The 118960-nt window shown below is 45.7% G+C and overlaps 10 protein-coding genes across 25 annotated transcripts; 6 read left to right on the forward strand and 4 right to left on the reverse strand.

Annotated features, from left to right (window-relative positions):
- Positions 1 to 8009: 8009 nt before the first annotated feature.
- CHST4 (carbohydrate sulfotransferase 4) lies at positions 8010 to 10058 on the forward strand. The gene is made up of 2 exons (XM_035118776.2): positions 8010 to 8132; positions 8858 to 10058. Exon 2 carries the CDS (start codon positions 8871 to 8873, stop codon positions 10056 to 10058), a length of 1188 nt encoding a protein of 395 aa, XP_034974667.1. The 5' UTR covers positions 8010 to 8132; positions 8858 to 8870.
- A 1703-nt stretch (positions 10059 to 11761) lies between these two features.
- Positions 11762 to 18059, reverse strand: TERF2IP (TERF2 interacting protein). Of its 2 annotated transcripts, none has more exons than XM_035117639.3 (3): positions 17194 to 18059; positions 15467 to 15537; positions 11762 to 14205 (listed from the first exon to the last, which is right to left on the reverse strand). In XM_035117639.3, the coding sequence occupies exons 1-3, from the start codon at positions 17789 to 17791 to the stop codon at positions 13744 to 13746; spliced, it is 1131 nt and encodes a 376-aa protein (XP_034973530.1). In that variant the 5' UTR covers positions 17792 to 18059; the 3' UTR covers positions 11762 to 13743. The 2 variants fall into 2 exon arrangements, with proteins under 2 accessions (XP_034973530.1, XP_034973529.1); XM_035117638.3 differs by having other exon boundaries at positions 15467 to 15540; positions 17194 to 18016.
- A 72-nt stretch (positions 18060 to 18131) lies between these two features.
- KARS1 (lysyl-tRNA synthetase 1) lies at positions 18132 to 27546 on the forward strand. 2 transcript variants are annotated; one of them, XM_060275998.2, is made up of 14 exons: positions 18132 to 18370; positions 18459 to 18591; positions 19081 to 19246; positions 19625 to 19718; positions 20048 to 20234; positions 20350 to 20475; positions 21908 to 22027; positions 22734 to 22896; positions 23002 to 23175; positions 23571 to 23656; positions 24153 to 24238; positions 24974 to 25100; positions 26832 to 26975; positions 27357 to 27546. In XM_060275998.2, the coding sequence occupies exons 1-14, from the start codon at positions 18267 to 18269 to the stop codon at positions 27441 to 27443; spliced, it is 1797 nt and encodes a 598-aa protein (XP_060131981.1). In that variant the 5' UTR covers positions 18132 to 18266; the 3' UTR covers positions 27444 to 27546. The 2 variants fall into 2 exon arrangements, with proteins under 2 accessions (XP_060131981.1, XP_034973528.1); XM_035117637.3 differs by having other exon boundaries at positions 18132 to 18232.
- A 912-nt stretch (positions 27547 to 28458) lies between these two features.
- On the forward strand, positions 28459 to 40687 carry ADAT1 (adenosine deaminase tRNA specific 1). Of its 2 annotated transcripts, XM_035117635.3 has the most exons (9): positions 28474 to 29012; positions 29969 to 30037; positions 30214 to 30268; positions 31157 to 31287; positions 31741 to 32236; positions 32386 to 32531; positions 33336 to 33435; positions 36303 to 36389; positions 37858 to 40687. In XM_035117635.3, exons 1-9 carry the CDS (start codon positions 28859 to 28861, stop codon positions 37988 to 37990), a joined length of 1371 nt encoding a protein of 456 aa, XP_034973526.1. In that variant the 5' UTR covers positions 28474 to 28858; the 3' UTR covers positions 37991 to 40687. The 2 variants fall into 2 exon arrangements, with proteins under 2 accessions (XP_088527134.1, XP_034973526.1); XM_088671008.1 differs by lacking the exon at positions 31157 to 31287 and having other exon boundaries at positions 28459 to 29012; positions 29969 to 30268.
- Positions 39671 to 47178, reverse strand: GABARAPL2 (GABA type A receptor associated protein like 2). The gene is made up of 4 exons (XM_035117636.3): positions 47007 to 47178; positions 46743 to 46798; positions 44062 to 44234; positions 39671 to 40192 (listed from the first exon to the last, which is right to left on the reverse strand). The coding sequence occupies exons 1-4, from the start codon at positions 47038 to 47040 to the stop codon at positions 40102 to 40104; spliced, it is 354 nt and encodes a 117-aa protein (XP_034973527.1). The 5' UTR covers positions 47041 to 47178; the 3' UTR covers positions 39671 to 40101.
- Positions 47179 to 47324: 146 nt separating this feature from the next.
- TMEM231 (transmembrane protein 231) lies at positions 47325 to 54536 on the forward strand. Its single transcript, XM_088671012.1, has 7 exons — positions 47325 to 47529; positions 47617 to 47780; positions 50414 to 50542; positions 51245 to 51388; positions 51834 to 51915; positions 52027 to 52132; positions 53764 to 54536. The coding sequence occupies exons 1-7, from the start codon at positions 47391 to 47393 to the stop codon at positions 53942 to 53944; spliced, it is 945 nt and encodes a 314-aa protein (XP_088527138.1). The 5' UTR covers positions 47325 to 47390; the 3' UTR covers positions 53945 to 54536.
- On the forward strand, positions 52111 to 62736 carry CHST6 (carbohydrate sulfotransferase 6). Of its 4 annotated transcripts, XM_088671010.1 has the most exons (3): positions 52111 to 52236; positions 59737 to 60976; positions 61597 to 62736. In XM_088671010.1, exons 1-2 carry the CDS (start codon positions 52186 to 52188, stop codon positions 60934 to 60936), a joined length of 1251 nt encoding a protein of 416 aa, XP_088527136.1. In that variant the 5' UTR covers positions 52111 to 52185; the 3' UTR covers positions 60937 to 60976; positions 61597 to 62736. The 4 variants fall into 4 exon arrangements, with proteins under 4 accessions (XP_088527136.1, XP_088527135.1, XP_034975433.1 ...); XM_088671009.1 differs by having other exon boundaries at positions 59737 to 62736; XM_035119542.3 differs by lacking the exon at positions 52111 to 52236 and adding an exon at positions 57116 to 57895 and having other exon boundaries at positions 59737 to 62736.
- Positions 62737 to 70496: 7760 nt separating this feature from the next.
- On the forward strand, positions 70497 to 83570 carry LOC118086000 (uncharacterized). 2 transcript variants are annotated; one of them, XM_035117200.3, is made up of 6 exons: positions 70497 to 70831; positions 72337 to 72388; positions 77780 to 77967; positions 79119 to 79277; positions 80375 to 80485; positions 82630 to 83570. In XM_035117200.3, exons 1-6 carry the CDS (start codon positions 70685 to 70687, stop codon positions 82750 to 82752), a joined length of 780 nt encoding a protein of 259 aa, XP_034973091.1. In that variant the 5' UTR covers positions 70497 to 70684; the 3' UTR covers positions 82753 to 83570. The 2 variants fall into 2 exon arrangements, with proteins under 2 accessions (XP_034973091.1, XP_088527185.1); XM_088671059.1 differs by lacking the exon at positions 79119 to 79277 and having other exon boundaries at positions 70511 to 70831.
- A 50-nt stretch (positions 83571 to 83620) lies between these two features.
- Positions 83621 to 103012, reverse strand: LOC118085998 (uncharacterized). 6 transcript variants are annotated; one of them, XM_088671048.1, is made up of 8 exons: positions 102848 to 103012; positions 101291 to 101342; positions 98990 to 99177; positions 98463 to 98621; positions 96609 to 96719; positions 95823 to 95897; positions 95198 to 95313; positions 83621 to 83748 (listed from the first exon to the last, which is right to left on the reverse strand). In XM_088671048.1, the coding sequence occupies exons 1-8, from the start codon at positions 102992 to 102994 to the stop codon at positions 83733 to 83735; spliced, it is 864 nt and encodes a 287-aa protein (XP_088527174.1). In that variant the 5' UTR covers positions 102995 to 103012; the 3' UTR covers positions 83621 to 83732. The 6 variants fall into 6 exon arrangements, with proteins under 6 accessions (XP_088527174.1, XP_034973090.1, XP_088527176.1 ...); XM_088671050.1 differs by lacking the exon at positions 83621 to 83748 and adding an exon at positions 89589 to 89722; XM_035117199.3 differs by lacking the exon at positions 95823 to 95897.
- A 4240-nt stretch (positions 103013 to 107252) lies between these two features.
- LOC118086002 (uncharacterized) lies at positions 107253 to 118002 on the reverse strand. Of its 4 annotated transcripts, none has more exons than XM_035117202.3 (6): positions 117767 to 117998; positions 115947 to 115998; positions 114067 to 114254; positions 113519 to 113677; positions 109215 to 109325; positions 107253 to 107506 (listed from the first exon to the last, which is right to left on the reverse strand). In XM_035117202.3, exons 1-6 carry the CDS (start codon positions 117911 to 117913, stop codon positions 107396 to 107398), a joined length of 768 nt encoding a protein of 255 aa, XP_034973093.1. In that variant the 5' UTR covers positions 117914 to 117998; the 3' UTR covers positions 107253 to 107395. The 4 variants fall into 4 exon arrangements, with proteins under 4 accessions (XP_034973093.1, XP_034973094.1, XP_060131986.1 ...); XM_035117203.3 differs by having other exon boundaries at positions 117699 to 117956; XM_060276003.2 differs by lacking the exon at positions 113519 to 113677 and having other exon boundaries at positions 117767 to 118002.
- Positions 118003 to 118960: the final 958 nt, after the last annotated feature.

The following is a 118960-nucleotide window of genomic DNA, read 5'->3' on the forward strand; positions in this document are numbered from 1 at the left end:
CAGACCTATAATCTGCAATATGGTTTAATAATAATTTCCTCTTCCCAGAAAACTCTGAGAACTGTGGCTCTGTGAAGGGAATAGGTGTCATCTAACCAGAGACGGAGGAAGGGGGGGCGGGGGCGGTGCGCCCCGGGTGTCACCACTGAGGGGGCTGAAAAAATGCCAGGCAGCACTCACCGTGAAGCCTGCAGCACGCCCGAGCCACACATCTCTCCTGAGGCTCTGCGCTGCCCCAAACGGTCTGCCTGCCTCCTCCCCCTCAGCTGTAGTGCAGCTGAGGGGGAGGAGGCAGACTCCTCAGAGGCCCCACGGAGCATCCTGCGCCAGCTGGCCCTGCCCCTGGGCACAGGGCACATGTGGCGCCCCAGGCGCCCAATTGGCTTGCTTCGCCGCTGTACCTAACAAGTCTCAATACCCTTAACAAACTAGATTCTTTCCTGGAAGCCATGACTGTTTAAATTGGCTTGATAATACTTTAAATGTATAGGTGCAGATGAAGCCTATGAGAAGTATAGTGTACAACAAGATATACCAGCACTGAGCAGCTAGAATAAACAAGGGTAGTGCCAGAAAGGCAAATAAAAAGTCATTCACCAGGTGTCAGTGTTTACTGAGGGAGAGCAGTCCCATTTCAGGGGTCCACACATCCTGAAAGGTCCTTTCCTGGCCATTTGTACTTCATTCCAAAATGAGGAGGTGCTTTGGGACAGTGCAGCTGTTGGTAGCCCGTTACTGCAGTAGTATTAGCCCTGCAACTTAGCATGGGCAGATTTGACTCTGGAGACGGGGGTATTATTATATTTAATCAATTATTATGGGAAAGTTCATCTAAAGCAGAATGCGAACTGGTCAAGTGTAATTATTTTCTCAGTGAACTGGGACTGCAATGGCAAAAAAAGGAGGTTGGGTGGAATCTCTTGTGTTGACTGAGCACCCATTTCCAGCAGTGAACAGCCAAATTGAGCAGGACTTAATCTCCACTCACCAGCTGATTCAGGAAATGGTTTGCACTGCAACCTCCTGCTAAAACAGAGCCCCTCCTGCCCTGTTTTAGCAGACGTTTCCATGCAAACTTGCATAGGAACCCCTGCTAAAACTATGGCAACCCCCTCTTTTTTAGCAGGGTATTCTGAGACACACCCATTCCTGAATCAGGAAAGGTTGTGCATCAGAATCTCGTACTGAAACAGATGGATTTTTAAACCATCATTTTAGCAGGGGATCTATAGTTATGCCTGCTAGGGTGAGAAAAGAAACCATCCCCTTTGGAAGCGCTTTGACATCCTGATTTTGGGACTTCAAAGTACCTTGCACATGACTTTGTTGTGCCATCATGTGATTGACAAGTTGGTGCTCCCACTCCACCAAATTTGGCCTGTGAGGCTGATCTGGAAAAGGATCACAAAGGTTCCCTTCCTCCCGCTAATAAAAAGGTTAAGGGATCATTGCATTTTCCCCTCTCAGCATTTGTTTCACAGTGACATACCGGCAGGAAGCTGCCTTGTACACAGTGTCTAGCTCAGTTGTCTACACTGACTGAGTGTGGCTCTCCAGGGTTTCAAAGCAAGGACATTCCTGGCCATGCCTAGAGATGCTACTGGGGAAGGTGTGTTGTGTTTGAATGTGGCACAGCTTCTGCATGTCAAGCAGCTGCTCAGCCACAGAGCTGCAGTTTTTCCTCCTAAGAGAAACTTCTTGTTCAAAAGGAGACCATCTTCTTATAAAAGATAATATTTTACAGACAGCTGTAAACACTGAGTCAGTTTATAACTCTTTATGTGCCTTCTTTATATGTTGACGTATTTTATTCAGAGGCTCTGGTGGCACTCCTTGGCAAATAACATATAACTCAGCTCCATCAAACATTAGCAGGATTTTCTCTTAAGCCCTGGCACAGGACCTTCCCACCGGCTTGGCACAGAGGCTGCTCTTTCCCTGCTTCTTCCAGCACTGCAAAGCAGCCCAGTCCAATCGCACTGCGTTCCACTCCATTCCAAACTTCCTGGCTCTCTAGAGTCACTTCTGAGCTGTTCTTCTGCCTCTCCTGTCCCTCTGATGGCAAGATAAATTTCCTGGGTAAACAGCCAAGGGCCCTTGCATATCCTGTCTGATGCTGGGTGAGATAAGGGCTGATTTGGGCCAAAGGGAAGAGCCCAGCCCTGGTAGGCAACCTCCTTGGGATGCAGCAGTGGTGTACCACGCTGCCAGTGCCTGGGGCAAGGCAAGAAGGACTCCCCCTAACCTCATTGCGGGCATCACACTGGAAATGAACGATAAGTTGCAAGAACTCAGGCCAAAAGAAGATGGATTTCAAATAAATCTTCACAAGGTTTTATTGATGTGTTACGGAGTTTAAATGGGAATCAATCCCAATGTTGAAGGCAAATAAAGGTAAATTCCAGTAAAAATCAGGACAAGGCCCTGTTTCGACTATTCTTCGTCAGCAAAGATTCACAGGTCAAAGTGTACCAAATAAGTTTGCCTACACTTTGGTACATATGCCAAGCGCAGCCCTTCCCCAGCCACTGCCTCTTGGCCATGCAGCGTGAGGATGAGCACCGGAGGGTTCCAGGCGAGCGGGTGGCTCTGCTCTCTGCATTCCCACTGCAGGGTACATGCCTCGTCCAAAGGTACACGCTGGGGGGGGGGAGACCCCAGGGAAGGACTGGTACAGACTAGAAAAAGTCTGAGTTCCATCTGGTGGGAGTTCTGCCCAGGGGTTGGTGACCCTTTGCCAGCTGCAAGGAGATGCAGGCCTGGGCATGGCTCACCTCCTCACAGGTCTGGAAGGTGGCAGCCGCACAGCCTTGGCAAGGAAGCCTGTTGTAGGGGAGCTGGGCTGCTCCCCCTCAGAATTCTGCACCCAGGGCCATTGCCACCATACCCCCCCCCACGATGCCACTGGGATGCAGCGAGATTCTGGTTTCACTTGAGGGCATCAAGAAGGGGAGCACTGTGGGAGCTTTTCCATCATCCAGGAAGTTGCCCATCTGTCAGGAATGCTTTGATGGTGTTTCCTGCTTGGCAGGGGGTTGGACTGGATGGCCCTTGTGGTCTCTTCCAACTCTATGATTCTATGATTCTATGCCCAGAGAAGCTTACCCTTACGGTCAGCTCTCCCCCAAGCAGCAGCCATTGAAGATGTCATTCGTTCTCCTCCCACCCATCTGCTTGTCTTTGGGTCCTTAGCTTTGCGCTAATCTCTTTTTCTGTCATATGATCCAAGAAGTTAATCTCCCTGAACTTTGTGTTCACAAAGCCAGTAACGTCAGATAATCCATTTTACAAATATCACAGTTAGAGGAGGAATTTTGTCAAGCATCAGGACTGGAAGAAAACCATTGGATCATTTGGTCCAATGCCCCACCGTGAGCTCACCCCACCGTGAGCTCGTCCACACTTCTCCTTGGTCCACCCCTTACACCTAGGGAAACCTGTTCTTTACCACTGAATCAGAGCAAATGGCAACTGGGTTTTCTGCAGGTTGATGTTTGCTCTGGTTCATCTCCGAAACAGTGGGTTTTCGCAGAGTGGTGCAGGGCAAATGGAAAAGTACTCAGACCTGTGCCTAGAAAGCATGGGCCGAGTGGAAAACCTATTGGACACACATTTTAGGCACAGGACAAAGAAACTGTGGGCAGATCCGCTTAGGCAATGAGGATGCCTGTCCTATATCAGTAGCCACCAGCCGGATCCTAAACAATAAGAACAAAAGCCCAAGTGCGGGGAGGAAGCCTCAGCCTCTGTGCTTGGCAGTAGAAGGAGCCCGGCCCTTCCTTCCCATCCATCACTGCCCATTCAGCCATCCCTGGGCTCTCAGCCTCCTGGAGCAGGCCTGGCTGCTTTCCAGTCTCCCAGCAGAAGGTTACTGTTGGAGGGAGACTGATGTATTAGCAGAAAGGGTTTGGTTTACAGGGTGCGCCAGATCCCCGCAGAGTCAGTCTTAAACTTCCTATAGAAGAAGCTCCTGTCTGATGCCAAGTTCAGTGGCTGCTCACTTTTCCTGCCCCTTCCCTTGCCCACCCCTCTCCCTCTAAGGCCAAGCCTTCTCCTGCCCTATGCAGACTCTGCTAGATCAAAAGACGAGGTATGCCCGCATAAAAGGGATCACAAGAGTCAAAGAGGGGAGGGGGATGAGGAAAGCTTCTTAGCATTTACGTTTCCTAGCATTTTGGACTATAGTACCAAGTTACCCAACCAGTGAGCAAAGGGAGAGTGTTTGCCTATGCAGTGTGTCCACACCCACCCACCTTTTCTGCATTTCTCTGCCCATGCACAGACCCACAGGCAAATGCTCAGCAGCAAGGTTACCTCTCCAGGGAACAAGAGGCATGGCCTTTCCCTGGATCTCAGTGTAGCAGCCCTTGCAGCTTGCTGGGCTCCCACCCTTGCTCATCTGCTGGGAGGGACCCGGGCAGAGGACAGCAGTAGGGCAGCACCCTCTGGAGCTGCTCTTTTGGAAGTCTGTGACCCAGGGAGAAGGAGCACCAAGGATTGCCAGAGGGGAGGGGGTGTGGACATTGGCCATGAAGGTGGTCTTGCAGCTCTGTCACATCTATTTTTGGCCAGGTGGCTCTGGGTCTCTGGTGGTGGCAGTCAAGAGGGGAGCCTGCCATGCCTTGGATACCGCAGTGAAACTTTGGGCTGGCATAGGTGGGCAGCAGCACCTCAGGTCATTGTGTCACACTGCCCTGGGATTGGGATACCAACCCTCTTTCCTGCAGGCATCTTTTGTTTCCTCAGCACAGAAGAGGTGTGCTGGCCCAATAGCTCCTTCCCACCCTCGCCCTCTCAGCACACACCTCCACAGGTTGGAGCTGGTGCCTCTCCTGGGAGTTCCCTCCTTTCCTCCTGGCAGCAGCCTTCACACCACAGAGCACCCAGCAGTGCAGGACCGGGCAGATCTGCTACCAGGGAACAACCAGCTCTTCCTGTTGCTTGTGGCTCCTCACGGAAGCTGGGCTTGCGACCCCAGGAGGCTCCTGGATCAACGGGAGGTGAGTGAGATGGGAGGCTCTGTGGGGGGAAAGTGTGTGCCTGCCAGTGGGGGAGCATGTGTCTGTTTCTGCCATGCTGCTTGGATGCCCAGGATCAAAGAGAGAGACACTGACCTGCATTAGCAAGTAATCCCTATCGGATGAACTCTGCCAGGGATCTGGCAGAAGGAACGGCAGAGGTAAGGGCCTAGGGGTGCCTGCTTAGCAAGTGAAATAAAACCCCACCCTTCTTCCCACAAGATGGAAGGTGTTGCCCCAACGACCCCCTGGAAGATGAGAAGCAAAGAGGCCAGCTGCTTCCTTCATTGCAGAGAAGCTATACACTGGCCACCAGCAGCTGGTGAATGCACAGAAGGAGAAGTCCAAGGGAGGGTAAAGGGGTGGGTAGCCCAGTGGAAGATGCAGCAGAGAGGGAACTGTTCCCAGCCACACAAAAATATTGTGGGTGCATCCATATGTTGTTGTTTAGTCGTTTAGTCGTGTCCGACTCTTCGTGACCCCATGGACCATAGCACGCCAGGCACTCCTGTCTTGCACTGCCTCCTGCAGTTTGGTCAAACTCATGTTCGTAGCTTCGAGAACACTGTCCAACCATCTCGTCCTCTGTCGTCCTCTTCTCCTAGTGCCCTCCATCTTTCCCAACATCAAGGTCTTTTCCAAGGATTCTTCTCTTCTCATGAGGTGGCCAAAGTATTGGAGCCTCAGCTTCACGATCTGTCCTTCCAGTGAGCACTCAGGGCTGATTTCCTTAAGAATGGATAGGTTTGATCTTCTAGCAGTCCATGGGACTCTCAAGAGTCTCCTCCAGCACCATAATTCAAAAGCATCAATTCTTCTGCGATCAGCCTTCTTGATGGTCCAGCTCTCACTTCCATACATCACTACTGGGAAAACCATAGCTTTAACTATACGGACCTTTGTCGGCAAGGTGATGTCTCTGCTTTTTAAGATGCTGTCTAGGTTTGTCATTGCTTTTCTCCCAAGAAGCAGGCGTCTTTTAATTTCGTGACTGCTGTCACCATCTGCAGTGATCAAGGAGCCCAAGAAAGTAAAATCTCTCACTGCCTCCATTTCTTCCCCTTCTATTTGCCAGGAGGTGATGGGACCAGTGGCCATGATCTTGGTTTTTTTGATGTTGAGCTTCAGACCATATTTTGTGCTCTCCTCTTTCACCCTCATTAAAAGGTTCTTTAATTCCTCCTCACTTTCTGCCATCAAGGTTGTGTCATCTGCATATCTGAGGTTGTTGATATTTCTTCCGGCAATCTTAATTCCGGCTTGGGATTCATCTAGTCCAGCCTTTCGCATGATGAATTCTGCATATAAGTTAAATAAGCAGGGAGACAATATACAACCTTGTCGTACTCCTTTCCCAATTTTGAACCAATCAGTTGTTCCATATCCAGTTCTAACTGTAGCTTCTTGTCCCACATAGAGATTTCTCAGGAGACAGATGAGGTGATCAGGCACTCCCATTTCTTTAAGAACTTGCCATAGTTTGCTGTGGTTGACACAGTCAAAGGCTTTTGCATAGTCAATGAAGCAGAAGTAGACGTTTTTCTGGAACTCTCTAGCTTTCTCCATAATCCAGCGCATGTTTGCTATTTGGTCTCTGGTTCCTCTGCCCCTTCGAAATCCAGCTTGCACTTCTGGGAGTTCTCGGTCCACATACTGCCTAAGCCTGCCTTGTAGAATTTTAAGCATAACCTTGCTAGCGTGTGAAATGAGCGCAATTGTGCGGTAGTTGGAGCATTCTTTGGCACTCCCCTTCTTTGGAATTGGGATGTAGACTGATCTTCTCCAATCCTCTGGCCATTGCTGAGTTTTCCAAACTTGCTGGCATATTGGGTGTAGCACCTTAACAGCATCATCTTTTAAAATTTTAAATAGTTCAACTGGAATATCATCACTTCCACTGGCCTTGTTATTAGCAATGCTTTCTAAGGCCCATTTGACTTCACTCTCCAAGATGTCTGGCTCAAGGTCAGCAACCACACTACCTGAGGTGTACGAGACCTCCATATCTTTCTGGTATAATTCCTCTGTGTATTCTTGCCACCTCTTCTTGATGTCTTCTGCCTCTGTTAGGTCCTTACCACTTTTGTCCTTTATTATGGTAATCTTTGTACGAAATGTTCCTTTCATATCTCCAATTTTCTTGAACAGATCTCTGGTTTTCCCCATTCTATTGTTTTCCTTTATTTCTTTGCATTGCTCATTTAAGAAGACCCTCTTGTCTCTCCTTGCTATTTTTTGGAAATCTGCATTCAGTTTCCTGTATCTTTCCCTATCTCCCTTGCATTTTGCTTGCCTCCTCTCCTCCGCTATTTGTAAGGCCTCGTTGGACAGCCATTTTGCTTTCTTGCATTTCCTTTTCCTTGGGATGGTTTTCGTTGCTGCCTCCTGTATAATGTTACGAGCCTCCATCCATAGTTCTTCCGGCATTCTGTCCACCAAATCTAAATCCTTAAACCTGTTCCTCACTTCCACTGTGTATTCATAAGGGATTTGATTTAGATATAGACCTTCCTAAAACTCCCACGTGTCAGATCCAGACTGTTGAGAGCCGGTTGGGCAGAATGTGCTCTTGCAGCTTGTCCTGACACAGCTGCCCCTCTTGGAATTAACCCAGCAGTGTGTGAGACTGACGTGTGTGGAGAGGGGAGGGAGCACCTTGCATGGTTTGCCTGTTCAAGAGCCTGTGCTTCTGGTCCCGGGTTGAGGCTGCCGACAACCTGGGGTTTTGCTTTCTTGACATTGGATGTTTTCATCTGTGCAGAAGAGGCATTGCTAGCCAGCTCGCTTGCCTTCCCAGCGAAATGAACATGGTGCCCATGAATAATTTATGAGCAATTCAAAGAGGGTTAAGAGTAATAATTTGGAGTACTCCCTGCTAAGGGTTGTTGTGATATAAATGTGGGGAAAGGTCTTTCCCAAAGTCTCAGCTTGTGTTCCCCCTCCCATATATGCTGTGAAGAGAAACCACGTGTCAACAAAATCGTCGCCCTGCACCACTCTGCGTAGAATTCTGTGTTGTTGCATTTTTACGGCTTCCGTGTTGCTTTTATGATAGTGCAATTTGCCATACTTCATCCAGCCTAAGACTGCCGCTGATGAGCAATTTCCAGACAGGTAAGAGGCAGGAGAAATACCATGAGCTAGTTATGACAGAGTAGGGTAGTAAAGGACTACAGTGGGATCAGGATCTATGGGTTGCTTCATAATTCCTGCAATTTCAGCAATAATCTCTGCCCTGAGCACACAGATCCAGGGGCAATGCCACCATGTGTAGCAGAATGTCCTCATTTTGCTGCCACTCCTCCACCATTGTGGAGAAAAGTTTTTGTTGATGTGCCATAACGGGATAATCAGGATGCTTGGGATGCAGTACCATCAATATGCTGTTTTGAGCACGTCTTTAAGAAGTGGGGCTCTCAGGGGCTGCCTAGACCCATGTCTCCTGCCATTTTGTCTTCTGCCCAGACCCAATTCCCAGGTTGCCATCAGGTCAGTTGTTTCTCTACAATTCCTATTTAACCATTCTTTATATGACTGACAACACACCCTTTCAAAGTGACAGCCGAATATGCGCATGTATATTTAGAAAACATCATGGACCTAAGAATATTTATCTGTTCTGGCCAACTTATTTGCAAAAGCCAGAATTTGTCCAAGTTGTAACCAATGGATTTGATCAGCCCTTCCTTAGCCTGTCTACAAGTGCTTTTTCCAGTTAGCACTCAAACAGCTCTCCAATTCTGAATACAAGATGGGTGTTGAAAGGTCTTGGCCCTAGGAGCATAGTGGTTCAATTCTCTGAAATGTGCTCTCTTTCTCTCTCTCTATCCACCCTCAAGGCTTTGGGCTGCGATGCTGAAGCTGACCAGGTTAGTGGTTCTTGTGATCTTGGCGATACAGGTCATTGCCCTCACCTTCTGGTCTCAGTTTCATGGCAGGGAATGTCCCCTGGCGCAGGAGCCATCCCAGGTGCACATTCTCATCCTCTCCTCCTGGAGGTCAGGGTCTTCTTTCGTTGGGCAGATCTTCAGCCAACACCCTGATGCCTTCTACATGATGGAGCCAGCCTGGCACGTCTGGGCAACCATGTACCAAAACAGCGCCAAGGTCCTGCACATGGCGGTGCGGGACCTCATCCGGTCGGTCTTCAAGTGCGACATGTCAGTCTTCGATGCCTACCTTCCACAGAAGAGAAATGTGTCGGATCTCTTCCAGTGGGAGACCAGCCGGGCCTTGTGTTCCCCACCAGTGTGCGACTCCTTCCAGCGCAGTGACTTCATCTCCAAGCATGCCTGCAAGATACTCTGTAGGAAATCCCCCTTCAGCAAAGTGGAAGAGGCCTGCAGGTCTTACAGCCACGTTGTTCTGAAGGTGGTCCGGATCTTTGACCTCAAGGTGCTCTATCCTCTCCTCAATGACCCCTCCCTGAACCTCAAAATCATCCACCTGGTCCGTGACCCCAGAGCCGTTTTCCACTCTCGCAAGAACATAGAAAGTAGCTTGGCCCGGGACACGGGGATTCTGGTGAGACACAAGAGGAATGCAATGGATACGAAGCCCTACACTGCCATGCGGGAGATTTGCAAAAGTCATGTTGAGGTTTACACTGAAGGCAGGCAGGCCCTTCCCAGCACTCTCCAGGATCGCTACCTCTTGGTGCGGTATGAAGATATTGCCCGCAATCCCTTGACCAAGGCTGCTCAGCTCTACAGTTTTGCAGGGCTGCCCTTCTCTCCCAACCTTCAGTCCTGGGTGCACAACATCACCCATGGGCAGGGCCTTGGCAAGCAGGCCTTTGATGTTGACGCCAGGGACGCAGTGAATGTGTCACAGGCTTGGAGGAAGGCCCTTCCTTATCTCGAAATAGCAAAGTTGCAAGAGGTCTGTAAGGATGCCTTGAAGCTACTGGGCTATCCGCTAGTTAGGTCTGAGGAAGAGCATAAGAGTATGGCTTTAGACCTCTTTTATGCCCAAACACCTCTTGTCAATCAGGAAAGCAAAAGGAGCCTGGAAACATCACCTGCAATTTCAGGCATCTGAAAGATACACACACCAGTAGTAGTAATAGTAATACCGTGTTTCCCCTTTTTTAAGACACCGTCTTATAACTTTTTTTCCTCAAAAAAACACACGGTGGCTTATTTTCAGGGGGTGTCTTTTTTTTTTAAAAAAGTGCTGGTACAACTGGGTCCCACTGGCTCAGGACACTCAGCGCTCTCTTCCGCGCACATTTAAACACCACACTCTAGCCAACTGAGCTCTCCAGGTTTTACTGTCAACCAGGCTGGCAGCAGCTCTCCAGGATTTCAAACTTGGGGGTACCTGGGGGTTAAACCTGGGATTCTTCTGCATACAGAGCACAGGAGCTGGGTCCTGCTGGCTGGTGCTCCGTGCGGCACTGCTGCACGCTTTATCGGCACTGCAGCAGCCACCGCTGCTTCCGGGCACTGACCCGACCCGGCAGGCTTCCTCCTCCTGTCACGGCCGGCATGCTGGGTCCTGCTAGCTGGTGCGGAAGTATGGCTTATTTTCGGGGTATGTCTAATAGCTCTCAAATGGTTAAAAACCCTGCCATGGCTTACTTTCTGACTACGTATTAAAAAAGGGGAAACACGGTAGTAGTAATGGAATAGGACATCCCTATTTTCTTGGGAGAAATGTTGGAGGGGATGCATGATGTCGCTCCATAAACACCAGCAACAAATGTAAGTATGTATTGGACTATTGCCAGACAGAGTAAGCTGTTTAATAGCCTGTGGCAAAAACTCCCTCTGGGATTACAGTAATATGGGTTAGGTTGGTGGGGGATCCTGAAAGACAACAGCTCTAAGGGAACTGAGCCCTGGATCCCCTGAAAAGAATCAGGACTGTAGCAAAACTGAGGCAAGCGGAGGTGGATAAAACTCTCCTCGGCATCTTTCTTTTTGGGGGTGTTGGTTGTAGCAGAGGAACCACTGTAGGTGATCGTTTTTTACATGGAGACTTCCTAACAAGGAAGTTGGCTTTAGCGCGCGTGAGAGGAGAACAAGTCCATTTTCTGGGTTGTTTTTCCTCCCCACTGAGATTTGCAGTTAACTGAGCTGCTTGAGAGAAGAGAAGACGCCCGCCTGCCCGCCAACCCCCCCCCCCGAATCTCCCTGGGTGGGGGAAAGGAGAAGGCAGGCGAGGGGAGGGGGGTGGGAAATAGAACAGCGTGCTCCCGCGCAAGTCGCTCCCACCTCCGCCTGAGCCCATACCGGAGAAGCGATCCCGGTCTAAGGCGATGCACGCACAGCCAGGCTGTCATGTGGCCTCCCTGAGGAGAGGAGGTGTCCTGGAGGTTCTGACCTCTCTCCACCCTCAGCCTCCACCCCCCACCACGCCCTGCTTCTTCTTTGCCACCAGGGCAACTGGTAGAGGCAGCAGAAGGAGCGTTGCGGCGTTGTTTGCCCGAAGCCACATTATTTCGGGGGCCAGGAGCGAGCGTGTTGAGCATTCTGTCACCCCCCTCAGGATGACACCTGGGGCCACCTGCCCCCCACTTCCTACACCACTAATCTTGAGACCTCTGCAAAGGAGTTGAAATGTAATTTAGTCTTGAAGAATTCATGGGGAGCTTCTGCGTGAAAAGCCCTCTAACAAAGTTCACACATCTGATCTGTTTCAGTAACAAAGTTCACATCAAGCCTGGTTCCAATCAATGCGGTTGCTGTTCTACTTGCTTCAGCAAGGTATGGCTGGATACAAGATGATCAAATTGGCCATTTCCTTTTAGGGTTTATGACGATCCACATGTGCTTTTATTTATATAACAGTCATGATTTTTACAGTCCAGATGAATTTGGCAGTGGAGACTTGCCTCAATCCTGACAGTGCTCCCTTTTTCTGTTTTCCACTATCATTAAGGACCATTTTTGTCTTGGTTTCCTGCCACCTTCCATCTCTGCTGACATTTTCTACCATTTACAGCAGTTTCCCACCTGCCTCATAGACACAACACTGAACATTAACACCCTAGCTGCTCCCACATTTTCTTTGAGAAGTTAGAATGTTAAGGTGCTACTGAAGGAATTTTTTTATTTTACTTCGATCCAGACCAACACGGCTACCTACCTGTAATTAGAATGTTCATGAACACGCCACAACATCACCATCATACAGGGGCAGGGATGCTAAGAGGTGGGCAGCCTTGCTGGCCAAAAGTGATGGTTAGATAGAATGTATTCATTTCATAGCATAACCTTTCCGAGGTTGGTGAGTCATAGTTGGAGCCTTTGATAATGCCTTAAGGGCCAGTTCATGGATGAGTGATCAAGTTTAAAAGCATGTGAAAACGTATATACTTTGGCAGTGGCCAGTGTAGCTCTAATCAGTTGTGTAAACCACCTTAATCTGGCTGTACTGATCTTTTTGAGCTCCTGGATGTTTGTATTTCACAACTCTTAAAAACTCTTAAAAAACTCTCTCAAAGAGATACGTTACTGTTGGCAACTATAACACCTTGTTGCCGCATGATTTGGACAGAACATTCAGGGGACGTGGCATTTAATGAGGAAGGGAGCACAGACAGATTCTGTTCACTCATTTGTTCCATACATGGCTGTTCAGCTCTGATTTCTCTTTCCTTACTAACTCAAGGAAGCTAATGAGATCTGAATACATACCTATATCTACTGCACCTCTATCCAAGGAGTGTTTGCCATGATGTGGCAGAAATTTATCACATACACCAAGACCATCATACAAGTTGTTTGCCCTTCTCTACATCTATTTTTAAAAAATTAAGTCTGCAGTCTCTGTGTCATCTGCTACCTTATTTTAACTAGATAAACCACCTTAAAAAGTTAGGTGGAGTCTTTTTTAGGTGGGTTTTTGTTGTTGCTGCTGTTATTGATTTTCAATTTTTGTATCTGTATTTTTAGATCTTATAATGATTTGTGTGGAAATTGTTCAATTACGGATGTGTTTTATTTATTGTTTATGACTACTTTTGTAATGTTTTAATTATATAAATATTTTCATGTTCATGCCGTACGAAAGGCGCCATACCAATTAAATAATGATGATGAAATGTTCTTCTACAATGAATCCTAGGCCAGCGTCTGTATAGCCAAGATGATGAGCAATACTGTCCATTTGCTACAGGACATGTAGGTGCTCCCTCTCAGCACTCTTGTTAGCCTAAATGATAAGGTGGGGTGTATGTGTATCTAAGTGGGGGTGTTCTGGCTCCAGAAATCATTCCAGTGACTAAATGCATCAGTGCTACTGCGTATTCTTGACTGGGTGGAAGCACGTTTGGAGAGAGGAGTGGGGAACGACCCCACAGGAAGACCCAAGCAATGCTCCAACTTTAGGGGGTTGGCTAAAGCCGAGCCAAAAATGTGTGGCTGTCTGTTGCCAAGTACCTCAGAATCAGCCACTGCCACACCTAAGTTCCAACTTAAGGCAAGCTGGTGAAGGGAGAATAAAGAGGCTTATTGTGCCAGGTCCACACAAATCTCCTGTGAAGTAAATAAAGGCTTTGTGTACAAATGGAAGTGAGGAGAAGGAAAGTCTCAAAGAACGGTGTCTCCATCACAACAGCTTGCTGTGCTTTCAGTCATAAAGACAGTAACCGCAGGTTGCTGGCCTCCAGAGGCTTTCCCTCTAGACTGACACTCAGAAAACTCCCACTGAAGAAATGTGTGTGAGAAAGAAGAGGGCCGTTTGCTGCCCTCCTACAGTAAACCATGGCTGCCGCAAGCTAACTTTTCCTGAATGCCACGCGCCTGTTCACATTCTCTGCTCCGTATTTTGCCACTAGCTTGCTTCTGAGGTTGTCATCCCCCTTCAGCAAGTCCACGTCATCCTGCCTGCTCCAAGGAGGGCAGCCACCCAAGCACTGCCCCATCTGCAGGCAATATTCCACAGCTGCCACTTCCCCACTGTTTTTCAAAAAAGCTTGTGTCACAGTTGCCAGGTCCACGTCAAACTTCTTCATGAAACGCTTCATGTCCTCCACTGCCATGGCCACCTCCACAGCTGAGGGAGCTGCAGGCTGCTGCTCTGCCACTGGGGGCTGGTTTGGGGGCCCAGCAGAATCTCCACCAGATACAAACTCAAGCACCCTGATTTTGGGATTAGGAGGTGCTTCTTCTTCAGAGGTCTCGAGCGCCACGTGTTCTGAAAAGGTGTATTCTGTGGAGCTGGGGCTCTCACTGTCTCCCTAGAAGGCAAATTAGGACAGTTCAAGATCACTGCTTCTTTGTAAATTTTGTAAGCCTATAAAAGTGCAGATTACTGTCAGTTTCTGGGGCCTGGTACTCGGATTGTGATGGGGAAATTCTGTTTCAGTCACTCCATCTCAAACAAGATAGTGAAGAGTTAGAGAACGTACAGAAAAGGGAAAAATGACAATGGGGTTGGAGAAGTTTCCTTCTGAGGCTTTTGAATCTGCCAGGTGGACAAAGTTGACCAGGGGCCCCTTCCCCTTCGGCACTGCAGAAGATACGTTTTTTTTCTAATCAACCTGAAGCAAATTAAAGGGTAAGCTGCATGGGTGGCTCTTATTCACAAGTAGCCCCACCAGTAATGAGTCAGGCTGGGCTGCAGGTAAAGGTGGGCATTGAGGCTTGAGGCTCCCACTAATGGTTTATAAGCCTCAGAGAGAGAGGGAGGAAAAGGAGCCAGAGCATGTTCTTTTGGGAGCATATAATAAGTTGGTAGAGGTGGGTTATATTTCCCCCAACCCACCCCCAGAGTTGAGCAGGGCTTCTCTGGTCTGAAAGAAGGCAGAGAGAGGAGTGCAGCCCTGCTCCTGAAGGCAGCAAGGAACAGCTGCACCAACTCTGAAGAGCGAGAGACTCCATGACTGCAACATCAGACAACAGACACTTCCTATAGTGCAGAATGGTCTAGGAATCAGCAAAGGTGAAACAGAAACATTAATCAGAAGCCTCCTTCGGCAGCTTCTACCTCTAAAATGGTTCCCGTTTAGCAGGCTGCATCATTAGTTAATTGGTTAATCCCTGTTCCCCATGTGCGGGAGGCAGGGAGGTTAATGACTAGTTCCTTCTCTGAAGCTGCAAGGAGCATTTTTCCAATTAAAAGCACATGGCAATCCTGAAATGCCTCAAGGGTGTTTACTGGCACACGCACAACACAGGCTGACACTGCAATGGGGCGGGGGGTAGGATTGCTACAAATATGGTCTGAAAAAATATAAGGGGACAACACTGGAATGAACAGGTTGGCACACAGCACTGCCTATATCACCCAGGAAAAGGTGCCTTAATGAAACCTAGCAATTCCAGGCTAAATAGCCAGTGACAAACAAGTTACGTTTGCCAATGTCCAAGGCCAAAATGTCAAATAAATGTAATCAGTTCTGCTTTTAGTCATTATATATGCTAAAACACTCAGTGCGAAGGCACCTGTACCCCATTGTCTTCAAATTCTTTGTTAGCTGTCTGGAAAATGCTATGTACCTTTGATCCTTCCACAGTATGGCTTTGATCCTCTGGCTGGGGGACATCCTTGACTTCCGTACTTTGGGAGGCTGCTAAAGACAAAGGTATGTTGAGGTTCACTGTGACAAAAGTCATCCAGGCCACATTTCCCACCTTTGTGATGATGCACCAATTACCACCTTGCTTGGTGCCATGGGCCCTTGAAAAATGGGAGAAGGAAATGGCAGCTTCAGTTCCTGAAGCCCCACTGGCCTCAGCTAGCTAATGGAGCGGGGAATGATGGGCTTTTCCGACATGATTTATTTATTCTCTGCCCCCCCCCCCCCCAATATGTAAGGTTGTGATTGTGCAGCTAAAGTGAATATAAGCTGCAGGCCCGCTGCACTGCAAAAAAATCTCTCTTTTCCAGAGGAAACAAAGGGTCAGTTAGGCTGGGGACTGAGATATGAAAGCTAGCAGCTAAATGGCACCTTAAACCTAGGTTATGGGTGCAACAACAGAATGTCTAGGTATGTTTTTTAATAACAAGAATACAAAGCTGAAAATGAATGAACTGCAGCTAAAATATTATGTTCATTTTTCACATGGTCTAGTCCTTCCCCTGCCCACCCCCCTAATATTTTTATGAGGGTCTCTTCTCCAGTCTTCAGAGAGTAGCTGGATGTGGGGAGGCAGAAAAAGGTTCTGCTTTCCTTCCATTTTTCAGTTTTAATCTAAAATCTTTAGGCGCAGTACCGGTACTACACCCAGAGCTCAGAAACTGATCACGCTAATGAAATTCCCTGTCGCAAAACGCACCTAAAACAATGGGAGTTTTGAACACTGGGTGGGGAAGACCCTCACACAAGTCAGAAGGAGCAGCACTGAACAGGCAAGAAGCCAGAGGATTTGAAGAATCCTAAGGGTGGAGTGGATACCCCTCCAAAGGGGTAAGCAATCCAGAGGCAAGGCGATCATGGACTGGGAAACTGGAGCCTGGAGGGGGGGAGGGGGGAATAGTCAAAGGACAGTAGGGAGTTGAACAAGAGTGGTGGGGAAGAAGAGAAGAGTGAAAGGTGTGTGTGTGCATGAAACACTTGCACACTCACGGGGGAAATACTTGGCAGGTCACCAGCAGGCAGAAGCAGGAGCTTCAAAGCATATGAGATGTCATGAGGAAATGACAGGGTGAAGCGCAGTGTTGACCAAAGGCAGGACTGAGAAGGAAGCAGGAAGCTACTTTCCTAGATTTCGAATTACAGTATGTTCCCATGATAGGGCTTGGAGGCAGAAAAGGTGTGAAGAGAAGGGAGAAGGCAGGAGGAAAAACCCCTAAGGGAGAATTTTGCCTGTGGGGACTCCTTTGGCCAACACCAGGCCAAAGTCTCATTTCTGGGCAATATAGAAGCCCAGAAGGGACAAAAACCTGCAATAGAAGTGGTAGTATTTGACAACCAGGAAGGTGGAAGCAGGAGGTGGGCCAGGGTGCCCCAGACAAGCTCCCTCACCATAATGCAGCAGTGATGCCAGATATGGCCACCTTGCTGCCTTCCGGCTAGGAAAGCATCCTTTTGCCAGGCCTTACTGGTCCTGACTGGCAGTAGTGACTCTCTGTATGGCTTCAGGCAGGACTCCTTCCCAGCCCTAGATGGAGATGATGTCAGGGACTGAACCTGGGTCACTTTCTGCATGCCAAGCAGGTGCTCTGATCCTGTGCTGCGGCAGGAGGCCTTTTAGCCCGTTCCAGCTAAAGCAGCCCTGCTTACCAGCAGCAGATTCAGACGAGCTTCTGAGCTTGCGTCTCTGGGGAGGCAGGCAAAGGTCTTCCTTGCCCCGCAGGTGCTTCAGGTAGCGGTCGCGCATGGCCTGCCAGGAGTGCGGCGTCACCCGGGCCTCCTCCATCTCCTTCCAGACAGCGTTGCCACTGCCGGCTGCCCGCCTGCCGCTGCTGCCTCTCTTGCTCCTCCGCAGGTGCAGGAGGATGGCCCGGTCTTCCGCCTCGCTGAAGGGCAGGCGGCCCTCGGCACCGCCCGCGTCCGCGGTGACCGGCGGCGGTTGCAGGCGGTATGTCTCCAGCGGCAGGAGCTCCTGGCGGGCCACGCAGTCGGCGACGTAGCTGGCGGAGATGAAGACCCCCGAGGCTCTCGGCGGCACCTCTCCCGGCCGGGCCAGCAGCACCGCGCCCGGCTCCTGAACGCGGCACAGGCGCCCGCCGTGGCGCAGGATCAGCGGGGCCAGTTCCACCTTGGCTGCCCCGGGGCGCACGTAGAAGCTCAGGGGGCTGCCGTCCTCCCGCTGGAAGAACAGCCGAGGCTGCGGGGCAGAGCCATCCGCCTCACCCTCGGCCTCCGCTGTGCCCAGCATCGTCCGGGCAGCTGGGACTGCAGCGGAAGGACGAGCCCCGCGACGGGCTGCTCGGGCACCCCACTTCCGACCCGACGCCGCCTACGGGCTGCTCTGCCTGGAAGGGAACTGGCACTCTGCACGCGCTCAGGGGCACCCGCGTGCTCAGATTAGGGGCGGGGCGACTTGACCCGTTGCACTCCGCCCACTCCTCCCTTCAACGGCGGCGGCAACGTACCGGAAGATTTCCTTTTGCGGCCGCCGCGCTCCAGTTTGCGCAGACGCGGACGGGGCTTTGTCGAGAAAGGGCGTGGCCACTTGCGGGAAAAGCGGCTGCTGACCCAGAAGTGCTTTCGCTTTTGTTTCCTGTGGGTGGAAGAAGCACCTGCCGGCCCTGAAGATGGCGGCGCCCGCCACGACAAGCCCTCTGGACGGGGAGGCCGAGCCCCGCCTCAGCAAGAAGTGAGTGCCGGAGCCGGCCGCCGCGGCCTCTGTTATGCTCGGCGTGGCGGCGGCAGCGCGGCTGCTGCTGCTGGGTCTCCGCCCGGCCTGGCCGCTGCGGAGCTTCTGCGGGAGCAGTCAGGCCCTTGGGCAGGCGAGGTCGGTGTCTGGCCCGCTGGGTGGGGTGTTAGTTGCGGGAAATGGCCACTGGGAAGGGAAGCGCCGCTGACTCTCGGTTCCCTTTTAGCGAGCTGAAGCGGCGCCTGAAGGCCGAGAAGAAAGTGGCTGAGAAGCAGGCGAAGCAGAAGGAGCAGGGAGAGAAACTGCCGCCAAAGCCCGCCGCCTGCGCGACTGAGGACGAGGAAAACCTCGACCCCAACGTGAGAAGCCGCCTTCGCCGAGGCTGTCCAAGCCGGGCGTGGGGGGGGGGAGACTAAGTGGGTGGCTTGACGGAGAGGGAGCCGTTGTGGGCTGGGAATCTGTGAGTGGTTCTGGCTTGGGGCTTTGCGCAGCTGGCTATTGGGCAAAAACGCCGAAGCTTCTGCCAGATTTGGCTCCCTTATCTGCGCCCACGGTTAAGGCACTGCTTGGGTGGCCTGGTGCAAATGCACCTATGTTATTTCCAAAGGGATCCTCTCAAGGATCTGGCTGAGAGCTTCTCTTGTTGGCAAAAACTTCAAGCAGGGTGGAGAAAGGCAGCCTTTCCTTCCTCCACATTTTTATTTGCTCCTTCCAGATCTATCACTGGAATACTGATGCTTACCGCGAGGTGCTCCTTGTCTTAGGTTAAACAGGTTTCTGGGACCGAATGACGTGTACTAATTTGTGTACAGTATTGTCAAACATCTTTGTCTCCTTTGTACCGATAGCAATACTACAAGATCCGCAGTCAGGCCATCCAGCAACTGAGAGGCACTTCTGAAGATCCCTTTCCACACAAGTTTCATGTGGATATCTCACTGTCAGACTTTATAGAAAAGTACAACCACCTACAGGCAGGGGATCATCTTACTGATGTTACAGTGAGACTAGCAGGTAAAGGCTCATATTGGGATTCTGGGAATGAAAGTGATTGTCACATTCCCCACATTTTTTTTTACAGTGAAGACTTATTGCAGTGCTGTGTAGGTAGTTTCTAAGCAAGAGAAGGAATGTCACTGATTGCTTCTCTTACGGGAACAGTGAAGCTGCAATAAGTTTCATGGAGTTGAAGAAATAGGGTGGCATTTGAAGTAAGCAAGGTGGCTTTTGTCCTTCAGTTGCTACAAATTCTGTGCAATTGACCTTTGGTAAGGTCTCAGTGAAAGGTTGTATGTTATGTGCTGCCATCCAGAACTCGTATGTGTTTTCCAGGCTTCTTATTGTAACTGATGGCATCTGAGGCATTTTTCTTTTGTCACTTTTGTCATTTAGGCCGGATTCATGCCAAACGAGCCTCTGGAGGAAAGTTGATATTTTATGATCTTCGTGGGGAGGGAGTTAAGTTGCAAGTTATGGCAAACTCCAGGTAAACAGCATTTAACTGCTTTTATCAGTTACTGCCTTCTGTGAGTCCCAGTGGTGGGGTGGGGCAGAAAGGAACTGAAAATGAAAGTATGATGTCATTGGGCCTCCATAATTGTTCTACGGGATATTGTCCCAAGGGAACTTCCTTTCTGGCTCACTTTAAACATTCTAGAAATCCCCTACAATGCGTTATATCCAACTAACTTTAATTTGTATATATACCCATTGATATTAATGGACCTAAGTTAACCATATGACTAACTGGGGTTGGGGAAATGCTTGCCAAAAAGAGTTGTTTTAGTAAAATTTTTTAATCCTCCCCACCCCCAGAAACTACAAATCTGAAGAAGAATATATGCACATTAACAACAAGCTCCGTCGTGGGGACATTATTGGGGTCCAAGGGAATCCTGGCAAGACAAAGAAAGGGGAACTGAGCATCATTCCGTATCAAATCACCCTCCTAGCTCCATGCCTTCACATGCTACCTCATCTTCATTTTGGGCTGAAAGACAAGGTATCTTTCTTGGAGCTGCTATTCAGTAGCTCACTTGATAACACCTGAGGTTATCCAGTCTACTTTGGTTTTCCTTTGGTATGTTTTATGCACTAAATCTAGCCATTGTTTGCAGGAAACCAGATTTCGGCAGAGATACCTGGATTTAATTCTTAATGACTTTGTAAGGCAAAAATTCATAGTCCGAGCAAAAATGATAACATACCTTCGAAGCTTCCTAGATGAATTGGGCTTTTTGGAGGTAAGCATTGTGTGCATAGATAGTGCTATATGTTACTCCAGGCATCCCCAGACTGCGGCCCTCCAGATGTTTGGGCTTGCAACTCCCATGATCCCTAGCTAATAGGACCAGTGGTCAGGGATGAGGGGAATTGTAGTCCAAAACATCTGGAGGGCCGAAGTTTGGGGGTGCCTGTGTTACTCCTACTTCTTCACTTTCATCGTATCCCTAGTTATTAGTGTGTTTTTTTAAAAAAAAATCTGATTGGCTCCTCTGAAAGTGGGATGTTGGACTAGGGGTGCCTCTTTTGGCTATATATGCTTTTAAAGTTTGGTGTTCCTTGAATTGAAAGAGCATACAAGATGACCTTCTTTCCATTTAATGAAATGTAGAAAAGGATCTAGTGTGTGTTGGGCTGTATTCACATGTATCAGTAAACTGAGGTTTGAATCTACACCATAATGTGTACACAGTTTGAGAGCTCACATTTCACTCCTTCCTTTGTTCAGTTGGGAGTATAAAAAGTGTGTGCTAGCGTAGTGTCTGAATTTGTGCTCTTGATCTAAATAAATCTAAACAAACCACAATGTGAAGCCAAGAATTGTATTTGGTTTTCCAATTGTGGTTTGTTTGCAAGAGACAACCCATGACTTCTGGATAAGGTGTGATTCATGGGTTGTTGCTCCCAGCTGGCTGGAGGGAAGAACAAAATAGCACCGTGTAGTTTGCATTAATGCCATAATGCACACACACTTTGGCTTTGTGGTACTTGGTCTCTTGGCCTTAATACCAGAGCAAAAGCATTCTGAAGAGATTTTGTGTGAGGGATGTAGCTTTTTAATTAATGCTGCGTTGCAGATACACCAAATAATAATAATAATAATAATAATAATAATAATAATAATAATAATAGCAATAACAACAACAAAAATTGGCAGATCCAAAAGGAAGATGAAATACAGCAGAGAGAGCCAACCCCACCCATGAAATATAAAATAATATATTTATAGATAGGAGCAGCACTTTTACTGAAGTTCACACTGAAAAGGGGGGTAAGATTGCACATTCCCACCTCTGGGACACCCAGCTTTCAATCATTTGTCGTCCTCCCATAATACCCATAGAGACAAAAAACAAAACAGAAGGGGCTGGTGTGCTTACCTTGTTGTTGTTGTTGTTGTTTAGTCGTTTAGTCGTGTCCGACTCTTCGTGACCCCATGCTTACCTTAGCATTACCTAAAAGGCTTATAATCTCTGACCCTTGTCAGCCAGGCAGCTGTATTTGTTCTTGCTTGGCTGTTCCCATTAAACCTGAAGCTTTTGGAGGTTGGGCCAAGAGTCTCAGTTCTCAAGTACATGCCTCAGAAAATCAACTTTGAAGGTGGGGGCTACTGTGTGGCATGAGAGAGCCAATGAATCATTTGTAGTTCATGTTTGCTTGTTCTTTGATTAGATTGAGACTCCCATGATGAACATCATACCTGGAGGGGCTGTGGCAAAACCTTTTATCACCCACCATAATGAGCTGGACATGGACTTGTACATGAGAATAGCACCAGAACTCTACCACAAGGTGAACTGTCAGAGAGAGCAGCAGACAAAGAGGATAAAATACATTCACTCTATTGGTCTGATGCCCCAAAAATGTCTGAATATTTCACAGCATCCCCTTTGTGCTTAATGTGCAAGCTGAGGCCAGAACTGATTAAAGTACACGTTTCAGAAAGTTCAGAGGAATAAGTTCTGCATAAGAATGCCATCATGATGGAGGTTTTTGAAGGCTGTGCATCTCCCATACTAATGGGCCTGTTGAACTGCCCAAGCAGTTGAGTCATGTCAGACCATTGGGTGGACATGGAGACCAACTTGCACTGATTATGACAGCAGATGTTTGATTGCTTTTGTATGAACTGCAGAAAACACATTTGCATCATGTTCTTGGTACGGTCCCTGCACCCTTGTCCTCTCCACTGGTTTCTGTTGAAATTTTTGGGTCAGGTTAAATGTTCTGCTGTTCATATTGAGATGCAAATTATTCCATGTGACACTGGATTATATTCCCCCCTCCCAAAGTTGTTTACATGTTTCCTCTCAGTCTCCTGGATTCCTTCTTACTCACAGATTAGTTATTGGCCCTGGTTGGGGGAAGCTAGGAGAGTCCTGTTGGAGTGGGCCCTGAGGTGGTCTTAGTCTCAGGGTTTGCTTCTAAGACCAGTTTAGGTGCAAAACAAATGCCCCTTCACAAAGCAGGTGGGGCCAACTGTCTTCGTGTTTTGTAGATGCTAGTGGTTGGCGGAATAGACCGGGTCTATGAAATTGGGCGCCAGTTCCGGAATGAAGGCATTGATTTAACTCACAACCCAGAATTCACAACCTGTGAATTTTACATGGCATATGCAGACTACCATGACTTGATGGAGATCACAGAACAAATGCTCTCAGGTTGGTGACCACAATATTGAAGAAGGGGGCGGAGACAAGATCTTTGTGAGAATTTGAGCAGTAAACAGACATGGATAGGCATAAAGAGGAGCTCTTCTCTTGCAGGGATGGTGAAACACATCACTGGCAGCTACAAGGTGACGTACCACCCTGAAGGCCCAGATGGACAGTCCTATGAGATAGACTTCACACCACCCTTCCGCAAAATTAGTATGGTGGATGAGCTGGAGAAAATATTGGGAGTGACCTTTCCTGCTACAGATCAGTTTAATACAGAAGGTAAAAGGAGACAAATCTGATTTGTTTGTAGCAATTCATTTTATGTCGAGAACATACAAGACAAGTAAAATACGCCAGGTGCCCAAGGTCCTTATATTGAGTATGAGAACAGGCTTGGAGTGTGTCTCTGCCTCACCTGGGCTGCTCTCAGGGTTGTTGGAGGGGTAGTCTAACAGATTGCTAAGAGGGATGGGTAGGTTTTTTGGGTTAATGTTATTCTAGCTCTGAATTGATACTACTTTTGCCAATGGCTTTCATACTATTTGCTTTGTAATTACTGGTGGCCATTACCATTCCCAGTGATGGAAAAATGCAAGTGGTTCCAGCCCTTCTCATGCATCTAGGTAAGGGATTCAGGCAGGGGCTTCACTAATATATCCATACTGTGCACACAGAGACTCGTAAATTCTTTGATGCTATATGTGAAGAGAGGGGGGTTGAATGCCCGCCCCCCCGGACTACAGCCAGGCTCCTTGATAAGGTAAGGGTCCTTTGTAATCTCTCTTAACATTTGGGTTCTCCTGTTCTCTGTCTCTGCTTAATGGTGCTGAACGTAGCCTAGTCAAAATTCTCAAAGTGCCACAGGAAAGAGTGTATTGCACCCCAAAGGCATGTGAGGCAGAGCCCAGAGGGATGGATGGTTGGAGGTGGAGCTTGTTCTACTAAGCCCAGAGGCAGGCAGGTTTTTCGGAATTCTTCTGAGGTTGTGACTTTTTGCTTCTGCACACAGAAGGGTCCTGCTTCCTGATGTTCTGTGTGCAAAGTGAATCTAAAAAGGTGGACTGCCTGCTATGGGAAATGGGGTAGCCCTGAAAGTGTGTCCTCAGACAGTTTATTTTTTGCTATGGACGTGTTCATCAGATGATGAAAAGGATCAGCAGGGTTTTCCCATCTTACGCCACTTTCCAAGACAACAATTGTTTAAAGCAACAGTGTGAAGGCTCTCACTCTCTCTTCCATCCCCTCTTGTTTTCCAGCTGGTTGGGGAATGTTTGGAAGTTACGTGCATTAACCCCACATTTATCTGTGATCACCCTCAGATCATGAGTCCTCTGGCAAAATGGTAAGCAGGGAGAAGGGGTGTCTGTACACTCGTATGTCATGAATGGCTCAACTGTTCTCTGTGTGTTCCGAAAGCTGGCAGAAATGTATTTTGCTAAGGCAAATTTTTATTCTTTTTATGGTTTGCTAGTTTGGTGAATGTCTTGGGAAAGCTGGATTGGGGGAAATAAGGGTGTTGTGCTCCTTGCCATGTCCTATAAAATAGAATTAACTATGCAGACCTGATAACCAGATTTTAGAATCTAGAGACAGTGCAGAAATGTTACATGCATTATAGAGTAGAATTTGTTTAATTAGTCTGTAAAAAAGGTAAAGGGACACCTGACCGTTAGGTCCAGTCATGGATGACTCTGGGGTGGTGGCGCTCATCTCACTTTAGTGGCCGAGGGAGCAGGTATACAGCTTCCAGGTCATGTGGCCAGCATGACTAAGCCGCTTCTGGCGAACCAGAGCAGCGCACAGAAATGCCGTTTACCTTCCCGCTATTTATCTACTTGAATTCGTGCTTTCGAACTGCTAGTTTGGCAGGAGCAGGGACCGAGCAATGGGAGCTCACCCCATCACGGGGATTTGAACTGCCAACCTTCTGATCAGCAAGCCTTAGGCTCTGTGGTTTAACCCACAGCACCACCTGCGTCCACAATTAGTCTGTAGACCATATGTGTTTGATATAGGAATTTGTTCACCCTCCTACAACATGTTTGAATAGCTTGCGGGTCCTGTTTTCTCTCTGCAGGCATCGCCGTCGGCAGGGCTTGACAGAACGCTTTGAGCTTTTTGTGATGAAGAAGGAGATCTGCAATGCCTACACAGAATTGAATGATCCTTTTCTGCAGCGGGAGCTTTTTGAAGATCAGGCTAAGGTGTGAAGTTTGCATAGGTGGCCATTTGAGCTGTGCTTTTTTCTGTGAGGCTCTCGGTCATCTTGGCTGCTGCAGCCTCCTTCCCTATGTAATGCTAATGATTTGTGTCTGTCAAGGGAGGGCCTGCATGTTGCAGGAACTCACTGGGGTGATTTTTCCCTAGTGATGAGGCCCTGTAGCAGGAGGATGGACCACCCAGTGTTGGGTGGGAGGGCAGGTGCTGATTTCTACAATGTCTCCCTCAAGCACATGAATGAACAATGGATACTTTGTCCTGTCAAATCTAAACAAATGATGTAGGTAGAAACTGGGGAGATTGCTGAGATAAAGCCATTGGTCTTTGGGTGTGAATAAGCTGTATTTCAGATAGCCATCATACTTACTGTGTCACCATAGAACTCCCATGTGCAGCTGAGCTGGCCTTTCCCTCCTTGCATTTCCCCCTCACCCTTGGTCCCAATATTTCTAGTGTGTGTTGCCTGTTGCCTGGATTCAGATTCCCACAAAGCTCAGTGAGTTTCTTTGAGCCAGTTGCTCTGTCTGAGCCTAACCTGCTTCACAGGGCAGTTGTGAAAATAATAAAGACTTTAAAAAAGGAGTGATGCAACAAGCATAATCTTGAATTCCTTGGAGGAAGAATAGTTGGGTTAATTTGATGCCCTGTGTGTTTTAGGATGTGGTGCTTCAATTTATAGGAAGAATTCTGGGAAAAGTATTGAGACAGGGGTCAGCAAACGTTTTCAGCAGGGGGCCGGTCCACTGTCCCTCAGACCTTGTGGGGGGAGAGGGAAAGAACATGCACACTGGCAATCCACGCGGCAATTCCCGAACCATCCATGGGCCGGATCTAGAAGGCAATTGGGCCTGATCTGGCTCACAGGCCTTAGTTTGCTGACCCATGTCTTAAGAGATACTGTTCACTAGTTTAAAGCCTATAACATGTATTATGTGCCTCATCCACTTAGTGGCCTAAGACTTAGATGCAATGTCTGCCTCCTTCAGCCAGCTCCTGGATTTGCAGTAGATGTACTGTGCCTCTGTGGCATCACCTCCCCTCCTACCCCAGATCAATTCCTGCTTTTCTCTTTGTAACCTTGGCTGTGCCTTATCTCATATGTTAGTTAAATGTATGTCATCTCACTTAAGAGGAGGAACAGAGAGAAATCTGTGAGAAAGTCTCAAAAGCTTGGGAACAGAGCACATACTTAGCATTTAGAAGGTTCCAGATGGGATACAGCTAAAGGATTTTGGACTGAGATGCTGTACAGAGAGACGACTAGGCTAGATGGGCATCCTGTCAGACACTGGTGTAGTTCATTGTGCTCTACATGGTTTTCCCTGATCCTTTGGCTCCGAGCAGTCTTTTCCAACCTAGTGCCCTCCAGATGTTTTGTAAAGTTGTATGGCCACCAGGCTGGCAAAGCCTGCCCCCCCCAATGCCTTCTTAACTCCTGTGTGGTGTCTTTTGACTGTGACACAGTCCACTGTGAACCCCCAGCTGCCAAATAAGAGGCTCCATGAGCATATTGGTGGAGTGGCAGGTGTGGGCTTGACCACATTCCCTGTCCCATTGTCCTCTGACTTTGTAGACCCAGTTGCCAAAGAGAAGCCTTAGCAGTCCATCTCCAGGGGCCTCTTGAAATCTCTTCCCAAGGGAGTTCTATGGCTGCAGACTCTAGTTCCAAGGATGACCCCTTGGTCCAGCTTTTAATTTCCACCCCCTTCTCCCAGGCAAAAAGTGCAGGTGATGATGAGGCAATGTTTATTGACGAGAACTTCTGCACGGCTCTGGAGTACGGGCTCCCCCCTACAGCAGGCTGGGGCATGGGCATCGACCGCCTAACCATGTTCCTGACTGACTCAAACAACATTAAGGTAGGCACAGACTCTTTGTGAGTTCCTTCCACCAAGCCAAGGCCTGTCTGTGCCATATACTGTTTGAGGACTTATGCTTGGTTTTACTGATTACTGTTTTTAGCTATATTATGTACATGTGTATTTTATGATATGTTGGAAGCTGCCTGGAATAACCATGTGATTAAGGGTAGCCTATTACAATAAGTATGTGTTTGATGTAAATGACTGAAAATATGGTTCATGCATCTCAAGCGGTCTTAGTTTGGGACTCTCAACTAATCCAGCATTAAAAAGTGCTAGAGATCTTGCTACAGTGGCTCTTAGGCCTCCTCATGCAGGAATTGTGGGGGGTGGGGAGAGGTGTTGGTGGTCTGAGAAAAATGCCTCTTTCTTTTGCAGGAGGTGTTGTTATTTCCAGCCATGAAACCTGAAGAAAAGAAGAAAGATGCACAATCCAATTCTCCTGCTGATGGGACCTCTGTGTGACCCAACAGGCTGCATTAGGGGACAGAGGCTGTTCTGGGCCTTTGAACATGCCAGGGCACGCTTCTGTATTTTACAATCATGAATAAAGGAGCTGTGTGCTATTGCTGTTTGTTATGAATTTGTCTTTTCATGATTTCTGGGGGGAGCATAGAAAGGCCCCCTCCCCTGCGTATGGGGCACAGCAGCTGTGACTGGCCTGGCCCATTATGTCTCCCCTCAGATTCCGCTCGTCTTTCATGGTTATTTTGAAACCACGAAGTGTCTTGGGAACGTCATGCTGCCTTTGGAGCCATATGAAGAATGATGGGAATTAGGGAATCTGCTCAATGCCTGGGCGAATGAGCATAACCATGGTTGCAAACATCAGAAGTAAAATGTCACGGCTCAGCTCCCTGTTGATTGCTAGCCAGCATATAGTGAAAGGGGCAGGATATCAAGAAAGAACCTCGCTTAGATTGCAGTGGCTTCCACCCTGCTGGGGTCACCTGACTTTTCCAAACGAAAGGCTATGTTGCCATCCATTGCATTTATTATATTGCATTCCTCCAGCTGTCTTGCATTTGTTGCTACTTTATGAGAAATGGCCTGTGGTGTTGTATGTTGCCCTTTTATGAGCCCTGTTCCCTTTAACAAAACCCATGCGCCTTCCCCCAGTCTTCAGGTAGTGATTTATTCCTTTATACTTCTTAGTAGTTGGAAGATGAACAGAAAGCCACACAGTGTAGCCCCTTCAAAGCACACGGGAGCGGGGCTTTGCTGCTTGAGTTTTCTGAGCAGAGCGCGTGATGCTCTTCTGAAATGCCTGGGTCGCCCGAGGTGATGTAAAAAATAACCAGGATGTCCACCCTGCAAATAAATGAGCGGTCACTCTATACCTTATTGCCTCTAGGATTCCCGATAGCTAAAAAAGAGGGATGCGCGCAGCCTTCACTTGCTGCTTCTGATCGGCTAAATGGGAGAGCCGCTCTGTCCGGCTCGGTCTCTATGGTGTCTGCCGATTATCGCCCCACGTGGCACGCTGGGAGCCGGAAGTGCCGCTGAGGCTCGGCGGGAGGGATACCGGCTCTGATATTCTCCGAGCGAGAGCTCCTCTTAGCGTGTGCAAAGCGCATCCTTAGATCCTGGCGTTCCCAGAGAGGGGCGGGGCACCGGCGCCACAGAGCTTTTCCGTCTTCCTCCCTTCTGCCTGGTGGGTCCTGGGGGAGGGTCGGTGCCTGTTGCGACGAGGCTCTTAGCGGGGATGCTCGGCCGGGCAGGGGGAGGCAGGAGGAGCCCGCCTCGTGCTGCGGCAGGTCTGGGACCGCTGGACCGTCTCTGTCTTGCTGCCCGCACCACCATCCCCGGCGGCGGCGGCGGCGGCGGCTGGGAGTTGGAGCCCCGCGACCTCCGGAGGTCCCCGCTAGGGAGTGAGGCAGATGTCCGTTTCGCCGCCCCAAAGGATGTGGACCGCCGACGAGGTGGCCGCCCTGTGCTACAGCCACTACGACGCCCGGCTGCCTAAGCAAGGGAAGCCGGCGGCTGGTCGAGAGTGGACTCTGCTGGCGGCGGTGCTGCAGGTGGAGAGCGCAGGTGAGGCTCGGAGAGGACCAGGTGGGCTCTGGCTTCTGCGGCGGGAGGGGGCGCCTTAAAGGGAAATCCAGCGAGGGCATTTCGCTTCCTAGTGTTGTTAGTCAAGAACGGCCAAAGAAAGCTTGGGAACCCTTATTAAGCAGCCCAGCCTACTATTTTAATGGGTCTGCCTTCTGCACCGATATGCCTTGCAAGGGGCAGTAAGCTGTGCTGCTGGACATAACCGAGGAGGCTGCTGCTGCTGCATTCAGCTCCTCCTAGCAAAACTTGGTTGCCCCAAGTGAGTTACCCTAGTTGTGTCCCTGGCTTGTGTGGCAGATCACCTCCCCCCTGACTGTTGAGAGGATGGCATACTTGGGGGAAAGAGTTCCATTTGGGATTAGGGTATTGACTCCCATCCTTCAAGAGCTTCTGGTCTGTTTCAAAGCACTTGTGCCATTAAAGTTTTCAGTGGATTGGACCTGGCTACTTTATCCCATATGAATATCGCCCCCCCCCCCCCCACGCAGCACTAAGACTTTCAGGAGAGGGGTTTCACTATCCTCCCCCCCCCTGGCTGTGAAACCAGGGTGTTTGGTTCTAGAATAAAGAAGAAAGACAAGAGCTTTCTTCCCCTAGGCTAAAGGGATCAGGGCCTTGCACTCAGTGGCAGCATCCAGGCTCTGGAACTCCCTTCCCAGGGAGCCTGGGTAGGCTCTCCCATTGTGCCTTCTACCCTGAGGAATAACAAGAAATAACTTTCATGGGAACATCATCTATTGCGACTTAAGACTTAAGAAGTGTGTGTGTGAAATGAGGGTAAGACACCGCAGAGGCAACTGCGGAACTGCTGTTGATTCAGCCTTGCTGCTCCTGAGCCTGGCTTTATATGGGTGAAGCCCAACCCAAATTTTTCTCTGCCTTGATGTGGACATTGTCTGTCCCTCTTCCAACTACCATTATTCCACCCTCCTCAGAAATAAAGGTGATTGTTGCCATGGGAACTGGAACGAAATGCATTGGGCAGTCAGAAATGAGGAAGACTGGTAAGCAGCCCCCTTCCCACCTGCTGGAGCCTGCTGAGCTGGGTCCCCCCTCCTCACAAGCCCCTTGGAATGGAGCAAGGGCAGCTGCACACTGGTGTGGCTACGTGCTTGGCTTCCTCCTGGAGCGGAACTGTGTCGGGCTTACTCTGTTGGTTTTGGTGGTGGTGCTTCTGCAGGAGACATCCTCAATGACAGTCATGCCGAAGTGGTGGCCAAGAGGAGCTTCCAGAGGTGAGCAATGAGCTTGCGGATGGACGGGGGTGGGGGCGCAGGTTGGAAGATTCCCTGGAATGGGCAGCCTCTTTGGGGGCCTGCTTATTCCAGCTTAGTGGCCCTTTAAGCCAGCTAAACTTTGCACTTTTCCTTCCTGCAATGCATCTGACAAAAGAGCAGGACTTACTTGAATTGGCTGATCAATTATTTTAAGAATTTGTAAACTGCTGTACGTTCAAAGAATACCTGAGCTGCATACAAAAAACAGAATATAAAATGTGATACAAATTACCAAGCAAAGTTAAGAACAAAAAGTCAACCAAAATTAAAAGCTGCAGAAATAGAATGGACTAATAGAGGAAAGCTTGTGGGGAGAAATAAGTTTTCAATGGACATAAAAAAGTGTTTCTGTCTGGCAAATTCATCTCATCCAACAGTGCCTGCAGGTGTGCTCCCGCCACCATCTCAATCACCCTTCCAAAATAGGGGGATTGGCAACTCGGGGATAGTTGTCAAGATCCAGAGTAGACCACCTCTGCTGACTGGACCATCTTCCAAATACATCCCAATGACAGAATCCAACAGTATGCTAGCAAACATTCACCCACCTAATAATATAAGCCTGCATTCTAGGGTAGCAGCTCACCCCGCCTAGGTTGTCCTTAAGCTTTCATCAGAAGATAGGTTAGTTACACACACCCTCCCCATAGGAATGCTTCTCTCTCACCAAGGAGTGCCCTCCAACATCAGGTTCTTGCAGCACTCTCATAAATGCAAATTAAAACAAGCAAATGAAGTGGCAGTTTTTCTCAGCAGTCCCAGGGAGGATGGCATTAGATTCAGGTGCCCCCAGAGGGGGTACTGCTGGTGATGTATCTTGTAAAGCAGCTGTCCTCTTGCCCCCAGGTACCTCCTACACCAGCTATGGCTGGCAGCTGTGTGCCAAGAGCCCAGCATCTTCCATCCAGGAATGGAGGAAGGGAAGTGGATTCTCAAACCACACATCACCTTTATTTTTTTCTCCAGCCACACACCTTGTGAGTATGTCAAAACAGCCCTTTTGGTTGGGGGAATCTCTCCCCTACCCTTGGTGGCCTCCCTTGGAGCTGGGTGGTAGCCTGGTGTGGCTGTGCTGCATTGGTGGAGGTGGAGGTGGTGGTAAGTTCCTGCAGTGAAATTGTGAAAGAGCCTGGCTGCCAAGTAGCCCAGCATATCACTGAGCCACTGGGCTGGATATAAAGGTAATTGAAACTCACTGTGGGTAAGCTATAAAAAGGGTGAATTCTACACTATGCATTGTTAGGAAAGGGATTGAAAATAAACGGCCAGTATCTTAATGCCATTATACAAATTTATGAGGAGAGCATGCTTGGAAGACTGTGCAGCTCTGGTTGCCTCACCCCAAAAGAGGATGGGTTCTATGCTCCAGGGAATTTTTCCTCTGTGGGCTTGTCTTTGTCTTCTAAGAGCCCACCCCCATTTTCTTCTAGGTGGGGATGCTTCAATTATCCCAGTCTTGGAAGTGGAAGCACAGCCTTGCCAGCCACTGAAGCCATCAAAGGCAGCTAAGAGGGGCATCAGTGACTGTGGGCCTCTGGCAGCTGAAAGGGAGTCTGAAGAGACGGCAGCTGACCATTTCCCCAAGAGACAGAAAGTCTGTGGTGCTGAGCTCCCTGCTGAGGACCGTGTAGGAACCAAAGTGGTGGATGTCCACAGGACTGGGGCCAAGTGTGTCCCAGGAGAGGCAGGGGATTCCCAGCGGCCAGGTGGCGACTACCACACCGTGGGGCTTCTACGGATCAAGCCAGGCCGTGGAGCCCAGACAGCCTCTATGTCTTGCAGCGATAAGCTGTTGCGCTGGAATGTCCTTGGCTGCCAGGGAGCCCTCCTGATGCATTTCCTCCAGCAGCCCATCTACTTTTCAGCCATGGTTGTGGGCCGTTGTCCCTACAGCCAGGAGGCCTTGCAGAGGGCCATCGTTGCAAGGTGAGCAAGTTGTGAGGATGGGGAGGGTATTAGCCAGGTGGATGGAGCAGCCCATTGCAGTTACTTTTGGGGATCATGCTTGTTTCCATATTCCAAACATTGGATTGTGCTGTGTTGCTGAACGAAGGTTGTGCTCTTCTGTCCCCCAGGGGTCTGCCTGTTTTGTGTTTGCCAGATGGCTTCCGAGTTCAGGAGGTGGAAATCCTGCAGTCCCAGCTGGGCTTCATCCACAGCCGTGAAGCAGTCCAGGCCAACCATGCTCTGCACCAAGGGAAGGTGGTGCCCTGCGGGGCAGGTGGGTGTCTTCAAGGGTGTTTATGAGGGTGCTTGGGCTTTTCACTCTCCTTCCCTTGCTTGGAGGTGGCAGCAGGGAGACCCTGTTGTAGGAATTGTTATTGTTTGTATGCATTACCAGAGCCATAAAAGTCTGAAGACAATTCCAACGTTGCCATCTAACCAAAGAGACCAACTTGCATTGCGGGGGTTGGACTAGATGACCCTTGGGGTCTCTTCCAACTCTAAAATTGTATGAGAAGGAAACTGGAGGTGGGGGTAGAGTGGGGAGCAATAGATTTCATTCTGGAAGTTCCCTGGGTATTTCTGCTGACTTGATTGATAAACAGATATTATCAGCAGTGCAAATAAACATTACTGATAAAATTGCTGTTTGTAATAATAGAAAGCAATGCTGGCTGCATTGGAAGGAATAAAATCACCAGGTAAGAGGAAGGGAAAGGAGGAAAAAGAGAGGCAGCGGGTAACTAATGTGTGCACATTTGGTGTCAGCGCATACCTGGGCCTCCGCCTTCTTCTCAGTGATATGGCCAAAGTGCTTGTTGAGCTGTCTGGTTCTGAGCTGGGGGTTTTAAGGGAGGGGGAAAGATCCCATCATGTTTGTGCCCAGCAATAGGGTTGCAGGCATTGGGGCAGCAAAAGGCGAAGCTGGTGATCCACAGCTGGTAACAGTGGTAGGAGCAAAGGCCGCCGTCTGTTGGGCTGCCTGCAAAAGGATAATCATCTGAGCTGGGGGCTTTATGAGGTGGCACTTAGTGTTTCCCTTGCATATTCTGTGGCAAGTGACTCCTCTCTTTCCTCCCAGCTATCAGCTGGAGTGCTGTTCCGGAGCACCCACTCGATGTCACTTCACATGGCTTCAAGCAGGGGTCAACCAAGAAAGTGATTGGAAGTCCAAAGTCCAGGTGTGTGTCACAGGTGGCAGGAGCCACAGCTAGGTAGCGGGGTGTGGGTGGGTGTGAATATGTGAGTGAGAGGCAGATGCACTCCTTCGGATGATTTCTGTGTGTGCGCTGAGTGAGCCAGACTTGTTGAATTTCAGAGAAGAGGTGAGTCTCAAACCACGAGAGCCTGACTCTTTCAATTGACTTCATTCTGTACCACCCCCACCCTTTTTCTGAGCTGGCTTCATGGCAGACATTTTGTCTGGTTTTTAACTTCCTTGCCATTAGTGATAAATGCTTCAGGTCAGTTGCTTGGTCTTGCCATAGGAACGCAAGAAAAGCCCTAGAGCTGGATTAGGCCAAAGGCCCATCTAGCCCTGTGTCCTGTTCTCACAGTGGCCAACCAGATACCATAAAGGGAAGCCTTCAAGTAGGATCCAAGCACAAACAGAGCACTGTCCCACTCAGGATCCCACCAGCGACTGGTCAGAGACATGTTGCCATCTTGCCATCAACATGCCTCCCGCTGTTGAAAGTCATTGTGGCCAAGTGGGCTGTGAAGCATTCTCCATATGTGTGTGTGTGTGTGTCTAGTCGTTGGGATCAAGCAACAGAACTGACACACTTAACATACATTAAATGAAAAATAATGCCCGAGACACACAGTTTACATGAGCTGCAAATGAACACGGAGGGTGGCCCGAATTGGTTGGAATCACCCTAGAAAGAAATCTCTGCCACGGTGTGGAGCAGGAGCCTGAAGTGTTGCAGCTGCAATCGTAACAGTACCAGCTGCATAGACAATGAGACCATTTATTACTGGGCTGCTTCTAAGGAAATGGGGAAGGAGGCTTGGCATCTCAAGGGAAAGTTTTTAGTCAGCAGCTGATCAGCTTACAGCCTCCCAGGAGACAAAGATCCTCTGAGAAGAGGGTGGACAGTTGTCATTGCAGGGTGAGGGGAGGTGTTGGAGTGTAGCACTTTGGCCCTACAAGGATCTATACTGGGAGTGGCGAAATACCCTTGAGAGACGGTGATGATTAATGAGGGAGTGAGGGCGGTGTTTTCGTCAAATCTACTCGGGACAGTAGCATTCCAAGCAAGACACATGAGCTCCTCACGGGTATGTGTGCGCGTAGGAACCAAGCAACAGCGTTGGCACGCTTAACATACATGAAATAGAAAATAATCCCCAAGACATACAATCTGTCCCAGCGGGCCGAGTTGCCTGCAGTCATTCTAGAAGGAAATCTCGGCCCCAGTGAAAAGGGGCATGTGTATTGCTAAGGGCCAGAGTAATTTTATTACAGGCTTGTTGACAGCCTAGGCAGGCTGATCATATAACACCAGACTTGGCACAGCTGCAGTGGCTACCGGCACATTTCAAAGTGCTGGTTTTAACCTGGAAGGTCCTTTATGGCTCAGGATCCCAATATCCTTCAGAACTCCTTTCTTGATAGAAGCTTTCCAGACCCTTTGGCCTTCATCTGTGGGTGGCAACAAGGGCAAGGATTTTTTGGGGGGCTTCTCCATCTTTGGAGGTCTGTCCTGGCACCATCTTTAAAATCCTTTCGACACCAGGTTAAAAATTAAGTCATCTTCTCCTAGGATGGATTGTGACAAGCTGGTTGATCGTCTGTTGAATGAAAAATTATTGTTGCTGAAGCTTTTGTTGTTGTTTTTCTGCTGGGTTTGTTTGTGGATTATTGGAATTGTTTTATTGGAATTGTTTTATAATTTTTCTTTTTGGCGTTTAATCTTTCCTTAAGTTGCTTAGATATTTTTTTGGTGGTAGATGAAAAAATAAGTCACTTAACAAATAATATTAATAATGACATGTAAAAGCATCAAGAATCAATATCATGTTCAGTTTTGGCAGCCCCACGTGAGAAAGCATAGTCAGAAATGGGAGTCTTATGAGACAGGATAGCTACATCTCCTGGATTTTAGACATAAACATTGTTGAGAAGCAAGTGAGAAATACGACCCAGTGTGTTGTAGTGGGCACAGCATTGGACTAAGACTTGGGAGACTATGATGATGATGATGATGTACCAACACAGGGCACTTTACAACATAAAAACAAAAAAATATATAACTTAGTAACAAACAAACTTTAAAAGGCCATGGGTGGTTTAATTAAACAAAGGCCTGGAAGAAGAGGACTGGTTTTGCATGGGGTCTAAAGACATGTAACAAAGATACGTAACAAAGGCACCAGGTGAGCCTCCTTGGGGAGAGCATTCCACAAGCAGAGACCCACCACAGAAAAAGCCCGTTCTGGTGTGCCATCTCCCATCTTCAGCCACAAATCCACAGGCCCACCAGAATGACGCTACGGAACCACTGGAGGCCAATGGACTACAGTTTCAGAACCCCTGGTGTACACCATCTTGAATTCCTTGGAATATAAATGTACTCATCATGATGATGATGCCATTTGTGTACCTTCCCCAGTCATCTGATTTTGGGGAGGCAGGATTGCTGTGTTAATTCAACTGATAAATCCTGGCAGTTTTACTTCCTTAAATTTCTCTGTCCTTAGGCAGCATGCCTCTATTTTTAAAAGGTTTTATATATATATATAACTATCATAAGAACTTGAGCCTCTTCTTAAAACACACTCACACGGAAAAAAAGCCTTATGATGCCAGATTCCCTCATAGATTGCCAATTGCGCCAGTCTCCTTTGGGCATTAGGTGTTATGAATGCCTGTCAACCTACAGATGTCAATTTCTGAAAAAGCAGAGGTCTTGCAAGAAACGTTTTAGCAGTGGCTTTTGGGGACAGAAACTTGACAAAGCAGCACTTCAGCCAACAAGCTGGCACCCTTGTCTCTTTTTGCAATGAGACTTATGATCAGAATTTGGTCTTCTGTTGCTGATAGGTCTCAAATCTGTAAGGTGGAACTATTTCATGCATTCCTGAAGCTGGCGGCCAGCATTCCACAGGAAAAACTGCCAAAAACTCTCAGGTGAGGAATTTCCCACTGTCTTTTAACTGCTGCATGCTCCACTTCTCCGACAGCAGAAGGGCCCCACCTTCTCCCTGTACCACCATGGGGTTGGCAACTTTTTCCTTTGAAAGGTAAATTGACCATGGGAAAAGTGAGCCAGTGGACAGAGCTAAAGTCCAAAGCAGCTGGCATTTGCAGGACTGCTGAGTTTGTTTAGCTCTTTTCTCTCTCGCCTATGGAGATTGTATTCCGTCTTTCTAATAGAAAACACTGTTATCATTGTTCTTTCCCAGGCTTTCCCTCCTGTATGCTGCCCACTTCTGTTTAGCTGCATCTCCGTTTACTGAATGGCTTTCCCCTGCGGTGTCTTACAACCTTTGCATTAATGCTCTGTTTGCTCTGGCTGTATTGAGGTTGCGTGCAGACACTTCCAGGGCCAGGCTCTCATCTTCCCTGTTCTGCCACACTCCCTGCCAGCACCTGCTTCTGCAGGCTGCCTAGATGTGCTGTGTGTACTAAGTGGAATGCTGGCCCCCATGCTGCTTGCATAACTTCTCCTTCCTCAAACATATTTTGGGCTTTGCTTAGTTTTGCAATTTCCTGGGGTTTTGTTTGCCCTTTGCCTGTTTCCTGTCTCTCTGTACCCTTGAGGCAGAGACTGGTGCCCAGGCAGCTGGTTATGGTTTGACACAGTTGTCCCTCCCTGTGGGCAGGAGGGGGCAGTATTTCTATATTCAGGTACCGGTAGCTTCCTGCACACTTTGATGGGACAGGAGCTGCTGAAAACAGTGGGCCTCTGCCCTGTTTATCTTGGGTGCCTCACTTCCTTTCTTGTTCAGCCACAGAGTGCCCAGAGAGGAGCAAAACCTGCCCTTCTTCAGCAAAGTTGCTGGCAAGAGCAGGGATGGTCATAGCTAAGTTGGTGTGCTGGATACAGTTGGTGTTTTGATACTCTATGGTGGGCAGCAGCTGCATGGCCTTAAAAATAAAAAGGTTACGTAATAAACATTGGCTGAGTGCAAAGCTTTTGTTCAGGCCTGAGCCTGCCTCACAGCCTTTCAGATGTCCACAGATATCCCCTCCCACAAAACACAGCCAAAGCTGTCAACAGCCTACTCCAGTCTCTGCAAAAACACCAAGTTTCCTTTTATCCTGCTACCCTCCACCTTCAGCAACTTGCCAAGTAGGTGGTATGTGCACAAGCTGGCTCCTGCTGCTGGGTGTCCCACTTTGTGGGTCTTCATATGGCCTCCTCTGGGCCTCTCCCTTGCAAGGCAAACACAGGCAGAGCTGATTGTGACAGTTTCTACACCAAAATGTTTTATTGCAGCCCTTGGCCATGAAGTTTTGGTGTGGTTGTTGAATGTTTGCTATTTGTTGGGCTAAGCATGGCCTGAGTGGTGGTGATATCCTTTGTTTACAAAGAGCTGGGAGGGGGGAGCAAGGCAGGACAGTGACCCATTCCAGGACTGTTTCTCCTTCTCAGAGAGAAGAAATTAAAGACTTACTGGGAGTATAAGGAAGCCGCTGCCAGTTATCAAGAAGCCTGGAAAGCACTGCACAGCCAAGCTTTGGGCTGCTGGGTGAGGAACAGTCGCGATTACCTGCACTTCACGTGAGAGGAGGAAGTTGCACATCTGTGACACCTGGCTCAGAGGCAAGACTGCCTCACCTAGGGGGTGGGATGTTACTGGTCCCTCCTGTGACTGACATGCATAGAGCTGCAATGATTTAAACTTGCAAGATTAAAATTTCTGAAACTTCTTTTTAAACCACCAAGACTCTTACATACTTAGCCACCCCCATCATTTGCATTTTAACAAAAGGGCATACTAAAACAAGGTAGCAGCCCATGAACCCTGTTACTTAATTGTCGCAGCATGGTCTTTTCTGTTTTTGTCTTTATGTAACAGGCTGAGATTGCAAACAGCTCTTGCAAATCTATTGTTAATTAAGTGTAGTAGACAAAAAGTGGGATCTCCAATTGTGTAATGTTAGACCTTGATATGATTTGCAGTTCTGGTACTTGATATGAATAATTTTAATTGTATACCCATTTTAAGAAGGTATTATTTAGGCTTTTGTTGATGGAAGTTTTAGAAACGTATTGAGTACAGTAAGCCTGCAAATTATGCACATTTAATTTGTGTGCATTCAACTTTATGCACTTTGCAATTTTTAAAAAAAGAGACTTTGGCAATCCCCACCCACTATTGCACCCAATGTTTTGATTGTACAGGATTTTTGGCTTTAGGTGTGATTCCTGGAACATAACCCCAGCATAGATTGCGGTCTTACTGTATAGGACAGATTGAAATTGACTCTTGTATGCTGGTTGTTTGAACATAAATGCTTAGAGCAGGGGTTATCAATGTGCCCTCAGATGTTGCTGGACCAATCCAGTCATCCTTTACCACTGACCATGTAGTAGTGCAACAATCTGGAGCATACCATGTTTGTTTTCTCTGGCTCAAGAGCCTAGTGCTGTTAAAACAAGCTATTTAGGAGTTGTTCTACTAAAGCAAGCTAGGCTACTTTGTATAGTAAACAATTCCATTTAGCTTTATCAGCTTTTAGAGAATTTTGAGGTCAGCACAGCAACTGTCTAAACTGGATTGTGATGATGAATGCATTATTGAAAATGTATCCTGTGATAACAATAGATTACACAGCTGTGTTTTAGTATGGCTCAGAGGTGAGTGTACTTGATAGACCTGTGCAACAAAGGCACCAGGGGATGAACACCAAGGAGAGGAAGTCCATTGCTGCTGCAGGAGGGGGAAGGAGGCCAGCTCACTCCTCAAAGATTTAAAGAGCCGCCTGATTGTTCTCATGAGTGCCAACATATTACTGCATAGGATTTTGCGGCCAGCCATCATTGTAAATGCAGCCTTGGGGGAGGTGAATGTCACAGGGCTTGTGAAACTTCCTGATGCCCATCCTGCTTATTCACTGAAAACCTATGTACTTAATTGATACAATCTGCCATAGTTGGCTGCCTCTTTGTTAATTATAAACAAGGTACCCACAAAGCCAGATAACTAAGAACATGTGATGTAATGCTAGTTTTCATGACATCATTAAGGTGTGCTTCGAACAGAACTGGCTACATCTGGCATCTACCTGCTTTTTGGGTGTGGAGAGCAAATATGCCCACCTCCATGACTGTAGCTGGATCTATCTGTCTTTACTCTGAATACTAGCAATACAACATGGTTATTGATTAGCCCTTGTAAAGCTTGACCTCGTAAGACTGTGTGTTAGAAAGTGAAGCTGAAGTAACATAGAACCGAAACATATTTGTGAGAGGAATTTTAATCAGTTTCCTCTAGCAAAATTCATCAAGAGGAAGACACTAGCCAAAATCAACATATTAGCATCTTGAGACTGTTTGGAACAATCTAAAAGCGCCCTTACTATGAAACTGTAATAATTAATAATTAGTCAAACCTTCATTTCAAAATCCCCCTCCCCCCATCACTTTAGTCCCTCAACTACCTTGCTTCAGTATTTAAATAATGTCAGTATATGTGTCCCAGAGGAGAGAGACTATGGAATTTACAGCTATGAGTACAATGTGCAATGGGGAAATAAAACTTTCATAAATTACCAGGCTAACAAAAATCTATCCATATATTAAATCAACCCAGTGACAGATGCAGGATGTGCCCCGGGGTCATGATCACAAACAAGAGGCTATTTACAAGACACAAGAGGGAAGGAGATGCAATCAGATGCCAAAGGTGTTTTCTCCACTATAGGCCACATACAGGAAGCCATCCTCGTCCTTCTCCTTCTCGTAAAGCTGTCCCATTGTCAGGCTGAAGGTAACAAAATAAGACAGTGAGGAACTTGCTAAGGTATCAAAGGAGTCTACATAGCAACTAAGAGGAAATGCAAACTGAATGGAAGCCCAGGCAATTCTTTAAACAAAACATTTTCTACTTGTACCATGTAATGATTACTATAACCACTTGCAGCCTCTAGAGTTTCTGGAATGTTATCAGAATATCCCTTAGCAAGAGATAGGAAGGGATAGCACTCTGGTTCAGGAGGTTATGGTTGCCCAGGATTTTGTTGTTTCATCTGGTTTTTATATAGTGTGTGTGTGTGTGTGTGTGTGTGTGTGTGTGTAAATAATTTGCTGTCTTTTTGTAAACTGCTCAAGAGACTGTTCTGGTATTAAGCTCAATATAAATTCCTGTTAAGCTGCAACATTTTACAAAGACTGAAGTTCATGACAAAAGATTAAAATGTTATCTACCTCTTGAGAAAGTCAATCTGTAATCTAATAAAAATATGAAGGTTTAAAAAAAGCCTGGCAAAAATAAATGAACAGAAGCACATTAGATCTATACTTGGGCTGCAGTCTTGGGAATTATGCCTGCAGAATTCTAGTGGGCTTATTTCTGAGTAGGTAGGCATAGGATTGAATTGTTTAAAACCATAAAATACTGATCCTCTAACATCATGAATTCGGCATAAGGGATTAAATTCTGACTTAATACTAGGGTCTGGGGAAGATGTAGTCAGCCTTATTTCATGTGGGTAAGGGAAACTTTGAAGGAAAAAATGGCAGAGAGAAAAGAAAAAGGGTAAACACTCCTACTCCCCAAATCAGTTACAAGCATTACAGATTTTTCTATAGTGACCACCTGGGTGATCTTGCATATTCCTGTGTACACAACTTGAGCTCTGCTATTCATGCTGCTCTGAAATTAGGAACATTTGTGTATTCTAAACTAGCACAGTAATTTCCTTTTCTTCATGGCTGTAATTAACACTCTGTCTCTGAACAGACATTGGCTGCAGTAAGCAAAAGTTTGGATTGCTGGGGTGGGGCTGGAGAAAAACAGGAAAAGGAGCAGAAATGGTTTAGAAAAAGTATATTGTCTAAGGTAATGCACTAAATCATGTTTTAATTCTATATCCAGACACTTTGTGGAGAGTTGAGGAGGAAGATTAGAACACCACAACTCAACAAAAGCAAAAAAAAAAAAAAAAACAACCCTCAGCTATACATAGCCTAACATAGTTAGACTACAGTAGCACCCCCAAAGGAAAATCAATATATGAGAGCCCATCTGTATGATGCCTCGGATTCCACAACAGAAGGCAGGAGGGATATCCATGAATAAAAAAAACACATACACACACAGCTGCAGGTATAAGCTGCAGCCATGGGCCACTGGAGGAAAAATGCTGCTATAACCCACAACAAAAGAAATTCTTGCCCTTATGATGACTAAGTAAAAGGGTTAAAGACTACTTGTTTTCTTAAAACTGGGCAGCATATTTCTACATTCCCTCTTAGCCAGCGGAAGGTGCAGCCAAAGCAAAAGTGGGTAGAACCACCTTGTGCTCCTTCCACCACTTATAGCAATTAGCTAGAAATAAAGATTTAAGCTTTTATTTCAACCCTAGTTACCAGAAGGGAGAAGGAGCAGAGAAAGTCAACTCCTTCCCTCACAAGCTGCACATTCCATGAAGATTTTATCCCCACACAGGCCTGTGGGGTGGTGGCAGCACACTTCTATTAGAGTCAATATAAAGCTTTCTGAAAGCCTAATTGCAGTGAGTGTGTGTTTTTGGAATGGGGTGGGGGTATCACAGTGCACAGGAAGGGCAGAACTAGGATGAGGAAAGGACACCAAGGCTTGGATGCAGAGGTCCTAAGGATGGATCCAGTCTTTGGACCAAGAGTTCCCTACCTCTCTTAGTGGAAGCAGAATATTCAGGAGGTGCCTGGGCAATCTCTCACTGCTTTGCTATGAGTGTATGATGCAAGCATAGCTCGCCACGAACCGGACAGCTTACAAACAATTGTATGAATATGAGAGCTGTGATGTATGTGAGAGTTATGGCAGTTGGCACAGCTGTGACAGTTGGGTGAACAGTTAGGGCTGCAGGGTGGATGTCATTCCTGTGTGTGTAACTCCTTAATAAACTAATAAACTATGACTGCAGTTTAGTAAAGACTGTTTTAGCAGCATTGCTTCCTCACTGCCAAAGTCCATTAAAGGTAAAGGGACCCCTGACCATTAGGTCCAGTCGTGACCGACTCTGGGGTTGCGCGCTCATCTCGCATTATTGGCCGAGGGAGCCGGCGTATAGCTTCCAGGTCATGTGGCCAGCATGACAAAGCCGCTTCTGGCAAACCAGAGCAGCACATGGAAACGCCATTTACCTTCCCACTATAGCAGTTCCTATTTATCTACTTGCATTTTGATGTGCTTTCGAACTGCTAGGTTGGCAGGAGCTGGGACCAAGCAACGGGAGCTCACCCCGTCACAGGGATTCAAACCGCCGACCTTCTGATCAGCAAGCCCTAGGCTCTGTGGTTTAACCCACATCGCCACATGGTGTCAGAAGATGGACTCTTTTTGACCTACGTGTCCTCTTGTGCTCCAAGGAAACCTGGCAAAGAATTGGAGACGATGGGAGCAAGCTTTTCGTGTGTATTTGACGGCTTCTGGAGCTGGTCGTTTTTCGGCAAAGAGGCAGGTTGCTGTTTTGTTGAATTGTGTAGGAGAAGAGGCAGTACAGATTTATGAGATATTTAGTTTTCCTGATGATGAACCACAGACTGTGGACGAGGTTCTGGAAGAATTTCAAAAGTACTGCACTCCACGAAAAAATGCAATATTTGAAAAGTATATTGATTGGGAATAGAAAGGAAATACAAAGTGATAACGGAGAGGAAACTGGGAGAACATCCAATATGCAAACGGATGTAAGGCGACCTGCATATGTAACCTCATATGGTAAGTGTGTGTATATGCCTCAAAGATATATGTCATGAATATGCATGTTTATTATTGTTTGTTGTTATTTATTGTTTATTACTGTTTACTTTTTTATTATTTCTGATTTTTCCTTTTCCTTAACTTTACTGTGAAAGGGAGATGTGATGGATGTGACAGTTATGGCAGTTGGCACAGCTGTGACAGTTGGGTGAACAGTTAGGGCTGCAGGGTGCATGTCATTCCTGTGTGTGTAACTCCTTAATAAACTAATAAACCATGACTGCAGTTTAGTAAAGACTGTTTTAGCAGCATTGCTTCCTCACTGCCAAAGTCCATTACAAGAGCTGTCTCAGTCTGTAGGGCATGAGACTCTCAATCTCAGGGTTATGGGCAAAATATTCCTGCACTTCAGGGGATTGGACTAGATGACCCTCATTGTCCATTTCAACTGATTCTGGATCAGGCCAAAAGCTCATCTAGCCTAGCATCCAAGTGCCTAAGGGAAGCTCGAAAGCTGGACCTGGGTGCAACAGCACTCTCCCCACCCATGATTCCTTTGAGGAATGAATCGTCATTCATACTCCAAAATCAGAGATGGAAAATATCTAGCCATCCAGATATTGCTGGATTACAACTCCTTTCAGCCCAAGCCACCATGACTAGAGTGAGGAGTGATAAGAGTTGCAATTTAGCAATGTATGAAGGACCACATGTTAACCACCCCTGCCCTAGATCATCTCAGCTGTGGCTGCAAACTGCTTCCTTTCCCTTGGAGTGAGGAAGCCAATTTCACATTGAACATGCAACTGCAAAGACTGGAAACAGTTATTTCAGGACACAAGCCAAAGTGCCCTGGAGGACCATGCCATTTTAGACAGCTAGTCATAGCTTTGTTTTCCATGAGAAAATGGCAGCTGTTGTCCTTGAAGAAGGAAGATCCTCACCTGGATTGTGGGACAGTCTTGTCTACAAAGAGGAATATTGCCTTCTCAGATGGCAGCTGAATCCTCTTCCGGATGATCCACATAAACTGAGCCACAGTGATGTCAGATGGAACCAGGTACTTCCGCTTGTCAATGTCCACAATCTGAGAGCCTGAGACCTTTTCAACAATCACCTGCTCAAAGGACAATGGAGGGGGGTAAAATGGAGGGGGGGCAGGATACATCAGAACATCAACACAAGGACAATATACTCAATGGCAGTTGGAGAGGCTCAGCAGAAAAATTGATAGACAAGACCAGCCACAGCATGTCACAACCTCTTCTCAGTTCTCTGAATTGCAAAGGGAGGGAGGACTTTGGCACTCAAGGTTAAGCCACAAGGGCCTTTCCCCAAACTTCAATGAGTGGCTGCCCCAACCATATCCTTTCCTGCAGGGATCTGATACAGCTATAGTCACACAATCCTTGGTGGCCTTAAGGCTAGATCACAGCCATGTGTTCTATGAGGTGTTTGGAACTGCCATTGCTTCCCACTCTCATAATATATGAGAGTCCTGAATTTGAACATCCAGGTGTATATCATTCTGTAATCTGGAAGTCTATTGTATCTAACACAATGGTCCAGACCTGATATTAGCTATGCAGTAGGCATACTAAGTAGATTGGTCTCAAAACCCACACTAAATGCCTGGAAAGGGGTAAAGCAAGTTCTGAGATATCTCAAACAGACAATATATGTTACAACTAAATTCTTCAGAGGATGAAATGTTGAGTTGCTACTGTGATAGTGACTGGGGAAATTTGCCAGATAGAAAATCTGTCACAGGATTTAGTCATAATGTTCGGTGGAGCTTTAATCAGCTGGCAATTGCGCAAGCAGAACGTTGTAAATGTGTCCTCAACGGAATCTGAGTACGCCGCATTGAGTGAATTGTGCAACGAGGTGGTTTATTTCAAGCGTTTGTTAGAGGATTTAACTGTATATTGTGGAGAACCAAAGAAGTTTACATTGATAATCAGGCTTGTATAACCTTAAGTAAAACAGAGGGTTTCAAATCACGTTCAAAACATATTGCTGTGAAATACCAAAATGTACGTTGCAGTGTACAAGACAATTAATCACATGTACCTATGTATCAAGTGATCAGAATGTGGCAGATATGTTAACAAAACCATTGTCAAAGATAAAGAACAAGCAAATGTGCAAGGGTTTAGGTTTGCTGGAAAAAATGAGTGAACAGTAAAAGTTCTTACACAGGTGTCAATTGATGTTAATTGTCCAGCAGAATCTGTGAGGGGGTGTTCAGTTTCTGATAATTGGTTCTCATGGGAAACTTACAGATTCTTGCTTCACACTATTAACTCAAGGCAGTGTCAATTTACTCTTGGCAGAAAGCCAAAGTCTGCCTGGCCTGGCAACAACTCTCTCATTGGTTAATGACCAGCACTGAACTCTGTTATCTAGGAATGCTAGCACAGTTGTTTATTGTGGTGTTAGGAGTAGGAGTGCTGCGTATGGTTGGAGAGAGAGAGGATTTATTTTGCTTTGCTTTATATGCAGAAACTCTGCTGGTTTTATTTTCTTTTAATAAATCCTGTAAATAGTTATTCTGCGTCTAGCCGACTAGTCATTTCCACCTCAACTAGCTTCTGCACTGTGCAGGAAAACTCTGCTACGTTTGGGCTAAAGCCACTAGAGCTATGCCTGACACTTCAAAATTCTAAGAGTAATGTAGAGGTAATCTGATGAAGCTAAATGCTAGAAGATATAGGACAGACAAAAAAAGTACATCTGCACATAATCCATAATTTAGCGATAGAATTTGGTCCCATGATATGTTGTGGTGGATTCTCCTTCATTTGAGGTTTTTAAGCAGAGGTTGGATGGCCATCTGTCATGCATGCTTTAATTGAGATTCCTACATTGCTGGTAGTTTGACTAGATGACCCTTGGGGTCCTTTCCAACTCTACAATTCTATTATGGTAACCAACTTGGTTAGCTTTAAATGGGATTTAGACAAATTGATGATGGATATAGCTATCAAAGTGGGAAGAGGACGATGGCTCCCATATCCTTGCCCTGCGCTTCCTATTGGAGCATCTGTTTGGCTAGTGTGCAAACTGTTATTTGAGTAGTCAAAAATCTATGGAAAAGTAAATTATATTTTTCCAATTCTAGCATATTTTTCTAACAGCTGTTAACAAATTATTATTTCCCTTGCCTTTTTGTTATACCGGTAAGTTATCCTTAAGATAATCAAACAACATTACCATATAGTCTTTGAGAGGATTATAGTCCCCCCTTTTTGATCCAACTAAATCTCAGAATATCTGAATTTCTGTACACATCTACATAATGGGAACCCGTTTGCTTGTTTCTTATGACTGAATTCCCCAGCTCATGTCGGGAACGGAAGATCCAGGAGAATGTCTTCCCTCGCTCCCTCCCTCCCTTTACAGGCCTAAGTGAAAGATTCCTACCAACCGGGCAAGGCGGAAGAGGGGAAAGATGCTCGGGCCAAACAGGCTGTTTGTTGCTTCGTCTCCGCAGGGCGGATTTCGAAGGGGAACCAACCTGCACCGATGCTGAAGAGGCCCAGCCCACCCAAACCCCACCCCGCGCGAACCTTCGGGCCTCCTCCCCGAAAGAAAGACGAAGTAGCGGCCGCGAGAGACTTACCGGGACGCGGTCAGGGTACTTGGCCCGGATCTTGGCGGACTCCACGCAGCGGTGCTCTGCGGAGACAAACAAGGGGGGCGCGTCAGGAGGGGCGGGGAGACACCGGCCGGCGGCAGAGCCCAGCGGCCCGCTACCCGCCCTTCCCACCCCCCGACCCGCGGCGCTGCGCGTGTGGCGAGAGAGACGCCCCCCTCCCGAGGCCGGGGACCAGGCCGGGCCTCATCCCCGGAGAAGGCGGCCTGCTCCTCCCTCCTGGCCCCTCACCCAGCGCGTGGTCCTCCTTGAACATCCACTTCATGGCGCCGGTGCGGGCGGGCGGGGGAAGGAAGGGAGGGGCTGGCCTGTCGGTCTTCCTCTCGGTCCGTCGGGCCCGTAGTGCCACCGTCACAACAACAACAACAACGACGAGCAGCAGCCACCACTACGGCACGGCGGGCGGGACTTCCGGCTCACCGTTTCCCGGCAACCACTCGGGAGCCAGGACTTCCAGAAGGTGGGGCGAAGCGGGACGGCGCAGTGATCACGTCGCGAGGCCCGGCCCTCCGCGCATACATCTTCGCGCCCTTCCCGCGCTGATTGGTTGACAGCGCCCGAGCCGCAGTGGCGCGCGGCTGCCCGCGGCCGTTGCCCGGGTGACGGGCTGTCGCCATGGCCTGGCTAGAGGTGGTCTCCGAAAGCGGCGGGCGGCGGCACCGGGTCTCGCTGTGCTCGCTGACGGCGCTCGGGCTGCTGCTTCTGGGCGTGCTCACTTACGTGCCGCCGCTGCTGGTGGCCTACCGGAGCCACGGTGGGTAGCGGATGGCCACCAGGGCGCCACTTCCCCGTCCTGCTCCCTCCTTCCCTCTGACCTGCGCTGCTTCTTCTTCCCTTCCAGGCTTCTGGCTGAAGCGGAGCAGCTACGCGGAGCAGCCGAGCGTCCGCTTCCGGCATGAGGTGCTGCTGGTGGGGCTGATGGAGGGCGGCGGCTTCGTGGGCTGGAGCTCCTTTCCCGCCTGCAACCGCTTGCTAGGCGACCGCCTGCGCGTCCCGCTCGTCTCGGTAGGCGCCACTGAGCGCGTGCAAAGTGCCTCTTGCTGGGGCGGCCAGTGGGGGCGACTCTCAGAGCATCGGCCGCGGACGGGTTTCCTCCCTCCAATAGCCATAGCTGCCAAGTTATCCCTTTTTTACAGGGATTTTCCCTTATGCTGAATAGGCTTCCTCGCGAGAAAAGGGAAAACTTGGCAGCTATGCCAATAGCCCTTTAGATCCGTCGGTAAATACGAGCCGGGCACGAGCAGCGTTGACGATGATGACTGCTGAGCTCAGGCTTTCTAAGGGCCCGATGTTGACAGCAACTATAGCCACACCTCTGAATGAGTGTGCATGCACACGAAAGCTCATACCAATGACAAACTTAGTTGGTCTCTAAGGTGCTACTGGAAGGAATTTTTCTATTTTGTTTCGACTGCATCAGACCAACACGGCTACCTACCTGTATATAGCCACAAAAGAGTGACTCTTTGCCCACCTGGAACCCCCGCCCACCTCCCAGCACAGTATGTTGTCTCTAGAATGAAAGGCTGAGTGGAGGTTGCTGGTCTACAGTACCCTTTTCCTAGAAGCTCTTCCTGGCTGCCCTTTCTCCTGGTTTCCACGTGCGTTTGGAAGACCATCACCTGCTCTCATATCTCCTGCTAAGTTTGTTGTTTAGTCGTTTAGTCGTGTCCGACTCGACTAAACAAAGGTACATTAAGTCTGCTGCAAGCCCAAATCCAGTGGATGGCAACTCAGTCAGTCCAAGTGGGAAGGCCTGCCAATACCCAGCACTAGACTAGGGACAGCAACAGTCCCAGCAGAGAGGACTTGCTCTCCCAGCAATTCAGCTTTTCTTTTTCACCAGCAATACTTGTTGTTGTTGTTGTTTAGTCATTTAGTCGTGTCCGACTCTTCGTGACCCTATGGACCATAGCACGCCAGGCACTCCTGTCTTCCACTGCCTCCCGCAGTTTGGTCAAACTCATGTTCGTAGCTTCGAGAACACTGTCCAACCATCTCGTCCTCTGTCGTCCCCTTCTCCTAGTGCCCTCAATCTTTCCCAACATCAGGGTCTTTTCCAGGGAGTCTTCTCTTCTCATGAGGTGGCCAAAGTATTGGAGCCTCAGCTTCAGGATGTGTCCTTCCAGTGAGCACTCAGGGCTGATTTCCTTCAGAATGGATAGGTTTGATCTTCTTGCAGTCCATGGGACTCTCAAGAGTCTCCTCCAGCACCATAATTCAAAAGCATCAATTCTTCGGCCATCAGCCTTCTTTATGGTCCAGCTCTCACTTCCATACATCACTACTGGGAAAACCATAGCTTTAACTATACAGACCTTTGTAGGCAAGGTGATGTCTCTGCTTTTTAAGATGCTGTCTAGGTTTGTCATTGCTTTTCTCCCAAGAAGCAGGCATCTTTTAATTTTGTGACTGCTGTCACCATCTGCAGTGATCAAGGAGCCCTGCTAAGTTAGGAAGTGATAATGACAGACTCAAGGCTGTGCTACTCCTGTACTGTCTAGATGAGAACCCAGTTTCCTCAGCCAATAAAGACCCCTAGCCTCTTCCTAACCCAACTGGTTTTCAATAGCCAGGGTAAACTTTGGCCTAATTTGCTGCTGGTAGCCAGTTCATTGGTGCCAGTTCTGTTTGAATCAGAGTGCACGTTTGCCATATCAGAGAATGAAACAAAGTGACACTGATTGAAGTTGGAGGTGATTAAATTTCTGACACCTCAGACTGGCTCTGTGGTCAAAGCTGTGGCTTGAGTGATTTTATCCACAGAGTGTGTTGCAAAATCATGGAAGTGGGTTACTGGCAATCAAGGCTTGAAGTGGGGTTCAACTGCTTTTCCTAGGGCAGTCACCACCTAGGATGACTGCACTGGGTGAGCCAAGACAGAGATGGTTGCTGCCACAACATAGTCCTTTAAAATGAATCTGTTTGGCTGATGGTGTGAGGCAAAAAGTGTCTGTGCTCTGCTTTGTCTGCCTACAGCTGGAGACTTGCGAATGAAGCAGTGGGAAGAAGTACCTGAGAGCAAATGGGCTAGTGGCTGTCATGCCACTGGTTAATTAGGCCATAAATCTTGATGGGAAATCAGTGACTCTCCAGATGTTGCTGGCATCACCCCTTGATGAGAGTCTTGTAACATCTGGAGAGTCAGTTTGCTCCATGGGTCTTTGGCTTCTAGGTCACTGATTTCAGCAAATCTGACATAATTATGGAGGCCCCCAAATCCCAAACTTACTCTGAACAATCAACATTAAAGTGGATGACTTGAAGGCTGCCTCAGAGACCAATTTGCACCTGAAACTTTTGTGGCCAGAACAGAACAGAGGGACTGAGCAGGTGGAGGCCTACTCCAAGTTCCCTAGCAGAGGCAAAGAGGGGACCTTTGGTAAAGATTATTGAAATGGGGCCTACATTTCCCATCTGACCTGGGCTTATCACCAGCTTTGCATGATCCTGTAGGTGGCTGTACTCTGCCATTGCAAGGGTCCTTTGGTGCAGGCACCTTTGCCTATATTGAATCTAGCATCTGTATTGGGGTGCGTGTTTCCTCTTTACCTGACATCGCATCTCTGTAGCTGACATGTAATTGAAATTATTGCTAAGAAGTTTGCTTTAATAAAAGTTCCTGTTATGCTTGCTAGGCTAGAGAGGAAGACTCAAATCAAGATGGAATGATGGACCTGTTAAATTTTCATCTGGAGCTTCCACTTCAAGCTACAGAGCAAATAGTTGGGATCCAGCTCATTTTGACATTTACCTATCAGTTGCAGGTGAGTGCCACAAGCCATAGCTTTCTAGGTGCCACTCAGTGTTTGAGGAAAGGCAGCCTAATCCTCTTACTTGCTGTGGTGATGGCGGCAGCTGCTTCATTTACTCAGTATCCCATGCTCAGCTAGAGGAACAGCTTTCTATGCAGGTTTTTTGGTGAGGAGAGGTCATAGTTGGGAGGAGTTAAGCCTCTCCTCCCCAGTTGTGACACATGCACACAAACTGCAATTAAGCTTGAAAGAAGTTTTATGCTGGCTATTGTGGGGGTGGGGGTGCTGCATGTGCCAAAAAGGGCTTGGTGGGTGCATGTACACCCGCAGCTGGGACACGGGTGACACCCAGCAGCAGGGGAAGAGCACTTTGGGCCATAGGCTTCATGGAAGAGATGCAATTTCATGGAAGGACTTGCTTGGGACACTACATGTGTGCTTTATTGCTTGGTTTAGTTCATGCTAATTTTTTTTTTTTAAGGTGCAGTCATAATGCAATACATAATGCAGGCCACCCGTTAAAACGCTGTATTCCCTCCTTTTCTATATTGGATTGTTCTGATCATTTGTTTTACATACGTCCAGCCCAATGCTCTGCCTACCAGATAGGAAGCTTTGGTATTCTGAGTGCTGTGTTTGTATCACTTGTAGAATGATTAAGGCTGAGCCATAAACCTTTCCTTTTCTCTCTCCTCCTCTATGCTTCCGTTTCAGAGAATGTCTACATTCGTGATGCAGAGCATGGCCTTTTGGCAGGCCTCTTCCCCTTTGCCAGGATCAAAGGTATTTGTGAGCGGAGACCTGAAGCTTCACCAGAGGCAGCCACTTAGTCATACTGGGCTGGACAGCAGATATAATGTGAGTGGCCTTTTACATTTCAGTCCTTTCAAGCAGTTTTGTTGCCCTTTGTGGTGTCTTTTCCACTGGAACTGATGCTGCTAGAGTCATGCACTAATTGCAAAGTGTGGTCATGCCATTGAAATGTGCACTGTTTGATATTCAGGTTATACAGTGGAGGAGATACTAATTTCACATAGTATAAAATTCACCTGTACTGTGGTATTGCCAAGCAACAATCTCATAAAGGGCTAAAGAGACTTCAGAAAGTCTAGGGATCTCTTTGACGGCCACCCATTATAGCTGGAGCATGTCTACCCTGAATAGGAAGGGGTATTGCTAGGGCTGAAGCAGACAGGGGCCCTTCTGGTCTGTATCACTCTTATCTCTTGCCTGAGACTTGTGTGGCCTTCCCCAACATGTCTGTTCTTGTTTTTTTTAATACAAAGTGATCTCACTGTGACAGGTATCTGTGATCAATGGTACAAGCCCTTTTGCCCGGGACTATGATCTTCTGAACATCGTTGCATCATATCAGGAGAGGAATGGTGAGTTTGGATTGTGCACAGTCCTTTCTAGGTTAACTGATACTTGTTTTTCACCAGCTACTTCAGAATTATGACCAAATGCCCACAAGGTCTTTGTTGTTTCCTTTGCAGTCACAACAATTTTGTCTGGTCCTGGCCCTATCTGGGTGGTTGGAAGAGCGCCTGATGCACCATTTGTGGTCCAGACAACCATTCACTACCCAGTGGAACTGATCCTATATCCTTTGGCTCCAGGTGGTTGTGGGTTGGCCCACTTCATCTCAGTCTGGCATGAAAGTGGTGGAAGCTGTTTTGAGCTGTGCTTGGCAAGCGTGGCACTTGGTAGGTAGTGTTCTACAATCTGAATGTGGAGAAGGTAGCTGCTGGGTTGGACCAATAGAGAATGCCTGATGAAGAATTCCGTGAAACTTGCCTGGAGGCAAGGTGGTGTCACTGCAGACCACCAAAGGTGGCTGATTGCAAGAAGATTAACTTGAGATTAGGGCTGAAATCAAGAAAGCACCCAAAATAGGAAATGTTGTAGCTGTGGGTGACTTCAACTACCCTCACATAGAGTGGCCACATATGTATTCCAGTTGTGACAAAGAGATAAAATTTCCAGATACCTTAAATGACTGTGCCCTAAACAGTTCATCATGGAATCAACCAGAGGGGACAGTCACCTGGGATCTAATGGTGCCCAGCACCCTTGTGCAAGATGTAAGTGTTGTTGAGCCAGTTGGGAACAGTGACCATAGCGCTATTAGTCAGTTGCCAGGAAAGTCCAACACACAGTCACTTTTGACTTCAAAAAAGGAAACTTCCTTAAAATGTGAGTACAGTACTGGTAAAAAGAAAGCTAATAGGCAAAGTCAAGAGGGTCAAATTACTCCAAAATCCTTGGGAGTTGTTTAAAAGCACCATATTAGAAGCTCAACTGGAGTGTATATCTCAGATCAGGAAAGGTCCCCTGAGGGGCAGGAGTATGCCAGCATGACAAAGGAGTCAAATGTGTGTCAAAAGAGTATGAGATTGTGGAGAAGTTATTTGTATCTTTGCAGAGGAAGATAATAGGAGAGATCCTAGTATGTGAACTAAGTCTTAGGTACTGAGGCAGATGGCATTGATGAGAGATGTAGATTTAATAGACAAAATAAGAACTGACAAACTTACCTCAGAAAGAATAGTATGGATTTGGAAACAGTTCAGAAAACTGCAACCAAAACGATCGAGAGGATGGAGCAACTCCACTGAGGAAAGGTTGCAGCATATGCATAGCATGGAGAAAGTGGATAGAGGAAAGTTTTTCTTCCTCTCTCATGAACTCATGGGCATCTAGTGAAGCTGAATGTTAGAAGAAGAAAATACTTCTTCACGCAGCACACCATTAAACTCGCTCCCACAGGAAGCAGTGATGGGCACCAATTTGGATGGCTTTAAAAGATTAGGCAGATTCATGGAGAGCAAGGCTATCAGTGGCTACTAGCCTTGATGACTATGTTCTACCTCCACTCTCAGAATCATTATGCCTCTGAATACAATTGCTGGGAATCACAAGTGAGCAGCGTGTTGCACTGCTGTCCAGCTTGCAGGCTTCCCACAGGCATCTGCTTGGCAGCTTTGAGAAGAGGATGCTGGACTAGATAAGCTGTTGGCCTGTTACAGAAGGCTCATCTTATGTTCGTAACTTGTACTTGCATTGGGATGGGAGTTTTCCTTACGTCTCCTATTGTTTATTGAGTGTTCTCAACCCCCTTTCTTCTAGATGCAGATCTAATCTCTCACTTTGCTGGTCATATGTGTTGGAGGTGTGTATTCTGAATATGCGTGACAACACTTGAAAATCTAATTTTCCTTGACTCTTGCTACATATCAGCCAGGTTTCTGGGAGATGATTAAGTTTGCCTGGATTCAGTATGTTGCCATCCTGCTGATCTTTCTTTGGATTTTTGAAAGAATAAAAATCTTCCTTTTCCAGAATCAAGTGCTAACCACAGTACCAGTGACACCAGTTCCCCCTGGGTTGTTATATAAAGAGCACCAGTCCTGAACATGCTCCTAAAAATACCTAAAACTCCAACAGGATGAATAAATATCCCATGCTTTCACTTTTTTCTTCAGCAGCTTTGGACATTGAAAATGAGGAGGCACCTGTGTGTTTGTGGTCAAGGCTTATTGCAAGGGTGAAAAGAACTCTGTATTTCAGTTCTCTCTGAGCCAAGTATTTCCACTTGAGGTGCTATGTGAGCAGCATATGGGGAACCTAATTTGCTGCCTTGCATTTGGTCTTCAGTTGTATTTCAAACACTATCATAGCTGCCAAGTTTTCCCTTTTCTCGCGAGGAAGCCTATTCAGCATAAGGGAATTTCCCTTAAAAAAAGGGATAACTTGGCAGCTATAACTATATGCACACACCCAGAGAGTGGCTGAAGGAGCTTCAGTTGATAATGAGATACACTGTTTTAAGTAAATTCATTCTCTTTAATACTTTTATAATGGATTATGTTTTGTTATTTCTCCACTGAATTTCAGGCTTGCAGGTTTGGTTAATCCCCCGTTGTTGTAATCCTACATAGGGATTTTAACATAGAAACGAACATAGCCGAATGAAAAAGCAGCAATAAAATTGCATTTCCAAGAAGGCAGCATTAGCTGGTCTGTTCAGTCTGAGAGGAGAAGCCTGCCCATCTCCCACAGCAGAGCAAGCATGCCTGTTTTGTACAGTTTAGTTCATTTATTCTCACTCTCCAGCACGTTCCTAGGGTGGTTTACAAAAAAAGTTAATGTTAAAACAAATGTTAAATAAACTGTTAAACACTACAAATTAAAAGCATTTAGCAGAAATAAAATAAATGCAAAGCAGAAAAGTAATTAACAGAAGATTTTAAAAGCCTGGATTTAGTTTTTTTGTTTAGTGTTTTTTTATTTATTTAACAAAACTGTCTTCATTGGATGTCAAAGTGACATCCTGGAAGCTTGCACCTGGACATAAAATGGCGTATCCTGGTGAGGTATTTTCAGTTTCTTGTCCCTCAGAAGATTCCTATAGCTAAATAGTGCAAAGGAGGCAACTGTGGAAATTCTTAAAAAATTGTTCCAGTAGGAACAACGGCAAGGGAAGCATAATAACTTTTATTAGAATCAATTAAAATGTTACAAAGTAGTGAGCAAGACTTGAGTTCTCCAGAAGTTTTCTGCAACAAAATCATTTGCCACTAGAATGAAAAAATAGAGGGGGAGCAGGCACTGTTTGCAGTTTGTAAAACAGCCTTAAAATGTAATTTAGACTCAATTAGGCTAGAACTGTGCATTACTGGAATAAGGCAGTACCACTCCTTCATTTATCTTTTTTATCTGAGCCAGTGTGGTGAAGTGATTAGCATGTTGGACTAAGTAAGACCTGGGAAACTGGAATTTTCATCCCAACTCAGCTATGAAACCCACTAGGCAGCCATTATCTCAGTGCAACCTACCTCACAGTAAGTACTATTGTGAGGATAAACTGGGGAGAGGGAGAATCATGTGCATCACCTTGATGTCGCCGAAGGTGAGATATAAATGTAATCAATAAAGACAATACTTCATTACAAGATTCTGCAGGACCCCCACACTGGCTATTGGGTGTCCGTCGATAACAGTGAGTGAGACTGTTAAAAGCTCCAGGAGGCCTGCCATAGAAGGGGTGTGTCTTTTTCATACTGAATTTTGTGCAGGTGTAGATGTGTAAAACTAGACTGAGCTTCCCTTTAGGAAACTTTTACAGACAAAGTTTGATTGCCTAGGCTAAGGTCTGTGTCGGCTTTCCCTTTCTCTCCATTTGCAAAGTCAGTGGGTGATGGCTACGGCTGTGATAGTGGCAGCAGCAATGGCCCACTAGCCTCTTTGCCTGCCTCCACTTGGCACCAAAGAACCTTCTGGAGCAGCAAACCAGGAGGATTCCATCTTATGCCACCCCCCCACCCTGCATCAAGTGCTGTAAAGTATAAATTTGAAAGCCCTCTCAGTCTGCAGCTGAGGAAGCCTCTGCTTGTGCTCCACCCTCTTTCCTGAAGGTTAAAGATGAGCAAGAGGCAAAAAAGGCAGGTGGCAGGTGACAGGCAGGGTTTGCAGCGCGGGTGTTGCTCAGTAGTGCAGAACTTCAGAAGCATCAATATTTTTCTTCCAGTGGGCTTTATGTGCTTCCTCTGGCAAGAAGGGGCTGTTCTGTGGCTGAGTGATCCTAAAGAGCACTGGTGGTTTGCTAGCTTCTCCTTTTCTTGCCTGGAAAAAGAAGGTGGTGGTTGTGGGATAAACAGAACTGGCCTCTTACAGTCCCTTTCAACTACCCCAGACAAGCCCTGAGGAAAGAAACACTTCAGTGGCTTAACAAGCCCTTCTAAGGAAGAGGCATCAGGAGCACTGGGCAGTGCGTGTATGTGCGTATGCACTCTGCCTAGACACCTGTTATTGGAAAAAACATCCCCTAGCTAGACAGTCCTTCCTTCTGAGCCAGAGGCAAGAGTTCTCATCAGTCTTCCCTGCTGCAATGTTGAGCAGTTCTGTGCTTAGTTTGTCAGCCAGCACTCCACCATAGAGCGGCATTGGGTCTTCCGTAAAACCAGCCATCCAAGCCTAAGAGGCAGGTTCTGATTGTGGCCAGTGGTGTTTTCTAGGAATCATAGGAAGCTGCTTTATATTGAGTCTGATCCATCTAGCTTGGTATTATCAACTGGAATCTTTCCCAACCCCTATCTTGGAGAGGCTGGGGACTGACGTTTTGCATACAAAACCATGTGCGATGCCACATCCTTTGACTGTGCTATACCCTTTTGCCTTTAGTCCATTTTGCTGTTAATGTTTTATGGCAGTTTATGAGGAAAGTCAGTCTCTGCTCTTATTGGTTGCAGCCAAAAGGCTGCTCAGGACTGCATTAGAATGTAGAAAAAAATAAAAAATACCGGCGTCCCCCCTCCCCCAAGTTGAAGGGCATTGCCGTTCAACTGTGCGTACACATATCTTGTGATATGTGGGGCGGCGCTTACCTCCCCCCCCCCATTATTTTATTCAAGTTGGCACCCCTGCGAGGAAGTATTTTATATACTTTTATAAATGAGCAGGGGGGGGGGCAGGAAGAGAGTGATAGGCATGGGCAACTACAGCTGCCTCGTTTACATGGGGGGAGGCTGGAAAGGCAGCAGGCTGCACTTTGCCTCGCCCCCGTCCTTTCACGGACTGCAAATTAGACGCCAAAGCGCTGGCCCAGCAGCGTCCTAAGGCTTTCGCATGCATGACGCCCTTAGGAGTTCTACAAGCAGTTCTGCAAGGTAGACCCGATCAGTGTCGAGTCTACTTCCTAGTCCACTGCAGGGCAGGGGCTACGGCAGCAGGCTGCACGAAGCAGCGGGCCTGGTGGTCTACGCGGCTCCTTCTTGCCCTTAAAGCCACGGGACGGGCGCCTGAGCGACAGCGTGCGCGAGAAAGGCGGGTCAGCATCCTGAGTCGAGCAGCCTTGTCGGGAGCGGAGCGTCCGCCTTGCCGCCTGTTGGTAGCGCCGTCGGGTTCCTCCGCCTCCACTCGGTGTGGCATCCCCTCATCAGGCATTTGGGGGCCGAAAGGCCGGTCACGCGTGGTAAGCGAGAAGCAGCGCCTCCGTCGTCCTTGGAGCTCTCGGCTGAGGGGCGGAGATGGAGGATGGCGGAGCCTGGACGGCGCGCACCACCTTGCAGGGGGCTGGCCTGAGCGCAGAGCCCACCTCCCGCAGAGGGGGCTGCTCGGCCTCCCGCCCTGGACCGGCCCCTCCTTGGCGCCTCCCTCCGGCGGCCGCTCCGGGACGCGGCGGCGGCCACGTCTGAAAGCGGCTCATTGTCTGTCTGCGGAGCAGCGGCGGCGGCACCTGGAGCGACCCGGCGAGGGCAGCAGCAAGCCAGTCAGCCAGCGCGTCTCAGCCCCCAGGCCCCGCCTGCCCCCTGTTTTCCAAATTCCCCGCGTCCCTGAGGAAAGGGCCCGTGAGTCTTGGCCGAGGTGAGGAGCCGAAACGGGGCAGCCGCGGGGACTCCGGCCCAGGACGGCTGCCTTCCTGCTGGGCTGTCGGGGCGGCCGTGGCGCAGCTGGGGGTTCTGCCTCCCCCACCGGGTTTTCCGAGCCCCTCCCGGAGGAAGAGGGGCAGCAGCGGATTCCCTCTGCTTGGCCATCTCCCCCTGCCCGCCCTCGCTCTCCTCCATTTCCACTCATCTCGCGCGGACCGGAGAGTCAGGCCCGCGCGGCGTCGAGGCTTTCGAGGTCTGTGCACCGCCGGACTGGGAGGCGCGGCAGGCGTAACTCAGAGAACGAAAGAAGCCGCGACGGCCTTTGAGCGCGTGCAGAGTGCGCCCGTATCCAAGCAGCGTCCTCTGGCGGAGGGCGCGCCTGAAGCCCGGGCGCATCTCAAGCAGCCGCCCTTAAGCTCTCGGGTCGGGAGAAACGTGCATCGCTCTGGGCTTTCTCCAGCAACTGCCTGCCTCACTGCTTGGCGGTGGATGGCTCACTTTAGCACAGCTCCGGGGTCTCTTCCTCCTCTTGGCACTGGTTGCAGTTGGTATCCTTTTGCACAGGCTCTGCTTGGTGGTAGTTGACTCTGAGTGGGTCGTATGCCTCAGTACTCCATATGTCACGGGAGAAGTTATGCTTTACCTGAGTTTTGTTTTTAAGGGGGGGGGGAGTGATGGTTACTTGCATTTTCTGCACAGATTGTGCAAATTAACTAGAACTGTACCCTGTACTCTGCCTTGAGCTCCTTGGAATAAAGGTGTGATAGAGCTATGGACAACAAATAAATACTTTAAAAAACAGATTTGTCCATCTCTACTCATTTAGTCTGGGACCCAGGTGGCGCTGTGGTTAAACCACTGAGCCTAGGGCTTGCTGATCAGCAGGTCGGCAGTTCGAATCCCTGTGACGGGGTGAGCTCCTGTTGCTTGGTCCCAGCTCCTGCCAACCTAGCAGTTCGAAAGCATGTCAAAATGCAAGTAGATAAATAGGAACCGCTACAGCGGGAAGGTAAACGGCATTTCCATGTGCTGCTCTGGTTTGCCAGAAGCGGCTTTGTCATGCTGGCCACATGCCCTGGAAGCTATACGCCGGCTCCCTCGGCCAATAATGCGAGATGAGCGCGCAACCCCAGAGTCGGTCACGACTGGACCTAATGGTCAGGGGTCCCTTTACCTTTTTACTCATTTAGTATAACTACTTCAAAGCTAAAGGAGAACAGGCTGATCTTTAGCTCTGTCCCCTCTCCACAGCATCTCCAAAATTAAGGCTGAGAAAGACCTCTGTTAGTAAACTGGTGAACCTCTATGGAGACCAACCTTTGCCAGTCTGGTGGTGCCTTCCAGATGTTTTGAACTACAAATCACCTTGCCTATTACTGGCTGGGGCTGATGGGAGCTGCTGCAGTCCACTAGTCCCTGCACACTTTCCCCTGCAGATTAGAAGGCAAGACACATCTAACTGTTTTCAAAAGATAACTTGAGATTTTCAGAATGCTAAATTGAGCTTTGGGTCTTGCATTCTGTCCTTCCACACACAGTACAATACAATCAATGTGGAATAAAGACTGCCTCCATTGCCCTGTCCCCCCCACAAACAGTAGTGTGTTTGTTCCAAACTCTTTTGTGCTTTCTGAGCATCACTATTGTCTCATCCTCCAGCCTGCAGTTTTTCATGGCTCTCACTGACTTGCATATCTGAACTGGTTAGTAGTTTCCGGGCGTTATGAATACAATATGTATGGCAACCCAGACTGTTACTTGTTTGCATGCAAGGTCCTTGTGTGTCACTGTCATCCTACTGAAAACTGAACAGCTCCCCCTCTCTTTTTCCTCCAGTTGTGCTCTGCTTCAGCCAGAATGGCGAGGATCCGAATATCCAGCACTACAGTTGCAATCTTCCTTGTGATTCAGACAGGATTTCTACTGTTTTTGTGTGCTCAGCATGGTGGCTTTATGTCTCAGTCTGAAGAGAAACCACCCCAGGTGCACATTCTCATCCTCTCCTCCTGGAGGTCAGGGTCTTCCTTTGTTGGGCAGCTCTTCAGCCAACACCCTGATGTTTTCTACTTGATGGAGCCAGCCTGGCATGTGTGGGCAACCATGTACCAAAACAGCGCCAAGGTCTTGCACATGGCAGTGCGGGACCTCATCCGGTCAGTCTTTAAGTGTGACATGTCAGTCTTCGATGCCTACCTGCCATGGAAGAGAAATGTGTCAGATCTTTTCCAGTGGGCAGTAAGTCGTGCCTTGTGCACAGATCCTGTTTGTGAATTGTTCCACCGCACTGATATCACCAGCGAAAGTGCCTGCAAGGCTGTCTGTGGGAAGTCCCCCTTCAGCAAAGTGGAAGAGGCCTGCAAGAGCTATAGCCACATTGTCCTGAAGGAAGTCCGGATCTTTGACCTCAAGGTGCTTTATCCTCTCCTCACTGACCCCTCCCTGAACCTCAAAATCATCCACCTCGTCCGTGACCCCAGAGCTGTTGTGAAATCACGGGAACAATCAGCAAAAGCTCTTGCCCGTGACAATGGGATTGTCTTGAGCATGAATGGCACAAAAGTGGAAGATGGCCAGTACAAAGTCCTGCAGGAGATCTGTAGAAGCCACGTTCAGATTTATGAAACAGCAACCCTGAAACCTCCAAGTTTTCTGAAAGATCGTTACTTGATGATCCGGTTTGAAGATCTTGTACGAGACCCTTTAGTGGAAATTACAGCAATGTATAAATTTTCAGGTCTTCAGCTGACCAGCAAACTTGAAAACTGGATCTATAATATCACCCATGGACAAGGGCCAAGTAGGAAGAGGGAGGCCTTCCAAATCACTCCCCGAAATGCAGTAAATGTCTCCCAGGCATGGAGGACTGTTCTTTCGTTTCAGAAAGTCAAGCAAGTGCAGGAGGTTTGCAAGGGTGCCTTAAATATACTCGGATACCAACTTGTAGATTCTGAGAAAGAACAGAAAGATTTGTCATTCGATTTAGTGTTGCCACATCGAAAAAGTCAATTCAGCTGGGCATCCTTTAGTGAAAATTAGGGGAAGTATGACTATCTGTAATCTCTTCTTCGTTGCCCAGGTAACTGGAAAATATTTATTTTGATTGATGAATTCTGTGCTTCTAGTTATTGTTCTTTTTGCCATTTACATAAACTAGAGCAAATGGAATAAAGGGGTGAAATGTAGTTCACAGAAATATATCCTATTGGATCAGTCGTTGTACCACACTGTTCTGCTATATTTGTAGGTATCAGGAATGCCGTTTTTTATTTAATAACAATGTAGAACTTCCAAAAACTGCATTATATTTGAAATAACTTAAATACAAAATACTTTCCCTTTGCTTCTGAGAATAGGGCAAGAAAGTAACAATGGTATTCTGGGTTCTGCATTATTTTTTAAACAAAAAATGTTCACATGCTGGGCTGTCAAATTACTGATGAGTTTTGGTCTTCTTTGCTCATGTTAGCTAATCCTCTGAATGGCCACCTTGTTTAGGGTGGAGGAGTTGGAAGAAAGTCCAATGTTGCTGTTCAAATGAACCATTTGGCTGCTGTCTGCTCTGGTGACAGACCATGGGCTGGTCCCTAAAATCATTATATATACATGTGGGAGAAACCTCTGTATGCAGTACTGAATGCTCACTTCTACCGGTAATGAAGGCCATCACTGAACATGTAAATCTTTTGTGCTTCATAGCTGCTTAAAAAATAGTGGGGAGAAAACAAGGATTCTGCTAGAGATACACAGAAGAAACATGAGGCTTATTCTCTTCTTTCTCTTCAAAATTAAAATGCTGCCATTGGATTGGACAGATGACCATGCAAAGACTATGCAAATTGGACAGCTGACTATGCAAAGATTGTTCAATGCTTCTTAATGTGACTGCCATATGCAGGTACTTTGGAATATTTCTCCAGAGGCACTTGCTGGTTGCTTTCTTTCTAACTTTGGCTGGGGTCCTAGCATCTGTTTGTAATGTCATTGAGCTGACCACGGGCCTCAGATATTTCCCCAGAAGGAGAGAACCTGCACCTATTGGAGATTTCCTTCCCCATGAATGGTATTCCTCAGCCAAAGGCACACTTCACTGTGCGGAGCCTGTACTGTTAATCTAGAATCCAAAGTGCGGAGATGTGGGAATGGGTCCCACCATTCAGGATCCAGAAGCAGATGTGGGGGGAGCAGTGGAGAGTTTCTCAAAAGTGGAGTGCTGGGAATCAGTTGTGCCTCTGGAAGCCCCTGCTCCCCACAAACCAGTCATGACTTGGAAGCTATACAGCTATACAGCTGTACAGCTGAACCACAGGCTGGGGTGGGGGTTGGGGTGTGTGGGGAAGGTTGTGTTAGGGGGAAAAGTAATCTCTTTCCCTCACACATTTATTCTGCCATTAGAAATTGCTCTGGGGCTCCCTTCCAGTTCAGGTTTGGGTTGGGGCTGAATCCCACTGCTTTGTACCTTTGTATGTTAAAAAAAGTGCTATTTCCCTAAGTCTGTGGTGAATTCTCACTTAGAGAACCATTTGCTAATCAAGTTTCCATGAGGAAGGCCAAGTAGATGTGACCTAGATGTGACCCCCCCTTAAATGGGAGGGGTGGGGTGGCTGGGTTTCTGGACTGAATGGAGGGGGGGGGGAGATCGACTGCATGCTTCTCAGATCATAGATACTGCAGAAATAAATGCTTAACACTCTGGTAATATTTGAATGTGGGGCATCCAACACAATCTACAGCAGGTTCAGAAGACACGGGGAATTCCATCACACACTAACCAATTAGCCTGTGGAATTGTTTGCCACTGAATGTTGTATTTATAAATTTAATAAATGGTGATGGTGATGGTGATGGTGGTGATAATTATTTCTGGCTCCAAGAGAATTATATTGGTCTTTCAATGACCTCAATAGACAAGGCATTGCAAAATGCAGCCTGGAATATCACAGGCTGCTCTCAGGGTTGTGCCTTTTCTACATCTCTGAGTGATCTATAATGAAAAGCTGCTTTAAATGCATAGCTGCCAAGTTTTCCCTTTTCTCGCGAGGAAGCCTATTCAGCATAAGGGAAAATCCCTGTAAAAAAGGGATAACTTGGCAGCTATGTTTAAATGATAATGTTGTGGGACACTTTAAAGCATGGCTAGCTATGCTGTGGATCTTCAGATGTTGTTGGTCTACAGCTCCCAGAGTTCCTGATTACTGGAATGGCCATGCTGCCTTCCTGAAGTGGACAGGATTTGGGAATCTCAACAACATCTGGAGGGTCAAAGGTCAGCTACTTCTGCTTTAAATAGTAATTTAAAAAATTCAGTTTCACCTTTCCTAGATTAAAGCTCATGAGAAGGTCTTGCCTGTAGAAGCAAGTTCATGCTACAGAACAATATATTCATTAGAAGAGGATCTTAGAATTTTAAAGTGTCAGGCATAGCTCTAGTGGCTTTAGCCCAAACGTAGCAGAGTTTTCCTGCACAGCGCAGAAGCTAGTTGAGGTGGAAATGACTAGTCGGCTAGATGCAGAATAACTATTTACAGGATTTATTAAAAGAAAATAAAACCAGCAGAGTTTCTGCATACAAAGCAAAGCAAAATAAATCCTTACTCTCTCTCTCTCCAACCATACGCAGCACTCCTACTCCTAACACCACAATAAACAACTGTGCTAGCATTCCTAGATAACAGAGTTCAGTGCTGGTCATTAACCAATGAGAGAGTTGTTGCCAGGCCAGGCAGACCTTGGCTTTCTGCCAAGAGTAAATTTACACTGCCTTGAGTTAATTGTGTGAAACAAGAATCTGTAACTTTCCCATGAGAACCAATTAACAGAAACCGAACAGAGGATGGGACAGCTGGGTTAGCTGAGGCTTTGCCTTCCACCTGAGCTGCGGGGCCACCACTTCCTGTCTGGGAGAGGAAATCTGGGGAACTTGGAGGCATGCTGTCTTTGTGCAGTCAAGGGGTTAAGATTGCAGAGATTTATTTATATTTATTTCTTTATTTAATTTGTATCTTGCACATCCTCCCAAAGGAGCCCAGTCCTGTGTGGGACAGCTGTGCCACTGCTGTGGTGGCTGGCTGCTTCTTCTCTCACATTAATCTTTTTAGCCCTGGAGGTGGGTATGCTCCCCTTGTTTGTGACAGCCCCATCCAGCACTTTGGGCAGGTCCTCCAAGGGTATGTGGGGACACTGTTCCAGGAAAATGAGCTTGTGAGCTGTCCATGGTGTTGACAGTCCTGCTCCTCTTCTTTGTGCATACAGGCATGCTGTTCCTCTGCAGATCAGCAGCCATGCCTACCCTCCCAACAGCTGCCTCGCTCAGTGTCATCTCCACCATGCCACAGGTACCCCTCTATAGGATTCTGAAGTGCCACAACTCCAACCTGCAGCACACCCCCAACTGGTGCCCCTGCTGCCCCCAAGGCCACCTTCAAAGCTGGGCCTTGGGATAACGGAAGAGAATCAGGAGGAGCTGCCACCTCCACTGTGTGTGAAAGTCTTGGGTGAAGGGAGTTTCCACTTCTAGCAATTTTGGAGCTCGGCCCTGGCTAGTTACTAAGGATGACAGGGTGAGTGATGCTGCTACTCTGTTAGAGACACAGACTGAGTCCTTGGCAGGTAGTGTTGGCAAGGAGGAGAAGGGGATTGGTGGTGGTGGGAGCCTTATGGCGGAAACTGTGGTGCTAGTGTATCATGCACTTGTAGTGAAGAATGTGGGTGTCTTGGTGGGGGAGGTCACTGCCCAGCTGTTCACATGTGTGTGTCCTGCACCCCAGGGCCGGCCCTACGGCTGTGCCCACCGGTCGCTCCGCCTCACAGCAGCGCCCTTGGCAGCAGCGCTGTGCACTAATCCCGTCGCCCGTCACACAGCAGCACCCTCGGCAGCCTAGTTGCGCTCTGAGCCCGCCCGCCGCGCTGGAAAACGGGGCGGCGGGGGCGGCGGAGGGATCCGCGGAACCATGGTGCCAGAGGTGCTTAAGACGGCCCTGCTGCACCCAGAGCTGTCGCTGAGGTCTTGTTGCTTTGTGGCAACTGTGGAGTGTAGGAGGCTGGGTGGTGCATGTTGCCAGAGGTGCCAGTTGCTTCACCACACTCCAGGAGGGTATTGGAGATCTGGTGGTGCAGGTTTGCACACTCAGTGCTGTGGCACCACGTCCACAGGCACTGAGAGGCTCTTTGCTGCCTCCTTGCGCTGGAGCAATCAGATCCTGCATGTGGTAAGAAATGTGGGGTCTCCATCACAGAGGAATTTGGTGAACTCTCCCTGCTTCTCTATAAGCTGGCGCAAGTGGCTGGTGATCACAGTGGCCTCGCTGGCGTGTCTGCCTGTGCGGATCTCCCTGGCTATGCAGCCTTCTTGAAGGTGCCACTGGTCTTTGCACCAGCAGCAGGTCTGATCTGGCTTGCATTCTTGCCCCCAGCTGTCTTTGCTCATGCAGCCCCACCTGCCTACCAAGCCCTTGGTGTTTGGCTGCTCCTTGTCATGTCTGGACCACTGATCTATGGGGTGCCCACCGGGGGTTGGTGGGGAGTGAGGATTGCAGAACTCTTTGCTACTATGAACTCCTTTTCTCCTTCGGTATGTTGCTTAATTGTTTCTTTCATGTCTATAAGGAACAGTTTTTTGGACTGTGCTCTCTGGTTCCATGGTGTTGTTGGTGTGTGATGGGGCTGCAGGCATTTGTGTGTGTGTGTTGGGGGAGTGATGACCCACCTGTGGCTGAGATGCCACAAGTTGTTGCTAAGTATAGTTGCTTATGGGGTGTGGGGGGCTATGCAGCATGTGTTTGGGTTACTAATTGGTGATGTGTGTGGTGCTCAGTGTAGCAGTGCATTCTGGGAGCTAAGTCTGGATTGGTTTTTCTGGGTGAGATTGCTATGGACATGGCAGCCATTGGGACATGCCTACACTCCTGCTGCTGTGACTGTTTCCCCTTTCCTAGCACTGGCCCCTCTCAGCAGACTATTACAGAATTTTTTTAGTAGTAATAAGCATCTCTTTTTTATATCTAAAACTGGTTTTTACAGGAACTGTGAAAGGAATACAAGGAAGTCGATCAACACAATCACATTAAAATAAACATTGACTATTGATTAAATCAGTCAAAGGCTGATTTTAATATAAAATAGATGTAAGGGATATATATGACTTCTGAGGTTAGTGTCATGCTTTGCTGTTTATTATGGGCACCAGCAAGTAATCACAGGTGCTAGAAACCAAAGGAGATATACTTTTGCCATGCAACAGTCATGTGGGCTGCATGCACTAGGGTTTTGGATTCAGCTTTGTGTTTACAAAAATGCTCTACTTAGCACAATACAGAGTTTAAATTAAAACAGCCACTTATTATTCAGTTGGGCAGTACACACACTTGAAGGTAGGAAAGATGATTTAAAGTGTGTCTGTGGGATGTTTTGCATCTGTATGCATATTTTACAAAGAATAAATACAGTAAATAAATGTAGATACTCACTAGGTCTTGTTTTCTTTCTTAAAAAATGGCTTGGGTTTTGCTATCTCATCTCTCGAGTCAGAGACTGTGATTTTCTCATAGACTTGAGGTGTGCCAAAAAAAGGGAGGGGGCCAGAATGCACCCCCTTCTTTCATTGGCACACTTCATCTATCTCTCCAAGTTGGTTCCTAGAAAATCTCAGTAACTCATAAGATTTGTGAAACTTGCACCGATTCCTGCCCAGGAGTCCATCTAATTTGCACAGTGAAGATGCTCACAAACCCACAGCAAACCTGTGAGTAAAAGGTTTTCTTACATAGGCTTTAATCTTAGGGAAACTGAGGCTCAGGAAGAGGGACTTGCTCACAGCTACCAAATGTCTTCCTGGCAACATCAGTCTGTTGCACCATTTGTTTCTACAAAGTATTGGTAAAAGAGAAATGGGTTTTGTCCAGCTTGGGTAGATTTGAGGAGGTGGGGGGCATTAATATGCACAAGGAAGAATATTTCTAGACACACAAGGAAACTGGTTCTGTGTGCACAGTTCTTTAGCCTGATCCAGCAGCCAGAGGAGCACATGACCCAGCAGTCTCTGGAAATATTTATGCCAGCTTTTTCTTCTTCTTTGTTTAATAAATTTTTATTTCATACAAGAATTTACAAAAATGTACATAAATTGCAAGAAACAAACCAAAAATACAGTAAATAATAAATAATCAATACATAATGGAAATCAATTTAACTCTTCAGACACCCATCGCCCGTCCCACCACCCACCCTGTTGTGCTTTCCAGCTGATCTTATATTGCACATTTTTTGTTCTTTACTCATATATATATGGTTACAGGTAGGTAGCCGTGTTGGTCTGGGTCGAAGTAAAATAAAGAAATTCCTTCAGTAGCACCTTAAAGACCAACTAAGTTTTTATTTTGGTATGAGCTTTCGTGTGCATGCACACTTCTTCAGATACCCAGTGTGCATGCACACGAAAGCTCATACCAAAATAAAAACTTAGTTGGTCTTTAAGGTGCTACTGAAGGAATTTTTTATCATATATATATATATATATATATATATATATATATATATATACGTCCTTACTATCCATTTTGATATTCATTTGTTTGAGCCTTCATAAGTCTACTGAGAGGTCGGCATTCTCCACAAAACTTGCTATATAATCTTTGAATTTGTTCCAATCTTTATCCTTTTTTTGTTCATTTATTCCTTTAATTTCTGCTATTTTTGTTACCAAATTATAATATGATATGATATCATTTTTATTTGCCTATCCTCTTTGCTAGGTATCCTATCACACTTCCAGTTCTTTTCTATTAAAAAAAGAAGAAGTCTGGAATTGAATACAAGCCTGCCAAAGAGAATGCAAGAAAACGGAAATTTTATTGCAGATGTTTGCAAATTATTGCTATTAATATGAATAGATGGTGGTGCTATCTTGCAGGGCTGTACTATATGTACATGCTGAACTTAAATTGTTCATTGCCTCTTAAATTCAGAAACGGTTAGGGTGTCTGCTTGTCTGTTGGGGGGATCCCCCCCCGGCCTGCCCCTCCAACATAGGCACACCTTCCTCAGAATAAAACAGAATAAAATTACCGGTAACTCTGTTAGACTAATAGAGTTAAAGAGCCGCTAACATAATATAGACTATAGCCCAGAATCCTTTGCCTTCATCCCTGTTGGCTGGGGTCTATGGGAATTGCAGTTCCCCTCTTTCTCTGTTGTGTATTAAAACTTAAGTCAGTAAAGTCCTTAAATAGTACTTTGCTGTCACCTGGTGACAAAAATGTATAACTGCAGCCTCTTTCTGCTCACTGCAAGCATAGTGTGGTAAACTGTTGTTGTTGTTGTTGTTTAGTCGTTTAGTCGTGTCCGACTCTTCGTGACCCCATGGACCAGAGCATGCCAGGCACTCCTGTCTTCCACTGCCTCCCGCAGTTTCGTGAGACTCATGTTGGTAAGAGATGGTAAACTAGTAGTGTACAGTAACTGTAGCCTCTTTCTACCAACTCTGCTGCCATCTGGTGGCAAAATAGTGTAGCTGCAGCATATTCCAACCCACTGGTGGCATGAGATCTGGGAGGAAGACCTTTCATTGCCTACAGCCACCCAATCTTAAACAATTCCTCACCCACAATACGGTAATACAACCACCAGACTTAACATGGACACTGGTACCAGAGCTTGCAATAAACCCAGATGCCAACACATACACCCGGACAACACCATTACTAGCCCCAACAACAGCAAACATACCATCTCAGGACTATTTAATTGCTCATCTTTTAACATTGTGTATGCCATCAAATGCCAACAGTGCCCTTCAGCTGTATAGTGACTTCATGATCACAATCCCATTACATTGTGCAACAGCATGGAGCCAACTCCTCTTCTAGTTGTGGCTATATATCAGTTCAGAAATATTTCTGGTGGGCAGATGGAGCAATCCCAGAAGAACCCCTTGCCCATACACAGCAGGGCTGGTGTCTGTGTGTTTGTAAGCCTGTGAGACCGCTGGCATTTCTGTCACATAAAGCTTATTCACGCAGAAGTCTGGGCTGAGCAAGAGAGGGAAGACTCACAGAATTAACACTTGAACAGATCAGGCTCCCCTATTAGGCTTTTGCTCCACGCAAAAAACAAGTTAGACCTCTGTGCCCCCTTTTAACACCCTCATTTCAAGGCTGACAGTCTTTGTTCTTTTTCACATACAGATACTTTGATGAAATCACATCCAGCTAGAGAAGAAGGGGGTTCAGAAGGCTCTCAAGTTATTGAATTTCTGTGCCATCACCTCACTTGCACTTGACCATCTCTTTAGTTATGCAAAGACTCATCTCTCACCAAAAGAAAGTATGCCAAGCCATGGGAGTAGCCAAGGGGGCAGGGGGGGGGAAGGGGAGCAGCTGCCTCCACAATCAATACAAATCAATACAAATCTGAGGTTCTGCCCCGCCCCCAACAAAAGCCTGCCCCCCCACAAAAATCCTGGCTACGTCCATGCGACAAGCTAATCTTGTCCACCTGGTTTGACCTCATTAGTAGTTTTTTTGTCCTCAGAGTCAGGGGGTGGGCAGGGCAGGGCAGGGAGTGGGGGGACGGGGACGGGAGAGATTCATTTAGTTTAACCCCAGTCTCATGTAACTTGTGAAGTAGACCTAGTTAAGATCCGTCTCAAAGAAACTCCCTTTGAGAGCACTATGGAATTTGCTTCTACCTCCCTGGCCATACTTGGCCAGTTAACCAGAAATGCTTAAACTCTAACAAGCCAGAACAAGAGCTGCGTCAGTTAACTAAGGGCTCTTCCAAATCACCCACTTACCGTAGTAGCATTCATCCTGATTTAGTTGCATAAAGTTTACACAGAGATTACCTCATCTGATCTTTGTTGAGCAGTTCTGATTTGTTTGCAGAACTTTCATCCTGCATTAATCCTGATTTGATTGCAGGACATTTATACTTCTTCCCATCAGCTATTCATTTAATGGTTTTCAGTGCATTTCGCTGCCACTTTTCTAACTGTAAAGTCAATTTGAGGTGAATTTGTTGCCCAAAGGCTTTAATTCACACCTAAATTTCCAGGTACCCACTTGAATCCTCCCTCATAAAACCATGATGGTGTGGAAGGGCCATCCTACTTGCTCCTAATTATAGCTGCAAATCCAAAACAGAAGCAGTAGGGTTGTTGTTTTCCTTTAGCCCCCTTCTCTTTTTCCAGTTGAGGGAAAGGAAAGGGTGTGTGTGTGAGCAGACACTGCTCTCACACATTGTTGCCAAGCCTTCCTTGGCACACAGCTCTGGCAAGCCCTACCAAATCTCCCCTCTTGAAATTTGCAGTGAGCTCCTCCCCCCCCCAAGCAATGCAAGAACCCTTGAAGACCTCTACAGCAGGAATATCGTTTTTCCATTAGGCTCATAAATCAAGGGATTGAATCAATATCTGCTTGGCTAGGGGAGGGGGGGGGGTGGAGGGTTAAACTCCAAAGGTTATCCAGATAAGCTGCACACTGCACATGTCCAAGGTTGCCAGGCAGCCTCTGCTGTCGCTCTCTGACACATACATTCCCCCCCCCATTTTCTTTTTCTGCCAAATCCTATCCCCCTTTGGGCAAGCAATTATATTACATAATCTTGCTTTGAAGTGCTTGTAGAGGGATTGTACGCTAAACCGGTTCCTCTTTCTTTTTGTTGTGCTGCAAGGAGCTAGCAATGCAGCAAAATTAAAAAAGACCCAGAGCTGGTTTAGGAGGGCAATCGTTTGTGTGAACTGCAGCAGAGGAGCTGGGGACTTAGGCAAGCAAAACGTTTCATCCATTAGAAGATGTCCATGCTGAATGCACGTTCCATCCTGGTGACTGGGTCCAACCGGGGCATTGGCTTAGAACTGGTCAAGCAGCTGGTGGAGAAAAGCAACAGGCCAGAATGGATCTTTGCCACTTGTCGGGACCCAGAGGGACCAAGTGCTCAGGTGAGCTCCAGGAAAGGGCCAGCAATCCTGTAGAATGGGTGCCTAAACTAGTGAATTCCCTCTGATGTCATGGAAATTGTGCCTAGGGTTTATGTGGAGGTGTCTGATAAGATTTCTTAAGCTTCCTGTTGTTCAGGCACTTCTGCAGAGCAAGAACAATTCAAGATATACATCCCCATAGAGAAAAAACTTGGATGGTGTGTGTATCAGGGACCAGATCAGGTAGTTTTTTTTACCTATCCCTGTCTTTCCTTTATTCCAGGGTTTGCATTTTTACCCGGCTATGGAGCACAGGAAGGGGGAAGAGACTAGATTTCTTACTGCAGGCAAAGGAGAGAGAAAAGCAGCAACCCTTGCCAGCAAGAGCCTGGGAAAAGCACAGGGTGGCATGGCAGCTTCTGTAGCTCAGTTGGTTACAGCATGGTGCTGATAATGACAGGGTTGCAGGTTCAATCCCTGTATGGGACTGTTGCACATTCCTGCATTGCAGGAATCCTTGGGGTCCCTTCCAATTCTACCATTCTACGATTCTATGATATCAGAAAGGTACGGTGTGGGAAACTTCCCCATTCCATAGAGGAAAAGTACTAAATTCTGCTGTTGAAAAATGGGTACCAGCACAGAGACAGTGGCCTGAGAGGAGTTAAAGAAGGCCAGAGTTTTGTGGGAGTTTTGAAGAACGTTTATGTACTGGGAGAAGAAGCAGACAGCCCAGTACAAATCCATTACAACAGCAACAAAGACACCTGCTAGGAAGTGCCTTTAATCTCTTTGCATCTGATAAGGAAAATTCTGGGTTGAGAGACTACTCAACAGCCCAGCTCGTCGGGGTACAAGTCCCCCACATGGACAAACAGCAGCGAGTGAACCCCGAGCATGGGGCAACATTGACTTTTAAAACTTTCCCACCATATCCCAGAATACAGTTCGTACAGCAACATTGCTACATCATTGCTACATCACTAAAATGTCAGAAAGGGGAGGGTTATACAAGATTAACATAAGCAGACATGTCAGGACAAGACCCAGGTATAAGATTAGCATAGGCAAACACCTCTTAAGTACCCTCCATCCTTTGCATGTTTGGACCCCGGTCATGAGATTTGGCTTCCCTTGGCCAACATTCAGCTCAGCAATTGTCACCCCTGGGTGGGGTGTGTGTACATGACCTCATGCTTGAGGGATTATGGCGGGAGGTGGCAGGGAAAAGGGTCCTTTTCCAAGGGCAAAATTGCATTGGAATAGAGGAAATTGGCAAAGGGGTTGATTTTATATGATTTATAAAGCTAGGTATCTTCCCTGAGCTGTCAATCAAAATATTATAATAATAATAATAATAATAATAATAATAATAATAATAATTTATACCCCACCCATCTGGCATTCAGGCATAATATTTGTAACATTTAACAACTTTCAAGATGTGCCCCCCTGTAATTTCCATAACACTTCCTACATTGTTTCAAACAATTCAGTCTACATTGCTGTGTTTTGTTATCTTTCAGGCCTTGAAGAATTTGGCTGCCAAGCATGAGGGAGTGGTTATCAACCCACTGGGTATGTACCTCTTCTTATCCCCTTGATTCTCTCTCCTTAATGGAGAAAGGTGCTGTCATTTAAGGCCATTTTACAGGATCTCTGTTTAATTTGTATTGGTTCCTCATTTGCAGTTTGCAGTTCACATGTCTTGCCCAAGTTCCTGCTCTGTTTTGGGGGGGAATCATAATTTTTGTTGGGATCCATCTGCCTCAAGAGACAATGGAGTCGGCCAACCTTTCTCCTCTTCTTTAATGCAGTTCCTCCTAATTAAAACGCATGGAATTTTAAAACAAGCTGCTACACAATCAACCACCATTCATGCTCCTGCACAAACAACAAAGAGATAAATGCAAAAGTGTGGAAGTCTAAATGAGAAAAGTGGGTTGGTGCAGTGCTGGGTTACCAAATAGGCAGAGTAGCCATTGGCCTCTGGGCTTCCCATCCCTTTTAGGGCCTCTGTGACACTGGATCAAAATAATATTGATTTGATCTTGAAATAAAATTACAAAAATGTATTAGCAGATAATTTGTGAGGGGGCTCCCCAAGATGTTAACTGTCTAGGGGCCTCCACAGGATTAATTCCGGCGCTGGGTGGGTGGGGAGAAGACAGAAAGAGAGTAGTAAAGGGAGCAAGGGAAAGAGCAGGAAACGGGTATAAAAGGCTGGGGGAAACTACTATGTAATATTCAGTAAATAAGTCTTTTTGCATTGTATATTGTTGTGTTGCTTCCAAATCCTCGATCCAGGAAGGATTCAATTATTAGAATAGCCAGGCCAGTTTCTTGGTATCCCTTATTTCGAGGAGACTGAAACATGGGCCTGGAACCCCTGGAATCTCACACCATTTGGAGAATGGGTTGGTATGCAACAATATATTTGAACATAATTATTTCTATAATCTTCCATGCTTTAATTTTTACACACTACCCCTTGTGATTGTGCAGGCTATCATGTCTGCATGTGGAAGTGCTAGCAGATACCAATGGTGCCTCCATGCATGAACCTCTTCCTTGGGAGTTCAGCTATCATTAAATGGCCCTCAACTTTGCAAAATGTGGTTTGAATTCTGATTTGAATTACAATCATCATCATCACCACCATAATTATTTATAAGCCCCCCATCTGAGTGCTTGCCCCAGTCACTCTGTACAACTTCCAACAAATTAAAACACAGTAAGACATCAAACATTAAAAACTTCCCTAAACAGTTAGGGGGAAGGGGAGCTGTCTGGAAAAGAGTGCCTCCAAACTATCACATTTTTGTGGAAAGGATTGAAGTGCACACTGAGAATTTGCTCAATGCAGGTGATTAAAGTGTTCTGTCGACCTAGAACAAAAAATCTACTTTTGGAAAGTGATGGCAAAATGCACTGGGAAATGTGAGACAAGTCAAATCCCCATATAAACTTTCTCCTGGCAAATCAGAATGGATGCTCAATAAACAGGTATTCAGGTACGGTAGGATATGACAAGAGCCTTCGGCAGGGCAGGACAATATAGGTACCTAGTGTGGGATAATCAGCCTCATAGAACCAACATGCTTAAATCTAATTAATGCATGAAGGGGTTAATGCCATAGAGTAAGCTGTCCTGCCAGGCTTAGCTAGGTCACTCCCTCTCACCTTGGGATGATAATGATGATAATTCATTAAATTTCTATACCACCCTTCATCCAAAGATCACAGGGCGGTTTACAATATAAAACACAAAATACATACCATAATAATAAACAATAACAATATCACACACACAGTTTAAAAGGCCATAGATTGTTTAATTAGCAAAAGGCCTGGGAGAATAATAATCAAGCCTATTGTTCCCCTTTCAGTCTACCCAAGAACCTCAACATGCAAAGAGGTCTGAGCTGGTTGCTCCACATGGCTCTTACATGCCATTCTTATGTTCCAATACTATACAAATAATTTAGGAACTTTCACCATTGTAACTAAGCATTTGCCATGGTTCAAAGTTGTCGTTATCTGCATCTGGAGGATCATATATATATATATATATATATATATATATATATATATATATATATAGGTAAAGGGGCCCCTGACCATCAGGTCCAGTCGTGTCCGACTCTGGGGTTGCGGCGCTCATCTCGCTCTATAGGCCGAGGGAGCCGGCATTTGTCTGCAGACAACTTCCGGGTCATGTGGCCAGCATGACAAAGCTGCTTCTGGCGAACCAGAGCAGCGCACGGAAACGCCGTTTACCTTCCCGCCAGAGCGGTCCCTATTTATCTACTTGCACTTTGATGTGCTTTCGAACTGCTAGGTGGGCAGGAGCTGGGACCGAGCAACAGGAGCTCACCCCGCTGCAGGGATTCGAACCGCCGACCTTCTGATCAGCAAGCCCTAGGCTCAGTGGATTAACCCACAGCGCCACCTGGGTCCCAACATCACATCAAAAAGAACATAGAATAAAGTTCCAAATCTTACTAATCAAAACACATATTCATAAATATAAATAAGAAAAGAATAAAAAAGAAAAGAAGAAAAATAGTGATAAAGAATAAAGAAGAAGAAAAAAACCTCGACTAACCTCTCTTCAACACCATGTTCATCTTTACATAATTATAATAGGCAAAATAAAGGCTTCCACTGACCACACAACTCTTCCCTTCAGTTTCATCTTATCCATTTGCATTTCCTTATCATCTCAAATCTGGTCTTATTTATTTTATAAATCATTATTCATTCCCTTTTCTCTTCACGGAGTCATTCTAGACTCAGCCAGACATTCACCCTTGAACCTTGTTTTTTTAAGTATTCATTCAGACATTCCCATTCCTTTTCACTAAGTTTTTTGATTTATGTCTTACTATGTCTCTTAATTTAGCTAACTCTGAGTATTCACATACGGTAATTTACATAGCCATTCTTCCCTAGTAGGTATTTGTTTCCCTTTCCAATACTTCGCTATCAATATTCCTGCCGCAGACGTTGGATATAAAAATATATTTACTATATCTTTTGGGATATTGTTATTTAATACTAGTGTCATTCAGCCCGTTCAGTAAACGGGCGCTAGCCGGGCAGGACCGGAGGGGAAGCCCTGGTACCGCGCAGGCGTCGCCTCCGTCGAGCGCCTGAGGCCCACCGGCCCCTCCTCCCACTGTCCCGAGTGGCGATGGCCTCCTCCACCTCCCTTCTCCTCCTCACCTGAGGAGAAGGAAAAGGCGTCGCCGCCTCCTGCAGCGCGCCTTAGGTAAGTGTGCTGCCCCTTGCTCTCCCGCCTCACCGCCCCCGCGTCACTCCGCCACAACTCCCGCTCTCGCCCCACCCGCCGGCGAGCACCCGAGGCCCACCGGCCCCTCCTCCGCCTCCTCCCGCTGTCCCGAGTGGCGACGGCCTCCTCCACCTCCCTGCTGCGGCGGAGTGATGTGGGGCAGCGAGGCGGGGGAGCGAGGGGCGGCACGCTTACCTGAGGTGCGCTGCGGGAGGTGGCGGCAGAGGCCTCTTCTTTCTTCTCAGGAGAAAGGAGGTGGAGGAGGCCGTCGCCACTTGGGACAGCGGGAGGAGGCGGAGGAGGGGCCGGTCTCTACGCTCCAAGTCTCTGCGTCCAATCCCTGTGTCCGCCGGGCACATGCGCAGTAGTGCAGACACAGGGACTGGACGCAGAGACACAGGGACTTTATTATATAGGATTCCCAATAGAAATGTCTCTGGGTTTTTACTGTAGTTTATTCTTAGTGTTTTATTTCTTCGTGAATCATGCCCCAAAATTTCCCAATTTCTGGACATGTCCACGACATATAGGAGAAGGTTCTGTTTCAAACATCTCCAGCACTTATTTTGTTGCATTTTATTCATTTTCACCAACCTTTCTGGCGTTATCGAGACTGTTTCTCCAGAAGCAGAGAGGTGGCAAAACAGTTACGGGAAGAAATTCAATCATTTTCTACTCAGTTGGTGACTGCTATAGACAGAGAGCTGGAAAACAAAGCAATAATGAGCCAGAAAGTTTTGAAGAAATTAATGACATGGAACCAGAATTAGCAAAGTGTTGGTTTAATGCTATGTCAGAAGAAATGGAGGCAATGCATAAAAATGAAACTTGGGAACTTGTACCTTTACCTGAAGGGAGAAAGCCCATCAGTTCCAAATGGGTGTTTAAAATTAAAAGAAACGAACAAGCTCAAGTACAGAGATTTAGAGCTAGATTGGTTGCAAGGGGTTTTGCACAAAAGCATAATGAGGACTATGAATCAATTTTTGCTCCTGTAACATATTATAATGTTAGGTTATTGTTAAAAATAGCAGCAGAAAAGAAAATGAAGGTTTCACATTTTGATATCAAAACTGCATTTTTATATGGTGAACTTGAAGAAGAAATATACATGATTCAACCACAGGGTTTTGTGATCTGGTATGCAAACTGAAAAGTTCCATTTATAGTTTGAAACAGGCAGCTAGATGTTGGAGCAAGAAATTAGACAGTGTGTTGAAAAATCTTGGATTTGAGCAAAGCAAAGTTGATCAATGTCTGTACATTTGTAGAGACAATGATGGAATTACTTATTTGGTGGTTTATGTTGATGATCTTTTATTGATTTATGATTCAGATAAGTAGAAAAACAAGTTTGAAAACACATTTTGAAATTAAAAAAGTAGAAACAGTGAACAATTACCTAGGCATGCAAATAGAGGCTCTTTTCTGATTAGTCAAAGTAGTAAAATTCAGGCTCTGCTAGAGTCAAATGGCATAGGTAATTATAATCCAGTTGCTACTCCAATGACTCTAGAATATCAAAAGCAAGATGATGAAAAAGAATTTGAGGATATTGACAAATACAGAAGTGTAATTGGAAGCTTGCTTTATTTAGCAAACATATCCAGGCCTGACATATCAAATGCAAATCAACTTAGCAAATAAAATAAAATGTAATAGCTATTAATCATGTACAGTGGAACCTCGGCTTCCTAACTTAATCCGTTTCAGGAGTCCATTTGACTCCCAAAACCATTCGGTTCAGGAACCAAGGCGCGGCTTCTGATTGGCTGCAGGAGCTTCCTGCAGCCAATCAGAGGCTGCACCGGACATTCGGCTTCCAAAGAATGTTCGATAACCGGAACAATCACATTCAGGAGCCAGAACGTTCAGCTCCCAAGGCATTTGGGAGCCAAGGTTCCACTGTACATATATTGCTGAGTCATTTCTGTCCTTAAGATAGACCAGGCATCCCCAAACTTCGGCCCTCCAGATGTTTTGGACTACAATTCCCATCTTCCCCGACCACTGGTCCTGTTAGCTAGGGATCACAGGAGTTGTAGGCCAAAACATCTGGATGGCCGCAGTTTGGGGATGCCTGAGATAGACGTTCAACCTTGTTAGACCTTACTAGTTACTGGTTAATTTGGTTCAGCAGAATCAGCTTTTTAATAATTTCTTTGTTGCTATAGACACTTGTGAGCCAAACAGCATCAAGGCTGCTGCAGCCAGAGTCACTGAATGTCTGAAAGGAGCCGGGTTGAATCTTCTGATAAATAATGCTGGGATTGCAAGGCGAGCTTCTATAGAACATGAGACATCAGAGAATATGTCTGAGGTGTATAGGACCAATGTGATTGGGCCCATGGTGATCACTCAGGTAAGGCTATCCCTGGATACATACTTCTTCACAGTCATTTCTCAGCATGTAGCACTCTTAAGTTATAGAGAACAGAATGATTTATACAAGTGTTTTCCGGTGATGAGTTCATTGTTTGCAGTGTTTTTTGTTTAGTTTTACACTTGGGCAGTATAGAAATTTCATGAAATAAATAAATATGCTTGATTTCTCAAATGTACAGGACTTTTAACAGCTGAACGAAAGACAGATGTTCAACTGACACTGATGTGGCAGTGGATGGGCTGGACTGTTGTTTTGCTTCAGTAATGGACTGAATGAGAGCCCACAAACTGAAGCTCAATTCAGTTACAGCTTAGGCACTGTTAGTGGGTAGTTCCCTAGACCAGATGAATGGGAGGGGGGCAGCTCTTGGTGGGGTTAAACGCCCTCTGAAGGAGCAGGTATGTAGCTTGGAGGTACTCCTTGATCCATTGCTGTCACTTGAGGCTCAGGTGTTATATATGTGGGGCTGCCTCTGAATACAGTTTGGAAACTTCAGCTGGTGAAGAATTCAGCAGTTGGCTTGTTCACTGGGGCATGACAGTCTCAGCATATAGCACCAATCCTGACCTGACTGCACTGACTGCCAATTAGTTTCCAGGCCCAATTCAGAATGCTAGTTTTGACCTATAAAGCCTTAAATGGCTCAGGCCAGCAGTACCTCAAAGACCGCCTCTTTCAGTATGAACCTACCTGGATTCTGCAATCATGATCTGAGGCCCATCTTCACATGCCCCCTCCACAAGAGGTCTGAAGGGTGGCAACACCAGAACGGGCCTTTTCTGCAGTGACTCCCAGTTTATGGAATGATTTTTCCAGGGGGGCTTGCTCAGCGCCCTCATTACATACTGTATCTTTAGGAGCCAGGAGAAAACATTCCCCTTCAACTAGGCCTTTGGCTGTTAAACAATCTATGACCTTTTAAGTTTGTGTTTTATTAATTTTTTATTAATTTTGCTGTATTTGGTTTGTAATATTATGTTATGAATTTTGTGTTTTACATTATAAACTGCCCTGTGATCTTTGGATGAAGGGTGGTATATAAATTTATTAAAAAATAATTATAATAAAGGAGGGCCAGATCTCCCCACATAGTATAAGGTTGTCCCTTCATTCCACTCCATCTCCAGGCATTCCTGCCCTTGCTGAGGAAGGCATCTCGGGAAAGCCCTCAGAAAGGAATGAGCTGCAGCAAAGCTGCCATTGTCAACATGTCCAGTGCAAGTGGTTCCATTACAAATCTACTTGGATGGGAAGTGGGACATGCCATCAGCTACCGCTGCAGCAAGGTACAGAGGTATTTTATGGTGATGCAAAGAGGGGCGCTGTCAGGTGGCCTCCCTACAGAGAGCCTCCCCCCATCCTGCTCATCAGCACTTCGCCCAGTGAGAGCAGCAGCAGCGAGCAGCGGGTCAGGTGAGGGGAATCAGGAAGTTAGCGGGACAGAGGCGTCAGGGCTGTGATCTGGGAGAGCCTTTGCAACGCCCTGACCAACAGGTGGAGGGGAACGTGCAGCCCCTTCTAGCGCCCGATTTAAGGCGTGCCACCAAACGTAAGGTCGGGAGGAGGCGTTTTGGGGTGCCCAAACTCTTATGCTGGTCACGCAGCCGGAAACGTCCACTCCCAGATTCTGCGAGTGACTGAGAGGTCATGTTTTCTGCTTTATCTGCACTGTAAATACTATGCACAATAAAACCATTAAAGACAGAGTGGAGTTGTGCGTCTTTACTCAAGAGTAGTTGCAACAACACCCTGACAGGCACACTGAGCGTTTGGCAAAGCTGATCTCTGCCAGGAGCACAGACTCAGAGGGGGGGGGCAAAAACACCCCAGAAAGGACTCAAACTCCAGGCAGGATTTAGCAGATGCACCTCTCTCCTCTTCTTCTGCCTCTCACACTCCCCACCCCCCTTCAGGGCTCCAGTGGCAGCACATCTCAGCCACTCAGTGCTGCTGTGGCACTGGGCAGCAGCTGGGCGGCGGCGAGAGAAAGCACCTGCCACCTATGGGAGCCCAGCTTGAGGGGGGGTTCCCTGGCTTTTGCTGGGGTTGTCCCTGTCAGCTGCCTGATTTCAACGGGAGGCTGCCTGACTAGGGAGCAGCAGCAACGGTCTGTATTTACAGGGAGGTGTAAGCCCCTACAGTCCAAAAACAATTGGAAAGCTTTTCCCATTTCCTTCCTCCTTGCAGAGAAATATTTGAAGTCAATTTGGGAGAGTCAAAATGGCTTCAGGATTGTTCTCCTGTACTATTTCAGACACGTGGTTTATATACTTATGTATGTGTTTGCCTTGTACATTTATGAACATTTATTTTATATACAGTATATAAGACCTTAGAATTGCTATAACATCATTCATCACCTCCCTGCATATTTCTCTCCTAGGCTGCTCTGAACATGCTCACACGGTGCCAGTCCCTGGGATTTGCTGAAGACGAGATCCTGTGCGTTGCCCTGCATCCTGGGTGGTTACAGACAGACATGGGAAATTCAGGAGTAAGTGATTCATGGTGCCCTCCACTTCCCAGAGGTCATCAAATGCACTGAAACACTTGGGCCTACGTCCAACTGAGGCTCAGAGTAGATAATATGTTAAATAACATTGTGACGTTGCAAAAATTTATTTAAACATTCCCTTCCCCCCAGGCCCGAGGTGACTGGGAGGCACCGGGTCTTCTTGGCATGACAACAAACATCCACCAGGCCCCTGGCAGGTTCCCTTGGCTATCTTAGCCCTCTGGAGCCTGGGGCAAGTGTATCCAGCTGCTCCCACCCTACACGGGCCTTTTTCCTCCCACAATAAAATCTTCTTCCCCACACCAGCCAAAATAGACTTCACAGCTCAGTGAACATCAGCCTATTATTTTATTGTGAATCTGTACTGAATTGTGGTTGTACCTCCAGCCCTGTACCTGGGGGCTTTACAGATCATCCTGGGAAGTTTACCAGGACTGCATACTTTATTTGACAACCCATAACAAAGCTTTCTGAGCAGCTTGAAACAACAATAATAACAAATGCAACTATAAATATACATATATAAATATGCTGCAGTATATCAACGGTAGGGAACTTATTTGGCTCCAGGAGCTAGATCTTTTTCTGGTCCTGTTTTGCAGCCCCACTTTGATAGTTAGGATGGGCAACTCACATGTCAATCACATACCATCATAATTATGTCATATGATTGACATGTGGGTTGTCTCACTCACCTGTCAAATACCCACATGGGGTTCCCAAGTTTGGGAACCACAGCAGAAGGGCTGTTACCAGTCGAATGCATTGTAAGCCTCCCTCTGGTTCTCTTTTCTACCTGCAATGTGGGATGTGAACAGGAGAAGAGTGAGAATGCTTGCAAAGGGCTTTGCGATTCTCCACATGCAAAGGAGCCAGTTCTGGGAAAGAGAAGCAATTTCCACTGAATGGAAACTGCTTTGCCCTCTTTGAGCAACACACACTCCTACTGCCCATCAACGTAAGTGGTTGAAAGCATGCCTTGCTCAGGCAAAGGAACAAATGGGAGCCCATTTTAAGCTCCTTTTGAGACCTTTTGTTCCTTTGAAGCACCACTGTCACTGCCCTACACCTGACATCATTTATGTATGAAGGCAGGAGTTGGGTTGGGTGGGCATGTGGCTTCCCCAAAACAGCTTTGGGAGTCAAATGGAGAGGACTGGTGGGCCAAGTTTCAGTTGCAGGCCAGAGGTTTCCCACTCCAGCAATATATGAAGATAATGACCATCCCTGGTGGTTTGTCCCTATTTCAAGTATTAAAAGATATACTGCTTCTGGAGAAGGAGGTTGTATTCTCTGTTATTGTGGTTGATAGCTGTTGATCAATAAAAGCTTCATGAATTGGTCCCATCCTTTCCAAAAACCTAGTAGCCAACAGTACATCTTGTGGCAATGAATTCTGTGTGAATTATCACTTTGGAAAAGTGATCTATGGGCCTTAGGACACATTGGACCTCTATCTCCAATTTAATAGCTAGATCACTAACTCAACTCTCCCCTACCACAGCAACTTCTTTGACTCCAGCCCATGTTGGTGCTCTGATGCTAGCACAGCCAAAAAGCACCAGGCTGAGGGTAGACTGGGTGAGGAACAGGGGAAAGCTAGGATCCAAAGACAGACTTGTCACACTGTGATGTGTCCTCAAATCTGGGACAACTTTACACAAGCCCAGGATATGACCTTAATCAATCCCATTTCCCCCCTCTCATTATTCCCAAAGAGAGGGAAACATTTTTCTTAAAAAATGACATGAGGAAGGAAGGCGGACTGCAAAAATTCTCAGCTCTTACTTGTGCTGTTCAGTTCCCACCCCATGCCCTAGGATCACACATGTTCTAAACTCTGTGCCTGGCAAACACTGGCCCTGTGGCAGATATCCATTGCTTCCAAAATGCCCAGAGTTTGAATGTTGGAGCATTTGTCAAGAGAATGCTTCTCTGGTTGCCCTTCATACATGAACTTGGTGCAAGTGCAAACTGCCCTGTGATCCTTGGATGAAGGGTGGTATAGAAATGTAATAAATAATAAAATAAATAATAGTGTGTTGCTTTCACCCATTTGTCATCATTACATCTTTGCACAGTGCAAGAGGTCATTCGCTCACCTGTTCTCCCTCCTTTTCCAGGGTATACCAGCCCCAATGAAAGTGGATGAGGGTGTGAAAGAGATCCTAAACACCCTTGCGTGTCTCTCAGATAAATACAATGGCACTCTTGTAAACATCGATGGGGAAACCCTTCCCTGGTGAAAGCACAATGTTATTGTCCTCACTGCAATGGGAACCCAGCACCTGAATAGACGAACTTCAATTTCAATAAATGCAACAAGTTCTGCTGAAAATATTAGAACTTCCTTCTAGCTGCTCTGTGTGCCAGAGATTCCTTCTGGTTGCTTTATATGACCTGCCTGTCTGTTAGTTGTTTTTGTTTTGTGTCACTATTGTGCCTTCTCACAAACACAGTCTCTGAGTGATACACAATGTAAAGGTCTTCTCAATCCTGAAAAAAAATGCAAAAGGGAAAAACTTGTTCTCAAAAGTGCTAGCTAAGCAGATTTCTTACAGGTCAATGTGTGTTGGAACACTGGTTCCTTTTCATGGGGAGCATAGCTGCCAAGTTCTCCCTTTTTTAAAGGGAAATTCCATTATGCTGAATAGGCTTCCTCGCGAGAAAAGGGAAAACTTGGCAGCTATGATGGGGAGATATACACATAATTAAAAATATAAGTTTAATGCTGATCTATGAACAAAATTACGCACAACACTAATTAGAATAGTGAAATGTAACTAATCTGAGTTACCAAATGAAATTAGACAAATGCCACACATTTTGATATTTAGGCAGCTATTGATTTTTGTTTTTGTTTTTAAAAAAGGCTTTTAAAGACCTAGTCATTTCATGGAATAACAGCTGTACAGTATAATCATAGAAATAGTTTGTGTTCAGTTACTGAGTTTGTAATCTTTTGTATTTTATATTTTATTATATTCTACACTGCTTTGAGAAGTTTTGATTGTGAAGCAGTTTATAAACCTGCAAGTAAATAAAATATGATTAGTTATATTTACTTACTTTTATTTGTTTGCTTGCTTCTTGATCCTGGCTTTGCCCTGTGTTCTTTTGACTTCCTCTTTGGCCCTGGCTACTGGGTCATCTGGTAGCTCTTGGTTCCTGGTTCTCCTCATACTGCTACCTACAGCAAAGTGCAGTACGCTTTCTCCAGTTGGTATCAGTGCTGGTCACACCTGCAGGGGTCAAATGAAAAGGTGGGCAACCCTCATGTTGTTTGCTCTTCATTTTATTTATTTATTTCTAACATTTATACACTGCTTGATTATTTAAAAAAACTCAAAGCGGTTTGCAAAAAGGTAAAATAATGCAATCAAGGCTTCACTTGACCTGATTATCTTCCATTTTAAAAAAAACTTGTGTGTAGAAAATGCAATTTGTCTGCATGGGATGAACTGATTCATCTGCTGCCACAACCGAAAAGAAAAGTAGTGCCTCAGTCTCAGTTTAGGAATTTGTGCTTCTTAATTTTTTATACTGCAGGGTCTATCAAACTCCCTGCCACCAAACTTAAGAGTTCCTCAATGTGACCCTTTTCTACTGCTACCATTTCCTTTAAATGGTATTTAAAGGAATGCCTTTAAAGCTGCCTCTGACCATGATAAAATACAATTAGGCATGAAATGGACACCAACATCGGATGAACTAAATTATGTTTACTAGAGGGATACATAACAGGATACTGATATTTATAAAGGCATTTTAAATGCACTCAATTACAATTTCTAAGCAGTTAAGATACCGTTACTGAAACTAGCCTCTAAGTGGCTTTTATCTCAGTCCAGTTTCCCAAAGTCTCCACTCCAGCCAAAGCCACACGTCACAACCCAGTCCAGCTGCTGGGGCAAGGCCGGATTTAGGTTCGATGAGGCCCTAAAAGCTACTGAAGGTAATGGGACCCTTTATATGTCCAGCTATCCTTTGTCAACAACAAATTGTCGCTGTTTTTTGTGTGCTATATGGTTGTTGTTGTTGTTTAGTCGTTTAGTCGTGTCCGACTCTTCGTGACCCCATGGACCATAGCACGCCAGGCACTCCTGTCTTGCACTGCCTCCCGCAGTTTGGTCAAACTCATGTTCGTAGCTTCGAGAACACTGTCCAACCATCTTGTCCTCTGACGTCCCCTTCTCCTAGTGCCCTCAATCTTTCCCAACATCAGGGTCTTTTCCAAGGATTCTTCTCTTCTCATGAGGTGGCCAAAGTATTGGAGCCTCAGCTTCACGATCTGTCCTTCCAGGGAGCACTCAGGGCTGATTTCCTTAAGAATGGATAGGTTTGATCTTCTTGCAGTCCATGGGACTCTCAAGAGTCTCCTCCAGCACCATAGGAGTGCTATATGGTGTGTGTATATATATACCGTGTTTCTCATATTATAAGACATGTCTTATATTTATTTTTTCCTCAAAAAAACACACTATGGCTTATTTTCAAGGGATGTCTTATTTTTTTCCTCCTCCTCCTCCTCCTGCCACGGCCGGCATTGCTGCTGCGCCTATCACTATGTCTTATTTTCGGGGTATGGCTTATATTCCCTGAATGCTTAAAAATCCTGCTATGGCTTATTTTATGGGTATGTCTTAAAATATGAGAAACAGGGTATATATATATATATATATATATATATATATATATATATATATATATGGTAATTTATGGACCTACACAACACAAAACACTGTTGCTGTATGTAGGTTTTATTTTATTTGTTTTTTATCTTATATTTTGGAAATGTACATCCAGGGTTTTTTTTCTTTAATTTTTTTTGGGGGCCCCAAGAGAGTGGGGCCCTAAGCTATAGCTTGTTTAGCTTATACATACCGTAAATCGGGCACTGCGCTGGGGACAACCTGCCTGTGACCCCAAAGCTCCTCTGGCTGTAGTTCTGGCTGCTGATTTAAAACACCTGATTGCACAGCCTTCTTTAGCTAAGACCTTTACATAGGGCAGCCACTTGGCCAACTACAGCCACCAGCTCCCTTCTTCTGAATGTCACCAGCAACAAATAGCTACCAAGCTGGGTAAGAATAGCTTCATCTCCAGAGCTCAGCTATCTGCTCTCCCCTCAGTTGCTTCTGGTCTTTGCTCAAATCTCCCTCATCAACTGACTTTCCCAACAGTTAACTGCCCTTTCTTCACTGACTAGCATCTCCAGCCAATCAGAGCCTCTTGCTTCCCAGGCCAATCAAAATGGTGTTACTTGATCCATACCCCCTTCTATAAATATTAAAGTCATCAACACTCTTTCCTTTCACAGCTTGTCACCAAGCAGATACTGTAGTGTTAACCAGGCCCACAACTTAGTAACAACACAAGGCCTAAAACTTGGACCGTTCCATTCTGACATCAACAGGGGTCCTTTGCAAAGCACAATAGCCAGCCAGGCAGACCTATATGCACAATATTTCTCCAGAGTCTGAGGGAAGGGTTGCAGCTAGGCTTCCTCCCTGACAGCCTAGGTTTTCTGTGTAGGGAAATGCATACCCTCCAACATTTCTCCAATGAAAATAGGGAGGGACGCCCCATTCCATAATGATAATTTTACTATTTTTACCCCACACATCTTACTGGGTTGCCCCAGCCACTCTGGGCAGCTTCCAACATATAGAAAAACATAATAGAACATTTAAAAAACTTCCCTATACAGTGGTACCTCGGATTACAAATGCTTCAGGTTACAAACTCCGCTAACCCAGAAATAGTACCTCAGGTTAAGAACTTTGCTTCAGGATGAGAACAGAAATCAAATCGTGCTCCGGCGGAGTAGCGGCAGCAGGAGGCCCCATTAGCTAAAGTGGTACTTCAGGTTAAGAACAGTTTCAGGTTAAGAACGGACCTCCGGAACAAATTAAGTTCTTAACCAGAGGTACCACTGTACAGAATTGTCTTCAGACCGCTCGAGGGTTGGGTAACTCCATACCCGCCAACATTTCTTCAATGAAAATGGGAACATCCTAAGAAAAATGGGCATTCCATGATCAAATCAGAAACCAGGACGGCTTCTCTAAATCAGGGACACCTGTGGAAAATATGGACACTTGGAAAGTCTGGAAATGTTTGGGGAGTTCTCATGCACAGCTGAAGTGATGAAGTCTGGACAGGCTGACGTTGGAGGCAGGCCCATGAAGAGGGGTGGGAGGCAGCTAGATACACTTGGCCCAAGCCTTGGAGGGCTAATTTGGATGGGGGCCCCCACTAGGGCCTGCCGGACTTACACTGCCATGTCAAGAATGTGCCCCTCGAAATGCCTGTCCATACGCACTGCAAGTCTTTGATAGGGAAATCTGGACCTGTGTTACTGCATACTACTGTGTAGCGTCAGACTAGGGCTTCAGACAAGCTCTGCACAGACCTGCTTGGAGGGATGCCAAACTGGCTTCCAACTTCCAGCTTAACCTCACTTTGCTTGGCTGCCTTCAGATGCAGTGGAAGATGCTGTCCCATCCCCAGTGTTGAAGTAAGATTCAGTTGCCAACAGTGTCAGCTTCTGTATTTGGAATGGCAGGGATGGGAGTCATTTACTTTTTCAGCGCCAGCAGTAAAATGTCTAGGACCAGTCATGGCTACTTAAAACCACCATCCCTGGGACTCCTTAAGACCTGTGTGTCCCAAGGGAAGACAGAGGTGGAGAATTCCAGGCCACAAAACTGGTACTGGCAGCTCCTGAAGTAGACCTGAGAATATTTTGTACTGTTCATTTGTGTTAATATTTTAAAATTGTGGTTTTGAAGAAAGGCGGTATGAAAATGCACTATAAAAAGAAAAGAATGAAAGGAGTTGGAAGAGGGCAGTGGGTAAAGGGCAGTTTTTGCTTCCTTCCATCCCCGCTGTTATTTGCATATCAGATGTAGGCACTAGAGCCAAAGGTTTCTCACCCTGGGCCAGAGTACGTTTGTCAAATGTAAACCAAGTCCCTCAGAGACTTGGCATTGGCAGGATACTGGTGTGTGCAACCAATGCAATAGGATTTAATTCCCCCCTGTTGTAAGCCAAAAATGGCTTATCTTCTGAGTTAGCCAATAAAACTCAGAGACAAGAGGAGTTAGGAGTCCGTTTTGTTTATTGCAAAGCAATAAGGTTACAGTCGAATCTTTTCGGAAAACTGCAACCCCACCCAAAGATCGGGCAGTGGTATTTATAACATTTCAGACAAAGGATTTCAATTTAACCAATCACATAAATCATTACATCATTTTATATTTAATATTCATCATCTCATTTCATATTTAATACGTATGTCATTACCTAATCTAATACGCATGCGCAATAAGCATTGCTAACTAAACTTTGATTCTTACCAGTGATCTGTTACATATTGTTAGTTTGCATGTATGGGAACCTGTGTTACGTGTGGATGTAACAATTTATGTTCTAGTTTATGAATTGCTTCTTTGTGATTTACGTATTAGCTGACCTTCTATCCCAGTAGGGACGGCTTCTTGCTGAATCATCAGTTTCTTTAAAGCAGCAGGTTACCATAATTCACTAATATAAGCATATTCCAGGATTTATAGGGATTTACATTATCACCTTAATTGGGGCCCTTTGGGCCCCTGCATAGCTGCCAAGTACCCCGTTTCCCTGGGAAACCCCCGTTTTTACTTACCTTTTCCCGGTGGTCCCCCGTATCACTTCGTCTCCCGTTTTTCTCCTGCCGGCGGCCATTTTTTTCTTTCAGATTTGTCCTTCTATGGGCACTAAAAATGGCCGCCGCCGGCTTCAAAAATCGCTTCTACGCATGACTGGAAGCCTCTGAAGTGTTTGCTTTGTCCACTCCTCCAATACCCCGAAACCAGAGCCACCTTCAGCTCCTCTCATCGTCCCCTGTTTCTGCCATGACAGGCAACCTGGCGGGCCGCCAACTCTTTGGCGGGCTGTCAACTCTGCCCCACAGCATTCCGTTTGGACGGCGGAGTCACCCCTCAAATGTGCTCTGCAACATGAGCACAGAGGGTTGTGAAAGCACACCCCAAATTCTGTGTAGAAGATAGATATTGGTTTGTCATAAGACCCTCTTGCACAACATTCTAAGCAAGAGGGTGGAAGGGGGGCCTCAGGGGGAGCCTCACAATCCCTGGCTTAGGAGCCTGGCTCCCAATGATCAGTGAATATGTGAACAGAGTACGGTTGAGGAATGTAAATGAAGGTTTATGTAATGAGGAATGAGGGTGGCAAGTGAAGAATAGGATGTTGGGGTTGGAAAAGGTGGGGCTCTTGGAAGCAGTAGCTACAGTAGTAGACCTGACATTGTGAGGACGTGGGGTACTTTTGAACCTCAGGAGAAAAGGGGGGAGAGTGGGATGCTACTGGTGGACAGGCCGTGGGGCAGAAATTTGGAATAATTGGAAGAAGAAGAAAAAGGATGGAAAAGGAATGTGTACACATTTTGTTTTTGTTTTTTTTTAAAAAAAATTTTTATTGGATTTTACATACAGAAAAAAGAAAATAAGAAAATACAAAAGATATAAAAACAATATCATCAAATCTTGTTCTCCAATATTCTTCACATATTAAATGACAATATGATAAAAAAAACAAAAAGAAAAAAGAAACCCAAATTAGTAATCATACTGTATAACTTCAAATCTAAACATTTCGGACTTCCTCATTCCCCCTTCTTGAGTTCTCAATATTTCACTAGCTATTGCAGTTTCCAACTCTAAACTCACATTCTTTCTTCCAAATTATAACTTCTTTTTTACTATTAACCCTTCACACTTCACATTGTGGGTTTTTTACCCAATATTCTCCACCCTTTACCCAAAAATATTCAAACTTAACTATCAAACTCTTTTACCCCCTTTTTATTCCCACCCACAAAACTAAATCTGGAATGTGTACAGATTTTGAGGGCAATGTCTATCTTCTACACAGATTTGGGGTGTGCTTTCACAACCCTCTGTGCCCATGTTGCAGAGCACATCTGAGGGGTGACTCCGTCGTCCAAACGGAACGCTGTGCGGAAGAGTTGGCAGCCCGCCAGGTTGCCTGTCATTGGCAGAAACAGGGAACGATGAGAGGAGCTGAAGGTGGCTCTGGTTTCGGGGTATTGGAGGAGTGGACAAAGCAAACACTTCAGAGGCTTCCGGTCACGCGTAGAAGCGACTTTTGAAGCCGGCGGCAGCCATTTTTGGTGCCCATAGAAGGGCAAATCTGAAAGAAAAAAAATGGCCGCCAGCAGAAGAAAAACGGGAGACGAAGTGATACGGGGGACCACTGGGAAAAGGTAAGTAAAAACGGGGGTTTCCCGGGGAAAACGGGGTACTAGGCAGCTATGCAGGGGCCCAAAGGGCCCCAATTAAGGTGATAATGTAAATCCCTATAAATCCTGATGATTCAGCAAGAAGCCGTCCCTACTGGGATAGAAGGTCAGCTAATACATAAATCATAAAGAAGCAATTCATAAACTAGAACATAAATTGTTACATCCACACGTAACACAGGTTCCCATACATGCAAACTAACAATATGTAACAGGTAGGTAGCCGTGTTGGTCTGGATCGAAGTAAAATAAAAAAATTCCTTCAGTAGCACCTTAAAGACCAACTAAGTTTTTATTTTGGTATGAGCTTTCGTGTGCATGCACACTTCTTCAGATACAGTGAAATGGAAGTTTCCAGGCACTTATGTAGAGAAGGGGTGGGGAGGGGTGGGGATGGGGAGGGGGGATCACTCAGAAGGGTGGTGGAAATGGGTGATTGACTGACTGATAGCTGTTGATGACCGCAAACGACTGCAAATGGTTTTGCATGAAAAAGCAAGGGTTGAGATGGCTGAAGATCGCTTATCATGTATAATGAGATAAGAACCCGATATCTCTGTTCAAACCAGGTCCCTCCATGGTTTTGAGCTTGGTGATAAGTTGCAATTCAGCAACTTCTCTTTCCAGTCTATTTCTGAAATTCTTTTGTAGTAAGACAGCTACTTTGAGATCTTGTATAGAATGTCCTGGGAGATTGAAGTGTTCTCCTACTGGTTTTTCTGTCTTCTGGTTCCTGATGTCAGATTTATGTCCATTTATCCTTTGGCGTAGGGTTTGGCCTGTTTGTCCAATATAGAGAGCTGAAGGGCACTGTTGGCATTTGATGGCATACACAATGTTAGAGGATGAGCAATTAAATAGTCCTGAGATGGTATGTTGGATGTTGTTGGGGCCAGTAATGGTGTTGTCTGGTAAGAATCACTGGTAAGAATCAAAGTTTAGTTAGCAATGCTTATTGCGCATGCGTATTAGATTAGGTAATGACATACGTATTAAATATGAAATGAGATGATGAATATTAAATATAAAATGATGTAATGATTTATGTGATTGGTTAAATTGAAATCCTTTGTCTGAAATGTTATAAATACCCCTGCCCGATCTTTGGGTGGGGTTGCAGTTTTCCGAAAAGATTCGACTGTAACCTTATTGCTTTGCAATAAACAAAACGGACTCCTAACTCCTCTTGTCTCTGAGTTTTATTGGCTAACTCAGAAGATAAGCCATTTTTGGCTTACAACACCCCACTCGTGAGCTGATGATTGGGGGGAGTTAAATGCTGCTGCATTAAGCAGGATTCATGAAAACCCCTTTCTGATCACAAAGGTCACATCAGGTGATTGACGGGTGGCCAGCCATCTGTGAATTTAGCCTGTCACACCAATCCTGATAAGGATCTGACTCATGGAGCTAGATAGGTTCCTCACCTCTGCTTTAAAATGTATAATATAGGTAAGCGTGTCAAGGAGCCCTGATCTGATCAGTGCAATGTGTGAAACGGCCCTGAGTCACCAACCCCCCCCCCCCCCCGACCAAGAGCGAGACAACCCAAAGCTAGGTAATAATGGCAAACACAGTACAGTAGTTCATTAAGGGCTTATTCACACCTACCCTTTACCCCGCTCTTTCCAGGCCGAAGTCCATGCTTCAATGCTCCATGCCTGAGCATTTGTTTGGGATTGTTGGGGTTGGTTTTTTTTTTTTTTTGCCCTGACCTTTCCCTGCAAAAACCTGCTCTTTAGTGCTCAATTAAAGCAAACATCAATTCATGTTTTCCACAGATTCCTGTTTTCTCCAACTGAGCTTTAAAGAGTGGGCTTTTGTGAGGAAAGCTCTGGAGAAGAAGAAAAAATGGTAATTGGACACACAGCTTTATACTGCAGACTGTGGTGGAAAAAGCGGGGGAAAGGTAAGTGTGGCTAAGCTTTAACAGTTTTGACTATTTTGACCAAAGTTCTAGTTACTGGTAGGTAGCTGTGTTGGTCTGACGTAGTCGAAACAAAATAATAATAAAAAATCCTTCCAGTAGCACCTTAGAGACCAACTAAGTTTGTCATTGGTATGAGCTTTTGTGTGCATGCACACTTCTTCAGATACACTGAAACAGAAGTCACCAGAACCTTATATATAGTGAAAGGGTGGGGAGGGGTATTACTCAGAAGGGTGGTGGGAATGGGTGATTGACTGATAGGTGTGGTAAACCTGTTGACGACTGTTAACAACTGCAATTGGTCTTACAGGAAAAAGCAAGGGGTGAGATGGCTAAAGATAGCTTTATCATGTATAATGAGATAAGAATCCAATGTCTTTGTTCAGATCAGGTCTCTTCACGGTTTTAAGTTTGGTAATAAGTTGCAGTTCAGCAACTTCTCTTTCCGGTCTATTTCTGAAATTCTTTTGTAATAAGACAGCTACTGAGATCTTGTATAGAATGTCCTGGGAGGTTGAAATGTTCCCCTACTGGTTTCTCTGTTTTGTGATTCCTGATGTCAAATTTATATCCATTTATCCTTTGGCGTAGGGTTTGGCCTAATTGTCCAATATAGAGAACTGAAGGGCACTGTTGGCATTTGATGGCATACACAGTGTTGGAAGTTAAGCAATTAAATAGTCCCGAGATGGTATGTTTGATGTTGTCAGGGCCAGTAATTGTGTTGTCCGGGTGTATGTGGCAGCAAAGTTGGCATCTGGGTTTATTGCAGGCTCTGGTACCAGTGTCCATGTTAAATCTGGTGGTTGTATTATTGTGGGTGAGGAGTTGTTTAAGATTTAGTGGCTGTCTGTAGGCAATGAAAGGCCTTCCTCCCAGAGCTTGAGAAAGAGAACTGTCATTGTCTACGAGAGGTTGTAGATCTCTGATGATGCGTTGTACTGTTTTAACTTGGGAGCTATATGCGATTACTAGTGGTGTTCTGATATTTTCTTTTTTGGGGGTCTGTCTTGCAGCAAGTTCTCTCTGGGTATCAGTCTGGCTCTGTTGATCTGTTGTTTAACTTCATTGGGCAGATATTTTAGTTCTAAAAAGGTTTGCTGTAGATCTCTTAGGTGAGAGTCTCTCTCTGTAGAGTTGGAACAGATGTGGTTGTAACGTAGGGCCTGGCTATATACAATGGATTGTTTGGTATGTTTGGGATGGTAGCTAGAAGCATATAGATATGTTTGTCGGTCAGTTGGTTTACGGTATAAGGGGGTGTCTATACGCCAATCCTGTATTTTTATAGTAGTGTCCAAAAAAATGTATTTCTTGCATAGATTGGTTCATTGTTAGGTTGATGGTGGGGTGAAAGTCATTGAATGTCTGGTGGAAGGTGTCCAGGGTCTGTTGACCATGTGTCCAGTTAATAAAAATATCGTCAATGTATCGCAGGTACAAGAGAGGTTTGAGTGGGTAGGAGTCTTAGGAGACCTTGTTCTAAATCTGCCATGAAGATGTTGGCATATTGTGGGGCCATGCGGGTGCCCATTGCTGTGCCACTGATCTGGAGGAACAGGTCATCACCAAATTTGAAATGGTTGTGGGTAAGGACAGAATGGCAGAGTTTGGTAGCAAAGTCCACTGTGATTTTATCTGAAAGGGTGTTCCTTATGGCTTGTAAACCATCGTTGTGTGGGATGTTGGTATACAGTGGTACCTCAGTTTACGACAACGATCTGTTCTTGGGAGCCAGTCACTCCCCGAATTCGTCGCTCGCTGACGGCACACTTCTGCGTGTGTGCGAAGCACCAATAGAGCACTTCTGCACACACACACGCTGCGCAGATCGCTTCTGTGCATCCGCGCACGCAGAACCAGGATGTAAATACTTCCGGGTCCGCGGCAGTCGCTCTCCGAGTTCATCGTAAACGGAGGCGGTCGCAAACCGAGGTTCTACTGTATAGAGATTCCACATCCATAGTGGCTAGTATAGTATTGTTAGGAAGATTATTCAAAGATTGCATTTTCCTCAGAAAATCTGTGGTGTCACATACGTAGCTGGGAGCACTGATGGCATATGGTTTCAGAACAGAGTCCATATAGCCGGAAACACCCACTGTAATAGTGCCAATACCTGAGATGATGGGACGTCCTGGATTTCCTGGTTTGTGTATTTTAGGTAGAAGATAGAAAGTTCCTGGTCAAGGTTCCACTGGTGTGTTTGTGAGGATCTGTTCTTGGATGTGTGGGGGTAGCTTCTTAACAATCTTGTTCAGGTTTTTGGTATTTTTGTATTCTTGTGTGGGGTCTGAGTCCAAAGTTGACCAAAGTTGTTTGGGCTTGTATTGTGTTACTTTATATGGGGCCCAATACAATCTTGTAACACAGCCTCCCTTCCCCACATTAGGATTCTAGAACCCTCCCACCTTGTTCCCAAAGGTGAGAAAGTGTGAACTAGGCTTTGAGAAGAATGTGGGAGGACTCTAGGACCCTGCAAGAGCCCTCATGCCTCCTTCCTTCCCAAAGTCCAGCGTCCACACTTACTGGGCTTTGAGAAGACACCCCTTCAGCTCAGTGCCCCGTGCATGCCCACCACTCACACTGCCCTAAATCTGCCCCTGACCCCACCCAGGCAAGCCTGTCTCAGCAGACAGCTACATGTGGGATTTGCTGAGGATCTAAAGTCCAATGTTTATACACCTGAATATCCTGGCTGTGTCTAATTTCATTTTTCTTTGATTTTTAAGTTGGGCTTTTTCATTATTCCAAACCTGCCCTGCTCCCTCAATTGAAATTTGAGCACAGGCAGATAGGAGAGATGTATTATATTATTATTATTCTTTATTTTTCAGTGTTACATTTACACACACCCCAACCTTTCGCCAAGGGGCTCAAGGTGGCATTTGTGGGTCTCCTTTTCCCCTCGGTTATTCACACAACAACCCTGTGGGGTGGGCTAAGCTGAGAAAAACAGTTTTGACTAATATATACAATTTTGTATGTTACCTTCACTAGTATATGCACTGTTGTGTGCATATGTATGCAGATGTATATGCAATTTTGTAAACTGGTTTGAAGAACAGCATCACAAAATACAGATAAGTGCAAATTTTGAAGGATGGCTGTGTTTCCGTTCTCACATTGTTTCATAAGGTTTTGGATATATTTGGCTTTAAATGTGAAATTAATTGAATTTCTGCATCATCCCTACTATGTACGGTAAATAAGCAGGCTGTTAGGTTGAGTGGGGTGGTCATCTCAGGCAGTTGATTTGGGGTGTCATGAAAGGGCAGCAGATTGTTAGTTATGTAATTTATTTTTATTGCTTTTGTTCTGCCAGGCAGGGGGAGAGGTCAGATTTTCTGCTTCTGGTGCCAAAAATAACTCAACCCAGTTCAGGGACTGTGCACCTGGCTGCTCCATTTCAGGCAGCAAAATATATTGGGCTCACCAAGGAAGTGTGTTTCCCTCCCAATTCATAAAAGCGCCATTGTCTTTCTCAGAGAGATGGGAAAGGGTCTTCAGGATTGCTTGCACACTCTCATCCACTGTCAGTGGGGCTTGTCCCTGTAAAAAAAAAAAAACAGACTAGAGTGACACAAGGACTTGTAAGTATATTTTTTAAAAAGAGTGACAAACAGCATGGGTATCATCATCACAAAGTTTGACACTAAAGTCTCCAAGGTAGAATTCTTGTTCCATTTTCTTTGTCCCACTAGCAACTGATTTCCCAGGGAGCCAAATTCATGGGAGATATGTCTATGATTAGGCATGTAACAATGTCCAGAGGCAATTTAACCTGAATGCCAGTTGCTTGCAGGGAGGGGAACAGAAAGAGAAGGCTATTGCCCCTCATATCTTCCCCCCTGGTTTTCTGGAGGCATCTATAAAGCAGAATGTAGTGTAACATAGTTATTCAGTGGCAAAGGATGTTTTGATAGCCACTAGTTTTTATGGGCAAGACTTATCCATCTAGCAATAGCTATCGGCCACAACAACTACCGTAAGAGAATAAACTCCTTGCCCAGGGAGCAACCTCTGCAGATAATGGTAGAGCACTGCAATCCTTAAGTTACCTGGAGCATCTTTCTACGACGATTGGGTGTCCAGCCAGAATTCAGCAGAGACCTGGAGTTTGAATTTAAGCACACCTAATAACATATTAAAAAGCAGAGACATCTATGGAAGTGAGAGTTGGACCATAAAGAAGGCTGATCGCCGAAGAATTGATGCTTTTGAATTATGGTGCTGGAGGAGACTCTTGAGAGTCCCATGGACTGCAAGAAGATCAAACCTATCCATTCTGAAGGAAATCAGCCCTGAGTGCTCACTGGAAGGACAGATCCTGAAGCTGAGGCTCCAAAACTTTGGCCACCTCATGAGAAGAGAAGACTCCCTGGAAAAGACCCTGATGTTGGGAAAGATTGCGGGCACTAGGAGAAGGGGACGACAGAGGACGAGATGGTTGGACAGTATTCTCGAAGCTACCAACATGAGTTTGACCAAACTGCGGGAGGCAGTGGAAGACAGGAGAGCCTGGCGTGCTATGGTCCATGGGGTCAGGAAGAGTCGGACAGGACTAAACGACTAAACAACAACAATAACATATTGAATTGTAGCCAGAGTGTGTGACTCTATTTCCTTCCTGGAGTAGATCATTGGTCCAATGGCTTTCCTCAACTGTTTTTTTCTTTTAATTATTCTTTTGAAGCACCAAAGAGAGGGGAGTTATTGCCATTCATGTCTTCCTTGCTGATTTTGAAACTAATTATACACCTTGATCCTTACTTCAATGTAAGGTCAAATGAGTTAAATACAGTAAATATGCATAGAGTTCACAGATTCCTCCACAAATCACTTACCACTGAACTTCCCATATCTGTCTGCACAAACCCAGGATGCAACGCAATGCACAAGATTTCATCTTTGTCAAATCCCAGGGACTGGCACCGTGTAAGCATGTTCAGAGCAGCCTAGGAAAGAGACATATCAGAAGCAAGGGGATGAATAATGCAGCTAAGGATTGGTGAGAATTTTGCCCCCATTTTTCATTTTAATGTGAACCTATTTGATTTCCTGAACCAATATTTAAACTGAAATGCAGCAATCCTTTGACATTTGTGATTCTCTGAATTTTGTGGTGCAGTTGTCCAATTAAAGCATGAGTAAAGGTAAAGGTTCCCCTGACCATTAGGTCCAGTCGCGGACAACTCTGGGGTTGCAGCGCTCATCTCGCTCTATAGGCCGAGGGAGCCGGCGTTTGTCTGCATACAGCTTCCGGGTCATGTGACCAGCATGACTAAGCCGCTTCTGGCAAACCAGAGCGGTGCACAGAAACGCCGTTTACCTTCCCGCCGGAGTGGTACCTATTTATCTACTTGCACTTGACGTGCTTTCGAACTGCTAGGTGGGCAGGAGCTGGGACCGAACAATGGGAGCTCACCCCGTCACAGGGATTCGAACTGCCAACCTTCCGATCGGCAAGCCCTAGGCTCTGTGGTTTAGACCACAGCGTCACCCACGTCCCAAAGCATGAGTATCATAAAGCATATATTAGGAAGAATGCATACAATAATGCTTTGGGTGGTGAAAATAATGTACAAAAGTGTGTTGTATTAGGTGCGATTGCTTGGGAAGTCCTACACAAAAATGCATATTAAAAATCACAAACAGATGGGGAAATGGGGAAAACTGAAAAAAGATGAAAGAATAAGAAAAGCCGACATTGAAAGATTCGTCCATTCCTAGAATGCCACCCAGTGCCATAGGAGGGTATGAGTTTAAAAAGGAGGCTTCTGTATTACTGAGATATGTTTTAATGCTCTCACTATTAACAGGTTATTTTTATTTTTTTGTTTAAATCTTAACATTGATGCTGTATTTTCTGATTTTGTTGTTTTATTTTTGGAAACTATATTGTTTTCTATGAATGAATGTATGAATGAATGAATGAAATAAGCTTTGCAGTAGAGATTTTATGCTGTAATTTATATTGGCAGAAATCAGTAATGGCTCATTCTTTCTGACTGAATTCCAAGTGAGTTCCTGTTGTTTTTTGTTTGTTTTTAACACCATTTACAGCCATGGATGGTTTCTACTAAAGGGGGTGGGTCCTTGGTTTGCTGTTCTTACTGATAATGCTGCAGGCACACACACACACACACACACACACACACACACACACACACACACACAAAAGAACCTAGGGAAGCCTTTTTGCTGCCATCTTCTGGCTAATGTATTTTAATGCACTTTTCTTTCTTTCTTTTTTACATTTCTGTGGAGCAAGGAATGGACACCAGCTAATAGTTTGACTCTTTGGATTAATTGTGAGTGAAGCCAAATACATTCATTGGCACCTCTAGACAATGAGGGGATGTGGGAAGATTTTCATGTTGAGAGTACCATTGTGGGGTTGCCTATGTCTTCCTCTTCTTGCCATTGTTTATTAATTTAAATAAATCATTTTGTTTGATCACATCTCAGGTGCTCACGTGAGTGGGGGCAGTTATCAGACATCTATTCTGTGGTCCCAGGTCCTCCGTAGTGGGGGCTGGATCCCTCCCATGGCCAGATATTTACTTACCAAGATAGGCAAGGGTCAGGGAGGCATATTGTGGACTGCATTATTTTAAGACTATTGCCAACACCCTCAGGTGAAATTAACATAAAAATCAATTTCTAGCTTCTAACTTGCAGTACTTCTGTGTCCACACCTTGCTGCAACGGTAACTGACCACATGTGCCAAATGCCACATGTAGACATTTGTGATAGAACCACCTTCACTGGACACGTTGACAATGGCAGCTTTGCTGCAGCTCATCCCATTCTGGGGGCTTTCCCGAGATGCCTTCCTCAGCAAGGGCAGGAATGCCTGGAGAAGGGGAGAGAAAAGAATTGCACACAGTTGCATCCTTCATGTAAGAGGACTGGGCATCTTGTCACCGGTTCAAAGTTCAGTGTGTGAGTGAAACTGAGCCCAGCAGTTACTTGCTGGTGGTATACCAGAGTTCTCTCATGGTTCGTCCAGGAGGGAGCTGCAACACCTGGTTCAACAAGTACAACCTTCCCCTATGATCTCCACAAGCCCAAAGGATGCACTGTTAATGTCAGTTTCTCATGAAGCTGTTAAAGTTCTGTTCTGCATCCTTTCTCTATGAAAACAGTACAGTTTCTAAACATTAGGGGCTCTGCAACATGGCCAGGAGGTTCTGTGAAGAAGGTACAATAGGATGGCCTTACCTGGCTCAGCATCATGGGGCCAATCACATTGGTTTTGTACACCTCAGCCATGTTCTCTGGTGTCTCTGTCTCAAGAGAGCCTGGCTTTAAAATCCCAGCGTTGTTAATAAGAAGATTCAGCCCAGCTCCTTTCAGCCGCTTGGTGACTTTAGTTGCTGCAGCCTTGATACTGGATGGGTCACAAGTATCTACAGCAGCAAAGAATAAATCCCATTTTTTAGGTAAGACCCTTCTCTTCTTGTCACAGATCAACAGAAGCCTTTTTGTGTTGATAATATTTAGAAGGAAGGATCTTCTCTATAATACTTATGTACACCTCATATTTGGTTCTTGAGAATTAAAGTCCTTCTATAACTTTTCCTATAGTTATTGTCTCCTCGTTGGCCAGAGTCCTGTAGATGTTTTGGTATGATATCAGTCAGTGAATTGCACATTATTTATTATTATTATTATTATTATTATTATTATTATTATTATTATTATTATTATTATTATCAACCTATCTGGTTGGGTTTCCTCAGCCACTCTGGGCGGCTTAAAGCATATATTGAAACATAATAAAACATTAAACATTAAAAACTTCCTGATACAGGGCTACCTTCAGATGTCTTCTAAAAGTTAGCGGGTATGTAATTCTTTATCTCCTTGACATCTGAAGGGAGTGTGTTCCACAGGGAGGGCACCACTACTGAGAAGGCCCTCTGCCTGGTTCCCTGTAACTTCGCTTCTCGCAGTGAGGGAACCAGCAGAAGACCCACGGAGAAGGACCTCAGTGTTCAGGCTGAATGATGGGGGTGGAGACACTCCTTCGGGTATACTGGGCTGAGGCCATTTGGGGCTTTAAAGGTCAGCACCAGCACTTTGAATTGTGCTCAGAAACGCACTGGGCTACTGCAATGTGCTCTACGTGGGGCTACCTTTGAAGTTGATTTGGAAATTACAACTAATCCAGAATGCGGCTGCTAGACTGGTGACTGGGAGTGGCTGCTGGGACCATATAACACCGGTCCTAAAGGATCTTCATTGGCTCCCAGTACATTTGCACTTGGTAGTCCCACACAGAGCGCATTGCAGTAGTCCAAGTGGGAGATAACCAGAGCATGCACCACTCTGGCAAGACAGTCTACAGGCAGGTAGGGTCTCAGTTGGGGTACCAGGTGGAGCTGCTAGGTAGCTGCCCCGGACACAATATTGACTGTTACCTCCATGGACAGCTGTGAGTCCAAAATGACTTCCAGGCTGTGCACCTGACTATTTAACTATAGTCCCCATTTAAATTTTGTCAGAGTTTGAATTACAGTGGGACAACTTAATATTCCATTCTTTTATTCCATCTAGCTTTTAAATTTACTAAGGGGTGTATCCAATTCTATTCATAATCAGAGTAAGGTAAAGGTAAAGGGACCCCTGACCATGAGGTCCAGTTGTGACCAACTCTGGGGTTGCGGCGCTCATCTTGCGCTATTGGCCGAGGGAGCCGGCGTACAGCTTCCAGGTCATGTGGCCAGCATGACAAAGCCGCTTCTGGCGAACCAGAGCAGCACACGTAAACACCGTTTACCTTCCTGCTGTAGCGGTACCTATTTATCTACTTGCACTTTGATGTGCTTTCGAACTGCTAGGTTGGCAGGAGCTGGGACCGAATAATGGGAGCTCACCCCATCACAGGGATTCAAACTGCCAACCTTCTGATCGGAAAGCCCTAGGCTCTGTGGTTTAACCCACTGCGCCACCCGCATCCCAATATCAGAGTAGACCCATTGAAATTAAGAGACCAACATGAGTGATGTCCATTAATGTCAGTGGGTCTTCTCTGAGTATGAATAGAATTGGATACACCCCTTTATCTAATGTGGTACTTATGTGTTTTCTGTTATTGCTGTTTCTTGATGCAATTGTTTTCTTCTTCTCCCTTCTTACTTAAAACCCCAAGCAAGCAAGCAAACAAACAAACAAACATAACCCTTTGTCTGAAGGGACATATAATGATGATTGATAACAGCCTAATTTAGACCCCAAAACTATGATTTACAAAAATTGTGTTCCTCTGTTGATCTTGTTCAGCTGTTAAAGCTTGATGAGAGATTCTGTAATGTGACAGCATACTTGGATTTATTCGTTATTCGTTTTTCTTTTATAATTCAATAAACCCTTAAACAAATCTAACTAAACAACATAAATAGGGAATGCACTTTTATTTGCTAAAAAATAATATTTTGAAATGACCTTGAATATCAACTGTTGGCCACAACACTGTGGGAAAAGTGAATTTCAGGAGGGGGTGGCAAGCACATACTGTACCTAGTGGGATGATTTCCACTCCCTGGTGCTTGGCAGCCAAATTCCTCAAGTCCTGAAAGATACAGAGAGCACAGACTTAGAATGGAACAGCAAGTCCTGAAGTCTGAATTATTTTAAATGGGATAGGAATTGAATACTTTTCCAATACTTTGGCCACCTCATGAGAAGAGAAGACTCCCTGGAAAAGACCCTGATGTTGGGAAAGATGGAGGGCACAAGGAGAAGGGGCACAGAGGGCACAGAGGACGAGATGGTTGGGCAGTGTTCTCGAAGCTACCAACATGAGTCTGACCAAACTGCAGGAGGCAGTGGAAGACAGGAGTGCCTGGCGTGCTCTGGTCCATGGGGTCACGAAGTGTCGGACACGACTAAACGACTAAACAACAACAGGAATGGAAAAGATCAAGTCCCATCCGGTTTTGATTTTCAGCATTTGCAAAAGTGTCCTGCAGAAAGTATGTCAGCTTAAACCAGGGGTCAGCACACTTTTTCAGCAGGGGGCCGGACCACTGTCCCTCAGACCTTTTGGGGGGCCGGACTATATTTTGAAAAAAAATGAACAAATTCCTATGCCCCACAAATAACCCAAAGATGCATTTTAAATAAAAAGACACATTCTACTCATGTAAAAACAGGCTGATTCCTGGACTGTCCGTGGGCCAGATTTAGAAGGTGATTGGGCCGCATCTGGCCCCCGGGCCTTAATTTGGGGACCCCTGACTCGTGCTTTATAAAGAGATCTACTCTGAGTGGCAAGTCCTTGGGTGGGTTTAAGGTCACGCAAACTATATGGAAGATGGAACAATCTTGTTTTCTTCTGCTCCAGAGGTAGGACCCAAACCAATGGATTCAAGTTACAAGAAAGGAGATTCCAACTAAACATCACGAAGAACTTTCTGATGGTGAGAGCTGTTCAAGAGTGGAATGGACTCCTAGTTCAGAAGGTGGTGGATTCTTCTTCATTTGTGGTTTTTAAGCAGAGGTTGGATAGCCACCTGTCAACATGTTTTAGTTGAGATTCCCGCATTGGAGGGGGTTGGACTAGAGGACCCTCATGGTTGCTTCCAGCTGTACAATTCTATGATTTATACAAGAAAATGCTGAGGGGACACTTCTTTAAATCTCGCACCCACCCATTCATAATTTAATAAGATGAAATAATGCAATTCTAAGCAATTTGACACAGAAAATGAAGTTAATGTGTTTGACTATTTAGTGATATTCATCATATGGTATGTATTTGGGAGTGTTTAATCTGACTTATTTTTGTAATTTCCAACACCCATTGAGACAATTCTGTTAAATGCTCTTCAAATCACTGGGTGAAAGGAATCAACCATTTTCCTTCCAACTCCTCTCTTAATTCTGCAAAGAAAAGGGTGTGGGTGTAAAAGAAGTTACCGTACTAATCTGTGCTTAAGTAAACCTGTGCTCAAGGTACCACCCTCACTCTAAGAATGAAAAATATAAAAAGCCTTGCCCTGGGCACTATCTTATGGACACCATGGGGGATCCCCTTGTTTCTATGCTCATCCGAATGCACAGCCTGGGGCTCACCTGGGCAAGTGGTCCATCTGGATCCCGGCAGGTGGCAAAGACATGTTCTGGACAGTTGTTTTTCCGCACCAGTTGCCTAACCAGCTCCAAGCCAATGCCCCGATTGGACCCAGTCACCAGGACTCTGCGTGCATTCAGCACAGCCATCTCTCTTCCCAGCCTGCGCTGAACAGATTAATCCCTTTGTTAGCCCAACCACAGCACCAAATGTAGCTCTCAACTTATCTAGCAAGGCTTACATAAGCTGCTTGTTCTTCTGTCAGTTCGTGTTCCCCATTTGGCAGCAGCCCAGTGCCTTGCAAGTTCCCACTTCAAAAGAAATAGGAGGAAAAACTAGATTTTTATTGAGTCTCACTGTAATACAAGGAAGCAGGTGCTTATTCTTGGTTTTTTATGTGAGAAGATAAAAGAGTGTAGTTTTCTCTGCCATCTGTGAAGGACAAAAAACCCCACGTACATGACTTACAATTTTTTTCTACTTACGAATGTGTGTTCGGAACACATTAAATTCGTAAGTAGAGGTACCACTGTATATTAAGTGAAATAGAAACATCATCACCTGACCCCACCCCCATCCATCTTCCCCCCATCTACCTATCTCCCCCTTTTCTTCCCAATGTCTCAACAAATGAAACTGATTTGTAAAAATGTTATGAGAGACATTGCACATATTTTTGTAAATCAATAAAATCTTTAATAATAATAATAATAAATACAAGGAAGCAGGATAACTGGGGGAGGGAAGTTGGCAGACTGAATTTAGAAGTTCTCATCTTCCTGTGTCTGACTAAGAAAGCTCGGTGGCACCCAAGGATGGATATTTTAAGCACTCAAGTCCTCCCACCAAAAGGTTACATAAAGTGCTTGGCCCCTGACTCCGCTCAGATCCTGTGTCTGACAAACTGGCAACAGACCAGATACAAAAAGACAAGAGTGTAGTCAGACAGGCACTCTGGACTTTAAGAAGGCTGATTTCAAAAAGCTTAAGTGAGATCCCATGGTCAGAAATACTCAGAGATGAGGGAGTCCCAGATGGATGGGTGAAGTATTGCAGACAATATCAATAAGAAAGAAAAGTAGGAGAAACCAGTGTGGCTGCACACAGAGCTTGCAGATGAGCTAAGATTTAAGAAGGGCATGTACAGTATAAGAAATGGAAGAAAGAGGAAATCATGAAGGAGGAGTATACACGAGTCGAGTAGCCAACAGTTGCAGGGTGAATGTCAGGCAGGCCAAAGCTCATAATGATCACAGGCTTGCAAGATAGGTTAAAATTAATTAATTTTTAAAAAGAGGTTTCTTCAGGTATGTTTGAAGCAAGAAGAAGAACAAGCAAGTAGTAGGTCCTCTGCATGGAGAAGATGGAGAAATGTTTTGGATGACAGAGAGAAGGCGGAACTGCTCAACACCTGCTTTGCCTCTGTCTTCACTCAAAAGGAAAGTGGTGCCTAACCTGCTGATAACTGAATAAACAATGCAAGGAAGGATCTGAAACCCAACAGATGAAAAGAGGTGGCTCCTCGTGTTGTGCCCAGCTAACCCTTTTAGAATAGGCAACTTGTCATAAAGCAGTTCCTGGAGTTCTCTTTAGCCATCACATCCAAGGTGCTTTAAAATGTACAGTATGAGACTGGATATTGAATAATATGGAAATGGGAGTGGAAATTGGCCAATATTTGCTTATTTGTCTCATGTCTGGAAAGGAAATCATTTCCGCAAATATGATCTGTATTCACTGTTGTTTTCACTCCACAAACAATACACAGTGGATGATACTTTTTCTCCATTTGCATTGTGTTTCCTTTGCATTGAAATAAATGGTAATGAGGACATACTTACCTAAAATTCCACCACAGCCAACTATGAAATGAATATTGTAGTTTTTGTCATTTTTTTCTTTGCTGAGAGAAGATTCCATCACTTGGCCAGATTTGAAGGAAAATCTACCCTTCTGTATGCAGGCCTTTTTGTATATAAACCTGTCTCTGACATGGGTCTCTAATGGCCCTGCTCAGATGAAGAATCATGCATTGCAAGAACCACGTGTGTCTGGAAACAGCTTGCTTGTAGAGTCTGTGATTCTGATTGTAAGTACAGTGGTACCTCGGTTTATGAACACAATTGGTTCCGGAAGTCTGTTCATAAACTGAAGCGTTCATAAACTGAAGCGAACTTTCCCATTGAAAGTAATGGAAAGTGGATTAATCCGTTCCAGACGGTCCGCGAAGTAAGCGTTCATAAACTGAAGCGAACTTTCCCATTGAAAGTAATGGAAAGTGGATTAATCCGTTCCAGACGGGTCCGCGGAGTACTTAAACTGAAGCGTTCATAAACTGAAACATGGGTGTAATTGGTTCCGGAAGTCTGTTCATAAACTGAAGCGTTCATAAACTGAAGCGAACTTTCCCATTAAAAGTAATGGAAAGAGAATTAATCCGTTCCAGATGGGTCCGCGGCGTTCATAAACTGAAAATTCATAAACCGAGGTGTTCATAAACCGAGGTTCCACTGTATTAGGATGAGGCAAGCTACCTTTCTTCTTTTGTTCTGTACTTGGCTTTCCAAATATATATTTATATTGAACATTCTTAACTGTATTTTATTGGTAAAGAGTTCTTACTACAAAGGTGGTGGCAGTACAGCTGGACAGGGTTGGTTTTCCCCAGTCTACTGCTCACACCTGCAGCTTGGGATAAGCAACAGAAATCATGTACAGTACATGCTGGCAGTGGTGAGAGGGAAGAGATAAATTCCATATTATTTACATTGTGAGCATGGAATAACACATTTTTCATGCTACTGATCTGAGATATAATGAACAACCTTTAAAAGACAGCCTTAAAATATGTATTGAATAAAGAAATAATCTGTTTAGGAATACATGCAGGGCTTGGACTTAACACTAGACACGGTGAGGCAGCCACTTAAAGTGACACATGCTGCGGGTGGATTGATAGCAGCAGTCTTTCTGCCATTCGCCCTGAGCCCACTAAACTACCGTACCTTGCCTACACCTGCTAAGCTAGTTGGTTGTCCTCAAGTGTGTTGCTGAGTAGGGATGGGGAATAAATCGTCTAATTTGCAGTTCTTGCTCATTTGCCCTTCTCCAAATTTTGTTGTGGATTATCCAACAAAATTGTTGTTGGCATCTTTTTGTCTTGAGAGACGATGGAGCGCACTTCTGGGGGGGAAGTCAGCAGCATCGAGGCCAGCAGTGGCATAGCAACCGCCACTAACACCTGGGACAGAGGTTTTTTTAGGGGACCAAAGCTCTTGAGCTTTTTTAAGGAGATCCATCAAAGTTGTTGAGGGACGGACCGTGCCAGCTCCCCTGCCACCCTACATACCCTGCATGACCCCCTGTGATCCCCCAACACTTGCTGCACCCTGCCTCTGTCTTCCTTTGCTACTGCCCAAGGGACCTCAGGGCGCAAACTTGCATGGAGGTCCTGAGCTGCCCAGATGACAATATCCCCTCTCAGCCTCACTGATGGTAGTCCAAAGGAAGTCAGAGCAATAGATTCAACACCAGCTTGGCTGCAGGACTTTCTGGAAAAAGGCATACAAGGTGCCATCCAAACACTTTAGGGACTCCCCACTGGATTTGTGTAGAATTTACTCTTATTACACCTAAACATTTGAAAAATCTCTCTGGGGGGAATGTAGACAACTGGTACAAAGTGTATGGGATATCATTCTATTGGAAAAACTATTGAATAAATTATTATTGTTAACAGATCAGAAACAAAAGGATAACTTCACAACAATTTGGCATGATGATGATAATAATTTTATTATTTATAGCCTGCCCATGAAAGCATTCCAGATAATAACCAATCCCCAAGAACAACTTGATATAACTACAAAAGGAAAAGATATTGGGCATCCAGGTCTCCTTTTCCCAGGTTCATTCCTATCACATTCAGAATCGTATTCATACTCTTTTTTTATTTTCACATTTATATAAATATAGCTAACTTTCATATACTAATACAGGAAGCATTTAATTTATTAATAATCATCCTTGATCTAGATTCATTGGAGTCTCTAAGTTTTAATTATGTTAATACTGTATATATGAAATGTATATATATATATATATATATATATATATATATATATGAAATGTTATACATTTTATTATGTTAACTAATATATATAAGAAATGTATGATTTTCAACTGACGGATCCTTTATCTTGCTCCCCTTTTCCGCCCTTTAGTTTTCTATTCTCTGTTATTAGATTGAGAATGTATTGGTGTCATGCATTGTTGAATGTTGCTATATTGTTACAAACCAAATAAAACATTATTTATAAAATAAAATAAAATCAATGGGGGTCTGTCACATGCAACAAAATGCATTGTCCCACCTCTGACTGTATCAAATTAGGTGTATTTCATAGTTCTGTAATTTATTACTGCTGGGGGAGACAGAGGGGAGCTTGTGTGTGTTTCTGCCTCTGGTGTCAAAATAATGTGACCCATTTTGGGACTGTGCACCCTGAGGCACTTTGCTACTCCACATCAGGTAGCTAAATAGCTTGGGTTCACCAAGGAAGTACATCCCCCTGCCAATTCACAAAAGTCCCAGTGTCTTTCTCCGAGAGATGGGAAAGGGTCTTCAGGATGCTTTGCACACTCTCATTCACTGTGAGTAACTGGAAAGAAAGAACAGGTTAAAGAGTGACACAGGGTCTTGTGAGTAAAAGAAAAGAAAAGAAAAGAAAAGAAAAGAAAAAAGAGAGACAAAAAACATAAGTAACATCAACTGAGAGTACACGGGACAGCATTCATGCACCGCCCATCAAACACAAACAGAGAAACATTCTGGACAGCTGCTCTCTATATCTGTGGATAAGGGTGATCCAATAAGACATGAATGACCCAGTGTGGTGCAATGGTGAGAGTATAAGGCTAGGACCTGGGAGATCACGGTTCAAATCCCCACTTGGCCATGAAGATCACTGAACCACTCATTTCATCTCAGCCTAACCTACATCACAGGGTTATTGTGGGGATTAAATGAGGAGAGGAAGAACCATATGTACCTCCTTGAGCTCCTTGGAGGAAAAGGTGGAAATAAAATGCAATACATAAACACATATGTACTTTCCACAAGCATTTCATAATGACACCAAAGGCTCCTAGAAATCAACTAGAAATTTTCTTTTCTCTCTCTCCCTTCCTTACTATTTTACTCAAAAGTCAGCTCCCACAATGTTCACTTGAGCATACTCCTAAGTAGATCTGCCATACCTTAACTTGTCTTCTTCCCCTCCTCTTAACACACTTCTAATATCCCCACTCCAGCTAATCAGGCTGCAATCACTAACCCCATTTACCTAGGAGTAAGCCCCACTGAACACAATAGGAACTAGTTCTGAGCAAGACAGGGTTAGAATTTCTTCTGTCAATAACTACCTTGAAAAACAAATGCTAAATCAAATTGTCTCTTGTACTTTCTGTACTTTGAAACCAAAGCCCAATCCTTCAGCTTGGTAATATTGTTCCTTTGCAGATGTCTTCCCAACAGTTATTCATTCATTCATTCATCACACACTTTTGAATACACCTCCCCATCACTTTCCAAACCACAAAAATTCAGGTTCTTTTTTTAAAAAAGTGATTATGTTTCACAAGGACAACAGAACCCTTTAATTCCCTTTAGTTAATCAGAACTAAGAGTTCTGGGATGTACTTGAATCCTTCCCACAAAGTGATGATAGTCAGGAAACACTGTATGTTTTTAACACTTGTCAGTAGCTATCAGCCACGATAGCCCTTGTCTAGACAATTACCAGTAGCTCTGGAAATAAATAGTAGGGAATTGGCACTACCTTCACAGGGTGGTGAATACAACACTGTAAATGAATCAGAAATTAGATTGTTTTTACCAAAAGAAAAAAATTCTAATGAGAGTTGAACAATTCTCGCTCTCTGGCACCATCTGAGGTTGCATGTTTAAAACACATTCAAATCGCATTATTGTGATGAATGTAGCTGAGTCCATAGACTGATGCTCGACTTATCAGAATCATCTTTCTGGTCAGTGTTGTCAATCCAGCCACAATTCAGCAGAGAGTTGAAATTTTAAATGGCTTAAGCATTCCTAATACTGCTGGATTGGAGTCCACCAGTGTGTGAGTGTGTGACTATTTTCTTGCTGGATTGGATCATCAGATCGATGGATTTTTTATTCTTAAAAAAATATTACTAGAGAATGTCTTTTAAAATTCTTTTGAAACACAAACAAGTTACTGTAATAAACTCATTCTCCATCCTGACCCTATTTCAATGTAGGCCAAACGAGTTAGATAATTGTAATGCTCTTTGTATGGTGATCTGATTCTGACACAAATAACTTACCCCTCCACCTGTCATGTCTGTCTGCACAAACCCAGGATGCAGTGCAATGCACAGGATTTTGTCATTGGCATATCCCAGGGACTGGCATCGCGTCAGCATATTCAGAGCAGCCTAGGATTGAGACATACCAGAAGCAGGTAGCTGAATGATACAACTAAGGATGGGGGATAATTTTTTTCCCTTTTGTATTTTAATTTGAACCAATCTTATTTCCATTTACCAAACCAATATTCAACTGAAATGCTGCATTCTTTTGAAGTCTGCACTTCTGTGAATTTCACAATGTAGTCCTTCATGAAAGACACAGGTGGTTTCTGTAGCTAGTTGTACCGCTTTCCATCTACAGCGGGTTTACCAGTTATGACCTTTCCTACATTAGGAAGCTTGTCCTCCCAGGCTTAGCTAGCTCACTCCTTGGGAGGAAGGGTTATCAAGCTCTTTCTTCTCCCACTTTCCCCCATTCTACCATGTGTACTCTACCGGTCAGGAGGTCTAAGCTGGATGCTCCAAGCTCAGACTGTGTGGCTGAAGCAAGCCACCTTTGTGTTTCTATACAAATAAGTTAGAAACTCTCACCACTTAGGAACCTAATTCTCACTTCCTGTGTGTTATTACTGCTGTATGAATCTGACAATCTGTGGCCTGGGACAATTGGGAAAGAAGGAGTTGGCAACAGCAACCAGAACAGAATCTTACTTTTGACAATATGTGCAGTGCACAACCTTGTTACTACCAACACACTCTTTCAACAGAAAAATAAATTTAAAACTTCATGGAGGCATCCTTGGTCAAACCACTGGCACCGACTTAGACTATGTTATTGTCCGTGCTAAAGATCACCATGATGTGCTCCTTACCAGAGCTATGACGAGTGCCGACAACTGCTGGACAGATCACCGACTAATACGCTCCTCAACGCAGGCTTCAAGGAAGTAAACCAAGGTGCAAAATGAACACTCAAGCCTGTCAAGATCCCATTAAGCGGGATTGCTTCCAAATGACTCTGAAGGACCATCTGCTTTCAGAATTCCCTGATAACATCGAGGGATACTGGACCAAGCTAAAAACATCCATTATTGAAGCCTGTGAACAAACTATTGGATACCAAACCAAGAAACACCAGGACTGGTTTTATGAGAATGACAGTGAGATTGAACACATGATTGACAAGAAGAGGAAGGCCTTTCAGATCTGGCAAAGAGATAGAAACTGTGCCACTAAGGAAAAAACCTATGCCAACGCTAAGGCTGAGGTTCAAAGAAGAACAAGAGAACTAAAAAACACCTGGTGGATTAAAAAAAAAAAACTCAAGAGATCCAGCACTTAGCCGACACTCATGATGCACAAAGTTTCTTTAAAGCCACAAAGAACATCTATGGGCCAATAAACCATGGTATATGCCCCCTATGTTCAGCAGATGGTACCACACTTCTAAAAGATAAAGAAGCTATTGCACTGCGCTGGAAAGAACATTACCAACATCTCCTTAACCGCAACTGCCCCGTAGCTGCTGAGGTCCTCTCACAAATTCCGCAAAAACATGTTAGAGATGAGCTTGCAGTATCTCCAAATCTGGGAGAGTTGTGTACAGCTATTAACCAAATGAAAAACAACAAAGCCAGTGGACCTGATGGGATACCTGCCGAAATCTTCAAAGTGGGCAGAATTGAACTTATACAACAACTTCACAAGCTCATCGAAAAAATCTGGGAAAGAGAAGAGATCCCAGCAGACTTTAGGGATGCCGAAATTATCAATCTCTTTTAAAAAGGTGACAGAACTTATTGTGGAAACTATTGATGCATCTTTCTATTAGCTGCGGCCGGCAAAATTCTTGCAAGGATTTTAGCAAACCGTCTCTCAACAATATCTGAGGTGATCCTTCCTGAATCCCAAAATGGATTTCGGCCTTCTAGGGGGACAGTGGAGATGATTTTCACTGCTCGACAGCTTCAAAAAAAGTGCAGAGAGCAAAACCAACCCCTGTATATGATGTTTATTGACCTGACTAAGGCTTTCGACACTGTCAATCATAATGCCCTGTGGACTGTCCTTCTGAAAATCGGCTGCCCAGATAAATTTGTAAACATCATTCGGCTCCTCCGTGATAATATGACAGCAACAATCGCAGATAACGATGGCTCTCAAAGAGAAACATTCACAGTGGGATCAGGTGTTAAACAGGGTTGTGTTATTGCCCCAACTATTCATTATTTTCATTGCCATGATTCTACACTTTGTCAAAGGGAAACTCCCCAACGGAGTAGAAATCATATATCAAACGGATGGAAAGCTCTTCAATCTGAGCAGGCTTAAAGCAAAGAGTAAGGTTACTGTAACCCCACGTCATAGAGCTTCAGTATGCTGATGACAACGTAGTGTGCGCACGCTCAGAGGATGACCTTCAAACCATCCTAAATATCTTTGCAGAAGCTTACGAAAAGCTTGGCCTATCACTCAACATTCAAAAAACCAAAGTGCTGCACCACCAAGTACAAAATAACCCCTCTGCAGCGCCACAAATCCAACACAATGGTGTAACATTGGAAAATGTTGATCACTTCTCCTACTTAGGCAGTTATCTTTCCACAAGGGGCAACATTGATGCCAAAATCCAGCATCACCTGAGCTCTGCAAGTGCAGCTTTCTCCCGATTAAAGTGCAGAGTGTTTGAGGACCAGGACACTCACAGGGAAACCAAAATGCTTGTTTACAAAGCTATTGTACTACCAACCTTGCTATATGCTTGTGAAACATGGACCACTTATAAACGCCATCTCCAGCTCCTCGAAAGATTCCATCAATGGTGTCTCCGAAAAATTTTACACATCACTTGGGAAGACAGGTGAACTAATATCAGTGTACTGGAAGAACCAAAGATCACCAGTGTTGAAACAATGATTCTTCACAATCAACTTTGTTGGACTGGTCATGTTGTTCGGATGCCTGATGACTGTCTCCCAAAGCAACTACTCTATTCCGAACTTAAAAATGAAAAGCGTAATGCTGGTCAACAAAAGAGGTTTAAAGACTGTCTCAAGGCAAATCTAAAATCTCAAGGCAAATCTCCAGTTGGAGAACAGCCTTTACCAAAGGTGTCATGGGCTTTGAAGACACTCGAACTCAGGACACAAGGGAGAAACGTGCTAAGAGGAAGGCGTGCTTGGAAAATCCACACCGTGATCAACTCCCGCCCGGAAACCAATGTCCCCACTGTGGAAGGATGTGTGAATCCAGAATTGGCCTCCACAGTCACCTATGGACTCATTGTTAAAACCGTGTATAGAACACAATCTTACTTGGCTATGAGCGGCAGAAGAAGAAGAAGAAGAAGAAGAAGAAGAAGAAGAAGAAGAAGAAGAAGAAGAAGAAGAAGAAGAAGAAGAAGAAGAAGAAGAAGAAGACCACCTTTGAAGAGGTTATAAGTAAACCATTTTTAACTTACCAAATGTGTGGTCTTTTTCCATGCTAAAGGAAGTGGGGAACTTTGGAAGCAACTTAGATGGGGGTATTTTAAAGGTCTAGCAACCTATATTTCCCTGCTTTATGTTACTGCATATTTTGTTATTTTAAATCTGTGCTGGGGTTCTCTCACCAAAGAGTACTTACCCCAAACCTGGATCTAGCGATAGAGGGATTTCTCTTCTTATGATTATACCTTATCTTATTTTTCTTTTAAGCAAAATACAAAACAAAATACCAACAATATCATAAAAAGCACAGAAATATCCAGTAGCATCAACATAGTCACTCTGTCAGTCACCCAGCGAAGATAGCCAGGGAAGCCAAAGCAGTGTCCCAAAATGGGCCAGAAATGTTCATCCATGAGTCTTTGAAGTTGTCTAGCCTCTTGGTTCTTGAGAACCTCCCCCCCCCAAAAGCCAACTGGAGACTGGCCCATAGTTACGAAGGTCAGGAGATATGTAAATACTTATATAATAATGTATAATTACCTGGTCAGCACCTTCAAGGCAAAAGAAACATGCCACTTGGATAACTGACCACTAAACCAGTGTTCTTTAAATTGGATAAACAGATTTTATTGGACCACAACTCCTATAATCCTCAGTTTACTTATTCAATCATCAGAGACAAAGATGGATCTAGGGGAGCATGACCAGTTCAGTTGCACCCGGTGCAGAACTTTAGGTGCCGCAACTATGACATCCAATGGAAGGCGAGAGGTGGGGGTGGGCTGCTGGATATTAGTGTTGCACAGGGCATTGTAAGCCCAACAGCACCTGAAGTCCCAAGGTTGAAGAACACTGCACTAAACTGACTACTTGTCTGTGATGTGTTGATACCTTGCTGCAGCGGTAATTGACAACATGTGCCTGCTCCCACAGGAAGGGATTTGTGATGGAGCCAGCTTCACTAGAGATGTTGACAATGGCAGCTTTGCTGCAGCTCATCCCATTCTGGGGGCTTTCCAGAGATGCTTTCCTCAGCAAGGGCAGGAATGCCTGGAGAAGAAGATAAAAGAATTGCACACAGCAGCACATGCTGTAGAGAAGACTGGCCATAGTGCCAGATTTAGGGTAGTGCAGGCAGTTCCCTCCGCACAGGGCACTGAGCCAAGGGGGCACATAACAGCTACAACTCCCACTTCAACAGGTTCAATCTTCCCCCATCACCTCCATTACCACGAAGGTTGCACTGTTAAATATTATTCTGTCATGCAGCTGTTACAAGTTTGGTTCCATATCCTTTCTCCATGAAAAAGGCACAGCTGCCTACGGTATCACCCCATCACCAGGAAGCAGTGACATCAGGCCACCAACTTCTCCAACATTAAGGGATCTGCAACACGACAAGAAATCTCTTTGAAGGAGGAACAACCAGGTAGCCTTACCTGGACCACCATCATGGGCCCAATCACATTGGTCTTATACACTTCAGACATGTCTTCCGGCGTCTCAGCTTCCATAGCTTTTACCCTTGCAATTCCAGCATTGTTTATCAGAAGCGTCAGCCCGACCCCTTTAAGCCGTTCAGTGACTCTGGTTGCAGCATCCTTGACACTAGAGGGCTCAGAAATGTCTTCAGGAGCAAAGAGAAGAATTTCATAAGTCCAACTTTTCTTCTCACTACAAACCAACACATTATAAGCCTTTTTCTTATGATAATATTTAGAAGGAATAATTGGAATTTGATATACATCAAATATTGTTCCATTTCCACCCCCTGATATTTTATTGCCAGAAACTGGAAGAAAATGGATACAGGTAACTCACATTTTATGCAGGGGTTACATTCCAGGGATGACATGTATATGCAAGGCAAGTCTGAGAGCTTACAGGCTCTTTCCATGCTGGGAAAACCCTGCACAAAAAGAGATTTTAAGCTCTCAGAAGTCAGAGAGCATTTAATTTGTGTGATTTCATTTAATTTGTGTGATTTCAACCAGCTGGCCTTCAATCACATAAAGTTGAAATCGCACATGTTAAGCACACATAAGTTGCAAGTTACCTGTCTTAAATATAAGAAGTCCATGTTGGAAAAGGTTTAAGAACTACATGCACTTTCAAAGATAATGAACATAATAAACCACAGCTGGGCAACCTTGACCTTTAGTGACAATAGAGAGCCTTGGATAGGCAAAGTCAGTCTGGAAGGTCCTTCATTGAGAAGGCTCCCAGTTGAGATTCAGTAATGGATGGAGAACAATAGCATAGCTGCCAAGTTTTCCCTTTTCTCGTGAGGAAGCCTATTCAGCATAATGGAATTTCCCTTAAAAAAATGGATAACTTGGCAGCTATGAACAATAGGCTAAGGGAAGCTCTTTGTGTGAGAGAGTTTTGGCTGATACTGGAAGCTGGAGACAGAGGCTTGCCTTGCTCTGCGCTGGACCCAAAGATGTGCCTTGACAATCTCCCTGGAAACTTAATGGGGAGGCCAGATCTGTGGAGTGTTAACACTGTGAGCCCATCCATCCTATGCTCAGGTTGTATATATGGGTAAATAAAACCATATATTCCAAAGGCACTGCAGTTTTAGTTGACCTTCATTCCAAGGAAAGCAAATCTCAGGAAAGCACTGGAACACCTGGAGTCTCTCACTGCTCAGAGACTGGGGTGCATGAAACAATACATTTATTCACATATTTTTTTTCTTCAGTAGCTGTAGCTGCCTAAGTGCAATGCACAGCTACCCAATAGCAACAATCCCACAAAGGATTAAGGTGTAGTTTTCTGGCAGAGGCCCAGAACTCTTTGAACTAGTATAAAAACATATTTTGTCAATATTGCAACACCTACAAATTACTCATAATATCAGAGGTGGGGTCCTCACTACTGGTAGGAGTACAAAGGTGCCTAGATATGGAATGCTGTAGTGTGTCATATAATGGAAAATTATAATGCAAATAGAAAGGTTCAATGATATTGAGTTTTGCTTTCTATTTAGCGCTGAACTGGATTGTGCTCGGACTGTTTGGGGGTTCTGCCTATAGTCCGTGAGGAGACTGGCCCTTTCTCACATCATGCAGTTCATCATTTGATGTGGCAGAAAGGAAAGGAAAGAGTTAAAGAGAAAAGAGATGAATCCTCAGTGTGAGGGTGCCTCTCAGCAACTGTTGACAATGGATTTGACTTTTATATATTTAAGTTGTTTTTTAGAACATATCCTGCAGGAAAGTAGTCTTGCGAAATAACTTTGAATCTCACCTCTTGTCTCTGACAATGTAGGAGGAGGGGGCAAAGGCAATTTGGTGGGGGGCAGGCAAACACATACCCAGTGGGATGATCTCCACTCCCTGGTGCTTGGCAGCCAAATCCTTCAAGACCTGGAAGATGCACAGACCATAGATTTAGGATGCAACATCAAGCCCTGGAGGTGGGATTATTTAAAATTGGAGAGAAGAAAGTAGAAGATTGGGGCTGTGTATACACTAACTCATTCGTAACACAAAAATGTAGTTTTTCCTCAGTCTGGAATAATTTATTCTCATCCTTAACAGTTTTCAGTCTAGATTGATTCTAGATCCTGCTGTCCACAAGGGTGGAGGTGGTTACAAGATATGCTTTTGAAATACCTCCCCTTGATTAGGTAATCATGAAGGAAGTGGTGAACACTCTACACCCTAGAAAGGCATTTGAAACACCAAACAAAGAATTCTGGTTGGAGTTGTTTACCCTTCACAGAGCCACAGTTCTCAGCTCCTTTACAAAATTTAGTGCCAATAATTCCTTGGGGAGGGGAGTGCTTCAAGGTGCTTTAAAGGTACAGTGTATACGCAGGCTTAGGCTGCAAACACACATTTTATTAAAGAATCAAGGGAAACTGAGTATTTGTTTTTTCTATGTTTTCCACAAACAATCAAGATCTATTGAATATTTTTTGTCTTGGTTTTGATTTTGATTGCATAAGTGTTCCTTGCCTCTCCCCACCCAATTAACTGGAACTTGTGATTTTAGCTTTTATTTTCAGATTAGTCACAGGTTGCAAGGTTCAGTGGGTTACATAAGAGATTAAAGACTTGGCTAAACACAAGCTATGAACCAACAAGGGACATGCCTTGTGTACCTTCCTTTTGAAGGACATGATGGGCCAGCACTGGTGTCTCTGTCCTAGACAATGGAAGCAGGGTGGGTGCCGGCTCACTAGCAGATTTACTCCCACCAGCCTCGCCTGAAGGGGGAGGCTTTTACGTAATAGGGGAAGGTGACAGATGTAGAGAAGCAACGGGGGGGGGGATATCTGGAAGGGAGGTAAAGGGAGGCATTTCTGAGAGCTTGCCTGAGTCTCCTTCAGAGGTTGGATCTCCACCCCCTAACCCCAAGGGACTTCCTTGGGATCAGACACCTCTTGGGGCTTGGAATCCGCTACCCACACCCCCACTATAAGAAGACAGTCCCTATCATACCTGCAGGCTAAATGATTACATTACCACTTTGACAAGTTGTAAGGCTCTTTTTCCACACTCTTCCAATCCAATTGCATATGAACAAACATTGCAATTGTAAGCACATTGACACAGACAAAATCCTCACTGAAGCGACTATTTAGTAATGTTTACCTCATGTTATTTATTTCATAATCTGAGCTGTTCTTGTAATGCTGTGTTTCTCCAAAAATAAGACACCGTCTTATATTTATTTTTTCTAAAAAAAAAAACACTATGGCTTATTTCAGGGAATGTCTTTTTTTAAAAATATGGTACAGTTTAACCTACAAGGTTAAACTGCCTATCAGTATGGCTTATTTTCAGGGTATGGCTTATATTCCTTGAATGCTTAAAAATCCTGCTACGGCTTATTTTATGGCTACGTCTTATTTTCAGAGAAACAGGGTAGCCAACCCCCAATAGCATAATCACTTCTCCCTTTAAATGTTCTTCAGATCAATGGGTGAGAGATACCAAATCTCTTTCCTACTCATTCTTCCCTAATTCTGTAAAAGAAAGGATTGTCAAAGCAAACAAGGGGGCCACTAAATTGTGTTTAAGCAGTCAGACCCTGGGAATGGGAAGTGCAACAAACTTGCCTGGGGCACTTGTGTCTCAGCATCACCTTCATTTCCGTACTCATCCCAACGTACATCCCATGGCTCACCTGGGCACGTGGTCCCTCTGGTTCCCGGCAGGTGGCAAAGATCCATTCTGGCCGGTTGCTTTTCCCAACCAGCTGCCTCACCAGCTCAAAGCCAATACCCCGATTGGACCCAGTCACCAGGACACTGCGTGCATTCAGCCCAGCCATCTCTCTTCCCAGCCTGCGCTTGATTGAAAATGCCCTTTGTCTGCTCAGCTCCAGTGCTAACTCCCGCCCTCAGTTTCTCCAGCAATGCTACTATCAGAGTGTGCTCTGCATTTGGCAAAAATCCAGTGTCGGGCAAGTGACTTCATGCAGAGGAGAAAGGAAGAGAAGCTGGGGTTTTTACTAGCAGGCAGGAGCAGATTAACAAGTCTTGTTGCCTGTTGGGGAAGGGAGGCTGGCAGGGCAGAGACAGCAGTCATTTATTGGTCCATGCCTAAGAAAACACAGTGGCACCCAAGGATAGCTAATTCTGACACCCAGTTCCATACCCTCCAACTGCCCTGATTTTGCCAGGATCACCACAGAAACACTGTAGCCATCACGACTCCATGACTTTGTCCTGAAAGTCCCAGATCCCAGAGCGGATCATGCCACACACCAAGAGACTCCGCCTTTCCCTCAACCTGTTCTCATTCATCATTTGGCTTTCCCTGATCGCCACTGCAAGAAGCCCTCCTCCACATCCTTTGCTGCTTATTGCACTCCCATCCACCCACCTCGCCCAGTGATCCTGGAGTGTGCACTTGTGTTTTGCTGCCTGCATGTTCCCCACGCTTCCACCTCCTGGGCCTTGTCAGTATTTTGCATGGGTGCAGGCATTGCCATGGATACCAGGGGTGTTGGTGGGGGTGGGCAAAGTGGGCTGGGAGTGGGTGCACAAGTCCTTGGTCCTTTCAAGTGGGAAGTGCCAGAGTCTCATCCGTAGAAGTGTTTCCAACCTTCTTCATCCCAGGTGTACAGAGACATCATCATCCTAAGCTCAGCACCCTGTGCGGTTGAACTACCTGCACCATCCTAAATCTGGTGCTGGAGTGAAGGGGGCGGGCGGAACGAAGTATTATTGATGTAGACTAGAATGTCCCTATTTTCATCTGAGGAATGTTGGGTGGTGTGCAATTCTTTCCTGAAGTGTTTTGCTGCTAAGTCCACTTAGCAGGACTGGCCCAAGACATTTTGGCACCTGAGGTGAATGACAAAATGGCACTCCCC

The sequence above is a fragment of the Zootoca vivipara genome, chromosome 6, assembly GCF_965207765.1.
Source record: "Zootoca vivipara chromosome 6, rZooViv2.hap1.1, whole genome shotgun sequence".
In the NCBI taxonomy this organism is placed as follows: domain Eukaryota; kingdom Metazoa; phylum Chordata; class Lepidosauria; order Squamata; family Lacertidae; genus Zootoca; species Zootoca vivipara.

Excerpts from the sequence above, each read along its gene's own strand:
- TERF2IP (XM_035117638.3), bottom strand. The coding sequence starts at position 17,791 with ATGCTGGGCACAGCGGAGGCCGAGGGTGAGGCGGATGGCTCTGCCCCG. Across the intron at positions 15,541-17,193 it reads CTCGTCTGAATCTGCTGCTG|CAGCCTCCCAAAGTACGGAA; the intron begins GTAAGCAGGGCT and ends CTTTGTCTTTAG. Across the intron at positions 14,206-15,466 it reads ATACTGTGGAAGGATCAAAG|GGAGACAGTGAGAGCCCCAG; the intron begins GTACATAGCATT and ends TTTGCCTTCTAG.
- CHST4 (XM_035118776.2), top strand. The coding sequence starts at position 8,871 with ATGCTGAAGCTGACCAGGTTAGTGGTTCTTGTGATCTTGGCGATACAG.
- LOC118086002 (XM_035117202.3), bottom strand. The coding sequence starts at position 117,913 with ATGGCTGGGCTGAATGCACGCAGTGTCCTGGTGACTGGGTCCAATCGG. Across the intron at positions 115,999-117,766 it reads CAGAGGGACCACGTGCCCAG|GTCTTGAAGGATTTGGCTGC; the intron begins GTGAGCCATGGG and ends TGCATCTTCCAG. Across the intron at positions 114,255-115,946 it reads AGTGGAGATCATCCCACTGG|ACATTTCTGAGCCCTCTAGT; the intron begins GTATGTGTTTGC and ends TTGCTCCTGAAG.
- CHST6 (XM_088671009.1), top strand. The coding sequence starts at position 52,186 with ATGAAAGTGGTGGAAGCTGTTTTGAGCTGTGCTTGGCAAGCGTGGCAC. Across the intron at positions 52,237-59,736 it reads CTTGGCAAGCGTGGCACTTG|TTGTGCTCTGCTTCAGCCAG; the intron begins GTAGGTAGTGTT and ends TTTTTCCTCCAG.
- LOC118086000 (XM_035117200.3), top strand. The coding sequence starts at position 70,685 with ATGTCCATGCTGAATGCACGTTCCATCCTGGTGACTGGGTCCAACCGG. Across the intron at positions 77,968-79,118 it reads GGCCCATGGTGATCACTCAG|GCATTCCTGCCCTTGCTGAG; the intron begins GTAAGGCTATCC and ends CTCCATCTCCAG. Across the intron at positions 79,278-80,374 it reads TCAGCTACCGCTGCAGCAAG|GCTGCTCTGAACATGCTCAC; the intron begins GTACAGAGGTAT and ends TTTCTCTCCTAG.
- LOC118085998 (XM_088671048.1), bottom strand. The coding sequence starts at position 102,994 with ATGGCTGTGCTGAATGCACGCAGAGTCCTGGTGACTGGGTCCAATCGG. Across the intron at positions 98,622-98,989 it reads GCCCCATGATGCTGAGCCAG|GCATTCCTGCCCTTGCTGAG; the intron begins GTAAGGCCATCC and ends CCCCTTCTCCAG. Across the intron at positions 96,720-98,462 it reads TCAGTTACCGTTGCAGCAAG|GCTGCTCTGAACATGCTTAC; the intron begins GTGTGGACACAG and ends TCTCTTTCCTAG.
- TMEM231 (XM_088671012.1), top strand. The coding sequence starts at position 47,391 with ATGGCCTGGCTAGAGGTGGTCTCCGAAAGCGGCGGGCGGCGGCACCGG. Across the intron at positions 50,543-51,244 it reads CATTTACCTATCAGTTGCAG|AGAATGTCTACATTCGTGAT; the intron begins GTGAGTGCCACA and ends CTTCCGTTTCAG. Across the intron at positions 51,916-52,026 it reads ATCATATCAGGAGAGGAATG|TCACAACAATTTTGTCTGGT; the intron begins GTGAGTTTGGAT and ends TTTCCTTTGCAG.
- ADAT1 (XM_088671008.1), top strand. The coding sequence starts at position 28,859 with ATGTCCGTTTCGCCGCCCCAAAGGATGTGGACCGCCGACGAGGTGGCC. Across the intron at positions 29,013-29,968 it reads GCTGCAGGTGGAGAGCGCAG|AAATAAAGGTGATTGTTGCC; the intron begins GTGAGGCTCGGA and ends CACCCTCCTCAG. Across the intron at positions 30,269-31,740 it reads GCCAAGAGGAGCTTCCAGAG|GTGGGGATGCTTCAATTATC; the intron begins GTGAGCAATGAG and ends ATTTTCTTCTAG.
- GABARAPL2 (XM_035117636.3), bottom strand. The coding sequence starts at position 47,040 with ATGAAGTGGATGTTCAAGGAGGACCACGCGCTGG. Across the intron at positions 46,799-47,006 it reads CAAGGAGGACCACGCGCTGG|AGCACCGCTGCGTGGAGTCC; the intron begins GTGAGGGGCCAG and ends TTGTCTCCGCAG. Across the intron at positions 44,235-46,742 it reads AGTACCCTGACCGCGTCCCG|GTGATTGTTGAAAAGGTCTC; the intron begins GTAAGTCTCTCG and ends TCCTTTGAGCAG.
- KARS1 (XM_060275998.2), top strand. The coding sequence starts at position 18,267 with ATGCTCGGCGTGGCGGCGGCAGCGCGGCTGCTGCTGCTGGGTCTCCGC. Across the intron at positions 22,028-22,733 it reads CACCAGAACTCTACCACAAG|ATGCTAGTGGTTGGCGGAAT; the intron begins GTGAACTGTCAG and ends CGTGTTTTGTAG. Across the intron at positions 24,239-24,973 it reads ATGAGTCCTCTGGCAAAATG|GCATCGCCGTCGGCAGGGCT; the intron begins GTAAGCAGGGAG and ends TTCTCTCTGCAG.